This window comes from Diuraphis noxia, unplaced genomic scaffold (assembly GCF_037042655.1).
Source record: "Diuraphis noxia isolate RWA-SAM2 unplaced genomic scaffold, SU_Dnox_SAM2 contig0005, whole genome shotgun sequence".
In the NCBI taxonomy this organism is placed as follows: Eukaryota; Metazoa; Arthropoda; class Insecta; order Hemiptera; family Aphididae; genus Diuraphis; species Diuraphis noxia.
This window is the reverse complement of record NW_028301715.1, coordinates 4,868,008-5,012,186: the sequence shown is the minus strand read 5'-3', so window position 1 is coordinate 5,012,186 and position 144,179 is coordinate 4,868,008. Positions and strand designations below refer to the sequence as shown.

The following is a 144,179-nucleotide window of genomic DNA, read 5'->3' as shown; positions in this document are numbered from 1 at the left end:
CCTATTGAATTATTAATTACTTTCACTTTTTTTGAAACAATTTTTTTTGGAAAACGTCAGATACCTGTATGTACTTATATAGGTAAGTACAATTCTCTCGTTCGGTACTTTTACATTAAGTAGTATTAATTTTCGTAACCTCTAATATTATTGAGAAGCGAAATACACATTTTTAGCAATAGTACGGCCATGTCATATATTGCCATTATTTTATTTAAATTCTAAAACATAAATTAAAAATATTCGTCAATATTATCATAAAATTGTGAAGTAAATTAATAAATGCAAATACGACTACGTGAGAGTGGAATAAATAAGAGTGATGTAAAATGTTTGAATAATTTCATGGGCATATGTCCGATTTACTTCATTTTACGGGCGAACTTTGATTCCGCCCCTCAAAAAACAGGTAAAAAGGGTATATGTAAATTCCACCCGAAAAATAAAAATATAATAGTAAAAATGGAATATTTATAATAATTAAAAATAGTCAATATCTAATCATAATCAATAATTATTAATCAGCATATTATCAAATTCCTTTCATATTATTATTTTTTTTTGTCGAAATTCCCAAAATAATGAGCCACATTTTCTACATATTGATCTGTATCGATTATCGTCTGATACGATTGTTCAGTGTACGTAAATTTGGAACTTCCAAAGTTCCAAATAATATATAACACGACGCGTTGTACAGTCACGGAAGGCTTAGTTTAAAAATATTTATTTTCCAGACGGAATTTACAAATCCATTTTTGTATCTGTATATTTTTCGGGCGGAATTTACCATAGATCTTATTTATACCCATTCATTTCGGACGGAATTTACAATCTCCCCCGTTTACAACTCACGTTGAATCGATTTCGAGTAAATTTTGGAATTTCGACCTCATTTAACTTAAAACCCTAATTACATTCATATTTTATACATAAAACATTGATTAAAATATGCGCCCGTTCGATGACATTAAAATTTATCATATATTATATCGTCGGTAAATAAGCTGCAATATACCTATACCTAGTAAAGCCAATAAGCCAATTTTTCAGGATAGATATAGGCACACGCCGCACACATAACCTGCTATAAATATAAATACAAATAGGTAAAATATCATTATATAGGTATACCTACCAACAATATATACACAAATACAAGTCAAAATTATTACGATTAAATAATACTCGCGGGTTTCTGTTGAAACCTAGTTAATCAGTATTTGGAATTATGGTAGGTATAATAATACATTGTTATATAATATTCGAGTACAATAAATTGTTGATAACTGATTATATTATATGGCGTTATTTTTAACTTAAATTTATTATATTCTATTACGAAATTACTGTCTTGTTACAAGTTTTTCTCATTAAGATATTTCATATTTTGGCTAAAATGCACTTTACCACGCTTCTCACGAATTTCAAAAAATTTACTAGACGTAATTTTCGACGCTGAATTAGAAACAGTATACATTTTTTTCGTGGAAACCATTATTTTGGAATAGCCTTTCAAATTTTAAGATTTTACATGTATACGCATGTTTATGACGCAAAATTACGTCTTACACTTTTGAAATTCGTGAGAGGCGTGGTAAAGTGCATTTGTTCCCAGATTTTCTCTGAAAGTTTTGATTTACATAATTTAATATTATATAAAAATAGTTTTTTTACTCACGATAGTTATTGGCTTATTGCTTCTTCGCTGACAGTATAATATGATGTTGTATGCATAAATGTTTATAATATTATATACAAATAGACCGGCTTTGCCTAGATAGTTGCCAATACGATAGTTTTCCTCAATGCACAGCGTTGTCACCGAAGTCATCAAATAATGAATAATGATGCGTTGATGTTACACAGAAATTAATAATTATATTTTACGTTACTCACACACGGCAATGGTGGCGGTAAATTTTTTTTGTCCGTCTTAGCGATGGCAGTTATTTGTGGCCCGAACCACGGTTATCGACTAGGTAACCAGATATAACCGTGGTCCTGTATCATTTTACCGTCATCGCTGAAGTCGGCGCGTGTGTGCGAGAACTAAGAACCTTAATGCACAGCGTAATATAGGATGGCTGAAAGAAAATATTAAAGCCCGGAAAGGCCTATAAATACAGTGTTACTACTTATTTGTTAAGAAATTATTGTATGAAACGTTGTAAAATTGTATCATCAATCAAATAGTGGATAAATTATGATGAAATGTATGTTTTGGTTTTGATCGTATCATTGCCTTTAACTGGCCCACCTGTAAATAAAGTACTGTACGCCTTAAAGGTTACACGCAAAAAAAAAATAATAATAACAAGTCGCGATTCGTAATGTGGATGTGAGACGGACTGCTTATTTAGCGCATGCGCACTCACTCTAGCGACGGGGTTTTATTTGTTACATATTATACATAGTTGATGAGGCCAGCTGAAATTTTTAATCTCAAAATTTTTGCTCACATTTTATACAAATTCGTGCAGCTAATCCCTTCGTGTTTTATTTATGCACCATATAACATGTAACGTGTTTTTATACGTTGTAACGTCTATGAGTGATGAGTGAGTGAATTACACAAACGGTAAGTGAACTTTTTCTTTGACCCCTAACCACAGATATAGATAATAAACTAGATTGCTAACTTGTATAAATTGACAAGCAATCCGGGAGACGCCAATTTTCCGCCATGTTGCTTGTGGGCTACGGTATTTTATCAATTCTTATCGTTGTGATAATACCATAACATATTATTCCACAGCACCTAACCTTTGTTCTGTGATTATTCTATGATAATACTAAAGATATAATAATTAACATTATTATTATTATGGTTCATGAACTCAGAAATATTTACAATCATTATTCAAAATTCAATATTCATACATCATTATTCATTATTATATTTGATTTACCCATAAAAAAAACTTTGAACTATATATAAGCATTTTAATACACAGGTAATATTTATCGATTTCCGATGAACAAAATATGTATAACTACAAGTTATTAAACAAAATTGACTTATGTAACTTTGTCTTTTGTTGACTTAAGCTTTCAGAATAGAAGAACTTAAAATTTTGCTGTAAGAGTGTATACGAATATTTAAATACATACGAATTACTAGATTAATAACATTTATATCTTGTGTGGACGTGAATGCACATCAATGTCTTCAAAACATTTATTTGTTTCTACAAGTATATTTTTACATAATGCAAGTGAGTTTTGAACCATTACCATTATTTTTTGGTCCATATTTTATATAAGTAATTGTCTTTTGTCAATAATTATACACCTAAAGTATTGTTCAGTTAGTTTGACAATTTTGATAACACTTTCAGATGCTAGTTGAAGACATCGGTTTTTTTCATTTATTAAGTTAAATGCTTTTTTATTTTTTTGACAATAGTCATGGTCATTTATGTTATTTGATACGTCAAATCTTACACCACATATTTTAATTTCATTTTAATTAATGATATATAATTATACATGATATATTATATATATATCATTTTTCGATATATATTTTTAAAATATTATATTTATGATTGGATTTTAAATACCCGCCAAATTATATATTAGATGGGTATCACGTTAATCGTATTCTATGATAACACTACAGAGCCCACAACCAACATGACTTTTTTTGGCGTCGACTGTTATCACTAGTTAGCAATCTAGTTTATTATCTATATCTGTTAGTAAGGTCTTTGAAATCTATGGTTACGATATTATACTTTTACGATATAAAGGCGACCATTACGCTCCTCCACGATGACGCGAATGTGTACTATAATTGTGATTCCGAAAAACAGTTTATTATTTCCGCTATGATATTGGACCGAAACTTGAATTTGCAGGTAAACGGTATACCACAATATTCCATTTAATCCATCAACACAAACACTTGAATCGTTAAAAAGTAATAAATTGTAAATTCCAAAATGTTTTTTTTTTGTCCCCGAAATCACGGTATCGCATATTTATGCATCTGTGGACAAAACGCATCGTTGTCATAATGTCGCATTAATGTTATGTGGTTTTCGATGACGTTACCGTTACCGCGGTCGTCTTGCAGAGGTAACTGACGCGCGGGCCGTTATTTGTTGACCGATTGGCGTACAACAAAACGCAATAAATTTACTGTTGTTTGTCAAAATTTCGCAGTCGATCCAAACAAAAATTTACGAGATTGTTGGCGACGTCAAAGAGCTGCAGACATTCGGCGAGCCGAACAACCCGGAACGTGAAAGGACATACAACGACGATGACAATACTTCCGACGAGTAAGTAATTTCTTTTATGTATATTTTTTTATCTAAGTTAAGTTATATTATACGTTGGCCTCTGCACCCGATTGATGGATACGGCTTATTATATATTATAATCTTTAACCGCCGTTCAAGAGAATTAAAATATTATTTTTTATTTCAAATGTCGTTTTGATTGCGTGAAGGTAATTTCGACTCTATAATATTTTGTATATTATGAAAAAAAAATACACGCCACTGTAAACAGGGGATTTACCGGAAATCCGTTTTGATATACTTAGTAACCTACCAAAAACTGACATTCCAATATTATTGCTATGATGTTACTACTTATTAGTTTCGTTGTTGTGTTGCCTGTCGGTTGTCCGTAATCATTTGTCATTATTATTATTAGCTTTCAGTATACAACTATTATACTTCGACTATACGTATAGTTATCGTTTATTATTTACCTTATTATTATGTCGCGTGTGATGACCAAATTAAAATTTTTAATAATTTATAATATTATATTATTATATAGGTAGGTACTATGTCGAAATCGATATATATCGTTCTACCGGTTTTTCCTCCTTCAATAAAAATTTTCGTAATTTTTATTTTTTACTATTAATAATAAAACATTAAAAGTTAAAACTAGTTTGAAAAATAGTATTATTAATATAATTTTCAAGCATTTTTTAACAAGAAGTTCTTGTTGCCAAAAGTTTGATTTTTGGTTCGATTTCATTATTCGCACTACCTATGATGGTTATGGCTTTTAATTTTACACGTTATCGAAACTAGTGCAAATATAAGTAAAGATTTAATATTATAAATAAGATATCCTTTTTGTCGACATCGAATCCAATGTTAACAATAAACATATCTACAACATCACTTCATTACTAAACACGAAAGTAGTGATTGAAAAACCGAACAAAACGACACACGGTCCACCGCAATATTTAAATTGTCAAGACTATGGTCACACGCAAAATTACTGCCATCATCCATCGCATTGCGTAAAATGCGGCGAGGCTCATGAATCAGAAAGCTGCACCAAGGATCACTCCAGCGGTCCAGCCCAGCTAAATGCGTCCACTGTTCCGAAAATTATACGGCCAGCTTCAAGGGGTGCCAGTTCTATCAAACCATTCTAAATCGCTACAAATTAAAGTCTTCAAACTCCAAAAAAAATATCACATTTACAAAAAACATATCCTCCGAGTCCCTTCCCATTGACCCCTCTCAATCCATGCCGTCATATGTGGCTGCTACTTCGAGTTCAAAACCGAACATTAATCCGCAAAACTCTAATTTAAAATTAGCCCTGTCAAAATTCCTATCCGATTTAACCTCCATAATTAATTATTTTCTTTCCACTATAATAACAACCAATGATTATGATTATGATATTCACATTTAATATTATTTCTGTTACTATATACATTAATATTCCGTTCTGTTTACTCTTATCTGACATCATTATTTTATTTATCATTATATCACATGTTCATTATTATTAATTACCAATTATTACTTATTGTATCACTGTATCTATCAATATTGTAATTTATTGTTGAACTATAATAGTTATACTGAAGAAAGTTCTTAATAAAAAAATTAAAAATAAGATATCGTGGATTGTAGTATGGATTTCAAAGCGCGCACTTATAATTTATACATTTAGACCGGTAGACCACATAATATGATACATTAAGCATGTGGCATCATTTGATGAAGTGTTTCAAATTATTCTGATTTTTGGAACTTATTATAGCTTACTTAAAGACCATATTTTGATATGCTGCAGATTTAAGGAGTGTCTCATTTTGAATATTTTAGTTCCTGCAGTAAGAACCACTCATTTTTACTGTTTGTACTTACCGTAATAATACTAATAACCTTAACAACAATTTATTGTATAAAAAAGACTCAATTGTCACTCGATAAAATTAAGTTTGGTCTTTAGTGAGTATAGTTGAAAATTTTAAAAATCAGATTTTGAACCAATTCTTTATATTATAATAAATAGAAAAATGATGGGAGTTAACATCGGTGAATTATATCGTGTATACGGTTTTAACGTCATTGCGTGTATAGGTGTAGGACATAGGCATATAGATGGAAAATGAAAATCGTTATTTAGGTATGCAGTCGGATCTAAGGTCGTATATATAAATAAATAATAATGATATATTAATATGTGATCTAAGAGTTGGATACACCTCGAACGATAGGAGAAAAAAAAATATACACCCATAAATCCGAGAGAAAAAATGTTTGCGATCCATGTGATTTAATCGTCGAACGGTTTTTTTATTTTATTTTACTTTTTATTGCGTTTTCCGACTAACGTGTTATAAATTTATAATATATTATATAAACAACATTATATATACCGTGCATATCAGCAAATACCTTTCGCAGTTGGTTTTCTATATGTATTATTTTATATAAGTCTATATATTTTCGTTGAACGTTCAATTTATATATCTATATATACTACGGACGCGCGACTTCAAACAATGGTCACAAGATATTGTTACTGATTTTGAACATTATTGAGTTATATAGTGGGTAACTCATCGATATATATATATATATATATGATGTCGATTTATAGATTAAGCCAAACTTCGCCATGTCCGTTATAAAATATTCCATCATATACAATTATTATTATTATCAAACGTGTAATCCGCTAATCGCGATATACTTCAATAGTACATAATAAAATATAAAGTATGCTAATATTTTTTTTTAAATAAAAGAATATGTGTTAAAACTGACTTTAGTGCAACCAAATGTATTATTGTGCGTTGGCTATAAAACATAATATAAAACGTACCTACGTATAATTACACAATTTGATAATATTTTATAATATAATATGCTGACTAAACGATAATATGTTTGTTTAACTGACCATATATTGTTATTATAATTGTTAGTTAATAGTCTCTTATAAATGTTCTTGTTAAATTTTGTTCACTATATTTAAATAATATTCATCAGTTTTAACTTTCATGAATAATTTCTATATTTTCCAATTTCTATTCTAATTTTCAAATTTAAGTTTTTCCGAGATTCTTTTTAACTTGATTTAGTTTCTTTTTACTTCGTGATTTGTATGTTATTTTTATTTTCAACATAAAACTATTACACTGTTGGAGATTCATAGATGCACACTATAACAATAAATGCAATTATTCACAAAAGGTTTTATTTCTAAAAACACCGATCTGAATAGTTTTAGTTTTTTGTGAGAACCTCAATGTTTCATTAATTTTAAGCTTTATATAAATGATATTGAGTTCAATTGACAATAAGCAATTATTTTGATACACCTAAGTCTAGAACAGCTCAACTAAGCTATAATAGATATCTAGAACTGAGTATGATTATTTTATATATTAGGATTTATTTGATTTTTTTAATTTATAAGTAAAATCACTAAGTATTATTGGTGTTTATTGGAGTAGTATAAAATAATACATAAACGTAAAAAAATTTTAATGAAGAAGCTTTTTGATATTTTAGACAGGTTGAATTTAGATTATAGTGAGATTTTCCTATTGTAGTAAGTGGTCTGAGACTGAAATAGGATTTTGGCGATAACTAAATAATAATTGATAAAATAGAATATTATATAGGTATAATAAAACTTGATAAATATAATGACAATAACTACCTAATCATACTACAATATCCAGTCTGCTACGTTGTATTGCAATTTACCTTCTATCCTGCGCTGCATTCTGCAGCGTGGTTGTCTACACTGTCTACAGTATAGTATTCACACTTCGTCCACATCTAAGAAAAATGTAGATTTAGGTTTGAGGTTCAATGAAGATCGAAGTGCTCCTATATTTTATAAGTATAGAGGTGAAAAATTGATTGCGTAAAAAATTGTATAAAGTACGTGTTTTTATTATTGCGGGACCTCGCATGAAAATGTGCCTTGGGCAGGGCAACCTCGGTAAAACGTAGTTTAGAGTATTGAGTATACATGTCAATAAATATATTACATATATTTATTTTATATATTAAGCGTGACTTACGATGATGAGTATGTGTTTGAGTGTTTCTATCGTACCTATGTTATAACTTATAATATAATATTCACTGCCCTACCCATATACCTATCGTTATTCGTTATTAATATACATTATAAGTGTGCGATATCAATTTTTATCAATCACACGCACGATGTCGATTTTTAATATTCTCGTTTAATTTATTCGTCGGCCGATATAAAAATTTTAATATTATTATTAATTTTTTCTTATTCACATGGTTTTATCTAAAATCGTATTCATCGTATTTTTCGTTCCATTCTCGCAGATTTGTTAATAGATTTCTTTTCGCGTATATACACCGCAACAAACATGCGAAAATGTTGTAAAATTTAAATTTATTCTGTCAGTGCGCAACGCAAATGTCAAATATCTGACGTCTCCGTGCGTACATATTATATAGGTACATATTACGTGCGCGCGCGCTTTATCCTTATAATAGTAATAATAATAATATATAACATATTAACATATATTCGTATACTCAAATATTATAAAGTACTTACCTATTAATATTATTTTAATTTTAAAAACACACTCGTATCATATAGGTACTGGACCTACTTTTATTCATAAACGCACACTATAAAACTATTAAGCACATATCAGCTGCATAAATAATTAAAATATGATAATATAGGGATTGTTATATTTAAACATGAGCCGTTAAAATTTTAAATATATTTAATAATTATCGTTCCTAATAAAGTGCGTATTATACATTAAATCTAGGTGTATATTATCTGATTTCGTACGGGTTAAAAATTTAAAATTAATTTGTCTATTTCTATCGTAATAATGATGTTGATTAAATAAAAATTCTATATAATTCATCTATACACTTTAAAAATTCGTTTTCATTAGTAATTTTAAAATTTGTTAAAATACCGTTTTTGCCGATTGAAACCGCGGGTAAAGACGGTTCATCATTGTATAGTACAGCTGATTATGGCATAAAAAGTGAGTTAGTGAGCGACTTATTGGGTAAGGAAGATGAAGAAAACTTTAGATTCACACCTATATAGGTATAGTATTACCTATAGTATTATAATACTTGCCGGTATAATGCTATTATTCGGGTTAAAATAATTTTTTTCCAATCAAGTATACTACGATCATACCCCCTCCTCACACACACACATATCAGTCCAAGTGCTATAAAATAACCAAAATGCATTATAGCCTTGTGGGTAGGTATATATGAATACAACTAAATCGATACAAAAATCAGCACTTTCGATATTTTATTTTATTTTATTATCACGCGGTGATGACAAACACATAATATAATAATATATTTACGTATATGGTGTATATAAGTGATATCTTCTCGCGTATATTCTTACGACGTCCGTATATGTTATATATCTTATATAGGTAGGTATAATATCCTTGTATATACATAAAAAAACATGCGCTGTTCAACACCTATAGGTATATTATACATAGATATATTATACACTTCGCAGTAGCCGGGTTTATAAATATTATCATTATTATTATGATTATTATTTTCGTCCGTTTTACGATCTTGACGACTAAATTCACGAATAAATATATTGGTGATTAGGATAGTTGCTGCACGGCACGCAGATATCGTACGAACTATAAAAGTTACCGGTATATGTATACATATATACAACTATTGAGAAAACAAAAATATATACATATGGGTATATACCAGATACCTTCCTATATTATATCGATTATTTATATAGCCATCGCAGATGGCTGATTACGGTCTACGATATTGTAATAATATATTATAATATAATATCCATAGACCTGACGTAAATTCGATTGCGCAATTATCGAGGTAAAAATGTGGCGATTATTATGCAGGTGTATAGCGTATATATTTTTTATTTAATTTTACGCCGAACGCGCGAGTAAGAAAAAATTCAAAAGTATTCTATAAATATAAAAATTTATAAGTAATATGTATAATAATATAATATACTTATATACGTATCCATATAGATGAAACGCATGATATTGTATATAAGTACCTAAGCATGTAGGTAATATGTTTTAAATGTCCACCTAATGAACGATCAGATTTTAATTTTTTTTGGATATCGCAATAGTACATCAATGATTTATACTCTGTTGGATTTAAGTTTATATTTACGAATTTCTCACGGCCGGGGCGATGGCAATAGGTAAGAGAAGATAATTTTTCCATCGCTGCACCTCATAATATCTGCATACCACACATTCATCTCTGCATCATATAATTTAATATTATGTAGTTCAGTTTTTTAGGGTTGTTTTATTAATGAAATCTCATTCTCGTAATACTTAAATAGAGTCTAATCTACTATAAACTACCAACCGTATGCGTCGTATGTTTTGTAACGTTGTGACCGCAATAAACCTAATTATCTACACGGCTACACACGCCATCGCTTGTCTTAATTTATTAATATTAATTGACTTTTAAATAAAAATCATTAATAATCAAAGCAATCGAGACAATTCAATTAGATTAAAATCGTAAAAAAAGAACACAACTGATCCAAGCGGGTCTGTTATGAAAACCACCAATAAAAAGAAATCAATCCAGCTCTTCTGCCTTATCCTTATCGACAACTTCTTTAAAAACCCAACCAACCAAACAACAGAAAGTAAATAAAAATTTCCGATGTCGCTGCACGATGAAATAATATTTAGGCACACGCGTATTGTAATTGTATACAAATTTAATGATGTACGTGCGCGTCCTATGAGATGCAGTGTTAGAGGGATAGAGGGGAAAAAATTCGTTGGAACCGCGTTTCCGTATCATATTCGTCGTTGTAGGTACACGGAAAAGTAAATTATAAGAATATTATTTTAACGCCACTGCATCTAGGTATATATATATATTGTGCACGACGCGTGCCTCGGACTGTGTGCGGTTAGGTATACAATACATAATATATATACTTAAACGTATTATTGCGTGCGTATTATATACATGTGTACAAATATTACATATATTATAAAATACATAATATATGGTTAGGACTTAGGAGAGAGATTTTCACCTGTCGCCGCCGTCACCGCGCGCGTCCGTTTCAATTACACCCCCTCGGGACACGTCGTCGTCCGATGAGCTATATACATTATAATAGGTATATATACATATATTATATACCTGTACTGCGTATATTATATTATGATATCTCGTATACATAAGGTTAGTCCATACATATACACACATATATACATAATACCAATTACCAATGCATTATGTATACTTAGATATACTCTTATATACGCTCCATATTATAGCAATATAATATTTATTAAATACGTGTACGCGTGCTGCAGACCAACTGTAAATATGTGTGTAATATTATACACATATATGTATACATACACACGCCGACTACTCTCAGGCACTTCCCTCAAGAGCACCTGCAACCGTCTCGCGGTGTTATTACATTATATTGTTTTACTACCGCAGTCGGTACCTAAAACTATATACACTAGTAGTAGTGGGTATATATACTATAACAATACTTCACGCGCGCGTGCTCAGTAAATTGCACTCAAAATTTATGCGAGTCGGAAACGATATAACCTGTGATGAGTGTGATGTATAATACATATAATAACAATAATAGAAATCGAGGGAATTCGTATTATTTGTTATACCCATAATATCACCACCCCATCGACGGGCACGAGTCTATACGCGCGATGAATTCTCGAGGAGTTTTCGAATACTGTTTGTCATTTAAAACGAAGTTTAATACACATAATGTACGACTGCTGCAGAGCGTCTGCGGCATCAATACATCTATTGTTTACACGTCACTCTTTTGCGGCGGAGGGGAGGGCGGTATGTCAATTCTATCAAAAAGTCTCGAAGAATGTTGTGAGCTTATAATGTTTAAGCGTAGGTATACCGTGTAAATTCCACTACATAAATTAAATTTTGAAAAAAAACGATAACGGCAGCAATATAATGCAACGACAGCTGTGTCGTCGCGATCCGATTTTTTGATTGAAGATTCTCTATTTTTCACGTTGCCTCTGGATGGGAAAACCGCAACTGCCTCACGTTTTTATATCTTTATAATTAAATATTATCAATGATGAATCGATAAATATTGTTCTTGATTGTCCAGAAAGTTGTGCAATTTTTCTCTGAAATTTATTTTTCATTACATCTGTTTTCATGTAGCTATAATTTTACCTTTGTAGTTGTATGATTATCTTCTTCTTAGGCTTATATATAATTATACTATAATAAAACTTCTTAATTCCTTTTCAACTTTTACATGTTGATGTCAACCCACTGTTGTACTAATGCACGATTGATAGGTATTAAAATATTTTATAATTTAATATGCGTAATGCGTATACCTACATCTTCTCGGATATCTTTGTAACAACCATAATGCACGACTGAACGACTTACCAATATTACCAAATTGGTATCTGCAGGTAGTGAGATTATACAACAATAAGGAATCAGCTCATACCTACCATTAATGACTTGGGAATCAACTCGTATATACCTAATAATGACCCGGGAATCAACTAATACATAAAATAGGTCTCAGGAATCAACTCACTTATCGCGATTCCTCGATAGATGCTTATCCACGGATTTATTTTGAATAAATAGTGACCTCAAGCACCAACACGAAACGTATTAATATTTAAAAAATGTTTTAACAATACTCATATCTTTATATTTTCTCATTCATAATTAAGCTCAAACAAAATCAAATATAAATGTAGCCAATGTAAGAACCTTTATATATAATAATATATTCTAATTTATTATTATAATTATTTTTCTCTTATTAAGTACGTATTGACGTATTGTAAATGTTACTGTTATCGATATCCACAAAATGATTCACCAGTCATGCTCTACCATTTTTTTTCATTTAGAAAACGCCTAAGTATTTTGAATCGACGTTTTGAAAGACATATAGTAATAATCACTCAAACTCTATCAACATTAAATATGCACATTATTTCTGATGACATTTTACTTGAAGTTTTAAGTGACGTGAGACATAGATGTTATCGACAGAATTCTTATGAGTTATAAACTTATAAAGTTCTGGGCGTTTATATATTTCCGAGTTTTGTTTAAAATGCCACAGAAATTCATTAGCAGAAATGCAGAATAGGGCACACGAGTTTATATGTGTATTTATATTTTAATGTCAAATAAGCGATCAAAAAATTTCATTCGATAGAGAAACAGCAGAAAAAGTAAGAAAAGTCTAATTTTTTTTTTATCCTAATTTATTCGGCTTAATTTAGTTAGGTACTAATCTACGACATCACATGCGAAAAACTTAAGTACCTAATATCTTATTGTCTTAATAATACCACCCGTCCAACTCTAACCGCGATATAATTTAGTCATTATTATTCAGTAGTCGTGCTGCAGATCTCGTACCTGAATAGTGTATATATATATATATATATACATATTATAATATTATAATGGTCTAAAACACTTATAGAAGACCATTTATAAATATACGCAGATGCAATTTTTATAGTCTCATAAGATACTAATAATTTTTCAAACATCACACACGCAAATATACGGTTAATATTTTTATTACGCGTGACTGTCGTGTTTTTTCCTCCTTAAAACGAGTATTTTCGACAGGTGTTGAGTCTATGACACCGTCCTGTGCGATTAATTAACCGGATGTGAAGGAGTCATTATTGTTTATAAATTATAATATCTTACCATACGATTGCAAAACGTCCGGTGTATATTTTACATATTATAGTGTATCATCATTTACTCGTAGACTTAAACCTTCGCCGATTTGGTGCGAATCGAATCCTAAGGAATCGCGAGCATATTATCATCTATATATAGGTACCTAAATACACCACGGAGGTGAGAGAAAAAATTTAACGAAATTTTCTCCACAAAAAAAAGGAGAACTTTGGTTGTGGAATATTGTTTTTATTTTTTCCATATTAGTTAGAACAACAAAAAAGAGTTGTTCAAGTTTGAAAACTATACAAAAATAATAGATTTTCCAACAGTAAAAACTTTTTCGTATAAATGATATAAAAAAATAAATAAAAACGATATTTCATAGATCATGTTCTCATTTATGTATATTGTATATCAATTTAGAGTTTTGATTATCACTATATAGCCCGAGTGGTTCTATTCTGCGTGAAACGATTTTTTCTAACGATTGTACACGTGTTGCGTCCTCAGAGCTAGCGTTCTGAACGTTATTCCATTATTACTATCGGTGGTTCGACTTTACACGTAGATTCATAGGAGTAATTATGGGGGATTGAGGGATTTACTCCCCACCAGTTTTATCCGTAGACCACCCCAGCTTTTTAATCATATTTTAGTTTAAAATATAAATTATCATATTATTAGTCGAGAAAGACATCGTGAGTGAGCCAAAGGTAAAATTTCAAAATAATGATATATTCCTGCTCTGCTTATAATAATAAATAACAACATTTCACTATTTCATTCAATGCTTGACAATTTAATATACCTATGCGGCAAACGAGACGGCTTATGACACTATACACGCGTATATTTATACGTTCGAAATATTATATTAAGCGTACCGTACCTATTGTAATTTGCGTTTTGAAGAGTGTCCGGACAATATATTATATACGTTTTATGTCAGAGCAATTTACGTGAATAAAATTTTTTTTAATGATAATACAAACGTGATCGTAGGTACGATCAAATTAAAATTAGTCATTGTATAGCATTATACTATATATGTATATTATGCTAGCGCTTAGAAGTAATAACTTTGTAATCACCGGTGTAATGTGACATCACTCTTATTTCTGTTTTCTTATATGTGTAAACGAATACATTTTGCTAAAATTTAGTAAACAATTAATGTGTATATATTATGACCCTGTACTACTCGATATTTAATTTTTAAACACAACCTCGAGCGGAAAAAATGCGTACATTACAATGCAGAGCCTCTGAACACACTAAAATTCGTGACGATCAACGTAAAAACTATAAAAACGTGTGCACCGATTTATTATTGTAGGCGCCTATACAGTGATGGTTCTAGAGAATGATTCAGGGAGTGAGGGGCATAAACATCATTCGAATTTTTTTTAAAAATATTTTATGATATATTTATACCTATTCAAATATAATTCAAAATCAGTATTGGTCGGAAATCATGCGAATTATTTTTAATAATTTAAATTTGTAAAATCATTCAACTTATTATTTTCATAAAAATAACGACCTATTTAATAATCAAACGCACTATCTATATTGAAAATTTTATTTTCAGTTTCTCGATATCAGTAGGACTAGCTGGATGTAGATATCGTTGATAATTTACCTGCATTAGCTTTATAGTCTCAGTAGGTTGAATACCATGTTCAGTAGTTTCATTTTACGACATATAGATGACCTAGCTGTATGTCGTATGAAAAATTTAAAACATTCGGATGAATAAGGACGAGAAGAATTTTCTGTGGAGGTGCCACGGTCGGATGCGCAATTTCGATGTAATAATCCGGTACTATCGTATATACATACCTAATTAAATGCATTATTAATTATTACCCGTTTCGCGTTATACTGCAGAGGAAACATCGAAGTTGCATGTGCTCGCTTGGAGTGTCATGCTTTTCTCCTCAAAGTTGTAGAAAATAACAATTGCCCTCAGTGATTTCCCGCGGTGGTATAAACCATATATACCATATACTCGACATGGACGACATGCATGTATGTAATAAGTATACTCGACACTTCCGGTTTTTATAACACGTATTACATTATATACAATATGCGTTAACAGTATAATATTGGCACTTGCAACGAGCGCTGCCAAAACGCGTTTGAATCAGACGACGCTTGCCGTATACGCGTTTAGGGAGTTTATGATCCGCGAAACAGCTATATAATGTTATGGTCGACGAGCGAGGGGGTGATAATATTTAGCATCCCACTGGCCGGTTTCCAATAAACGCGAAATAACAATCCACGTCGTACAATATACTGCAGAACCGGACGTCCGCGGGCGTATACAATATTATACATATATACCCAACAATACAACACGCATACTATTATTATTGCTGCTGTTGTTGTTGTTGTTGTAATAGACACGAAACCTGGAACCGATGAGAAAAAACCGACTTATAACCGAAAACGTCGCGAATATATATTAAGTAGCTCTAATATTGGCAATTCTACGACCCGAAGTGTTTTCGATTATTGACGGCAGCTTATAGCACTGCAGCAGCTAGTTTTTACCCTAATCGTGGTAGGTACATAATATTATATAGCGACGTTGCAGATCTCTTATCGCCGAAGTGCACCACGTGAAACCAATGCAATCGATTTTTTTACTTTTTTTCCCACCCGAATTCGCCGTCGGATATCTGTCGTATTATGTGAATTGTTATAGAAAATCTCGGAAAAATAAAATGTTTCACACAACCACATAGCACCCGTTATTTGGTCGCTCATCGTATAGCAACTATATTAACGAGGTAAGATAATAATATATATTTTAAGCGTATAGTACTTAGTGTTTAGAATAATTGTTTCGGACAAAAAAGTTCAGTAATTTAACTTTATAGGAGTAAGAAACTATTGTCGTATCGTACATAATATAATATATGAACATAGACATTATTAATATTGAAAGTATTAACTAGGTTAAGTATAAATACGTATGTAATGCGTAACACAATTTATTATTTCAAGACTTTCAAGTCTCAATTACGCAGTAAGTTTTAGAATGTGTATAACAAAATATTAACTAGATTAAGCAATAATATACTTATAAGTGATAGGAGTTGCCAAATATTTATGGGTCTTTTCAGCCAGCTCGTTTGATGCGGTCACTGCGACTCTGTTGGCTAAAACAGTAATTTTAAGTGCAGTTGTGTCTCAATTATTGTGTGTATTTAGTAGTTTATAGATAATTGTATTTTATTTTATTTCATCATTGTCTTACTATGTAGAATTATTTTCATTTTTATTTTTTATTTTTGTTTTTCACAATAATATAATATAACAAAATACAAATACAATACCTATTTACAAAATATATATTTTCTATAAGTATCTATTTTTGTAGTGACCTATATGTCATAATATTATGAAATAATTTTATGATGCATGTATAGCTTGAAAAACTCGGAGAAAAGCGCAATCATTCAAGGCAACGCGCGACGCACTATAATTTTTCTTTTTGTAAATGATTTCCTTTTTCTTTATCTTGTTACACACACATATATATATTTTAAGGGAATAGGATTTAAATTTAAGTCTGTGCGCATAATTTTCTCTTAATCCACCTAGCTAGCATGTTGATTCGCTCTAATATCAAAAAGCACATCTCGCTTTTGAAACTAACGAACGAAAATTTGCTTTGTCTTACGGTTGGACAACAGACGTGTCACACGTCACGTGTGGGTATATTATATTACGTATATGCACGTACAGTGTTATAGGAAATGTTATGCACATTTTTTTTCTTTTTTTGGTTCGTGTTGGTTTTGGATCCTACGCCGTTCTCCAATTGCAGGGAACGTCATTTATAAATAAAAAGACCCACGAAACAATCTGGAAGGACACGATGAGCTGGGTTACTGGGTCACGTGATGTAACAGCATTATAATCTGTTTAGTCTGGACTTGTCGGGCACATTTGGTATAATTAACAGCCAAACCCAAACTCGCAGACGGCGATTATATATGTATAACAATAACTTCTTAATAAAGCTGCTATTATGTGAAGATGGAAATTGAACAATATATTATATTATATTACAATTAATTCTTAGACGGGATGAGCGAGCAGACGATTGCGTGCCACGTGGTGTATTTAATATTGCGAGGTTAACTCAACATTACGATTTATGGAGACAAATAACTAAATATGTCGGACGTCACGGGGATGGAAAAATGTTTAATTCTACCCTGCGTGTAGTCACATATGTATTGAAATACAGTTATCAGACGCCCTTATATTATGGATGTTTATTGTGCGGCTACTATAATATTATTATAAACGCGTGACAATGATTTGGACGATCATCCCTCCCCCGCAGTACCCGTCGTGAGTTAGTGCATATTTATTATATTATTATATCGTCTGCCAATGATTCCGTTCGACCACTTTAACGGATCATGAGGGTGAGCGTGATGATTGACCTGCTGCAGCATTACAATATGTTATATGTACGGAGTGAGTTGCCAAGCTTGCATTTCATTCCCCAATCGTCGTTTAATAACAAATAATTGTTCAAACTCCAGCTTTTGGAATTTCTAAGCAGATTGCTGGTACTAACAGTACCATATTTTCAAATATATACATGTTCATGCACTTGCTTGTACGATTTAGAAATTGTACTGTGATGGTGAAGGAGAACTTTATCACCCTTTGTATTGTTAATATTTCAAATCTAATGATTTTTTTCAAAAGTGTCGATTCACTTAGAACGCAATTTGAACTAGTTTATAGTTGTCGAGTTATCAAACTTAAAGTATTTAATACAAATTTATGCTATCTATGGTAATATTAGGGCGTATTGAAGTTAATTTAAGGGGTTATGATAAATCGAAAATTATAGTAACTTTAATTATTTATCTATTATAATGTACAATAAGATATTATATTACACATGCCGAATACCTGGGGTAATGGTAGTAGGCTTAAGATTATACACGGATAATTTGCCTTACTATTAACAAGGACTTTTATCCTTACCGTACCTATGTGAGTTTAACTGTATACAGAGTGAACCATTTAACGCAGGACAATCATTATTTCAAAAAGTATTAACATTTTTCAAATTTTTATTTTTTATATATCAAAATGTTTTAACTGTCTAACATTTTTAATACCCCCTATTATTTTAACCCTGCGAAACCACTGTAAACTTTTAATTTTTAAATGGCAACCTATGAATAAAATTTATAAAATTATTTATTGTTTTATGAATTTTAATATTATTACTTTAATTTTTGACTAATCCGTTGCTAAGATTTAGCCCCTCAAAGTTAGGTGTATTTTGTAGGTGCTATTGTATTTTTCATTTGTAAAGACCAGGTGTTACAACATATAATAAAAATTATGTTGTCCAAGTTCATAGGTAACCATAGTAGGGATCAAGGTGTATTGATATCTATAATAAATATTTATTTTCATACTAATAAATAATAATAAATGATAAGATAAGACGATAAGACATTATATCCTATCCATGTGTTTATTATCTTATATTTATGTGTGTAATGTAATAAGTGTTTATAAGCCACCCTGATTACTCTGATTCAAAGACTATTGATTTGTATGATTGATCAAAAATTAATAACGACCAGAGTAAACAAATACAAAATCTTTTCTAATATCGTTTTATTTTTTTATATCGCATTATTAAACTGAAATAAAAAATTCAAACGCAGAAGTTCTTAAAAAAAAGTTTTATGATTTTTTGCCAATAAATATAGGTGTTGCCATTTAAAAATTCTAAGTTGATTCATATTTATCATATGACAAAAAATTTGAACGTTTTAGGAATATTAATTATATGTAGATTTCATTAAATTTCAACATTCTTAGCAAAAAAAAAAAACTTAAAACTTTTCGAAATAATAAGTGTCTTACCTTAAATGGATCATCTTGTATATCAGGGGTGGCTAACTTGCGGTTCGCGTCTTATTAAAAAAAAAACCAATATTTACTTATTAACGACAAAATTATAAAAATTACAAAATGTATTTATAAACATTTTGGTTCTTGATATCACCGTATTAATCATTTAGCTGGTGGACGTATTCATATTAGCCACCCCTGGTATATACTGTATAGAACACTAATACACTGAAATCTCCTTTAACGGACACCTCTCAATAGCGGACACCTCCAAATAACGGATGGAATTTTTGGAACGGTGAAATGTGTACTCACTGTATTTCCCCTCTTAATAGCGGACACCTCCAAATATCGGACGACGTCTAAGCGACCAATAGTGTCCGGTAATTAGAGGTTTCACTGAATTTCGAATTTTAATGTCAACATTTTCAAAAAAAAATCATCTGACTATAAAAAATTACAGTAAAAATCGGGATGCAACTATAGGTTACATAATTTGAAAAAAAATTGTATCGTCTACACGGTATAAGTATTACGCTTCTTAAGCGCAGTATCGAAATCTTGTTAGTATCTAAAAATATTATGTGATTATAACTGTATACCCACAACCTAATATCAAAAATGACGAAAATCAGAATTCGCAGTATCATATAATTATTAAATTGGTGGACAAATCCAAAGAGGGAGGGGGGAGTTGAGTCGTTTAATCCATCTTATCCTATACATACTTATATATAATATACTATAGCTGTACCATTCGAGTAGGTATACATTACTATATCTATATATACGTATGCGATTGGTGTTTACAGAATCGATTTACCGGAAAAAGAACTTGTCGATTCGCATCTGCGGGGTTGGGGTCGTATTTGTATAATATATGGCAATAATAATCTCAACGACGAATCGCCCTAAATCCGTATACGCATCGCACGTCACTGCGTCTGCAGACTCGGACGCGCGTTTTAGTTAAATCAATCACGTGGACGTAACATTACGCAATTCCATACATACAGGGCGATTCTTTTATCATTTCCGCTCATGTTATATCAAAGACTATTAATGCTACAACATGGTTTCAAGTTATTACAAGACAACGCGACGGTTTAAAAAAAAAATGTTAAATTGATATACGATATTCATGGATAATAATATTACATAGTTTGAGATAAAATATAATAAATCGATATTTATGTCAATTATGTAAGAGTCACTCTTCGAGTAAAAATATAACATACTGGCTCATAGATTTTCGGGCAGCAGACAATAATTCGTTTGCACCAGAGGAAACTACCCAATATATTAGCCATCAGGGGTGGCCAATTTGCAGCTCGCGTGATAGTCGTATTCGGTTCGCGTCTCGTATAAGAAAAATAACCAATATTTACTTAATAACGACAAAATTATAAAAATTATGAAATGCTTTTATAAACATTTTGGCTCTTGATATATCTTTATATTTATCCATCGTGTGGTTCATGGACGTATTCATGTTGGCCAGCCATGCAAATCTGCAATATGTATTGTATGTAACAACATTTTCGCTAAATACTTCATATAATATTATACACCACGCGTATACACACAATAGTGTTATTGCGTATCTATTTATATATCATCGGTACATACCTACGTGAGGAAATTAATAAAAAAAGAAAAGAAAAAACATCGTTTTTTAGTTTTTAGGATTATTATTATTTTAGAGTCATCGCCGTCAATAATCATGACGCGGCGGATAGATATAATATAAAAGCAGGTACCTAATATTAATAATAATAATAAAATATTACAGTCGTCGCACGAAATAGCCGATCGTCGCAGTCCTTGTGCAGCATACCTATGCCACACCGTCCCGCCGCCGCCGCCGCCGCGTGTGTCGTATCATTGGTTCGACGATAGCTCCGCCTAAACGCCTAATTATACCTGCTCGACAGTAGCTGCTGCCGCCGCCGCACGTATACACATAATAATATTATATATTATACACAATACACACACATATGTATATAATATTTATATATATATATATATATATATATACGTAAACAGGTATGGCACGGTGGTATAGGTATACAATTTATGGGTAGGAAGGTACACACACAGATGCGTGTCGCGCGCTAACCCACCTATATATACATGTATAGAAATACGCGTTATATCGCCATACGCATCAATCGACCGGTAGTTATAAAGTATATACATTATTTTTATTTTTATTTTTTTTTTCGCATTTTATTTTTCCTCTCCCGTCCATCGTTCTCATTGCGCGAAATTCCTCACGAATATATGCGTGTGCGCTGTGGATTAAATCCGCCCGCGAGAGCGCGCCCGAAGAGGACTGAGAGGATAATATTCGTACTTAATTGTGTGCGAATTTCCATATACGCTACTCGCTCCCCCGCTCGACCTTCCACCACAATACCCATATAGTCGGCAGGGCGTATTATAATGGTCACGAGACACGATCGAGATGCACACGTACATTATATACAGTAACATACTAACATACGTATAATAATATGTGTAGCAACGGTGTGTGTCGTGTGTGTGTGTGTGTGTGTGTGTGTGTGTGTGTGTGTGTGTGTGTGTGTGTGTGTGTGTGTGTGTGTGTGTGTGTGTGTGTGTGTGCACGGGTCACGCGACTGCACCGTAGAGACTTCAACGAGATTTTTCTGAACGTCTATCGGTGATCGATGACGTCGAATTTAATATTTTAATGTCGTTGAAATATTATAAAAATTTATATCATCGTAGATTAAGTTATATGTTGTTAAATTTTATAATATGGTTTTATTAAAAATCACAGATTATCATAATGTTAAATGTAAAAATTTATACTTAATTCGCTTAAACACATATCTATTATTGTCTTTCTAGGTGGTTTTCAACGAATATTATATTTTAATAACATCTATTATATAGTATACCTATTACCTACCCGACGAAAGTTACATTATAAAAAAATATTTCATCTACATGGGGGCGACCGTGATTTTAAGGGGTAAAACGGCCCGGTACAAAAAATAAAATAAAAATATTTGCTGTTACGTCTGATCTGAAATTCTGCACCAACACGCACGCGTTTTATAATATATTTATATATATAGGTGACCGGACGGGATGATTATCGATCCCAACGTGAAAATAACTGCAAGTCGTGTCGTCGTGATGGTGTAGCTGATGTCATAAATTATATATATAATGCACATTGGCGCGCGCGTCACTAGCTGTAGATAATAATACACCACAAGCATACACCCCCGCGGGTTCAGTACAGACCGAGGACAATTATTACTGTTGCGTATAGTTATAATATAATAATACCATGTGTTGTTATATATAACTAGTCTGCAGAGAAAGTTAATGATTTTTAAGTTTTTTAATTGAGATAAGTCGAGTTTGATAATTTAAAAACTTTATATAGTCAATATAGTTATGCTAATTTTTTTTTACTCAGTTAAGTTAAAAGCTATATGAAAACTCGATATATATACTAACTTAAGGTATTATTGTTTTTTTATGTTTTGATCTATAAATATAACCAGTTATAGATAGTTTAAATTAATAAAAAGTAAATTATGTGCAATTTATGTGTATGAATAAAAATTGTATTTTATTTATTATTTAATTATTTATAAATTTAAGATATAGCTAGGCGTATTGAATTCGATTAAAAAGTAACTAGTTATTTATTAAACATGTATAGCAATAAAAATCAATTGAGTTAAATTAATGAAAACAAATTTGAAAATCAAGTCAAAGATTTATAATTAACCTAAACTAACTCGTTTTATAATGATAGTGAATCAGAATCACGTATTTTGTTGATTTATCGTTTGTACTTTTCATTTTAAAACTCGATAGTTGGAGATGAGATATCAATTTACAGGATTAGTGCTTAGGGTGGATGTAACAGTACTATTTGATAAAGATAGTAATATTTGCAACGGAAATTTGTTAAATAGAACTGTTACACCTTATATAGTTATGTTTCATATTTTTTTTATGGCTGTCTGAAGCATTTTGCTTGGATTACTTCGATTCCAAGTATATATACGTATAAGAATAATGTGGAGTCTAAAATAAAGTTGCGATACTCGACAAGTCGCCCAAATGAGGTTAGTGCGGAGGGGAGGAAATACTTATAAATGCATAATACACATTTCATTTAATTTGTTTTCGTCGATTTACAGATGATGAATGCGGGAAGTAATTTTATGTGCCAAACACGTTAAATCTATAATAATATTATGTGAAATAATTTTTATTTATGATAAAATATGTTATGAAGTTATGACGGCTATAAAAACATATTAGGGTTACCAGGTATTTATTCAGCAGAGGGTGGGTGACCCACCCGCGGTAAAATCGCCACCTCTATAAGATCTGCGTATGAAGAAGTTCGTTATGTATTTAAAATACACATTTTTATAATAATATTATACATAAACCAGTTTAAAACTATACACGCTCGCGCACAACTTCGCGGCGCACGTGATTTATATAGTTTTATAAAATGATAATATTATGCATCAGAAATAATTAATATTTTACACGTATTACACTATTATAATATTATATACAGTTATTAATCGTCGACGGTTCTTAATAGGTTCTAATCATAAACATTATGAATAGCCGCACAAGCGAACAAATGAGTATTATACTTATTATTACACACATTTAAACATATATATATATTATATATAGGTACCTATAAACACGCGTGCCACGTAGCGAGTATCATATAGGTAATATTATAATATTATATTGAATTTGGTTAATTCGCCTCGCCGTCAGATGTTTGACGTGTTTAAATACTGTTGCTGCACATCACAGCACACGCACGATAATAATTAAATATTAGTAGGTTCCACCGGTTCCAGCTATATAGGTACCTTATATAATATTATTATACTCGCTGTGTAACCGCAGTCACGTCCGTCGCTAAGTAGGTATACGACAGAGTCGATTGATTTACGATTACCCGTCAGCTAGTTATGTGTAAAGTATTTGATTAAAAGTATTGACAATTTTTCCGATTATATTCCGATGCGTATTATAGTATTTCGAATTTGACCCATTTGTGTTTTAAATATAGGTAGGTATAATAATTGTAAACATTTTAGATGCGAGCTTAACATCGTAAGATACTTTGATGGGGAATAAAAAAGATAAACGGGGGAGGGGGGAGGGTACTTAGAGACATTTTGCGAAATCCACAAGGTTAGCGACTTTCCCCTTTACCACCCTCACCCCTTGAAGATGTCCCTGGTTCATATTTTCAAAAGTTATACGCGAACATAACATTATAATATGTACCTATACCTACCCGATAAATAGGCAATATTATTTTAAGCATGTCAAAATTACCACGTCGAAGTGACGTATTAAAAATCTGGCGCCGAACCATATCTTAATGTATATCTTTAGGTATAGCCTAATGTAATTCGGGACCTGAGTACCCAAAAAAAGTACAAAATATTTGGATTTGTGACCCCAGTACCTTTACACCCAATGAGTGCATAAAATTTAATTTTGTGACTGGATTCTATAGAGCAGTCACACGTCTGTATATGTGAAATTTCTGCGACGCAAATTCCGGTCCTAAAGACAATGGCCTGAAACTTTAAACATATATTATACTAAAATGTATGACGTGTAATGACGATGTTATAAACATGACGCAGCACACGGTTATAAAGTTTCACGTCTTGTCGCATAGTGTTATACACAACTTGAACATAATAATAATAATAAATTATTATTATTATATTGTATTGTAGTCGTATCGTGTCCGCCGCCCGTCACCGTGGTGTGATATATAATATTATTATATTGTGTTTGACACGCGCGATATTATAATAGAATAGAATATTATAAACCGTTATTATTCCGTCGAGCCTTGGAACCCACAAAGTATAATTATATAATATGATAATTTATAATATTCCCACGCGGCGTCTGAAAATCGCGAGCTCAGTTGTACGGTAGGTATACTATATAGGCAGAATATTATACAGAAGACACAACTTTCCCAATATATATTAATCTTGGTACTTAGAACATAAACATTGATTTATAAATTATTTTTCAAAGGCTCTAAGAGCCTAGTAAAATTTATGGGAAAAAAATGTTTGTAAAATAAAAAATCATGCAGTTAAGGCTTAAAATATATGTAACAGTCCAACGATGAACATAATAAATCATATTCAATTAAATACATTTCATTATGAAACAATATTTCAATCGATAGTGTTTCTATTTTAAGACGTTATTATATACATTTCGTATTTAAAATACATTTTTTATGTGTTCGATTTTGAGTAATAATTATAGGAGTACCTATTGCAGTTATGAGCTCAACATTCTAAACGCAGAAAATTAAACTAAATGAATCGGATAAAATTGTAAAAAAAAAATAGTCGCCTTCTATAGGACTAATCCATGAGGTTACCATTGTATACCTAATACCTATTAGTACGTATGTATAATGGTTGAATAAAAAAGATTTGATGGATTTTTCCTGATTCAACCAGAAAACAAAGTTGAATGTAAAAAGATTTATTTATTTATCTTATTTCGTCGAGTAAAAACTATATACATATACATATAGATAATAACGGACAGTAGCGAAATATGAACGCTAATCACTTGAGAACTCAGTGATAAGATTATAAAGTTTTTTTTACCCCAGAATATGGGGCACATTATTTTTTCAACGGCAATACTACTATTAATGTATAAATAAAATTATAATCATAATAATTTCAATATTAGTTTTACGTAAATAATTATAATAGTATTAACTTTTAGTTACCAGCTATACGTATCAGTAATTTACAGGGTCGTCTAGGGAAACGGAAAAATGTGAAAGAATTCTAATAAAAGTAAAAAAAAAAAGGTTTTACAAGTTATATTATTAAAAACAAAAAGGTAAATTATATGTCATTAAGAGTCCCAAGGTTAAATTTATTTTATTTTTTAAATAATGTCCGTATACCTATAGATGTTGTCCATTCGTATATACATATGCATTCCTGAAATCGATCGCTGACATAATATGTGTTGTAGTGTTGAAATTCCTGGCGAGCCGCAGTCACACTGTCGCCATTTTTGTAAAACGCATCTAAAATTATCAAATAACAAGCATTAAAAAAAACCTCCAAAAATCTTCATTATAAGTATTAAAATAAGCAATTAAAAATCTTTAAAACAACTAATTATGAGATTTAAAAAATGATAAATCCCTTTCTACTTAAAAGTCTAAAAAATAAAAATAACATCATAGTCTCCCCTTAAGAGTTCCCATATCAAATGAGGGTCATATTTTGATGCAAATACAAAAAATTAAGAGACTGATTCATTTAGCCTATGTTTAAAATAGGTGCACCAAAATATAAAGTTTATCGAAGTCTTTTTAAATTTACAGATATGTAAAACTAATAACTATTGATAAATTATAGATTTTACCGTGTTTTATTAAAATACGTTTAGAATCGTAATTTAGAACGGTCACATCGAGCTTTCTTTGATTTGTAGATAGATTAAGTATTGAATATTGGAAATGTATTTATTCAGTTTAGAAAAATAAATAATTTAACTATACAGTAGAACCTCGATTATCCGTGTTTGCGATTAACCGTGCTCACTCATCCAAAAATTTAAAAATAAGTATGGACTGTAGATATATATGTAGTTATAATCTACCCTGAAAACCCCGGATGGTCAAATTATTGTCTACTATCTACCACCTAACGTAACTTCCATAATACAACCAATGGATCAAGGCGTGATTTCCTGTTTGAAACGAAGGTACAAAAAGATTTTTCTCCGTTATCTTTTGCAAGAAGATTGTTTTGATTCGATGAGAGAACTTTTGAAAACGTGGACGATAAAAGATGCCATTTTTGCAGTATGTAATGCTTGGGAAAATGTACCTGCAACTACGTTAAGACTTACTTGGGCGAAAATTTTGAATCAAGACTATGATGACGAAGAAAGTATCGAAGATACGGTCGATAAGGATATAAAAGCTTGCAGTCTTGATCTAGCTACATCTATTCCAGATTTCACTAATGTTGATGAAGACGATATTGTTGATTGGCTACAAAAAGATCTTGAAAAAATACAGACAAGCCAAGCAATGGAAGCAGTTGATGTCCTCTTGAACTTCTGCGAACAGGAAAATTTTGACTTCCATGACGTTATTGGCTTAGGAAAAATTAGAAGTGAAGTAAGGAAAATTATTTCAAACCAAAAAAAAACCAAGACTGATAAATTCATATTTTAAGCCCTAATGACTTGTATAAAATTATTGCATGTACATTATTTATATTTCTAATTATAATTGAATCAAATTTTTAAAATTTCATTATTATAAAATTGTACCTATGTATTTGTAATTAAAATTAAATAAAAAATGTCATTATTATAAAAAGTCTCGATTAACCGTGATTTTCATTTATCCGTGTGACCCCCCTCACCATCATTACCCCGGATAATCGAGGTTCAACTGTATTATATATTTATGTACCCTGCAGGCTTCCAAATAAAATGTCGGGGCTCGGTTCTAAATGTTTTTGGGGACGCTATACAAAACTATTCCAATAAAATACAACTCATTATAATAGCCATAAAAGTGTCCCTTACATAATTCTTACTTAATATTATATTATGATATATATATTTAGTGAGTATAATTATTAATTTCTATCAAAATTTCAAAATTTCAAAAATCACAAATTCATTTCAATGGGCCCCAAAAATAGTCCCTGTCTAGAACTCTATAGGTCCAATAGCCCTCCTTTGTGTGCAACGTATGCACTTATACCTACTCTGAATATGCTCCGTATTGTCTACTGCTACTCCCAAAAAACTTTTTACGTCGATTGGATCGCAGTCCCGCATATCTGAAATTTTAGTAGTTAATACTTAATGTCTTAATGTGATATTAATATAATAGTGGAATTTTTTCTTTTAAATTTAAATTATTCTTTTTAAATTATGTATTATACTGGACAATAGTTGTAGCTTATTGTGTATTTTAATTGAAATTGTATGAAACATTAAAATACGTTAGGTAACCGGAAATTTATTAGGTACGTTCCCAGAGTGAGCTTTTCTTGTTTTTTTGAATTTATTTCACATAATATAAAATATGTTTGTTTATTATTGAACATCGAAAATGTATTTAATAATTTTTTTAATGAATATTATAATATAATATATTATATAACATTTATTGTTTACACACCTAGCCGTGCTAGCCTGAACAATGAACACCGTACCTAACTGTCTACGCTATTATTTCTGTTCTCAAAAAAAAAAAAAAACTGTGCACATATATTGGACCGCAATCCCGCTAGTTGTGATAGTATTGATTATAATAATATATAACATAATAGAACTACACAAATACACAATAATATAAGCTCGTCCCACACTCGTTCATTCCTTTATTTTATTATTTCTACGGATACATCGCGAGTTTAGCGCGTACTGTGCGATAAAATTTCAAATAATAATAATTTAATAATAATTACTTATATTAATGTAACATTGCATGTATACAAGACGTCTCCGGATACACAAGAAATTATAAAATATAAAACCTTATCTAATAACAACGCAGCTATTAATATTATTATAGGTATTTTTCCTCACATATAGAACGCGCATACCTATCTATAATCCACTCGAGTCGATATTGGGAGGAGTTTTGGAGACGACGTCATCCCGAACAATGTGAAATATTATTACCTATGTTTTTTAAGCACATTTTTACGCCCGTGAACACGCGCGCGCGCTCTCTTAGTTTTCGGACCACGTGACACGACGACAGTGTGGGTAAACCTCTATATTATCATATAATATTGTACACGTTGTTATATTATTATTATTATTATTATGTGTATATAATCGTCGTTATTATTCGTGTGCATAGTTATTATAAATATTGTTAAGTAATAATAATAATAATAAAACTGGATAAGTGGTGCTCTGGGGTGGTGTGTGAGTAGGTAGATAGGTGTACGTACCTATTATAAAATATACCAGACATCGTGTAGCCAGCGGATTACAAGAGACCGCGCGCGCGCGACCACTTAGGTATGTACTTACAAGTAGGTATAAAATATACCACTCACGTATATATATAGTATACGTGCTTTATATTTTGTCCTATACGGATCCAATTAGGAGACTACGCGACCGTCGCGCATATAGCAATATTATATAGACCTAAACAACGCGCGTTTACGATATTTTATACGCTAATAATATATATATATATATATATATATATATATTTATTTTTGTTGTAATAACAGGTTCTAAAATTTTGACGTTGGGTCGAAACGGAGATAGGAACAAAAAAAAAAGAGTTTTTTAACATCACCAGAGCATAACGCGCTTGTGTGTGTGTGTGTCTAATTGTTGTGGAGGCAAAAAACGAAAACATCGGAAAAAAAATCCAAGACGCTGTTTTACGGTCGGGTCAGCGCTGCAGCCGTTGGCGTTTGCGACGACGAAATACCAGAGCTATACATATTAATATATAATACCGCAGCAGGTATATGAATATGTACCAAGGTATACCACGCGTTCCCACGACACAGCCCCGCCGAATGGCGTTCGATGCGATGTTAAAATTAAACACCGTAACTCTTTTTTCCCCTCTCCCGGCGCGTTTGCATTTGGCGTAAAATGCCAACTCAACCTGCTCCTCCTGCACCTGCGGCTCACTACTTGGGGTGCGTTATTGCAGGTTCGACCTCCTCCATTTGGCGATAAAAAACGACGTTTTTTTTGTATTATGTGACGTTGAAATATCTAGATCGATATATCGTAGTAATATTTTATACGAAGCTCGTATAGATAACAATAATATACGGTTATGTGCGCCACGCGGCGGACAATAGCCACGACGATTGCATTTATAGACATTTTGGTATGTAAATACTACAGTTATTCATAGGAATAAATTTGAGTCAGGGGGATGAGGGACCTTAGTCTCTTAAATATTTTCGAAACCCCTCAAAGTATTTCCTGGGCGATTGTAAACTCTCTCGATGGTAAACTCTCCTGGGTCTACTCCAGTACTACCTGACAAAAACGTGTAAACTTTCCCGGGTTTATTCCTGTACTACCTAACGAAAATATGTAAACTCTCCCAGGTCTATTCCTGTAATACCTGATGGAAACATGTAAACTCTCCTGGGTCTAGTAAAAATCATAAAATAAATTTAATTGACATTCAAGTTGCGTTTAAAAATAGTCAATGGCAGTCAATCATATATAATAACAATATAAATAATTAATGTCTTTAGCTGCTATGAGCTATAATATTATAGTCAAAATACAATAAAAAATAAAATTTCGAAAAATCTAATATACATATAAGTTTCTTTTAAAAATAGTCAATAATAATAATAATAATCATGACATAAGTTACGAATACAAAATATACGTAAAAATGTTAAAATTATTGTATTTTTTAATAAGAACATACAGATTTTAAAAAAGTTAAGGAATCTATTTTTTTTTCTAAAAAAATGTTTTAACATTTAAAACAACTCGGGAGAGTTTACATACCTACTTCCTATAAGTAACTACGAGTATAAAGTTAACCCGGGAGAGCTTGCACATTTACTTTAGGTAAACATAATTTTGACCCAAGAGAGTTAACTATTTTTAAAAATCGGGAGAGTTAGCACCGCCCTATTTCCTAACTTGCAGGCCTATAACATGGTAATAAGTATGTTAATACGCGTGTTAATTTATATATCCAGCGCTCTGATTTCACCAAATTTACGCCCGTACGACTAATGATGTGTTGCTGTTAACATTTTTGGTAAATTATTCATAAAAAATTGTTGAAAAGACCCAACAGCAGTTGGCGCGGGGAAACATAAAAATTCTGCTGAGCATAATGTAACTGCACTCATCATGATATGCGTTTTCAAACACTAACAGCACATAATACGTATACCTATATATCACCTTAGAATTTATATAGCTAATGGCAGGTACATTGTGTATCAATCCAATAATCCGTGTTTGTAAATCTAACTGTAAATCTCGACCAGGATCACGGTTACAACCTCGTACAACCCAATACCCGGTATCAAACTTAAATCGACCAGGCAACTTATAACCTAATCTAGTACAAATAATACGTGTAGTCTGTTACGAATATTTATTTTAATTGGTTCAGATTTTCATACAATTGTATACGGTGGACATCTTGTTAACGTACAAATAATAAGCCAATGTATTATGTATTAAATTATCATGTTGTTTATCTATGAACTTGACGGTATAACACAAAGATGATAAATTCAACTAATTGGGTTCCGGAGACCTGCAAGCATATAATTGTGCTTATACCAATATTTTCTTTTACTTGTTCAAATTCTGATTTTTGGAATTTTGAAGTATAATTAAGGACCTGCACATTTTAAAATATTAGAAAAACATACTTAAATTACTTCCATGCGATTTAAGGCTTGTCCTGTGAGGCTGTGGCAATGAAAACTTTTTTTTTACAAATAAAAACCATCCTTTTAATTATAAACTGTTGAGCTGATGATTTTCTCAAACATTTAATGTAATACGTAGGTATTTTAAATAGAAACTTTTTCACGTGTTACACGTGTTCTCTAAATTGTTGAACAAACGGTATATAACACAGAATGCTGAAAATCTGCTACAGTGGCTGATATCACGCGAAAACCAGAAATTAATTATGTCAAAAATAAATTTTTTTTTAAAATTTTATATGCGGTTTGAAGATAATTATTGTTTAGTTATAAAATTTTAGCCAATTATACATTAGTTTATCCTTGTAATAAATAAATATATTTTTTTAACTCACCTTTAAAAAGTATCACTCTTTTTTTCTTTACTTAATTTTTATTACAAGTCATTATCTATCTTTTCTTATTTTTTCTTGTCACCAAGTTTAGTTAGGCAACTCTTCCTCTCCGATGCTAAGAGGTTTCACCTCAGTGAATAGCGATACTAGTTTTATATTTTTGTGTACAATTTCCTGCACCTAGCTGTGCAACATTTAACCTAGAAAAAAACATTTATTATTATTACTATTATATTGCTCTTTAAAGCGTCAACGGTCGATACCGATTTGCATAGTATAATATAGCAACTATTAAAATTTTTTTAAAGCGATTTTAACCTATGGTGGAAATAGTTATTTTAACACTGGGCTGAAGTTTATATACCTATTAACTAATCGATTCAAAATATTTTCGAAACAGGTCTCCTAATACCTTCGGGTGGGTAGTAATAATATGAAATGGTGATTAAGTATACTAAGTATATAACGATTTGCACAAGCGTCCATCACACATTCTGGAAAATAACGCACACGATACCTACGTGCGACGAAATATAGTTTGCAAATAAAATATTTATAATACATTTTGTGCAGCACAAACATCCGTTTCGGATACGAAAAAATATAAAATATTTACAACGCACTGCTGTGTTGAACGGTGTATATATAAGTACTGCAGAGAATATTAATTATGGGTGTATATACGGGGTGATCCATTTAGACACACTAATTTATTTCAAAAAACAGCTGCAACATCGTTTTTTTTTTTTACACATAATTACTAGACGAAAAGGATTTTGAAAAAAAATTATATTTTTTACCATCAATTATTTATCATTATAATTTTTTAAAGTTTTTGTTGTCTTTTTGAATGACAACTATTTACATTTTCAATTTCACATTCTGAACTAGAAAATTATTCGTAATATTAAAAACTATAAAAATCTAATCTTAGATAAAAAGTGTATTAGTATTACCACCTGATACGAGTACGTATTTAAAGTTTAGATGAGCGGAACAGTGGACCTGCATTTTGCGAGGAATATACCACCAGTATATACACCTGCAGACTACAGTATACTACTCCACAACTCCACTCATAATAACTTTAAATGATTTTGTTTAAAAATTTAAACGTATGTTTTTATAGATCGACGATATATTCTCCAAAAAAATATTCTGCTTTGCAGTATTAAGGAATTAAAAATGCGAATGTTGTCATTAACATAAGTAAGTAATTATTAAACTGATGATGCGCCGCGTGCATTCGTCGAACTCTACAAAATGGCTATCTTAATTTTTTTTGGAAATAATTAAATAAAAAAATATATTTTTAATTTTTTTACAAAAACATTAAAATAAATTAAAAAATTATATAATTGTAGTTCTTAATTTCTTATCCCCGTGAATCTTATTATAAAACCAAAATTTTAATATTTCCATTATTTCGTGAGATATCAAAGTGGGTAAATCCTCGTGGGACACCTATAGCTGTGTATGCAATATTCTATTGTTTTTTTTTTTTAATCGATCGGTTTTCGATATGGTGATTATGGTGTCGGAGTTGTATATTCAATGACACTGTATACGCAGCATGGAAACGGCTATAGCAGGATATTTTTTCGTACATTTTTTGGAGGTCATACACGAGGCGCAAAAAACGTGCGTGCCGATAATATTTGTTAAATTCGATATTGGACGTGTATAATATATAATTATTTAATACTATTTTGAGTACACTCGCGGCCCGCCATAAATTTTTTATATTATTCGGGTTATATATGTGTAAAGCACTAAAGCCGTAAAGGTATAGAAACAATATGATAGAATGTACAATATACCCACACGGTAAAAAGATCGTTATCATTACAATAGTAGAAATATTATATTGTCTATAATTACTTGCGTTTAGTCATTATTTTTAGCTGATATAACGTCGCTGCAGTCACGGCAGACGATTTTTTGACAACTACGTTTTTTTTTTCGAACAAAAATTATAAAACCAAAAATAAATAAAACTACAACGTGCAAAGTGCGTTAAAACTTAAATGTAAACTTCAATATTATGTTAAATATCCAATGGATATCCAAAGTTAAAAAAATCCATCTGAAAGGACTATAAAATAAATGAAATAAACCGACCGATTAATAATGAAATTAAATAATAATTCGAGTATATATGTGATTGTCAAAATAATGTTTATCATGTATTTTAATTTTATTTCCTGTATATAGTATATAGGTATATATGTATTATATATTATTGATTATAATATAGGTTACCTACTTTGTTATCATTTATAGATAGGTAATGCAGTAATTGAATTTGGCTCTATTAGTAACAAATAAACATTTGTTTTATGTATTGTATTAGACAACAATAATTTAACAATAACAGATAACAGTTTATAAATTATAAAAATATAATATTTCAATACGTATATTATTATCAATTTTTTTTTGGCTACTTTGGTTTTTTGACATTATATAGAATATTAGACATTATTTTTTTTCAATACCGCGAAAACTCGATATGAAAATTCGATATGTTGTCAATTGTGATATATTACATGATTATTGTTCATACGCTTCTTCCACATAAATTGACATCAGGTATATAAAACATTTGTAACAATGGTTATACATTTTTAATAATTATTTAAAATTAAAAACAGAAACGGCGTGGTGCTGCAATCTATTCGGGAAAGTAGTTATTTACAATTAGCAATATTATTCTATCTCATTAATATATTATTGTATTAAACTTGAAACGAACAAAGTTCCCAATAAAACAACGACGTATTATATACAAATATATTATATTGAAATTCGTCTACGGCGAGTAATATAACTCAGAAAGTGACGGCTATCGTTTTATTTTATTTTTTTATTTATATAAGTATTCAATTTAACAGACCGAATAAATTAGTTTACGTCGTGCAGGTTTGCGGAATCCACAAAATAGCCGTGAACAGCACTACATTATGCTCATCCAAATTATATATGCAAGCACCACCATCACCACTATCGGTGTCGAAAATCCTCGAATCATCGATAACACAAAATATATTTTTATCAACTAAAATCCCGAAATCTGGTTCTCCGGAGTGGATCACTTATTAACCACATTTTAAGACCCGCGCGATAACTCCTTCGAGCGTATTAAATATTTATATATATTATAATTTACAATATATAATAATATGACAAACATTCGAATCGAATTTACGCCAATTTTTTAAAATATACTTCGATGTACCGAAAATACAATCACGTGCACATTGTTTTAGAAAAAAATAGTTTTGCGGTACGGTGGAAGTCAAGACTTGAGAACACATCACATTGAGTAAGTGATGGTAGGTCAAACATATCCGGTTATGTCAAAAAATAGTTTTGAGTAAAAATTCTTTTTTTTTCTGATTATATTACTATTGCAAGTGCTGTCCGATTTTCAATTTTCGATCTCCCATCATATTCTATAGTACAAACTTGATCCAAATCAGAAACCTTCCTCTAAAGTTTTGAAGCACCGAAGCATTTTTTCTATTAAATGTACGATCACTATGATCACAAAAACAAACCACACACACACTACATCGTTGTATAAACCAATACGTTTATCACTCTGTTCAAAATGTATATAAAAAAAAGTCATTAAAATATATAGTGACATAATTATGGTCAGATCCACACGCGGGACAAGTCTTTCGTGCGAATATCATGAAATAATAAATGGTGTAGATCACAATATAATAACGATGCGGAAAATGACAACACGATAGATACAATATTTCGTCAGCTCGACCGCCGCAGTCGGTATTCCTATATTATAATAATAATATTATTGGTTGCTTTTATTAATATATATCAATTATAATAATATATTGTGTATGCATAAAATAACAAACCAACGTACCGCCGCGGAGTATGGTGGTTAGTGTTACGGACTGATAATTTCGGTATTTTGCGATGACACAATCTCGCGTGTCGTAACAATGATTGTGATTATAATTGTGTTTTGTAAACCATACTCGGGCTGTCTAGTGCACATTATTATACATATTCTATAGATACGTATCACTAAATAAAAAACCTTTATAACGCGTATTTGGACCAATCGCAAATCACGTTTTTTTTAAATGAATTCGTTATCGTTTGTGAGTTGATGGAATACAACACCGCCGCTCGCAGGATACAATATTATACGTACCTATATACGGAGCGATCCATTTGAACACTATTATTACTACCGTGCTCACACATTTTCAGTATCGAAAATATTTGTAGTTTATTGGAAAATTGCATGCAGCTCCAAGTACCTAACACTTAATTATAAGACGTAATTACCTACATGTTTTCAGTTAGTGTAGTTTTTTTACACTAAAATAACTAAGTTTTTTTTATTAGGCATTTTAGACAGCTAACTGTAGTTTAACAGCTAATGTTGTATTCTAAAAACGTCAACAAATATAAAATACATAAGTAGGTATATAAATTATATATTTTCATTTTTTAACGTAAGTCTAAATATTTCAAAGTTAGGTATTGAAATTTTAACTCAAAATTCCGTGTTGGGTTCTTCTGTGCTCAATACATACTGCCACTGCAGTTTGAGGACTGTGGATTTTTTATGTATTCAAAATTCTTGACGATAACATCACACAACAAAGTATAGTAAAAATAAATTTCGTAAATGCATAAGGTTATTTCTGTGTATTGTTTTTCGTCCAATTCTTCGACGGCTATCCGACAGTCTTCAATAAACGGATACTTCACCACCTTGGCGACAAGTCTTCCACGACTCTCGTAGTAGCTATTCACCTTATTGTAATACATGACAGCCGACGACTCGACCTGCTGCAGCAAATCAAGAATGTTTTTTTGGACGGATACTCCGAAACTGTTTCCGTCTTCAATTTTCGGTATCGATAACGTTATCCAAATTCTTATCGAACGGTTGTCTCGGACTAATTGCATGATGCTGGGTTTAAAGATTTCGACGATTTCAGTCACATTTTTATTGGACGGCACGAGCATTAGTCGTGGTGCTGGAATCGTGTCTGCAAGTGGAGTTTCTCCCTCATCGGCGCAACTAATTGTACTGTTTTCTGATTCGGCGATTGCAGTTCCGGGCACTTCAAATTTGTAGTTTATAAAATTTGACGTATACGATTTTCGGGCGTGTTGAGCAATTCATAAAAATGTATTATTCGTTCAGGAAATGTTTGCAAAACAACATTTTCCGCGTCAGCCTTAAGTTTTTCGTGAAATTCCTCAGTCTTCGTAGAAGCTTCAGCAGTCTGCAGCGCCATGGTGGTCCTCCGCGAATGAACGATTTGGCAACCGCTATGTAGATTGTATTCAGATCAATATAGAATAATTGGATGGACACGAGTCAAAAAAGTAATAAATTATCTCACGATGGTAGCTCAAGTAAATAGATTAATATTTAATAGAAAAAATTAATCACCGTGAGAAACGCGCAGATATTATATTGTTATATAACAAATTGTTTTTTTTTTCATTTATTTAGCAACAAAAATTAACAGTTTGAATGACGAAATAAATAATGGAGTAAGTGTAGATAATATCTACTTTATTTACTTATCAATCAATTTATCATCTATTTGGTTTGGTTTAATTGTCAACCATTTGGCCGGATATTTTATCGCTTTTTTTCTTAAGGCTTTTACCATCTGACGCTTTACTTCTATAATAGTGGTAAACCTACTGGTATAGAATCATCAAAGAAAGATAATGCAGCAGTTTCTTCGGTTTAATACCACAAGTATTTTTTTTTTAATTATCCCGCGGCAACTAAGGCCATTGGGAAGTAGGTAGTACTGTAGGTTGTTATGGAACTGAAAGTTGGTTTTACATGTGGGTGAGAGTTTTTGGCAGAATTTATATTGGGGCACCAGTAGGTTTCTGCCATGCCCCGGAGTGGGGGATGGCGGCACTTGTTCTCCGGACACCGTGACTTGCCCGGAGAAAAATGCCGCCCGATGGTCGAGGATCGAACCCGGTCCGGCTGAGCCACAGCCGACGAGGTAGACCACTCGGCCACCTCGGCCCCCTATATTATTATTGTGGACATTAAATTTGTATTGTGATTATTATGTTGCCAGTGATAAAATGAAGGCAAATATATATCAAATTAGTTGATGGAAAATTTCATACGGGAATTTTGGAATTTTGTAAAATTATTTTAGCCTGCACTATAATAATTAATAAGTATGAAAAAATACTTTAATAATTGTGTTTTCTTACAGTCAAGTCAATATACTTCACGAACCATTGGAGATATTAAAAAATATCATATTATAATTATAAAAATTATAGGCAAATTTACTTCAAAATATATAATATAAAGAATGTCGATATTTCTCAAGGTTAACGAAATATTTATGGAAATGTGGAAAATATTGAAAAATTTATGGAGTTCAAACTTAAATTATAAATCGGCACGGGTTAACCTTAACCGATTGGTTTCAAATTTTTTGAAGTTATTTTTTATACATATACGCACACATTTAGGGGGTGAGACCAGAAATATTAGGATATTTTTTTTTCATCATATATACCTATATAGTTAAGGAACACCCTAGTAGATATACTACAAAAATTTTGGATCCATTAGGTATTCGACTTCTTAAAAGCCATGCTGCAGTTAAATTAAATTCTTACTTGAAATATTTTTGCTTATCAAAAGTTAATTGTTTAGCGTCAAATAAATAGTTTCTGGAATTAAGCTGTATAAAACACCTAAAATAAATCAAGGGTAAAAATATTGTTCTATATGATATGTTAAAGACTTATTATCCGTATATGATGTATATAGGTGCTTATATATTATAATGTACATACATCATTTAATATACACAAAAAATTGTCTTATAAAAATTTAGTGCAATCGGTTGGAATACTAAAACAGATATTACTCCTGCATAGGCGCTGCAAATAATGTATATACCGTGTGTTCATCAATTTAGGGAACATGAATTTCTCGACCGGATTAAGTTGGAATAAATCGAATTTTTATTTACAAGCTAGGGGTATAAAACCATTTATAATTATTTATTATTGGTTACTCTTTGAATATTTTTACGTATACAGTTGTAATCAATTTTAATTAAATAATTTTATATCTATATTATGTTAATCTTATTTATAACACGTATATAAAAAAAAAAAAAAAAAAACGTAAAAATATTCAAAAAGTAACCAATAATAAATAATTATAAATAGTTTTATGCATTTTATAATGAATTTTAAAAATGTATTATTTATTAAAATTTGAATGGCTCTCATTCAGTCAATTTTGGTTTTAGAGCCATGGTTAATTGGTCAAAACTACTTATAAAAATTCAGTCTATCCGAATTTGGTATCAAAAATACAGGTCGCTATTTAAAAATAATAAGTTGCGTTGCGTAGTATGCGCATACCGAGAGGGTTAAAAATTTGAAATTTATCTGAAATTTAATTACAGATTTATCTGTGTATTTATACACCACTATAGCTTGTAAAAAAAATTTGATTTATTTCAATATAATCCGGTCGAGAAATTCAGTGTTTCCTAAATTGTTGAACACTCGGTATATATATGTATATATATTTTTTAAGGTGGGATACAACAAGTTAGAGTGTGCTAGTGTCCCGGTTATCTCACTATTTCCATCTATGGATTACTCGATCCGTATTGATGATAGATATTATATTATAAGTTATACGATTGTAATTTATATTTTAATAATTATTATCGATATGTATTACAATAATATGATCACTGTACGTAAGGTATTTTTTTATTACATGGTGAGCGTTTTGGATGAAAATTCCTTCCAAACGTTCATATCACATCGCTTTATTGTATATTACATAAGAACTTGATATATAGAAACATAAACCTTCCCTCATCACCATATTTGTCGTGGTAAATTTCAAAGACCAGCATAGATACATTTCAAACGGATTTTATAATTAGAATATATATGAAATTAATAACTAATAATATAATATTGTTATTAGACAGGTTGCTGCGTATTGTTCTGATATTATATTATGACGCTATCGTGGTTTATGCTAATCGAGTCTCACACCTGAACAGTAAAAAAAAAAAATAATTTACAATTTGCGTTTGATTATATAAACGAAAAGTACACCAGTTGAGTTTGCGACTGCAGGAAACAAAAAATAGCCAGTTTATTGTACTTCGAACATATTTTAAGGTCGATAGACCAGTTGCGATTGGTCATTTTCAGGGTCGATAGACCTGCAATAGCCGTTAGTCATTTAAATTTTATATGTGTACTATTATTATAGCGCCTGCATTTTCAATACAATTTTATTGGGGAAAAAATGGCACGAAGACCTGTTAGGCGTGTTATAAAATATAAAAGTAAGATCTAAGGCATCCGCTGATGCTTTCATTGATATTTAAATTACGATGAGCATTTTAAAGCTATAAATTGTTAGTAATAGTTTTAAAAAATCGTTACTTGCAAAACTAATTCAGTAAAAAAACCACCGAGTTGATAATCTTGCATTTAAATGTTATAATAGCTAGGTCATGTCTGACTTAAGTTCTAAAATTAACTGAGTAAAGTGGATTTTTGTTAACGTAAAATTGCCTTATTGTCTGACTTAAGACTGAGACAACACATGTGGGTGCTCACCTATACGTAACAATTTGATGCATAACATGCAATCCCTTGTATTGTATTAGTCGCAAATTTATCATATTGTCCATATTTAATATTAAAATGCGCACTACGCGTCAAAAGATTAGAATATGCTAAATTGTATTAAAAAAAAATAAAAAATAAAAATATCCATAGCCGTGAAAACAAGAAGATTTACGAAAACCAGACAGTACAATAATACTCTGCAGTCGGGTAATAATTGTGCGGTATTGTGCAATATTATATTGAAGCGATCAACAAAATATAATTATATCAAACTGATCCGATAGTGGTGAGGGACGAGGGAGTATAGGTGTAATGACTAGTGGATGGAATGAGAAAATGCGTGTAACCACATACGTGTTTATAGGTTATAATATTATAACACAATATTGTGTACCTATATATAGGTACAATACGAATCAGCAGCAGCAGCAGCAGAGTACGTGTATTTATATATGTGTACACGAAAAGCGAATAAATGTAAAACAAATGCAGACACGTTAGAAAAAAAAAAACGAAAACGAAAACGAAATAAATAAAAAAATAATACCAGTTTGTTTAAATTAAATGAAACCGTGAACGCGCGCGCGCACACCAGAATGCGCGTATCGATCGAATATAAATTACCCAATGTATACCGACTATTATAATAATATTATTGTCTTGCGACGCGCTGACGATTTGGGTCAGACGAATCGTTCTCCTCTCTTTGCACATAACAATATTACATTACTCACATCAAATCGACTGTGTCCAATCAAAAATCGAATAGGTATAATATATAGTACTTATAATTCTGCGCGATTACTGCAGCTTTTAAACGGGAATACGACTGTACAACTGCTGATAATGTTATTGGGCTGTAGGTATTGAAAACGTCAAACGACGTCGACGCACTGTGACGACCGACATAATATTTCTATTGCGAGTTGCGATAAAAGTGTCGAAAACGTATAGGGCGATGCACCACAACACTATCGAAATTATTGTTCGCACCTCGGACGAATCACACCCGGTATTAATCACGATTCGAAAATAAATATTATTAGAATTCACTGTTCAAAACATTACGAAGAACAAACAATGTTAATTGTTATAAAAATTATGTGACATCATTATACGTCCTACTGTGATCGTGGGTCGTTTAAAACAATACGTTATTAAGCGATTCCATAAAAGTATAAAACGTACTTTTTCCACAGCTTGTGCGATAACTGATAACATCGAAGCAGAAGAAACGTGTTTGATAGACTGAAAGTTGCCCGTAATAATGACTGAATGCATTATTGTATAATATAAAAGTCAGAAACAATAAAATATAACAACTTTTAAAGTTCGTTTCACACGATATTATTGTATAGTTATTTCAGTGGTATCCCTAATGTGTGCGATAGCTTGTATATTATAGCTTATATAGGTCAATGTGAATTTCAAAAACGTGTACTAGCTAAACGTGCATGCCGTGAAGAGTTTGGGAACCTCTACACTTGATTATATGCGATATTCAAAACTATCCATAGTAGTTATACTCAACTATTTGATAATATTATATGATGCATTTATGATTTTATTTTGTAGGAATATACCGTATATAATGAAAAAAGTGTATTATTTTCATTATTTTTTCAAGATTACATAATATCATATAACATTTATTCGATTTTGGCATTTTAAACACAAATAAATAAAATTGAATGAAAATTATGCGCACTCGGATCACGAAAAACACGACTAATGTATGATTTACGAAAACCTATTCAGTAATAGACTAGGTACTATATTATACTTGTCCCGATAGGTGTCAGACAAAATAAGAAAACGACTTCGTCAAATTACATGGACTATACCTAACTATAACTATAAATAAAACGTTATTTCGAATCTATTGACTATACAATTAAAACTTGTGGCTTACTTAGCTATATTTTGGACTGATTAGAAAAAACACGCGAATGCTTATAAATCCGAGCCCTACATGATAATATGACGTTATCGTGTGAATTAGGCACAAGTTTATAAGATATCGCGTAACATTATGGACATAATTTACCGCTCTATATTATACGGAATCGTCCGATTGCACACAGTAGCGGATTAATCGTTGGTATTTATTTGATATATATTTAAAAAAAAAAGAAGATGGCGAACGAAGCGATAAAGCAAAATTAATTAACACTATAAAGTCTCTTAAGATTATCATCGAGATCGTGTGTGTGTGTGTAGGTACTCACGTCTGAGTTGGCCGCAATAAAATATTGATCGCAGAATCTCCGACGAATCTTGAAGTTCCTGACAACCGTGCGACAGATGACCGTGTAGGTGGGTACTGCGCAACTGCCGGCCCGTCGGTTTCCATCGTCCGGTTTCCTCGATAATCGTCGTTTATATACGAGAGAGATAATGAACCGTCCGGTGAAAATATGAATTACAGAAAATGTTATTGTCGTCGGTCGTGATGGCCAATGAGCGAGGGGGGGGAGGGGAACCGTCGCGAATTCTCATCAGCCGCCGCCGCCGATTGGTCGTCATCGTTGCGAGGAAAAACGGTCGCGGATTTTTTCTCGACACATTCGTGCCGTTCTAACTGCAGTGTTTCGGACGAAAATCATACGCGGTATGTCATAATAATATATTATCTCACTGTCGTAATATTCTGATTAATTCCAGATTTTTAATAGCAACTGAAATCGCGGCATAACCAGAATAATGGCGGTGATTTTTCCAGAATTATTATTGGCTTCTCGTGCGGCACAGATTCGCTTTAGGACTGTGTACCGCGATAACAGCTGCTGTTGGAGGCGGTAAAACATCTCGCAATGATGCATGTTTTAACGACAAAATACAGTGATGTAGCCTGTTTTGGCGACAAAACACAAAACTATCCATCATAATCATAATATTTTACCCCGCACTTCAATTGAATAAACAAAAAGCTCCCTCGATTTTTTTCTCCATCTCCACTTTTCATCGCTTGTCTAGCCGAGAGGTTGTGCCTATTACAAGAACTTATTGGTATATCAGTGTTGCCCGCGTGAACATAAAAACCGACGGTACAATAGATAATTAATGGTACAACCTATTGGTACAGTAAAAAATATGGTTGATAATTTAATTTCATCAGCCGTCGAAATTAGCAGGAATAAAAAAGAATTTTTAAACGGTCGGATTCTGGCTACACTGATATACCGAAAACTTTTCACGATTTTCGAGTTCTCATGATTCAGCGATTCGCCTGGTTACGGCGTGTGCTTAAACAGTGAGAGCCGATAAAAATCGTTAGTATAAAATATTAAATATCACTGCGTCGTCGAACGGTTCTTAAAATAAACTACTTGCACATAGTATAAAGTGATTCACTGATTCTTATGATATTTTAAAGGTGAACCTGTTTTCAAATGTTTTTTCCGAGGGTAATGCTTCATACGTTATTCCAAGCAATCGGATTTCGAAGAAAAAGTTTATTAAATAAGTTTATTCTATAACTTGTTAGTGTGTGAGCTGTTGAGACGTAAAGGAGAACGTCGTAAATTCGTAAGTACCCACTCGTTACAAAATATTATATTTTTATCGCTATAGTTTTAAAACTTTCAACATTTTTGAATGACAAATTACAATCTTAATTTCACATCTCAAAGCTGGAATGTTACTAATATTAGTCGGTTAGGTTAGGTTAGAAGTATTTTTTTGTATTTTGATCTACAAACATTTGAGGTTCAGTAGATTGTATAGTGGACCAACACGAGACGTAATCAGAGTTGGGAAAAATTTTATCTAGATAATTATTCGAATAATTTTCACAACGATTTATTCGAATAAAATATTATTCGATTAATTTTCGTTTACTTAATTGATTAAACATTGGTTGGTAATTTTAAACACGCAAATATTAAAAACAATAAATTAGGTAATTGTAAATTTTATTTTATTTTTTGAAATAAATGCAAAAAATAGTATAAGCAAAACAACTTTTAAACTATAAATAAAAGTTATGAAATAGATATGTTTTCTTTAATTTGGATTACTAATTACTACAGTGTAAGATATGTATTTATTTTTACTAACTACAATTAAATTAAATAATAGTAGGTACCTAACTAAATAATTATAATAATAGTAAAAAAATATTCATAATGAATTTTAAATCTCGATAAGTCTTGTATAGAAGCTTACTATAATTATAATTTAAATATTAACAAATAACTTTATACTAACGACCACATGAATTTTTTATCCGAATAAATCGTTGTGAATATTATTCGAATAATTCTTTTTTTTAATTATTCGAAGAATTGTGAAAAATTAATTCGAATAAAATTTTATCCAAATAATCGTCTAAATAAAAAATTATTTGAATAATGCCCTATTCTGGACGTAATGCATCCCCATGGCCAAATAACTAGGTATGATTTAAGATCTTATAGTTCCGTGATACGAATGAAGATGACGTCAGCCGGAAGGAATCATTAACAATTTTATATAAAATCATAATTCGTCTGACAGGATCCTACTCGTAAAACTGCCGGTTGACGTCACCATATTTCAGTGGCAGAAAAGATAAATTTGTTGGCCTTTCCATGAATGCACTCATTAGACCAAATTTGTTAATCATATTTGATCACATATAAGATGTAGAAAGACCAGACAAAAAATAAATGTATGCTAATTAAACGTATGACAAAAATTGTAAATATTTTATGATATAAGAAAATCATTTAAGAAATATACTCGCGTCAGCAAATTTTAAGAAATCGTATTTAAAAAAAAAAAATGAACTACTTGGCTTAGATAAATATTTTTTTATCCAAAATTTGTTTAATAAATTTAATTTTTTTTCAGTTCTAAAAATAAATATAAAAAAATGTATCATACAAGTAGCGCTAAGGTCACTTTATGAAAAAAAAAAAATATATATATATTAATTAGAACAAAAGTTATTCCGCAATAAAAGTCAGTTAGGTACACCGGCCTTGTATATATAACCTGATTAATTAGCCATGGGTTACCCGGTGCCACTTCACTCAGCCGATCACATTATTTCAAACACTTTTGATTTATAACTTGGGTGTATGTATTGTAAATCTCATAAATTACTCGTTCGAAATTCGTTCCAAGTATTTTTATACATCGAAATACCTACCTAAAAAATATTCTGTTTTGGAATAAGAAATTAAAAAGGCATGCGAAATTGCACAGCAATCGAAATAGTGGTGGAAAAATATTTTCAAAAACATTGGCGCGTTTTCTGAATTAATTGGTCGGCTATATACGCGTTAAATCGATCACTCGGTATATAGGTACGCATATAAGTACCTACACCGCAATCAATATAAATAACGCATCACATATATATAGTGAAACGCATATAATACGTGTAATACAATCATTACCACCCAATCTAATCAAGTCACGCTTGTGTGCCGAACACGGTGTTTTTTGACGTCCCTCCCCCTCGGCGGCGACGATACTTTATTTCCGCGCGCGATCGAAAGCCGTTAGACCGCAGTCGGACAACGCAACAATAACATGTAAAATACGACATAAATAATAACGCTCGTACCTATATTATAGTTTATGGTTCATCGTATACGATGGGCGTGCCTAACTTATCATAATAATATTATAATATTATATATACTATGTTGTTATTATTTTTACCGCAGAATGATGGGCGGGGTGCAAGGGAGTAAACGAGTAGTATATTATAATGCCGCTAAGTTGCGTCGACGATTTCGGTTTAGGTCTATATCCGCGTGATCTCTAGACTTCTGCAGCAGGATTTCCGATTTTAAGTTATTTTCTTTTCGTTAAACCGTGGTCTTGACCTATGTATACAACCCATAACTAGATCAAATAAAATAAAAAACGGTACCCATTAAAAATAATATATAAATATAATACAATGTGAAGATAAGCATGTCCGTCGTCTAGATGCTGAAAATCTTACACTAGTGATGGGGGGGGGGGGGTGGATGGGGCTGTAAAAATATACAGGGAGTAAGATTTACCTGCAGCAGTTATGTGCTAGTTATAATAGGACACCTACGAGTATCTAAACAAACCGGCAACTGATAATAACGATTAATTGATAATAAGCTTTTGGTGGGCCATTTTAAAATTTCACAAGAACCCCTGCGCTGCCGGGGGAGGTTTCAAATTAGGCGCCAACGTCACAGAATCGCGTAGAATCTAACGAATAAGTCGTTCGAATGATGCTTTTTATTTTTAGAGTTTACCTATACGCATTATCAAACGTATACGTCAGTCTATGGAAGGTGCTGTGTATATAGTACACGAACTTTTTAATATTATAATTCTAGTCAGCATTGTCTATGTAGTTTTCTCGAAAATTTTTAAATCGTGATGCGACGCCGCGCGTTTTTAAAACCGACCGAATTTCGCTGCGGAGGTTTCGCAGTTTTTGGACGCTCAAATTTCACAGAATAGATAAATTTCTCTATGGATGCCTCCGAAATTGGAAATAAGGAAAAGAAAAACTTATATCATACGTATATCCTGTATGTACCGCACCCCTGTATCGACCACGTAGTAGGCACTCGCGTCGCGTAGTGTTCCGTAAAGTCGTTTCGGACACCGATTATTATACGCCGCGGTGCGAATAAAAGGAAATAGGACGACGGCGGTGGCGGCGGCGCGGGCTTCCGGAATAATCCTCGGCACGTCCGGTCGGTTCGAAAACGGCTGCAGCCGGGCAGAGGACCCCGCGCGACGTCGTCGCAGTCTTAAAAACGTTTATTTCTTCCCTAGCTCGCATTCTCTTACACACACACACACATTTATATTGTATATATATATACATACGATTTGCGACACGACTTATTGCCGCCACTTACATGTAATGATATATACACCGCGATCGTATAATATATAATATATAATAACGTGAGGCCCTCACGCCCGACCCGATCGGCTGGAAAATCGATTTTCCTCCGCTGCCGCTGTCGTTTGGTGTCTTGTATATATATATATATATATATAACATTATAACCCGTATTAGTCACATCCGGTGTGGTGTCCAGCGACACAATATCTTTGTTCGCTCACGTATGTGCAGTATACAGGAGGGGTCGCCAAACACATTTTTTCGCGACTCTATACCCCGCGATTGTCGCGGTAATCTGCAGTTTTCGGGGGTTAATCTGAAAACATAGCAAATAAAGCAAATCATTTCATAATACGATATTCAATGACTCTAAAATTTCGTATAAACTGAACTACTGAAGTCGAGTTCGACCATCTTCTCCGCGAAGGCGCGAAAGAATCTGAAAAGCAGATTCCTGCTGTACTGCAGCCCTGCAGCGATGCGTTCAAGAAAACCCTTTTTGCCCCCCCCCTCCCTCTCAGTACATTCATATATACATTCTATATAGTTCGTCGGGCCTACATTACCGATTTGCGATCGCTCTGTATACACAATATTATACGCTTTTCCGGCTCCGGTCACTGTGAAAGGCGTTCGAGCGCGTTATAATACAATATAGTATAATAATACCTAATGTATATGTTTAAGTCGCGCGCACGTATATACATGTTTATGTTGTACGAAACGATCGTAAAAACCATCTGAACTAAATCCCGAAGATTTGATTTTTTTTTCTTTGGTCCGTTCGCCCTTGCGACGTATTATATCCGAAACACTATATATATATATTAATAGACATGCGCGAGCGGCAGTATAAACGCTCTGGTAAGCAGTGATCGACCCGCCTGCACGTACCCTAACCCGAACGAGTTTCGTCCGAAAAAGTCGTTTTCCGCAGTGATTATTTCCTGTTCGTTTTCCTCTCGCGAAAATCGGATGTGACGTTTATAAATATATACGAGTTTACGTACTTATAACGAGTAAACTACTCGTGGCTCCATCACAGCCTGCAAGATTGTGCCGATAGACGTCGTATTTATAATATAAAACTAATTATTTATTTACAAATATATTATGCGCTTAACACTATTACCACCGTGTGACTTGTCTTGGTGACTCGGTGGCTTTAACATCAGTTATATTGCAGTTGGAACTGCACACTTTATGAGGCACTCAATATTATATTTATCGCAGCGCATCATGTGATGATTAAAATCGTTTTCATAATCTCCGTAGTCCATGTGCAGGAACTTTAGGTTTGTTATATGCACGTGGTTACATTATTTTTAAGTTTCCTGTATTATTTCAACTGTTGATAATTATTTTATTTTTATTATTTTATTTGGGGAACACGCGGCAACATAATAGGCAACATCATTGGGTGAGGGGTGTTACGGTAGGGGTTATTTTGTATATTTTGTTTGTAGGTTTTTTTTAAGTCGGCAGAGTCGTAACACGTGTTTGCGTATAACATGTGGCGAGGATATACGTTGCTAGAAATTCTGGACGATGGTCACCCATCCGGGAGCTAGCAAATGCGACCGGTCGTATGCTCAGTGCGTTTCTGCAGATTGAGTGCCTCTAGATAATTATAGATTATTTTCACCGATTATTATTTATTAATATTTACATAATCCTATTGAAAGGAAGTCCCAAGAGAGACAGGAAGGCGATCGCGCCAATCAAAAAACTAAAACCATAGCACGCTATTCGATATTTTCCTTTTACAACGAATATCCATAACAATCATAAATATGTTTTTGATATAATAAGTAACCACGACAACGAGCCCAAAAACTTATTTATGTAAAAAATGTAACAAACAAAAATCTAAGAACATATTATGACGAAAGCTTAAAAAAAATAAATTTTATCTGCAGTATAAAATATTTTAAAAAAAGATGAGCACATAATATGATGACATATTATATGTCATTAGAAAATACGGTCAGAGTGTAATACATTATTCTTATGGCTATTATATATATGACAGCTGGAATTCTCAAATATTAAAATTCTAAAATCAAATTTTTAACGTGACTTGACCACGATTAAATCTTAATATTAAGCAATTAAGCTGTTATCAATATTTTTGTACTCGTTAGTTTTCTAAAACTGATAGGAATATATTGATTGTTACTTGTTATTCAATACGTTTCGGGCAAATATGTTGTGTTCTTTTAGCCATTTAATATATTACAATAAAAATATGTGTTTCTTGTTTATATGAATAGCGAACAAAACAAGATGTCAATTTTGTATATAGTTAGTGAAAGTTTTATTTATCATCGTTTCCACTGTGATAAAAATATGAAAACAAAAAGTTTGTTTTATATTATTTGTTTTTTCCCCAAGTTTTATTTGAAATTGTAATGGTGAAAAAAGAACCATATAACTTTTAACTGATAAAATTTTCTATATAATTAATTCGAGTTACTCTATCTTTGAAAAACTTTCAACTCTCAGTGCAACAATGTTATAACTTAATAAAAAAAAAAATATATATATATAATAATAATAAAAATGCATAACTTTTATTTAAAGTATTAAAGTCGGCTCGAATACCGTATAAACGATTAAACATTTAAACAAAATATACAAAACTGCAGACGCCTTGTTCTGTATAACTTCGAACTAGCGTTCAATTTTATTTAATTCGTTTAAGATTCTTAAAAATGCAATATAGATAGAGAAAAAAGACTGAAAAAAGTCACGAAATTACTATATTCTGTCGACAAAGCGATACGTTTAACAGCAAGCGAAAAAATAAAAACAATAATAACAATACGGTATTCAACGAACCCGCATGGTCTCCTAATTACCATAAAAAGTCGGCGTTATGGTGTTGCAGTCTCTCGTCCGGTGATAGACATAAGCGCCAAAATGAGATAAGAAAAACAAAAGTCGTATCGAACATAAGCGCCAAAATCTTAGGCGTGCCATGGTTAATAGATATTAAACAATAGTTATTAATTTTAGAACAGATTTATTAAATTTATGTTGATTTGCATGTATACAATATATATATTATTATAATAATTGAACAATTTATTATAGAACATTTTTTTTTTTAAATGTAACATTCCATTTTTTACAAAAGCAATTCTTAAAAAACTACTTAATATATAAAATATTAATTTCGGCGCAAATTATATTTTTGCACTTTTGGCGCTTATGCAATAATATAGCCCTCTCGTCAATGTATGATCCATCGCATATGCATATGATGCGGCGGCGCGATTCGAATGATAAAAAGTATGCGATTTCGTGCCAAAATTAAAGCGAAAAGCGCGAAAGGATCAATACACGCGCGTGTACCGATCGAGTGTGTGTACGTGCGTGTGTATATACGCTGCAAAAACGGCGTGTGTTGATCATTAAAAAAAAAATAAAAATACGAGGTCGACGATTTACGACCTTTTGCGTACGGCAGATAGAAGGGAAAAAAATATTGAAGTTTGTATGCTATTATAATATTATATATATATATACACACACACGATATCATATGCGAGACCGGTTTTCGTGTTATTGGCGACCGCGACGTAACGATAATATTGAGGTATATAGACGGTAACATGGCAGCAATCCGCGCGTAATAATAATTAGGATTTAAACGCTTGAACCTAAAGGCGCAAAGAAAACGTACTTAAAAATATATGATTTACAAAGTATAGTATTAGCTATATATTATGATGCGAGTGTATGAACAATAACGTTACGGATATTTAAAAAAAAAGCTCCCAAAGAGAATGCGCTTAAAAGCTGTTTCCGACATAATTTTTGGTAAAAATTATTTAACTAAAAGTATAATTAGTATTAGTTGTATACTTGTGCATGTTTTGTCGTTGGTGCGATTTGTACCACGAAACGATCGATATAATGTATTATCATGTTTTATATATTTCAGTCTGCAGCCTGCGCGATGAGATGAAAATTTAGTTTTGCAGCCTGTCTGCATGTCATTGTCATATACCAATGCGCAGTTTCCTCGACTTATGTCTGGTAAGTAGAAGATATAAGTTATATAAGGATACACATTTTTTACCAGACTTTATATTGTAAAATTTAAGAACAATGACTTCAAAATATAAAAATCCGAACATTTTTCCATAAATTAAAAACACAAAATAAAAGTTTCAATTTAAATTATATTGATGCACATTAAATACGTTTTTTGAGTGATCCACGCGTATTCAAGTCGGCGTCATAATAATGATATTGTGGCTAATCATAATATGTATATGTAGGTATAGGTACCTATAATGAAATGGGAGAAACCCTCTACGCAAGTGCCGCACCCTTCTCACAGATATCCTCAACCATATGAATGACGAAACACGTGAAGTATGGTGTATAGAGGACCCTTAAAAAAAGAGAATACCCGGGACATCCACTAAAGATCTTTCAACTCGACCCCAAGCGACATCCTCCATAATACGAAATACTGAATTTCTTGATGCTGCAGTGAGGAATCTGTGATGAGATCGCATTGCAGGTGCAGGTGTGAACTGTGGACCAACATTTTCAACACTTGATTGCATATTAGCTTTGTTGTTTAAAGAACATTCTCTTCTAAACAATAATTACTGACGGCCACGTTTCTATATATATATATATATATATACAGTAACAAAATAATATTTTAGTAAGTATATAATATTATATTATTATAGTACCTATATAATAAATAGGTTATAGTATATATCACATTCTATACTATGGGATTTTGTCCATTCCGTTTTCGTTTTTGGAGGAAATGTAAACTTAATTTTTAAAATCCAACAATTTGAGGAATTTTAAAGGTAAATAATGAGCAGGTGTCTCTCTGTAAAAATGTTCTCAACTTCGTTAAAACCAACGAATATAGTAATAAACAGCAGTGGTCATAATATTGTTTTCAGACTTGTTTTTTGGCTGCCAGCATGTCGTCTCTTATAGTCTTATGCGTATTGTGAAACCAGAAATTTTACTAAATGCCTAGGAAAATAGTTAAGGAATTTAATTTTCATGCAATTTCACTATCCGCCGAGACTTCTAGTCAAATGACTATTTCAAGTAATAATTAAAACAAAACAAATTTATATTGTTTAAATAATTTAATTATAGGTAGGTATATTTTCTAGTAATTAATTATTGCTGTTTTACATAAAGAATAATATTATTGTTTATGATTATGTAAAATACGTACCTAAGTACCTATATGCAGTATCGTACGCAGGATTTTAGTTCGGTAAGGGTTTTACATGAGTAAATAATTCAAATAATTTGCTTAACAGTATTTGTTTAATTGTTTATAAAAAATTATGATTAATAATAAATCAAAAATTTAATTTATGTCTGTTAAAAATTACAAATCGACTCTGCGTGTATTGAAATGGTGGTATATAAAATTTTTGTGTAAAACATTTCAGGGAGGGTCAGGACCTTGGAACCTTATAGGTTATACCAGTAGCGGCTCATAGAGTAAATACTCTGGGGAGCTTAGGTTATATAACATAAATTCCATATAACAAAGGACAAGAAAAACCTTTTTATCGAAAAAATAATGTGAATAAAACGTCTATAATTATACGCGAACTACGCGGCACGGCAATTATTATTTATTACTGTCGTTAACTCAGGTTCAATAGCGTCTATGATACGCAGCTTATTCTCCCCGGCTCCCTCCGACCTAACAGCCATGCCATTACATGTTACGATTGCAACTGACGAGCTTTAGTTTCACTGAACCGGCGACCGTCGTAATGAGCCGTAATGACCCGCAGAATGACTAAAATAGTAATTCTATTAAGATAACTATTAATAGGTTTTCGATTTTGTGACTTTCGCGTTATAATAATAAACAATGAAAACGATATATTTTAAATTCAAACGAAAATAATATTTATCTAGGTATACATTATTAATTTTAATTAATCATATTATTTGCGAGTAACTAGTTCATTTTTAAGGGGAGACGCAGTCTCAAAGTCTCCCCTGACGAGCCACCCCTGAACCCTTACCCCTGCGTACGCCGCTGGTTGGTATGAAATATTTTTTATCTAGTGTCCACAGGTGTACGAGTATAAAACATGAATGAAAAGTTATGTTACAACTAAACATTTTTGGATTTTTAGATATTTCTTGTTGTTACGTGTTATCATTTGCTGGCATTTGCTGGAACATTTGATAACATTTTTCGAACAAAATGTTTCATTTTTATCATTTGTCTGACTTGAAATAGATATTTAGTTAAATTTCTAGTCATTCAATAAAATTACTAGGCATTTAACTATAAATATCTAGGCGGATGGTGAAATTTCGTAAATATTAAATTCTCCGACTAATCTATAATAATAACAATCTATAATATGTAGGTATAACAAAGGATCGATTTGACTTTTGAAAGAGTCGGTTCGACTTTTCCTTTTACGACTCTGTTAAGCATGCTTAGCGATAAATATTGTCGCCGCTATATAATATTGTACAGCCTTGGACAAAATACAATATTGCAGTGTGTGGGTAGATATTTATTTACCTTGAAAAAATGCCATCACAAACTTATTCTTGGTCCAAAATGTATATATATATATATATATATATATATATATATAATATATAGTTACTAGAAATATTATATTACGTATGTGTACGTATAAAATATGACAAATCCGCAATCGCTTTAGATAACATTGACATTAAAATTTTATAGTTGTACAGACAGCAGAGTACATATTATAATGTTTCTTTACAGTCGAAAGCAAGAAAATAAAAAAATATTGAAAAACGACGCATGCGGGTCTCGTTGAATTTTCGCGATTTTCTGACCGCGAGAATATAACGACCGCGCGGGTGCCCACGAATCTCTATTATTTATATATACTGCAACAAGGCGACGTCGTGGGAAATCGATAATATTATATTATATAAACCCCGAGTGCATATATCTATATGGAGGAAAAATATTAAGGACGGTCTCGCGCGCCGAGAATATTATCATTATTATTAAAAACGATAATAATAATCATCGGCATAATAGTAATCGTTAAATCGCGTTTTAAATGTTTTTTTTTTTAATAACAGTTATAATAACGGCAGTGCTGCACGTCGATATCGGTTTTTTTAAGGAACATATACACTGCGCCGCGCGCGCATATACCCGGTTATGGGTTACCACCTATATAATATATATATATATATATATTGTGGGTGCGTATCGGTGCGGGTTATAATTATAATCGGAAAGGATAGGATAATAATAATATTATCGTGTACACGGAGGTATACACATACTGCATAATATATATTATTATTATTATTATGTACTACTAAGTTATAGGTTTAAGGTACATACCTATGTATAAACGACGGGCGCGACAACGGTGTGGGAGGAGGAAAGTGTTTATGTGTACAACACGATGACGACCCCTTCCGCGCGGCGCGAACCTTCGTCTACTATATAATAATAATAATATTTTATATTATGTAGTCTTCGCCCTTTTTCGTCGGAATATTATCATACACGCGCGTGTGTTTTACATATAATAATAACAGTACAACTATTATACACACATAATTTCGTTATTAGGTACATCATCCGATGGTTTATAATTATTGAGTGCGCGCGGTGGTTAGGTATATATTATATACATATTATATAATATATATGGCCATTAAACACTGGAGCTCTCTGCAGTGGTATATATATATAATACTATGTTTATATAATGTATATATATATATATACGATAACGATATATAATGTCGGCAGAGGACTAATTATTATTAATATATATTATATGGTTTACCGCCGCCGCCGCCGTGATATGATTAGGGCGCTGGGATTTCAATGCGTTTGGATTTGTATTTTTGATATGATAACGTCGTGTTTATTTTTTTCTATTAAATATGACCTATTTCTAGGAATGTGAAAAACGAGTTTGTTGTTTTTACTAGTATCACATCGAATCTCTGCGCAGAACGATTTTATGATGTACAACATTGTCAACATTATTTGCCCAATGTTTATATAAAGTGTCGATCGGGTTTTTTTTTTTTTTTTATCAAATATCAAAATTCTATTGTGCATCGGGTTTCAGAATCGAAAATTACTTTAAGCGCATTTAAAATTTTTTTTTTTAGATAATTTAAACCTATAAACTATAAATTATAATTGTATGTAAGTATTCGTCACGCGTATACGACATTATCAGCGCTGTAGATTTAATGTTTTTCGCACGTATATCGACAGATTTCCATTTTGAATTCGAAATTATGCAATAAAAAATTACTTGTTTTACATATTTTATACATATTACTGTATTAGCGCATAATATAAATACATATAACTGTTTTTATGTTTTTATATTGCGTATTTCGGGAAATAATATGGATTTATCAGTTTTTTTATCAATATATAATAAAATATTTGAATATTAATAGTTTTTAATATATTTTTTAAAGCTTATCTATTATAATGTCCAACAATAATATTTGTATTTAATATTTTACATAAATTTTTTAGGTGTTCCTTTCAAGATGCTATATAAACATAATAATATATTATAACTTTGAATTTATTTTAGTAACTAAATTTTGCATAAATTCGCAGTTTGAAATTTTTCGTGGATATATTTTCCGCCATAATATGCAAATTGAATATCAACATTTTTGAGTGCAGAAGTGCACGGGTTTTTTTTTTAATGCATTCAATTCACAACCCTAAACATAACTATTATTTGCATTGCCATGACGAGATATTGTTGTAATCGAATAATTTATTTTTAAAAAACGATTTCCATCATTACATTTACACCATGTTCAACCAAATTTTAGAAGTATTAAAAAATGTAATCAAATAAAACAAACAAAGCATCATACCTAACACTGATTTAATATTTCTGATAACGTACGGTTATAGTGCCTCGGAGTAGGAAACCCGTGCACGATTTAAAAGGGTGCGATTATTATTATTATTATTATTTTCACCGAGGCTGGGCGTTTAACGAGTTAAAAATTAAATTGAAGCCGAAACACAAAGTTAGTTTTAATTAAGTCACATAATAACGAGATGGTATATTTGTTTACTTTTTTTTCCTTTTTTTTTTACGTAGTCAACTTAAGTGTTATAAAATATAAGAGTCTACATCCAGTTATTATAGTATATAATAATTATTGTGATATAATATTATTTTGTTATTATAGGGTAAACGATAATGTACGAATAAGTTAAAAATGTTTTTTTTTTAGGATTTTTCTCCCAAATATCGTGTGCTGAACAGATAGAGCCGATTTTTAAGTCTATTATAACTGTAAGCAATAAGTTAATTTCGTTCATACCTAAGCGAATATTGTATAACAGAAAGACCGGAAAAAAATTATACTAATTAAACGTATGGCAAAAATTGTTAATATATCATATATGATAAGTAAATAATTTAAGAAATATACTATTGTCAGCAAATCCTCAAAAATTATATTATTTTTAAAAAAAGTTATTACGTTTCAAATTAATTTAACCGAAAAAATATTGAATTTTAAAAAAGTTTTAAAAAATAAACAACTTGAATTAGATAAATCATTTTACCATCAAAATTGTTCTTATAATCAGATTAAAAAATAGGCTATTTTGAATTTATCCAAAATATTTTTTATTAAATTAAAATTTCTTTAATTTCAGTACTAAAAATTAAACATAAAAAAATGTATTATTATACATGTAGCACTAAAGTCACTAATGAAAAAATAAAAAATATTAATTTGAACAAAAAGTCAGTTCTATCTGTTACACCTTTTATACACTATTGTTGACTTTGAACTCGATAATCTCAAAATATTTGTCGACTTACCCGTACTCGATTGCACTGCAGAGTTCACTGACCTAACCTAGACGTATAATATTATGTGAGGTAAAAAACATAAGCGCCAAAATGAGACAAGAAAAAATAAGTCGTATCGTACATATGCGAATCCTATTAGGTACCTGTGTGATGCCACGGTGAATATAGGTATTGAATAATAGATATTAAATTTAGAATAAACCAATTTATTAAATTTATATACATATTTTATTTGCATATAATAAGTGCATTATATTTTAACAATTTATTATTGAAATTTTTTTATAAAATCGCAACCAATGTATTAAACGCATATTGATTTGCATGTATATTATTATGATTTATTATTGAACGTTTTCTTCTTCTTCTGGCTTTCATAACTCACCAAGAGTTTTCGCCGCCATCACCAAATCACTCCACTTATCACGATCCTGCACAATCTCCCTCCAATCCTGCACTCCAAGATCTTCCAAATCCTTTTCTACAACATCCAACCATCTCTTCCGAGGACAACCCCGTGACCTTTTTCCTTCTGGTTTCCAATTCAGTACCATTTTGGTTACTGCATCAGAATTCCGCCTCATGACATGTCCTAGCCATGAACGTTTTCTTAATATATATATATTATATGTTATAACATATTATACATTTTTTTTTAATAAGATAACAATTTTTAAATAACTATACTTGTATAAAATATTAATTTTGGCGCGAATGCTATGTCATTTTTGCACCTCTGGGCGCTTATGTCCTACAAATGTTGGCGCAAACGATATAGGTATGTTTTGTACCTATAGCTTTGGCACTTATTATGTCGTATAGCCATTATGCCCATCACATAATATATATATATATGTATAACGTGTCCTGTTAACACTAACAGTTTTCGAAAAATGACGATATAGTGTGTGTCTTGCGTTAACAAAAGAATCACTCTGTATACGGCCTGCACATCGCATAATATATAATATACCGATATGGCCATATACATTATACGTATAGGGACACGTATAATATTATTATGATTTACGAATAATAATATTTCTGTTATATAGAAAACAGTTGTTCGCGAAAACACACACACACACACATAGACAGATTACTATTCGAGTGTGCATAAATATATATACACACATGAATTACATATTATATGTAACGTGCACGTACGTCGTCGTATGTAACATGTATATATACTCATAATATTATAAAATAATACTATTTACATTCAAACGGTGCACAAGCGTTTTCCATAAAAAAAATCCAAGTGCAGTGCGCGCGTCATACGACATTACAACGCATATATAATAATATAACATATTAGAATAATATTAGGCCAATGGCCATAGACGCCGAGGCTTATTATTTATTTGAAAAAAAAAAAAACTAAATAAATAAAAAAACATATTTATTATAATAAACGCGCGCCCTCACATCTGTGTACAACGCTTAGCGTATATACTTGAGCGCATGCCAATCGCTGCCCGTACGCCGTCAATCGCGACGTATATACGATTATCGTTATTACAATATAATATTTAATAATATTATCGTAAATAAATGTGTGTGTGTGAGCGCATAAAATGATTTTTACAAGTTATGACTAATATTATTGCAGTATATAAGATCGTCGTCAAACGCATACAATCACACACATGGTCAGCGTTATAGCCCAGCCTCGGGTTATTGTTATTATCATTATTATTATTTTTTTAGTTATCTCTAAAAAAGTTGACTTGATATATATTGTATGTAAACTGTTTGATCAACCGAATTAAGTTACACACTTTCAGAAAAATATTAACTATAAGCTCAGATTAATGTCACATTTTTTAAACTACTCACCCTCGTGTTTGTGTAATATCAACTGCAAAGCTGTCTAGTTGTTGTGTGTATGTAGTCACTGTCACAATGAGCACATTAGAATTTTCGATTTTCAAAGTCGTAGTCTGTCGTCTCATCTGCTTCTCTTGCTCAGAGCAGTTGAGCTCCAACACTAACCAATAATATTGTTTTACGTACTATCCTCGATAGTATACCTATACTGCGGTATTGTATATTAGTATATTTTATCAACGGGTTTTTTTAAACCAATCAATTAGGTACCTATGTGGTATCACGTTTGATACACAATTCGTTTTTTATTTTTATAATTACACTCAGAATTTTAATATTGTACAATCACACTCAGACTAATCATCATGACGACTAAATTGCATATTGCCTAAATATTGCCTCTTATATTATATTACTCACTATAGCATGTCCAAAATAAGTCGTTTCTTAGTTATCAAAATGTTTGTACTAAGGATAACAATCCATAAAAATGGTCTAACAAAAATATAAAATATAGACGTTAAATTGTATTTAGCATTAATTATACTATATTGTGCCATTTTTACAGACAACTAATATTAACGACTGAAATTTTGAAATCATCACAATATTGTCAGTATAAACCTATTACCATAAATATGTTATCCTCATAGAACATAATAAGTTTGATTGCGTTATTGAAGAAAAATGGGAGTGAGCGTGTTTGGCAAATCACTCTGTACAAAACCAGAAATATAACCGAATCGCTAACTTACCTATATAGTTATTTGTTATGAAACATAATTAATTTCTCAACTAATTTAGTTGAATATATATATTGGAAAAGTTATAAATTAATTTTATTGTTATAATTACAGCCCTGCAGACTTGAAAAACGCGACCACATGCGGATACCGGACAAGCAAGTCGCTGCAGCTTTGAGGTATATTATTCATTCTAAATAATCGTTTTTGATCTATGGCGTACAAATCAAACCGTTTTGCAGGCGTCCCAAAGTGCAGCGGTTAACTGCAACATTATATTTTTTTGTCATATAGTCCTCACTACCTATATAATATTAAAACAGTATACTTTTGTACCTTATTTTGAAACGTACGTATATTACACCTGCTGCGATGAAGTAATAAACAAAAAACCACAAATATTTGAGAGAAGGAATGTGTTCGGACGACGACGAAAATTCCGACGAAGGGTCGAATGACGACCGTTACAACCAGGGCGTTCGGATTTTATAGTGCCAATACTAAAATTAAGCGCCTTAATATGACCTTAAAAATCTCGAAATAAGCGATTGACCTAACCAACGCTATAATATGCTCTAAAAACATGCGGAAAATAACAAAAATTCAAATGTATTCTGTTTACAATTAAAAAAAAAAAATTCGTACAAATGTACGACAGAATATATATTGGGCTAAAATATTTATATGCGATCGGTAAAAACGATAATGAATCATGATTAGGTACTTACAGTTCGATGGTTCAATTCACCGGACTACTTAAAAACAGATTTTAATGTAAACAAAAATGTGAGTATTTAACTATTTTTCCTATGGTTTCAAATAAAATATAATTAGAATAAATGACTAACTTTTTACTTATACTTTTCATGTCACACATTACATATTATTATAACTTATAAGATAATATATTCATGAAAATTAAACGTTTTATCATACGAATAATTATCATAGAAATAGCATAAGAATAGCTCACTCTCTGCCACTTAAATCCGCGTGTCCTATATAACAATATAATTAGCAAAAGTGCTATATAAAATCCGAGTCCTGGTTATATTAGCTAATTATAATATGCGGATGGGTAAAATATTATTATGTGATGGACACCGCGAGAATACTATTTCGAAATAAACTAATAATATTATTGTCAACGCCGCCGCGGACTTGATGTGCAACCTACCCATATTATATGTGCGTCACAACACACGCACACTTACTCATGCCGCAGCACGTCTACAGGGCACTTCACACGCACGCACACTTGTAAAATCCGTTCAGGTCCGAATGCTGCTCAAATACACACACACACATACACACACACACACACACATACACACACACACATATATATACAGTTTACACTATAGGTATAATATACTTGATATACTTATCGGGCGGATCTCTCGCGCTTCGTCTTCATCTTTGGAGGTCTGCGCCGCCGCCCGTCTGCAGATCGACCGGCGCGATAATAAACGTATAGATACCTATGTGTCTGTATAGCTTTACTTTGGCACTGTGTCAATGCGACTTCAGCGTTTATACGGTGTGTGTGTGTTATATATATACGTTTAGGAGGTATAACCTACGAGTTACGCGCGCTTATTGTACCTACAATTTTTTTCCTCGATTTTAGACGTGCCGCCAAAAAAACCAACGCAGCGTGTAAGTCCCGTGGATAATATATTTATAAATAGCCTGCTTGCCCAACATCGTGGGCCACCGAGCGACGTATCATATATATATATATATATATATATATATATATATTATTTTTTAGGAGTTTTTTTTTAAATTTCTTGTCGCCCCACCATGCGGATTACGTTTCGTTTTCCGCGAAATAGTCCTTCCGAAAGGACCCGTGATACCGGGAGTCGAGGAGATTAATTGTTATTTAAGAGGGGCGGGGCCTGGGTACATCATATAATGTCCAGGGGCCTATTACATACGTATATAGGTTTATAATATATACTATATTTAATAGTCATATAGGTATAGACATCAACTACGGGTTAAGCGCGCTGATTGTGATATTTTTTTCTCGTTTTTTTTTTTTTTTTTTTTGTTATTTACCGCCAAAAAACACCGCAGCGCATAACTCATCTTATCGTGGAGGAGATATTTATACCCATAACAGTCTGCTGCAGAGTCTCGTATCGTCGTGAAGCGACGCAAAAATGTATTATTTTTAGGAGTTCTTTCCAAATTGTGCAATCTAATGACACGGGCACTGTTGATACAGCCGAACAATTATTTGAGATAACAATAAATACACACGAGACCCCCCTCTTGTGGAAGCTATGAGGGGCCATCTTTCTCTCTTATATTATATAAAAGTAAAATACTACCACTACCCATTGGTTACGGGTTAGGTTATAGGTTTGCCAGCATTTATAAAGCCTATCCAGGCTATCCATTTTTATGTTCCGAACATTATATGCAGAACACTCAGCTTTTCACAAAATATTATAATACATATCATTTTGGCACGTCTACAGGCAGAGACCAAAGATATTCAAAATTCTTCGCGCCGGCGAAGATGTATGGCAAAACGTAGCATTGTACTCGTCGACCACAGTACGCAGGGCATGAAAAATGTTAAAAATCCAAACCCAAGAGACAATATCTTAAGCAGAGACCACGAACTTAAAATTATTTGAGGATTTTATAGATTATATATAGGTACCTAGCTAATATACTTACTTACCATTCATTTTGTACACCACTTGAACACAGTTTGCGCTCGACCTGCAGCTAAACGCTTTGCATTGTTGTAGATAATGTGATGATCATGTTTTATGTTGTGCTGTATAGTTATTATTGTTAATAATCGTTTTTGAAGATTTTAGTGGTTGGCTACGTTTAAAGATTTGTATACAAACAATAGCGACGGTAATGATACCGGCACAGCTGCAGCGGTAACAAAATATATCAGACATGAAGGTTCGCGACCAACCTACGTTAGGTTTTCTGTTCGTCGCAGTCCGGATTTTGGCCAGATTTCAAAACATTACGAAATATTGTCACCTATATAATAGGTAAGTGCAGACATGAGGAAAAGTAGGACATGGATATTATTATTATTATATATACATATATAGGTATTAGGTACAATATTATAACATTAAACATTACGCCGCTCGTTTGTCTAAATCGTTTAATGTTTCTAAAATAATAATAATAATAATGATAATAATAATAATAATAATAATAATGATGATAATAATAATAATTATAATAATAATCTAACTAAATATCGTATGTACAAAGCTTTTCTCGGTTTACATCAAACGGTATACACACATTCATATTTATATATTTGTATAAATTTATTTACATCGTAATAATCGTTTAATATATATGATATATATTCTGTAAATCATAATTTAATAAATTTTACAAACTATAATAAATTATCTCGTAATATTATATATATATATATATATATATATATGTATACTATGTACAAATCTGAGTTCTAAACATCGTTTTCTGTACAAGTTCACATTTTAGACTAGCTCATAAATAATATTCATCTATTTGTTTTATATGTATATATTTTTTGTTTTTTTTTTTTTTCGTATAAAATATGCGTTTTATATTGATGTTAGACATTGTACGCGCGTTTCAAAAAAAAAAAACAACAATATATAATATTATATAAAATAAAAACTGGTTGTTTTGAGTAAACACTACATCGCCGTCGTATATAATATGTATAAATGGGCATTATAGGCGAAAAGAGAAATGAACGTAGTTCACCTTTGTTTATATATTATATATCATACATTTTTTTGTGGGTTTTATCAAGTTTTAAAATAAGGAGGATAAAAAAAAATTAAGAAACAATACATAATATTATATATTCTTGTTCGAAAATTCAGGTCGGCCATCAATAGGTTATCGATATGCGAAACGAGGAACAATAATAATATTTTATATATATTTATAATTATAATTTATAATAATAATGCTCGACGACGTACGAAAACTATATATAATAATATTATATACTTATACTTACATACATACATACATACATACATACGTTATATGTATACTGGCCATAAGTAATCGCGATCCTCCACAAGCGCGCGTATGTGTGTGTGTGAGAGAGAGAGAGAGAGAGTGTGTTTTTATTTTTCAGCTTCTCTTTTTAACCGGAATATTAATAGGAACTATGAGTATATATGTATATTATTATGTAATATGTATATTATATAATATTGATGATAATAATATTGATAGTAGTAGTAGTAGTAGTAGTAGAAGTAGTATTAAAATAATAATTATAATAATAATATGTAATACTATAATGTTTGTCATTCGCCGACCCTGCTGTGGTTAGAGTGCCCGGGAAACGGCAAATCCAATAATCACGCGTACTCGGATCTCCAATTAGCCTATATATGAACAAACAAAAAGACAAAAACCGTTAACAATAAGGCGACGAAAGCGTTATAATAATCATTAATCCGTAACCCTCTTTTACCCCCTCCGTTGCCAATATCGTATTTTTCGTTAATTATTGTTAATAACTAATATATATGGATAATATATAGAGCAGCGGTGTCCTCACTAACATTTTAGTAAGGGCCGATATAATTTTTAAAAATAATTTGCATTTTTTTTTTAATCATATTTATTTTAATTTGTACAACATGTATAAAATATTTGTTCAATAATAAGCACAATAAATGAACAATGTATACTGAATTTAATGATGAATAATAAACAAAATAATAATAATAATAATTAAAACGAGCCAAGATATTATATTGTTAGGAAAGGGTAGTGTGGGAAAAGTTCATGAATTCATGAATGAAACAAATGTTTTTTTTGGATTTTAGAATGTATACAGTTTAATTTTAATGCGAGTCGCATTAAGGTTGTTAAAGGGCCGCATGTGGGACCGCTGGTATAGGGAGAACTATAATATTATTCAATTCCAGTGGCGCACAGAGGTATTTTAAGAGCACATGCAGTTAAAAACAGTTAGCCACCCCCCACCCAATTTTTTATTTATAACAAATATTTTCACTTGTTATTCACTGTAATTCAAAGAAATCAATTAGGATAGACTATAGTTTGTTATATAAATTTTTTAATTTCCCTGTGAAACCTGCAGTAGTACACACCCACCCCCTTCGAGAACACATGCAGTTGCATTCCTTGCTAACCTGTCTGGGCGCCACTGATTCAATTATACAATGAATAACTATTGTGCCTATATTGTTTTATATATAAAATTAAATTTTTTTTAAATATATTTTTGTAGAATTATTATTCGAACTTTTGCCACCAGCCGACTAAGCAAAGCAACGTTCCACCAAATGTATACAAGTGATTCACAGGTAATTGGATTTTCGAGTAAATATAGTTTAACAATAATTATTGCACTTACCATCGCGTTTGACGATGTGGGCAACCCGAGTCCGGTGAGCGACGCCATGTGGTGGTGGTGCGGGTGTATGGGCGCGGTGGGTGCAGCCGGCTGCGTGGCCTGGTGATGGTGATGATGGTACATGGCCGCGGCCGCAGCGGCCGCGTGGTGATGGTAGTGACTCATTGCCGCGGGGTGCGGGTGCAGAGCCGCAGACGCCGGATGGTGATAACCGGCGCCAGTGCCGTCGCCGCGCATCATGCCGGACAGCGACAGGCAAGCGCCGCCGCCTCCGCCACCGCCGCCACCGATGCCGCCGCCGATTCCGCCGCCTAGGCCACCGACTATCGAACCCTTCTTCTTCTTGGACTTGGACGACAGCTTCCGGTTTCGTGTCTGTATTCCTTCCTTTTTCATCGTCAACGGCCGATTAACCTGCAGCATAACAATAGAGAAAAATGACGATCATTGATAAAAATCGTTACATATTTTTACACGCGATAATAATATAGCCGTTGTTTACAGGAAGCTACAACCATTTAACAAATAGCAAAATCATTTACAAAGATAAGTATGACAATGTTAAAATGCATCCAGTATTCCAGTGGACGAATATGGCGCAGGACGAGACAAGAGCTTTCTATAAATGATGAGTATACCTATACCTATATTTATTTTATTTTTGAAACTTAGTTTAGATTTTAACGCGGATCCTTTAAAACTATTATAATTCTAACAACAGGCAATGATATGATACAATACTGCATACAAAATAATAATATATTTATTATATTGAATTTTCGATTTTAAGAGCAGTTATATTATATCCATCAGCGGTGAACTACACTCGACGCTGTCGTCTTTCGTCAACGCGCGGGCCACAACAGCAGTGCGTTTTTATAAATCTGATGTCCTATCGTATACACTACTGCACCAGAACGTATATATATATATATAATATATAAAGGTATTATTGTAATATGATTATATTATTATTATTATATACTGTAAGTCGCGCGTCACACGTGATATTTGCTTCGAGCTCTGAGAGAGTGAGGCTAATTCGCCAAATCCAATATAATATATAATATAATAATAACGGACGGATTCGGTACGCGCCGCCGAACGCTTTGCCGGCACAATGGTAATCGATTTGCGGAAGAAACGCCGGAATAAAGAGCAGGACGGTCGCATTATCGTGTCAAACGAAAAATACCGTCGACACACAATACCGGCGTTTATATTATATTATAAAAAAAAAAACCTACACAGAGTATCAATCTTCATATTATTATTATTATTATTATTATTTGTATAATATATTATTGTTGCTGCTGCTGCTACTGGTCGGGCTCCGGTCGCGGTGCACACATATACATATACTGCACACACATATTATTATATCGGTCTTTTGTGCACGCGTATACTGTTTCGTAGCCACCGATAATAGGTTTTTTATTGTTGCACATCGCGGTGCATCAGCTGCCGCCGCCCATTCCCATTGATACGCACTTAAAAACGTTGTACCATACATAATCCGCGCACCGCGATATTGCGAGTGTGTGCTCGTCGTCACACAGTATATAAAATGTATAAAATATTTCCTCGGAGGCACCCTCTCGGAAAACGACCCTCGACGCAAACGATAAACACACACACACAACAATAATATTATACGCGACGAGCTAGGGACTTCCGCGATTCGGCGACACGCATGTACACGTGTATACCCATCGCTAAATACACGTATATATATATGTATATACGCACCGAATAAGTGTTTTTCGTAAAACATCTCGACGGGGTTGAGATTAGAGGTTATGTCTCGCGCAAACCGCGAAATCCTAAATATAATATAATATATACGTGTTTATGCAGCGCAGTGTTGGCGATGACGAGAGGTCGCTCGCGGAAAACCGTTTCGGGAATCCTCCCCCCCCCCAGAAAATCGACGAAATAAACTCACTCACTCTATCTGTACTTGGTATCTACTTACCTGTATTATCGCAATGTTATATACAAACGAGCAACAAATAAGAAACCAAGATACCAAGGGGGGTTGGTCCATCACCTATATCACCCCCCCCCCCCTCTGCAAATACACCACAGATGGATTTATGCCGTCGCGGCCTTACTTTTTTCGTGGCACATCACTATGACATAATATATTTTATGGGCGCGGCGGAGATGACGATGACGGTACGCGATCTCCCACAAACGATTATTATTGTCGCGTCGACGACGGAAACGGTTCGATATTATAATAAAATAATATAATATGTACAACGATATTATGTTTCTTTTTTTATTTCTATCGCGGCCCATCGTCGGGCACAATGGAAAGAGCCGTCGGGGTCTCATCGACGAAAACGACGGCGGTCGTACACCTCTTCTCACGCGCGAAGAGCGGTTAACGATGATGATAATAATAATAGTAATACGAAATCATTATCGTCATCATTGTTGTTGTTATAGTCATCGTTATTTTCCGATGAGGTTCGAAAAACATGACCGACGCGCGCGCAAGAGGTGTTGACCCGCGGTAGGGGATTTGGTTGCACTAAATAATTTGACTTTTCGTTTACGTTGTATAATATAATTAGTCATTAGCGGTTTGCGCGCCGTCGACCGACGTGGCGGCGGCACCCGCGGAGCGCCATCGCGACCCATTGTCTCAGGCGCGGTTTGTACATTATTATCATATTATATATTATTATTATTATTGTGCGCGCCTATCCTCTCTTCGGCGGCGGTGCCGTTCGTCATTGTTACAATATATATATATTATATTATTATTTACGACGATCTCTCGCTGGCCGCCGTCGACCGTGACGGAATTGATTTTTTCTCAGGGGGGTACGGTACACAATATCAAAATCAGGCACACCACCACAGGCGCAACTATAGACATTTTTAATGGGGCTGGAGGGGGGGGGGGGAGATAATTATCCTATAAGCACCGCAAAATCTAATAATTATTATTCTAAACCAAAAATTGGAGCGGTGGACGCGCCGCTGGCTACGTACCCGACAATGTGCCCTCGCATGTCTGTTATACCAAGCCGGTCGGTTAGGTTAGGTTAGGTTAAGTATTTTATTAGTATAGGTAGCTATAGGTTTCACTAAAGGCAAACATGGACTGGTAAAAAACGGCACGTGATGCTATGTATAATTTAAAGGGAAAATAACAAAAATGTTTGGGGCTGATTTAAAATAATACGTAAATTATTCATGAAACGTTAAATCGTTTTATTTTGTTTCAATAAAATATTGAAAACACGTAAAAACCGTAAATATAGGTACCGAGTTGCAACAAGCATTCAAACAAAATTGTTTACAATAGTTTAGATAAAAAACAAATGTTAAATCATTTAATATATTATTTTAGGGCGCTTGCCACTACTCGGGGGATACGAGACCGCGGCGGCGCTAAGACGTCGGCCGGAGGGATATACGAGCCCTCCACAAAAAACGTACACAACAACGAGCCGTGACGTGGAATAATGAGTATCGATGATATTGTGCATTATTATATTATGGAGGCATGGAGGTTTGTACAGGTAGGTTGCGCAGTGCCGAACGCGTGTGTAATATTATATACAATATTATAATCTCATACATAAATCCGAGGAATTCGATTCCGAATACCTATCGTAGCTGCGGCGACCCGTGACGACGAGACGGTTTATTTAACATTGTTTTAACATTAAAACGACGACGATATTAAATTAATATATTCGAGACCTGCACCCCTCGCACGGCCTGTTAAACATACGCGACACACACAACGACGAACAAAATCACAAACTGAACTGACCGACGACCGTGAATAATGTTTTATCGGAATAATAATTTAATAATCAACGTCGTCGGGGACGACATTTTATCGGACGATGACAAACAACGGCGTTTCGGCCGTCGTAACAAGATAATCGAGCACCGTGTATTATAATATTATAATAATGAAAAAACATGTCGACGGGCGGTCCCGGTGCAGTATATAACCATTATGGTACCACGTCAAAACCGCATCAGCTAGGGCGCGCGCGCACACACACTCGATCGAAAGCTATTTAGCATATTTTATATTCATATTATACCTACGAATAATAATAATCGGTCATGGTTTCTATACTATTATATTGATATTATTGTGCGACGAGCCTGCATATCGTGTTTTATGTTATACTTCCGTATCGTCCGTTTACCGACTATGGTATTTATTTTTTTTCGTCAAACGTCCGTCTCCGGCGCGGTGGCGGACGTCCGATCACGACGTTCTGTACAATGATAATAATATGGTGTATCACGGCCGTGGGATACCGTCATCGTATACGACAACGACGACGCCGGAAGAGAATAATAATATCATAGCTATACTCGTCAGATTTTTGGCAGGAAACACGACCGCGGTTATGGTATTATAATGTCATAATATACGGTATATTATGTGCACGGTGTACGTGGCTGCGGGTCGGAGGATGTCAAGATATTCGCAGTTCGCACGCACTCGTGACGACGACAAAGACGGCGACGGCGGTGTTTGTAAATATTTCTGTTTTTCTTTTATCATCATACATATATACCTACACTCTTCCCCTCTTCGCTTTTTTTTTGTTTTTATTTCTCTCCTCCGATCCGTCATTGTCTTTGCTGCACCGGCGTCTATTATATGCATACACGCACAGGCTCGCGATACAGGCAATTATTATCATTATAATATTGTCGCGCGCGTGTGTGCAGTATATATATATATGCGGTCGTGTAAACGGGACCACACGGCGAGTTGTTTAAAAACTATATATATATATATATTATATGCGTTGTATATGAACGACACTGTTTGTTAAGCGCGTCTCGGCCGGTGAAGGCTGGTGATAGCGATCGACGCCGAGAAAAATAGACTGATAAGTTTATGAAATAGTACCTACTCTGAGAGTGCGAGATCGAAAAAATAAATATACTTTTCAACGTACGATACGTATTATGATTTCGGTCGAGACTTGGCTGTGCATATTTTCTCCAATTAGTCCGTCGCCGTCGGTCCTCGCCAGCTATTGGAGGGTCGGAGCACCCCCTCCCCCCGTCCACGCGCGATTAATGCACCGCGACGACTAATTGCGCGCGCGTTTAAATATAATATAATGACTCTCCTCCGCAAACGCTCATACTAAACGTCTGTAAAGCTGTGTATAATATATAGATACATCAGTATTATTATTATTATTATTATTGTCATTATCGTCGGCTAGTCGTCGTTTGATTACAATCGTCGAGTCGAGTCGCGGTTATATTTAAATTTTTAAACCCGCAGCGATGATGACGCACATACTTATATATATCTATAAACAGCCGCGCTTGCGCAGGTGCTCGATCCAAGACTATAATATTGCTGTGTAAAAAGGGTGAAATAAAAAAAAATAAAAACGCGAAACCGAACGGGTCATTAAACGGTCTAGTTTATAAATCGGCGGTATATTACTCGCATAGTTATTTTTATAATTCGTGTTACTGTATATAGCGCGGTATGCCTGGTTACACATATTGCAGCAGTAAATACCGTATATATAATATATATGTGTATATATATATACTATACCTAGGTCGAAACGGGTGGCCGCTGAGATACCCAATGTCGGTTGGCAAACGAAAAAAAGGAGCTAGACCGGCCCCGGGGGTGTGCAGTATACGTATTGTACGCGCCTAAATGCGTTTCGGAAGTTGTCGGTGTAAAGCGCCAAAAACCCTCTCGGCGTGGTTTTCTGTACGATATTACTACTGCTATTATTATTATCAACATTATCATCATAATGTGCAGCGATTATTATTGTATACATGCGACGGGGTTGGCGCCGGACGAACGGACGCGACGACGACAATAACGACGACGGTGCATATACTATTTAGGCGAACACAATATATAATAAATATACAATATACGCACCAGAAAGGGTAGTTTTTGTGCAGATGAACAAATAAAGGACGTAGAAAACTAGCGAAAATAATATACGATATATAGGTTAGGTACCTACTAAAATACCATATATTGTGTTTTGTGTATAATGTAAATGTATAACGGAGTGATATGAAATGAATATTAATAATAATATACACTGACATAGGTATTCACACGCGCTTTTAATTTATTAATTTATCTTAGTTTTGAATATAATATATAGGGTGATTTTTTAAGCATGCTCACCTCCATTTTTTCCTTCAACAGTACATTTCTTCGAATTATGATTTTCAGAATTTTTAGAATAATCTTTAAAAATGGTTTTATAAAAACAAAAACTATAAAAGAAATGTTAGATGGTATTTATTATATACCTACTTGAGTCATTTTTTACAAATTATTTATATTGATAAATCAATAATAATATTGCTAGCTTTTTCAAATCGTCCAAGCCTCTTACTATACTTTATAACTCGCCGTTCCACCATTATCATATTATTATCCTTCAAACAAAAAGTTGCATAATTCAAAAACTATACTAACTTGAATTTCGATTAAAATAAATCAAGATTCTTAAAAAAATAATGTTGTTTATTGATAAAAAAAAGGAGGTTCCTATTTAAAAAACTGAAGTGTTACAAACAATTTCAATGATCCGAAAAATGGTCTTGGAGTGATGTATTATATAATTCCAAAAATCTAAATTTCAATATAAAATGCATTATTTGATGATAAAAATAAAACGAGCATGCTTAAAAAATCACCCTAAAACATTGAGACATAAAAATATACGCCTATAACATATAAGCCATATTACATATATGTAATAATAATATGTATATACGACGCAGTCTGTTATATACTTAATATATATATATATATATATATATATATATATATACGAACACGGCACGTCGAGTGCGCACTGTATAGACGGCGATGTGGCACAGGTCGCGGAGGAAAATAAAATACGTTTTCTGTTTACTTACGTTGTGCAGTTTGTAGTAGAGACCGCAAGCGTTGCAAACGGGTTCGCCGTTTTGGTTTCTCCTCCACAGCGTCGTGGTGGACGTTTTGCAATTCGCACAGCTCGTCCCGGCTCTGCGCGCAGCCGATTGCAAAGACTGTAAAACCAACACGAAAAAAAAAACAATCGGATTAGTTCTCTTTTTTATATTATCTTACGTACTACATTATTATAATAATATGCTAATGTGCAAGCGACAGAACAAAATAAATTTAAAAAAAAAAAAATGCTCGACGAGGTAAAATCGTTACGGAGGTTCGGGCACGAACACACTGCATCAGGTAACGGGTAATATATTATTACGTAGTATATACATAGACGGTGATGGGGCGAACATTTTATCCTGAATAAGGGCAAATATCGAAGCTACAAATATTATTATTTTAAAATATCAATTAGCGCTATTGTAGGTATAACCTAGAATGCACATATTATACAATATATAATAATATTTTGTTTACATTTCCTCTATTATTACATACAGCATGCGTTTTGTTACCTATACTTGTATATGTAATGATATCGTGCTGACTTCGAAGACTAAATCAATAAAATTTAATAACGCTAATTTATCGCATTCAATTAACATCTGGAACACATCACTTGTTCCAATAATAATGCCCAATTAAATATAGTTAGGTTAGTTGGTATGAGGATATTTTTACAGCCCACCAAAATTATCCATCCACCTATTCAGTGCCTCACTGGAAGTACAAAGTGCGTCGAGATTTCGAAATAACGAATAAAACGCGCGTATCTTAGAGTACGGCTCCAACAATGTTACGACGAATATTAATATGACAACAATGTCCGTCAGTTATTGCGGGAGAAAAAATATTTCGCAACATCGATTATCGACGACGATTTTGCCGCGCGTTTCGAATACCATTTTTTTTTTTAAAATTATTATTAAACGACCGTGCAATCCGAAGAACGACTCGGCAACAACAACACATCACGAAATAATGGCACAGGTATTATAACTTACAATAATATTATATAATATTATATGTTGTTGGTCGTGTGTTTGCTTACACACATATTATTATACCTACACGTTGTGGCGCGCGTAATACGCGTGCCCTTCATAAATACTTTACCTGCACAATAGTAGGTACTCACCAATAGAATAATATTATGTATACACGTGTAGGTATACTTCCAGTAGTTAGCCGACGTGTATACATACATATACATACTGTATATTATAACATTAAAATACACGCGCAGAGCCCGGTAGTTATGATAATTAACAAAGGTTGTAAGTCGAAAAGATTTCTTCTCGTCCTGGCTGGCTATTGTATCAATTAGGCCTCTCGCGGTATGTGTTTATTTATTCGAATTAAAAACATTCCACCGCATTAGCATAATATACAATTCTGTGCGCGTTGTTGTAAGCTGTCGTCCGTTCGAAATCTATAACAACGGCTACTGCGGCCAGGTCTGATGGTACTTAATATTACAATATACGCTACCTACATAATATATTGCTATACATACAGGCAGGCATGCCTAGTTAATTTAGTAAGAATGTTTCGAAATATTTTTGTTGAAAAAAAAAGAATTGAACGTTTTATCATATTTATTTTTCCTTTTTTTTTTCGGTGTTACCACTCCGCCGTTTGCCGGATGCATTTTAACGTCTGCAGCCGAAAAAATAAATGTGCTGTAGGTACATATATATATATATATATATATACAATGAATTTCGTGTGCGGTAGTAACATTTAGACCCGTTTTTCCGAGACAAACACGAACAATAATCCCCGCCCTTTTCCTGTAATTACCGTTTTATTTAATTAGTCGTTATAATATGCTGCGCGTTTCCAGGTGTTTTGACCTCACGGCGCGGATGCGATTGTACGACCAAAAAAATGACAACTATGTAATAAATATTATATTATTATACGTGGTGTTTAACAACAGAACGCGTATTATGTTTATAATTATATTATATTATATTAGAATATAACGATACGAAAAATTCAAATATTTAATTCCGTGTCGTATGATGGGTAAGGTAAAATGCTTAAAGTATTAACAACACTGGTGCCTCGGAGCACAAACATTTTGGTATACCTACACGGCTACACATAAGGTAAATCGATACCTGCACTATACCTGTACATATTGTATACGGTTAAAATGTAAAATCGCTAAGTGGTATGAGGAAAAAAAAATCACGTGTTAAGTACACGATAGGTGTCAAATTTCACAACAAATGTCATTCAAAAATAAATTCGTTTATAATATGAATATATATACGTATATATATACACACGCATCACTCGACTACGCACGTTCGTGTATTATTTCTCGTCGGCCCTAAAAGGTTTTAAGCCATTGAAATATTTTTATACAATATATTGTATTATAATATTGTAGTGGAGACATCATATTAGAGGAGTTTTAAAATATATAAAATACCTACCTACCTATACATAAAGCGTCCATTAAACGCATCGATTTGGCGTGCACGCATCACGGGAACGACGCCACCTATATACAATATATATATATATATATATACCTACGTTTTATAAAATCTATATAGTATATACGCCGTATGATATGGCTTTTTATTTTTCAGCCCCCGACGACCCTAAATCGAACGACCGTCGAAAAACGTCGGAAGGATTGAATAGCGAGTTTTATACGATTCAAACTTTACCATATTATATACAATGGCATAATCGCTGCTGCAGTTAATAGAAAATAATAGAATACAATAAATTCTGTGCGATGCGGACATCGGCAAACGGCGGAGAAGCGGCCACTGTCAGGTAGGTGGATACAATATTATAATGTTATAATAGGTGGGTATTTAATGCGAACGTTTATGGAACGGACACACACTGCACAGGATGGTTCTTTTGTAACGCTCACGAATCGAGAAACCATAATAATACGACACTGTTGTACTATACAGCTTATTATATCTACGCGCGTATCTTCATATGTGGACGATTTGTTTTTCTTTTCAGATAAACTCGAAACGGGACTTTTATTTTCCCTCTCTACATCCGTGGCACGAGTCCTCGATCACGTATGTGCCATCTCTATATATAATATTATTATGTTATACAGGTATAACTTCGCGGAGCGGAGAAAATACTTCGTCGCGTCAATCGAATGTTTAGATCGCCCTGTATATATTATATTATAATATTATACCGTCCAGCTAACAAAATATTTTTATTGCCCGGCGAACAAAGTATCTAAATATTATATATCTCGCGTATATCCGCATCGTGTATAGGTACATTATAATATGTAATAGACCGCGCGATACATTATAGTGACGCAGTTTTTTTTCCTTCAAATAATATTTATAACAAAAGTTTGTCCATTGTTCTAAACTGCAGTAGGTCTCTCTGCCAGCGAACGTCTCATACATTTACGTTTACAGATATTATTATAAGGCATTAGTCGTTCGGAACGCGCACGCAAAAAAAAACAAATTCTAAACAAGCCTATTGTTTGACGAATATCGCGTTAGTCACTCGTACAATAATAATAATAGTAAAATATTATACAACGCTTCATATTATTTCCATGAGGCCACAGAATAATGACAATATAATGAAATGATACTATAAAGGCTATACACGGTCGCGTTCTCTGAATAAGTTGTGTAACGATTTCATGATCCATGTTTTTCGGGGGTCTGCTTCCGCTGTCACGAGATTGATTTCTCCGGAATTCCACGGGCGCCGCCGCCGCCGCACGGTCGACAACATAATAATAACATTATAATAATGTATAATAATGTATATATAGCTAGGTACCTCCTCCGTATACACATAATACGCTGGATATACACATAATAATATCATATATATATATACCTACCCACGTCTAATGCGGCGGCCGGCTACTTATATCGTGGTCCGAATATATATATACATATAATATAATATAATATTATTGGACATCACGGACACTGTAGCTAGCGTAGGCATACATCATAACCGATCGCAAACGACTTGTCCGGTTGTCAATATTATAATAATAATATATGTATACGTATACACGTGAACCGGACGTCAGTGCGCACCAATAATCCGATCGGTCTTCGACGACGGTGAGCACCGAAAACGGTCGTATATATTATATACATATCGTATATATATATATACATGTGTTTAGGCAGTGGTTTTATTTAATATATTATATATATATACATGCTATATTATATTGTCTGTCTTCGCGGGTACGAGACTTGGGCCAACGAGTCCATTAGAGGCTCCCCTGAGACGTAGGCGTGTGCACGCTATACATAATACATTATATAAATATATAATATGCTTATATATCTATATATTATATTATATACAAAACAGCCCCGCGCCGTCCGTCCGGGACGAAGAGAATAAAATAATATCAAATAATAATAATAATAATATTACGCGTCGCGTCCGTATTATAATACGCCGTCCAATTTGTGACTCGTCATTTTATATTTCTTATTTTTATTTTTTCGTTTTCTTTTATTTTCCTCGCCTTTCCAATTATGTATCACGCGCGCGAGATATCCATAAACGGCACGTCAATACATCGTATATAATATCTCGTACGAAGTCTTCGGCGCGCGTGTAGTGTATAATCTGACACGATAATAATATTGTGTTCGCCGATCCAATCATTTGATAAGTGCGCTTGGTATTTTGATAAATGGACACACGACGACGATGGCTGCTGCAGAGACGCAACGGCGGCGGCGGCGGCGGCAGCGGTATGGAATAATAACAATGATAACAGCAAACATATTTTGCTATTCAATTTTCGGGATTCGATACGTGCACAAAATATTGTACGACGACGAGACATAATAACATATAATATACGTATTACAGATATATTTACCGCCACCGGTAACCGCGGTATACATCAGCGTCGGTTTATTTACTGCAATGTTATACGTGATGCAGTTCTACGAATATATACGATTATTAAGTATGTATAGATATAGGTACATGATATTATATGATCAGAGACTTCTGCTGCAGCGGAATGTTGAAAATATATATTACACAGATTAATTATCACAGCAATTATTATATATTTTATATACAAACTAGTTGGCTCGTATTTCGTGCAGCGCCGGATGACGGAATATTATATAATATTCTTCGGAAATCATAACGTCTCCTCTCATATTATAATATATTTATGTGGTATACAGTGTAATTACTCGGGACGCGAGCACTGCACTAATTACCGTGAGATTTTGTCGTTATAATCGCGACTGTGTGGGGTTATTGTTTTTTACGCGTTCGCGGGTTAATCGTCGTCGACTCCGGTGGAGAAAGGTTAGGCAATAAGGTGCCTAATCAGTGCTCTTGATGTAGGTATATGCCTAACCTAATATACCACGGCGGAACTTTAAAAACCGTGACAGTTTTGGTACGCTTATGCGCGCCTAAAAACAAGTATAGTATCATAATATCATCAGATTTCAATTATTGTCAGAGGAGCAGCGCACCGCAGACGAGTGAAAATTCTGCAGAAATCATAGTGTTAAGTATACTCGGTGTTTGAAGAAGGTATATGAAATATTTCAAAAATATGTGAAACATTGACATTTTTTCTAATACAGACGTTGATGATGATTATTAATTAATATCTTAACCAGAGGAAACCATCATTATACAATGAGTAATGGTCACTATAAATAGTTATTAGTTAATGATTGTTTTACCTATAATATTATAAAATTCTGTAGGTAAGTACAAAAAAAAAAAATAATTATAATACTACTGAGATAATTCATAATTTTAAATTTCACGAAATTTCCAATCATTTTATGCATACAACACGAGTGACTGCACATGTACCCATATCCGTCGGATCAACGATCCCCGAGGACCCGATTGAGCGTGAGAAATTGCTAATAGCTCCTGTCCACCAGATCCTCCACCCTCTCTCGTCGACATAAAAACGAACACTCTGATCTACCCTATTATGTAATATATCATATAATATAGCTATACGCGCGCCGCGCATGATGATATTATGATAATATCCAAATCGCCGATGCGGCGGCGGCGGCGGCTACGACCACGTGACGACCGAATAAACGCGATGCCCGTGTGGTAACCGAGGGCGATCTGTATAACGACATTGTAATCGCTGCTGCAACACACACGCACACTGCATATGCACTACGTGTAACCCACTCGCGCGTACGCGTATAAACTATATATAGGTACGACGTTATACGAATGTTATACATATATACCGCGGTACACATGGTACGTACCTATATGTAATGTATTACAATATATTATACGCGTATTAAATACATTATAATATGCGCTAAACGGTCGTGCGCGAGTTTATTATAATAATATAGAGATAGGTACCTATATATGTATATGTGCGTCGTCGCGAGATATCGGGACCGATAACAATATATAATTGGTGGAAAAAAAATTAAGTACAAAAAACTTAATGGGCGCTTCGTTCTCTCTCTCGTTAGGGTTATATACATAATAATATGTGTACACTCGTATACAGTATATATGTGCTCGCGGTCGTGCGCTCGACGGCTACAGCATCGAATAACGATGACGATAATATAATAATATTATAACAACAACAGCGCAGCGATGATGATAATAATAATAATAATAACGTAATGTATAAGAAAAACGGCCTAGATCGCTTCGTCATGCACAATCAATTACGCTATTAGACGATCGTGACGGGGGGTGCAAACACACACACACATCAAACAATTCATTAGGGAAAATTTTCGACCGCACCGCGAACCCACCACAACCGTTCAGAGTACAATGTATAATAACACGTCGCGACTCGCGAGAGACGGCATTTTATTATTATTATTATTATATTGTGTATAGATGGATGCATGGATAGACGAATAAGAAGACGACGACGACGACGGATAATCCGTTCGAATAAAAAAACAAAAAAAAAAACAAACGTATTGTGCCTACATAATAATTGCGGGGTACGTGCGGCGGTATAATGTCCACCCACCCCTGTCGGAGTGTTTATTATTATTTGTGTGTACATCAACGATCGTTCATCTCGGCCGAAGTCCATCCGCGGAATATAAAAATAATAATAACCCTTCTTTCTCGATGTATTTAACTTACTATGCAGGTAGGTAAATGTACGCACGCTCACATATTATAATATTATAGCCCCTCGAGACTCTCGTCGATATCATTTCTTCTGCAGCGCGCACGGCGCACGTATATATATATATATATATTAATATGTACCTACACACAATAACAATAAGTCAATACTATATTATGTTATCGTCAAGGTCGACGATAATATATAATATAATAATATAATATACTGTGTGAAAACACACCGGCGGCGGCGCCGTTTGGTACACATATATGTATACATCTATAAATATAATAATATAATCGAAACGTACGGAACTAGTTTTCGTGTGAACCGTAAAATTCGTATCCGTACATAATATATATATATTCACGGGGTGTTAACGTGATGTAATTAATATATGCTATAGCGCATATTATACATTGTAATAATAATAATATTATTATTATCGTCCGTGCAATGTATAAGAGAATCGGCCGAGGCGGAGGAGTAGGACGACGAAGACGATGACGACGACGCCGAGGACGAGCTGCAAGTGCAGGGGGAGGGCAAAAACAACTATACATGCGTATGGGTTATTAATCGATTTCGATAAAGCTGGGTGTTACGATTAAAAGTAAGAATAATTAATAGGCTAAAGGTTATAATTAGAGGTATATATTCTCTCCGTTAATATTTACTGTAAGATCGTGACCGAGGGGACTTTGCGCAGCACCACCCACCGCACGCACACACACATCGAGGTATATATATTGTGTACGCGCGTATATTAAACCTATAATATTATTATCATTACATTCTAGCGGAGTCTATAAATATATATATACATATGTTTTTATAATATATTATTCGAGAAAGGAATAAAAAAAAGTAATAAAAATAATATACATGAACCCGGAGTACATAATATATTGCTGCAGGTATATAATATATGTAGGTACGCGCAATAATACATCTCATCAATACACCGAACAATAATAAAATTATTATTTTTTGTGCGCGAGAAGATTCGACGATTGTGAAAATATCAAGTACGACACGTCACGTCAAAAAACATCGTGCAATTCAGTGTTATATATGTATATATATATAACTAACTCGTTCGAATTTTCATTCAGATGTTACATCAACATTCTCAACAACAAAAAAAGTCATCTGCTAAAGAATTTACAGGAAAATAGCGTGAATATCACTTAAGAAAATATGTTTGTAACATTTGTGACACGAATATATAAATCACGCGCTCAATGATGGTTTGTGGCTCCGTCCAAATTATTAAAACGACAACGATGGCAATTCGTTATGACATTCATCGTTAACACGAGCAAACTCTAAAATAAAGCTATAACATCTTCCAATATATACATACATATACGTATAAGAAAAGTAATAATTAAATGCCCATTGTATAATGATATACAATTTCTGAATATTTGAAAAAACATGATTCTTAAAATTGTGCTTGGAAACTTTTAAAAATTTGGACTTTATCCATAACATTTGAACGATACACCGCCGTATAGGTATAGTAGTATCATAACGCCGAGATATTACCATAATTATTATTTAAGTGATATCTTATATATATTATAATGCTCAAACCTGTGCTGTCCTATAATAATATTATAATATTATCATCTAGACGTCGCGACGCGACTAAACTAAAATCTCTACAAGACATTATTATTATAATATCATGATATCCCCTCGGGAATCGATGCAAAATATGCGTAAAGAATTTTTTAAACGTTACGAAAGATTAACACGCGTCGATTATATTACACGGTGATTATAAATTACCGCAGCGCGTAAACATGGTTTTCACCTATATATATATTATAAGCGATTATGGTATATTAATATTAGGTACCTATAGGAAATATTGTTATTTTATACATCAGCTGCCTCGCCGCTTCAGCCATACTGCACAAATATGCACTAGCGTCTAATTTATGATTTTTTATTTTTTTTTTGGTTCGACTATATTGTAGGAAATGAATATTCAAAACCGTTAATTGAATTACAACCGAATAGCCCGAATACAATATAATATAATATAATATATATTTATACGAGGCAGCATAAATAGGTATACATATATTATACCAACTTTAACGCGTATCGATTCTTGCGCTCGTACGATTTATTTTATTTTTTAATTTTTATTCGGAACCGGCCAGCGACGCGAAACATAATATACTTACATTATAATTATGTCGACGTATCTACCTATAATGCATAAAACGATAAACGCATCACGTGATGAATATTCATGAGACAATATCACCACCCGATTTTTTTTTTTTTAAGTTACGCTAATATAATATAAAATAGACAGACATGATATTATAATGTTAAATATCGTATGAAACACGTTTCCGCGGCCATACACGTTCGCCGTACCTAACCTGCAGCGGCGTTCAAACGGAATATACTCGTACGGGTTGTTATAACATTATGGTCGCGATTAAAACGGAATTTATCATTCGTATACACAATATAATATATTATACACAACACGCCGCGCACATTACAATAAAATATACACACACTGGCAAATTGCTGCAGTGCTATTGTCGAAACACGAAAATGTCGTGTTTGCGCATATTTTCTCGTGTTACTCACAACAACAACAACAACAACAACAACAATAATAATAATAATAATAATAGTAATAACGCCGAGGAAATCGTTCGTGCCAGGTTCGTGCGAACCCGACGGGCCGCGACTACAAAAAATAGGCATATAATATTAAGTATAAGAGGAAAAAAGACAAAACGGCTTTTCGAATGATGACGATAATAATGTGGTCTATTGTTGAACAATAATAAAATGTATTCTATTTTGGTCAATGGCGGCGGCGTAACGAAATATCGCGAACGGCGGCTATATATAGTCGTAATATATAGTTTACCTGGTACCAATAATATGATATTATCGTGTTGTGTTTTTAGTACGCGTTTTTCAACACACACACACAACACACGTGGAAATATAAACAAGCACGCCGAGTTCTGTAGTAGAGGGTACAACGACGCGCGAGGGGAATGTGAGATCCGAAGAGGGCGGCGCCGGGCAGGGAGAGACCAGTACGGGGTCGGGTCGTTAAATTAGCATACTAAAGCAGAAAATACACATATATATGTGCACACACGATATATCCATATATATATATATATATAGCTACTACTACGACTCTCCCTCTCCCTTCCACCCTCTCACTCACTCTCTCTCAGTCATTTGATCACACACGCGTGTAGGACGGAGAAACTGAATTGAATGTACGTATACATAGCGAGTACATATTATATAAAATACATTATAACTTCGTACCAGCTATATTATCATAATATACTAACAAATTGGCCAGCCAGGAATCCGCTTTCTCACTTTTTTTTTACTCTGACTCGGTCGTTGCTATTTTTTATTTTAATTTTTGTGTTTTTCGAAAACGCCACATGATCGCTGTTGCATACGACTGGTGCAGTCGTTCAGCGTGCACATATTATATAGATACGATTTATGACCGACTTGCGATGGCGACGACGTTACCACAGAAATCTATGCCTATATACCCTCTACCTTACTGATTGAGTACGATGCGTGAATCCATCAGTGATGGCAAGTTTATTCAAAAATTAAACCTCCAAACATCGATTTAACTATTTTTTGTCTTATAGCCTATAAATAGTTTCTTTTATTCGATCATACAAACATTATCGTGATCGTAAGACGCAAAATCTATCGTTTATGTGTACGGGTAAACAGTCATATTATATTATATTACACTATACATATACAATCCTCGTTGGCGGGGTGGTGGGCGGTGCAGGCGACGTTGAACAAAACATGTGTGCGTTATAGATTATTTTTGGTAGTTTTAAAAAGAAAACAATATATTGGGGAAAATAATTGTGGATTTCGGACTTATATAATATAGCCCCCAGCACGTCGTGTAGTGTATAAATTGTGGAGCTGGAAGAAGGGGTCAGACCTAGAGACGTCCGAGGGAGCAGCGGGAGTGGTAAGAAGAAATCGTGCGGAATTAAGTGGTCCGAAGAAAAATAATGGTTTTCAAACTGAAGGACCTAGCTGCTGGCTGGCGGTGGCGTTCGGGAAGGTTTTTCCTCCGAGCGAGTAGTTTTTCCGACAGCGTCGGTGGTGGTGGTAGGAAAAACAGACAGAGCCGTGGCGAGATGGGTGGTTCGAGAGAGCTCGGGCGGCGAGGGACAGTTTCTGCGATAATAAATCACGAGGGATTCGTAACGTTTAGAGAAGATAACGAAACAAGGGAGCTTTGTCATCGGTGTATATATATGCGACGGGTTGCGGGTGGCCTGTATAATAATATATAAATAAACGGATGCGGAGGGGGGGAGGGGCAGGAGAGTCGAGTGTAGAGTACTATACGGCTGGAGGACGGAATAGGAGAGAGAGAGAGAGATCGTTTATCAACGCTCGCGCGTCGTTGGTTCGCCCGCGCTCGGCGCGTCGCAGATGACTCGCGGTGTGGGAGACGGGACGAGCGGCGGAACCGTACTTGCGCGCGCGCGCGAGCGTGTCCCGCTGCAGCGGTGAACCGGAGCGACGGAGACCGACGCCAACGCCGCTACCGCCGTCGATGTCGTCGCGGCCGGCAATTGCGCAGTCGATACTATCGCACGCCGCGCGCTTCGCGTCCCCCTTTTTCGCACGCACGCACGCACAATGGTCGTCGTCGTCGGCGGCGGCGGCAACGGGTGGGGCGAAATACATTTTTACCGTCCCCCTCATCGTTTCATCCCTTATTCGCCGCGGCGCGCGGGGCGTCGCGCGTGCGATTCTTATCGGACGGCCCCTCTTCGGGTCGGTCGTTGTCCGGGGGTTGTGGGGCGGGCGGGATGGTGGAGGGTTGATATAATAATAATAGTAATAATTTCCTCTATACATACGTGGGCTATTTTTTTATTTATTTTTTTTTATTCCCATTATTTCCGTGAGCGTTTTTTACTTTTTCCATTCAGGTGTGCGATATTATATGTATTATTATATAGGTACCTATGTATTGTACGGTATTTTTTTTCAATCCCGGCCCGGTGAAAATGGCACGACGGGGGAGATTCGCGGACCGGTAGTGTTTGGCGGAAGGCGGGTACATTATATGGCCAGGTCGACGGCGATTCGGAAATCGGATGACGTGAAAAAAAAAAAGAAACAAAAAACAATCGAATTTCCAACTGTCGGTTGGACCCGTGAATGACGATGATACACAGCACGCGTACACGTTATATATATATATATATATATATATATATACCTATTAAAAATGGATACTTATTTTTCCCCATTATATATTGTTGTGTTGTATAGGTATATACGTGTTGTACAACACGGTTTGACCGTACGACACGTTATTTTCCTCGAAGCGTATCACTTGGCAACGGATTTGTTGTGACAATCGGAAAACGTAATACCATTAGTATATTATTACAACTTTGACGATAAAAGCTCAGTCAAAGAACATTGTTATATGTGCATTTTTTGACGCGTATAGAATATTTCGTGATAAACTATTTTTTACGCGTATGCGGACGCGAACGAAACGCTATCGACGACAAAGAAACAATGCCCAATAATGTTACATTATGCGGAGGCAGGTAATGTTAATATATAATAAAATAATGTATGTAAAAAACGAACGTTTGCGAGGCGGCAGAGTTCAATTAGACGACCGGTGGCGGCTGGGTTGTTGTCAACGACCGTTATCGCCGTCGTCGCGCGTCCAACTGCCATTCTGTTGTCGTCGGATCAACCGGGCCCGGTCAATCGGGAGGTCTCTCCGGCGACCGGCGACGATACGGCGTGTATTCACAATCACGCCGGTGCCGCCGCCGACTGAATCGCGTGCGTTTATTTATTTTTTATACTCCATCATTACTTTTGTGTTTCTTTAAATAATAATACGACGACGACATTTGCATACACTTTGCACTATGCGCGCTGCACACCACCACTCAACCATGGTATATTATGAACGTACACGACCGCGGTAATAAACGAAAGCGGCGGCGGCGGTTTGACCGACAGCCGGTTGCGGGCGGTACGGCCGCCACTGTTCGCCATGTAAGGATTGACGTGCCGCCTGCACCGGGCGCTTTTTTAGCATTATATATATTATTATATTTACGCTCGCGCACGGGGGCTTTGCCCTAATTAACTCCCGAGGTCTACATATTATATATATTTTATATACTTCTGCCATCACTGCACGACCATCAACCGCGAGATGGGCACACATGTACGACGTGCCTACGTATAATCTACATAAAATCATCGCGTGTGTGCGATTACCTATATATATATGTATATACAGTATACACACTATATTATAGGTACAATAGGTATATAGGTATAAGTATATTATATATGTTAGTTGTGTGCACTTTGCCCGTTCTAAATATGTACAATCCATAAAAACCAAATCGTGAGTTGTGAGTCACTCATATTATATTGTAAGTACAAGTTGATCAAAGGTGCAGATCGAGTTAATGCACAAATTTGACTTGTGCTGGCTGTTATAGCTCCCCATGTCAACGTTTATAAGAACGTTGAGTTATAATAGTTTATATAGTCAGCAAACAATATATTGAACTCTGTAGAAGAATTTTAAATCAAAAGTTAATATGGGGAAAATTATTAATCTAATCCAATCATACGTCAAGTAATGAAGTTTCTAAGTTGAATTCTATTGAATAACTGCAGTGCAGTCGGGTTAAATGCAACAGATAATTAATGTTTTGACTTGGCTTTAATATTTTTAATCGTAATGTAAGTAGGTAGCTACATATTGGTGATAATTTTTTAGTAAGCTACAATATGTAGGATGCGCAGACGTGGTGCATAACCGAAAGTGGTAATTATTCGTAAATCGTCCAAGGCCTCGTAATAATATGTATGTTAAAAATTTAAAAATAGGTGTGATTTCGCGCCATTTTTCGATGCTCTATAGCGCGTATCATAAAGTATAATATAGTATGCGTTGTATTCGTAGTAGCGATATATTATAATTATTGTTATTATTGTTGTATAAATTATGCCGAAAAGTAAAAGCTGACAATGGGACGAGCCGGGCAGAACGAACGGACCGCGTGCGAAACGCACCGGAACGAACCGGACAAAAACCGTCTGCCACCGCCGCGTCTAAATGGCCAGCCGGAATATGGAATAGGTATTGTAGTTATTGTAATTATATCGTTGTGTTATAGAGATGGTGAAAATCACGAAGATTTCTTTGCCCGGCGATCGGAACAAAATGTATAATAAAAATATTATATATATATTAATATATATCAGCACGGCGTATAATTAAATGCCTATTATCGTTGCCGACGGACGCGTGGACCAATTGCAGTGACGTAATATCGGCCGAGAGTTTATTAGCGGCGCGAACAAAATGAAATAAAATAAAACAGCCGTAGTATGTAGAAATTGAATTGTTTGGACCACTGGTTCGAGTGAAATCGGATTATCTCCCCTTCTCGCGCGACCAGCCAATGCTTTTTCCTTCGGTACCTATTTAAACATGATATTATGTTTTCTCGGTGTACGAAACCGTATTCACAAGTGTGAAGTGTGCAGTATTATTAGTGTGGCCACAACGTATATATAAAGCACGTCATCATCATCATCATCTACACGACTATTTATAATATCATCCATATAGTATATGTCAGTTCGTGTGTGGACTCTGTTGGGAAAGTTTTTACCACATTCGATTCGTATATTATATATTGTTCAGCGGCGAGTGTACCGTATAATATGCGTTTTTAAATACGTAACTCATAAAATATGTATATAAAATATACTTAATCACGAGGAGAAAAAAACGGATTGAACTTTTATGATCGAGAACGGATCGTTCGGCCGAGTGTAATACATTTATGTATATCAGACGAAACATTATTTTAATGTTCGCCGCTGCAGTAACGCACGCGTTTGGTGGGCGAGGGGGTGCAAAAGAAAACCATTATGCCGAACGCCAACGATCATAATATATTATATTATGTTATTATAATACTCTTATATTATATATGTATATAGGTGCTTACATTATATTATTATACATTGTGCCGTCTGACACGAGTGCGAAAATAAAATAAGAACGAGAGTAATAGGTGCTGCAGTCACACCACCGACGATAATAATTCATATTTTCGGATACTTTATTCTATACATTATATATATATATATATATACCTACATGGTATACAAAGTTATATATTATATCGTTATATAGGTATATAGTAGAGCCACCCGAAAGTGTTGTGCAGTGAGCTCACTTTGCTGGCACGCGATATATTATATTATATATTGCTCAGCTCCAAACACGATGTAGCACGCCGGCCGACCGTTATGTATAGACTAAACTGCACACACAATATCGTGTATGTGTGGTACGCGTTCTCCGTAAGTCTTGTGTGTGTGTATTGCGCAGCGGTGCTCCCATTATATGTAAATTCGGTCGTCGTCGGAGGCCAGGGGAAGAGGAGGCGGCACATAGTAGGTCGGCCGCCGTCGGTTTAACTTTAACGCCGATATCGCAGCGGCGTATTATAATATCATATATTATTACGCGCGTATGGAACACGACAAAATGAATAAAAAATTGTTCATAATATAATATATGTTTGTATAACTATATAGGTGCGCATAATATTATGCGTGTGCGTGCAATAGCGAAAAACGAAGACCGTATGGTGACACGGCGAGACAAATTTGTACGACTATTATAATACGATCATATAAATACTATAATATATTATAATATGTATATCTCGTGTGCTGAGACCAGTGAGACCGACGATCGTATACGATAGTAATAATAACAAATAAAAGCGCGCTCGACTCCATTGCAATATAATATGTATATGTATTTTTTAAATTATTATCTAAAATAGGCGCTGTTTGAAAGATATTTTTAATGTAAGTACCTATATATACCAAATATGTGATAGAAATTCTCTCCGTATACAGCAGGGAGTGACATTTTTGGTTAGGTACGGAAAAGAAAAAGTTTTAAAAACAAACGTATATAGTGCAACTATATCATATAGGTAGGTACATGAAAAATTTTAAAGCGAGTTTCAATGAAAATCCTATTTTTGATTTTTTTCTTTCGTTCGACGAATCGATTTCCACATCTATATCATTACATACATATCCACTTAAATGGCACGACAAGCCACGCGATATGACTCGATTGGGGGGTGTTGACGAATATACGAGTATATATATATATACCTAGTATAGAACGAAGTATACGAACAGTTATATGCGTCAAATGATGGTCGCGAGGGGTAACCGACCGTGGTAACCGGTTGTTATGCCGGGGACGAAAAATAAAAACGTAAACGGGGTTTTGAGCAAAGGGGACGAATTTCGAATATGGCTACTCCCCGCGGTCCCAGCAGCTGTCGCCCCTCGTTTTTCGTGCAGCTTTCCCACCGGCGCGCGACCGAGTAAAATACATATAGGAAACGCAGTGCTATATATATATATATATTATATACAGGGGACTATATATACTACACACACGCAAACGTAGAAAAAATATATGTATTCTATAATATATATTATATAGTTGCGTATATACAGCGTATCAGACAGAAAAATCAATATCGTAACGAATAGGTATAATGTATATAATATAATATAATATAGGAGGTTCTGGCGTGGCCGTAGTGGTGGCAGTGTCGGTTGAAATCATCGATTTCTATTTACCGAATAGTGTATAGCGCGATGATTACGTTTGCTTTTTTTTTTTAATTTCCGTGGTTTTGTTAATGCGTATTTGTGTGTGTGCGTCCCCCCTCCTCGCGATCGTATATTATATATTCGCGAAGTGTGTAAAAAAAATACAACATAATACAATATATATATATATATATTATATTAAACCGCCATAGTTTGGTCGATACACGCCATACACCACATTCGCCTTTGACTGTCGGTCGCGTTTCACCCGAAAATATAATATTGTATAGGAGAGGTGCGAGGGTAATATAATATGACATAATAATTCTGTACTGAAGAGATAAATCGAAATATTACACACATTGAATCAGAAGTCCGACCAAGTATATATATATATAGGTACTGCAAGACGCAATATTATTACTTTCTATCGTCGCCATAATCGTTTTAAGAAAAGTGCGATATAAAAGTGTTGTATAGGTACCATAAACGCGCAGGTGGTGGAGGGATGAATTTTTATCGTATCGTTTTTCCCGCTTTTTTTTAGACGCACGACTGTCGGGTCGTTACTCGTATAATATATAGGATATTATATACTACGCCATCATGCTATCCAACGCATATAACATTTTATATTTTAAATTATGCTTAACAGACGGTTTATTTGAAACTCGCGCACAGACAATTTATTCATAAATTCTACATAATTTATATGTGCATATTGAATATATATATAGAATAATATTATATAATAGGAAATAACATATTGTGCGCACGCGCGCGTGTGTGTGTGTGTGGTGTCGATAGGGGGATAATGGCAGATATATTACAAATTAGGACTTTGTTTTTGTCGTTCGGCACGTGGAACATAAAATATATACCTAAAGTCTGAAGAGAGAACGAATTTACATTTTTTGCAAACGGCAAAACAGACGTATGTCAGTCAGTTATACAAATAACGCATAATGTATTTATATATTATATTGTCTTTAGAGAGTATAATACTAAAAAAGTATATTATACTGGAAGAAAAAACGCAGGTAAATACGACGACCTTCGTTAGAGGCACACGTGGGTAGGCGGCGGGCGGATTATCGTAAAATTTCGTCACGTATTTTAATAACGATATAACTATATATATATATAGGTACCACATAGCGGGTTGCACCATAATAATTCAATAAAACACATAATATTGTACAGGATCGATGATATTCGTGTTTTCGTCGCGTTTGTTTTTTTTTTAAATTTCTTTTTTTCTTTTTTAACCATTCGCGTCTAAATTCCAACGCGGGGTAAATATATATTATATTATTATATATATTAAACGTATGCACACGACAGAACAATAATTTCATTGTGCATATTACACACACACACATCACGCTCGCACATGATGATATACACGCGAGCTCGGGTACATAATATATAACGAGCGCCAAAAGCGAACAATGGTGGCGATATTACTCACCAGACGTCTCTTGGGCTTAATCAGCGGCCGGTTTTGCCCGTTCATTTTATAGTAGAGGCCACACGCATTACACAGGTAGTGTCCGGTGCCGTCTCTCCTCCACAATGGAGTCGACGTGGCTCCGCAGTTCACGCACTCTCGTCCTTCTGCAAAACAAACACACAAACGCGTACACGTGTATAAATACAAAAAAATCGTGTACATATTATTATTATTATTATATGTTATTAGTAGGCATAGCAGAATGTCCCAAATCTGTTTGTACACTACATCATCACCGATCTATATACCTCTACCCATTATAAATACGTCATGTTATATAGCAGTATACGATAATATAATATAATATGTAATGCATATTAACCCCGCCAAAGGAGGTCTCTCACCTGGACGAGTGGCATGTACAATTTTAATGTTTTTTTTTTTTTTTTTGATAATGACCGACCGCAGAGCAGAAGACCTCCCCCCATCCTCCGGGTGTCGCGCGACGACGTACCGAAAATAATATTCCAACAATAACGGTATATTGCAATAATATTATATAGTATAATATATAGTATAGTCGGTATAATAATTTATCATCTGCAGATACTTGATTAATTCAAACGATTAGGCAATTTTTTTTTGTAATTATTGTACCAACAACCTTTTCTAATCCCCGCAATATTATATTTTATTATACGTATAATATATATACAGCATAATATACTAGGAGGATTTGACAATTTTACATTAAAATAAGACCTTTTATTAACATGTCATATCTTCCAGATACATCGGCAAAGCAACAGCAATAGTGTGGTTATGTTATGATTGTAATATTTATATTACGGGTCGACTCCGTATATCGATTTTAACAGATTATTCTATTATAATATTACCATTATGTTATCGCGGAGAGAGCAAGCGATAGATGAAAATGATCACGCACACGGCGTGCGACTAAAAGTCAAAATAATTATTGTTTCTTATTAAAAAAAAAAAATATATATATATATATATATATATATATATATATTTTAATTACGTTAAGCACACGCGTCAAAGGTGTGGCGGCACGTCATCGCGCACTGCCATTGTCCGGAGGAGGAGAAAACCGTTTAACCACACGTCGTGCCAATGCTGAACCGATATGGGTAGTAGGTATATTGTAATATAGGTAAGATGTATGTAAGCGTTTCGCAGTGTGAAAGCCAAAAAAGAAACGGAAAAAATAATTTCCAAGAAAAAATACTGGCACACAACGACCTCGTCTCGAGCGCATACATATATTACCGCTTCAGCTATACAATATTATAATTTATTATAGGATCTAGGTATGTATACAATATATAAATACAATATTATATGCACGCAGTGTTGTTGTGTTCGATCTGTCGGACGTTAACGAAAAATCCCTTTTCTATGTAATATATGTTATTTGCATATACTCTATAATAAACTTGTGCGCGCGCACACACACACACACACACACATTGCAGGACACGATCAGCGAGCGTATATATTATATTATATTTATCGTATTCGATTTCACGTTATAAATAGGCTGTTTTCATATCACACATTATAATATTATTATACACACTGCTGAAGCAGCAGCAGCAGCAGCAGCAACAGCAGCTCCTTTCCAAATTAATAGCCACAATAATAACCCGGCACCCGGCCATTATCTCGTCCCGGCATCACGAACTTCTCTGTATATATGGATGGATACTTACACCTATAATGTACACACATGCGTACGTATTGTGGGTAATTACGAGCGCGAGAGAGCACATATTACGCGCATATATATTCTTTTTTTGTTTTTTTTTTTTGTACCAACTCGTCCCTCTGAGATATAACGCCGCGTTGCAGTTGCCCACAATATATACGTATAGGTATATATAACCACGTGTGTGGATCTCTCCGCAGCAATCTCATTTCGAACTTTTGCAACTATCTGTTATATCTATTATATACGTGCACACGGTATAGTTAGGAAGGTATATACTGTTATTATTGCGACTATATACCAAAAGCCTAATAACAAAATTGTTATACATATGTATGGTATATAACGGAACGGGTATACCTATATGGTTGTAATATTGTATGTGTTGTATATATCTACAGGTATAACAATGTATAACGTCTATAATAATAACGAAAAAAGGAAAGAAAAAAAATGATAATAATAAAATAAATAATAGGTACAACAACAACAACAACGACGACAACAACGGTGCGATGTATATAATATATATACAGTTCGTGATGCGTGGGCACTAGAAACGACCGTCGGTATGTAAATTTCACTGCTAATTAGACTGTATAGCGTATCATTACCCGGAATGTCCATTGGAATACGCGCGCGAGCTCACACACACACACACACACATGCATATTTTATACATACACATGTATACGAGTTGCTGCCGGGACGAAAATTATATTGTGCGCGCGTAATACCCACATACATATATATATAATATGTATACACCTACTGTAGCGCGCGAGTGTGCGTGTACGATATTATAGGTACCTATATATGTTTACTTATTTCACTCAAGACTCCAAGAGTCTTATTTTATTTTATTTTTTGCGAGGGTCGTCGTCGTTATATTATTAGCTGTCAACCGAGTGTAAGGTTTGTGGATAAACGAGAAGGTCCATTGTTGTGTATATACACACACACTCATGTAAAAGATTTTATTTCCAATCTACTTAAAGATATTTTATACCCGGCTCCGAAGAATACCCTCTTTCGGAATTGATATCTCTCTCTCTCTTTATATATATATATATATATAGAAATAATAAGTGTATTTACGGGCAACTGGTCATTTGGAAAATTGAGTTTTTAACCGATCCGAATGTATACACGTATATATATATATATATATATATAACGGGTATATTTAAGGATCAACCGTCCAAACGAAAAGAAAAAACCGTTATCGCACCCCTCATGCCATTCAATCATATAAATATAAAGATAAATGTTGTTTGCAGTGCGCGCGCGTGTGTGTGTATGTATGAAATTAGTAGAATAACGATGACTGACCCAGTTTTTGTTTTTAACAACTCGACTGGGCTTAAGGGACGATAAAAAACAAGTCCAACTGCAAAAAATAAAAGAGGAAAACGTAATCCAGAGGATCGTAAAACGCAGTTGGTCGTAAAATGACGTCGATCGCTGCTAAACCCAGCGGCTATAGAGACTATGATATAGATATACACACGATATGTATTAAATATATAGACTGTCCGACTGTCGAGGGAACGCTTATAATTTTTTTAGTGAAAAGGTCGTGTGGTGATGGCGGGAGGGATGCGATTAAATTTGAAACAGCGAAATTCACCCTGGCACAGACGACACATCACGACGATAAGCTGAAAATAAAATATGCATCACTCATCTCGCCTCGAGAAAACTCGCCACTAAACACTATACGTGGCGGAACCGCATGAAAAGTGCATCAGGCGGTCCATTTTCATTTTATCATATTATGCGCCGGAGGATAATACAATATTATTACGATATCGTACACGATGTGCTGTATACGACGGATATATATAATATCAGTGTGCGCTGCAGAGGATCGATTTAATGACGAAGATTTATCAATATATTATATGATCGCAGCGTACAGCAGGGTTGTTACGGTCTCTTCTCCGCAGGAAACGAATTGGAGCGCGCCTGCGCGTTACGTATAGGCCACTTATACCTATATAATGTATACTATATATTATTCATTATTCAATATTATAAACATATACGCTTCGCGTATACAGAACTCCGGGCCAAGGACTCATTTCAACCAAAACTCGAGTCGAGGTCGTTTTTGTAGTATATTTTTTTTTCTTCGAGCATGCGCGCGCGAACTTAACCCAATTACATACATATTACCTATATTAAACTAAAATATAGAATAGAACATATTATGTTATAAAAGATATTTGACAACAGTGCAGGGACTGGGAACGCCATTTGAAGGGAGGAAAAGTAACAATTTAAACGATAATATTGGCCTTAGATAAAAATGTATGAATAACAGTCGTATAATACAGTACGGTGCATTATAATAAAATTATAATGGTAGCACTTTTTTCATGCTTAAACATCAAACCGATTAAGATAAATGCATCGCTGCAACACAATTAAGTTAGACAAAAGTAAAAGTAAGCAAACAATAATTATTATGACATGTTATTACGCTTGTGTATATAACGTGTAAGAATTATATCGGCCTCGTTTAGAATTGAAATGGCGTCGCCAAAGCGCACAAAAAGAATATAATATTTTATACTATATAGGTATATTGTCAATGCGTCTTATTATTGAATTAGTTTTCAGCAAGCGAAACACCCCTCAACCAAACGCCATGTTAATATAATGTTGTTAGTTTTTGTATAATATACCTACTGCAGTGAGCAAAGAAAAAGTACCTCTATACATAATAATTCATACATAAAGGTTTTAAAGCGGAAGTATAGTAATAATAATATTTTAAGTCCGCGGGGGTGTTGTTATCATGTGAGGAAAAATAATGTATTGTATTGTATGTCTAATGACGAGAGCTGTAAAATTATGTTATTTACGTCGTATGTTTGTGTGTGTGTGTGTAATGTCGGCAAATCGTCATGCTTCAGTCGGTATACATATATAATATACCGATGCATTGTATATATATATGTATATAAGTAGGTACCATTAACGTGCGACCCGCGCAGCCAATATGGCGGCCGCTCCAGTGTCGCGTGGAGGTAATAACGCAATTCGAAATGAAGAATAAAAAAAAAACTATGGTCAGCGTGCGGATATAAATTATGTATATCCATACCCGTAGTATTTAAGCGTAAGTACTATAATGATATTATTGCGGTGACAACCGTGCGTATTGTATTATTTGGGATTTTTATAAATATTAAATTTGACACTATCTTATTAACCGTCAGAACGTTGAGTACCGACACGCACGATCAATCGAGGTAAGTATATTATGATAATGAGTTTATTTTAATTTTAATTAACCATAATAATATTATTTACAGAATGTGGAAAAATTAACTTAAAATAATAATATTAAATGATTCGGCTAAACCTCGCCATGTGCAGTGTATTATCGGTCATCAGGACGGAGGTCTAGAAAACGAAATAGCTGTTGTTGGTACATGTCAGTTTCACGAAAAACGCGTTTATCGTTCATAACGACCTCTTCCTCCTCCGTAAATATAATAATATTATATGATATTATTACAATATTATGACGACAATGATAGGCAAAGCGCAGGTACCTAAGCTGTTGCTGCTGCTGCAACAAGCAACCTTGACGAATATCTATCGAGACGGGTTGATGACATTACGCGAGACTACGCGCACACGTCGTTATTATATTATTAATATAATAAAATTAGACGTTCAAAAGTTGTTCGATTTCGTGACATGAGTGGAAACATATCGTATAATAAATATTATATTATATACCCACGTAGATGTGCGGATAGCAGGTTTATATACATCATAATATTATACCTAAATGCAAGATTAACTAATTTAGAGATTTTAATAGGAGACGTCGCGACCAGATATCTCTGGATTTTATACTGTGTATAGTGTGTACCTTGTGTATGTGTAATTGTCAATGTGTGTGTGTTTGCGGTCGTTAATGTTGTTTGAATATTTTAAATTAACTATATATAGATAAGTAATTATTTAATAGTCATTTGGACGAGTAATAAAGTCAACAGCATAAATCAATTATCGTAGTAATATGTTAAAATAATACCGTATAATATGTTATATTATAGGTATGTAAATGAGTTAGTACTTAACTATACTACAATTTAAATTTGTTCGATTTCGACAATTATTATTAAATCGAGGTAAAATAAACGTAGACTTTTGTCATATTATTGTAAACGATTGTGCTTAATATCTTGAGATTAAAATATAATTACTATTAATTTCCTATGAATAAACGTGAGGGTTTATTCGTAAATTCAAATCGTATGGTTATCGCACGTGGACGGAAACCTTTGACGAATGCAAGTTTTTTATATAATATATACAAAATCCACGACTTGGTACTGGTGAATTTTTATAATCTCGCATTTAACACGTTCATCTATTTTACGTATTAATGTTGGAATGTCATGACCGAAGGTATATGGTCGCAGAGAATTTATGAAATATGTATTAAACGAAAAAAATTCATACATTGCGTCGACGGCGAAGCGATAAAAAACGATTAACGTGCAATTAATCTCGAATTAACGACCATAATAATTTGTGGTAATATACACTCGACCGCGGATATATAATAATTCGAAACAGTGAACTTATATTATAAAAACTATTTATAAATAAATTTATACAATACCGGAGACGGAATTAGAATAATTTTATATTTATTTTGCTCGCGAAAATTGTGCAACTCGAAACGCCGCCGCACCCATATAATTGTATGTATTTTTTGTTATTGCGCGTGTTTTTAAGTCGAAAACTCTAATAGTGCGAGATCGGGTCGACTATTATAATATGTATACACGACAAACTTGAGGTAATACGATAGCTCGTTATGATAACCGGTATGTACACTAATGTCTAGTATATTCAATAATGTAGTATAGGTTAAGTACTAGTTAAATAGTAAGTTGTGACTGGAATTTCGCATTATATATATATAATATTATATGTAAAGATATACACATCACATAGATATTATAATATTTATGTCACAAAATAGTCAAAGAAATAGTATTGGTAAGTGTATAATAAAATTGTTAGGTATACATATTGTATAAGGATAAAGGGAGTGCAACTAAAGTATTCAGTACCTTATATGTTATGTATTTGTGTAGATGTCAGATGATGAGTATAAGCAAAAAATAACATCGGATGATGAACTGTAAAGTAAGCAGAAATGAATTATATATTATGCAGCTCTGCAAATATGTATATATATAAGTATAGTTATAGAGAAGCGACTAACAGTGTTAGAGGAAGATTATAATATATTAATAAGATTAACTATTCGTTAGTATATTATGTTATGTAAAAAATGTTAAAATATTCTAGTGCTGTCATATATCATTATTATTATTATAATATTCGATCTACACAATGTTATGGTTATTATTATTGCCGTGTTATTAAAATATTATATATTAGACTGTTAAATAGGCGGTTAATTATTATTATGCGTGTCTGGGGCAAAATGGTCTTACCGGCGCTGGTTCTAGACTTATTTCTGGACGACGAGGACGAGGAGTTTTTCATGGCGTTGGTGCCGGGCGAATGGCACGAGGACGAGGGGTGTTTGGCGGGCGAGAAAACGGTGGGGGCGATGGCCGAATGGTGGTGATGGTGGTGATGATAGGGATAATGGGTGTAGGACGACGAGGACGTCGGGGCAGCGGTGCCGGCGGCCGGTTCGTGTTGACCGCCGCCGCCGCCGCCGCCGAGTTGGTGATGATGGTGGTTCAGGTGGTACGCGTTAAACGAGGACGAGGCGGACGTCGAGCTGCCGGGCGACGTGGCGCCGCTCGACGACGAGGTACCTTCGCGCTGTTTGGACGACGAGCCACCGGACACCAGCATGGACGGCTTCACGTCCTGGACTCCGACGCCTCCGCCTCCACCTCCTCCGCCTCCTCCACCGCATCCCTGATGGTTGTCCGGGTGCAGGAACACGCCCATGGACGCTATGGAATAGGCAGTGGCCGCAGCGGCCGCCGCGGCCGCCGCGCTGTTCGAAGACGAAGACGACGACGACGAGCTCGTGGCCGTCGTCGTTGCGGTGGTCATAGAGTCGGGCGTACTGTCCTTGGGAGGTGTCGGCGGGAACGTGAACATCGGATGTCCTCCGCCGCCGCCGTTGTTGCCTCCTCCGCCGCCGGAATGTTGCATATCTTTGGACGAGGAGGCGACCGCCGATGGCGAGTCGTCCTGCACCGTCGGCGACGACGAATACCAACCGCCACCGGGTGACGACGATTGCATTTTGGTGTCTAACAGATTGTTGCCGTTGTTGTTGTTGTTGTTGTTGTTGTTACCGCCGTTCAGCCAGGCGGCAGCAGGATGAGAAAAGTGAGACGGCCTACACATGTTTCTCGTCGATCCTGCAACAATAAATTTCGAAAAATCAGTACCTATATATTATGTAGGTTTAAATATTATTATTCAAAATTATGGTGATGTGAAAAAAATGAATATTATATATTATTTGTTATTTTACATCACAGATAATGCTGAATCATTTTAACATTTGATAAGATATATAGATTTATTATACATATATTACATATTATATACCTATACCGGCTATACCATATACTACTAGCAGTACTAGCCATCATAGGTATATCCGAAAAAAAATTTAAGTATGAAAACAATTAATAGTAGGTTATATAGGTATATGAAAACATTTATGATTTATAAAAAAGGAAAGTAAAATGCAGTTATGATGGTGATACATAGTTTCATCGATCCCTACGAAGATTTTTATCACTATATATAGTTTCAGGGCAACGAGTTTGAAGTCATTGTTAATCGCTAAATTCAATATTGTAGGATTTTATATGTTTAGCTACATTCACCCGATTTGAATGCAGTTTCTAGCTTCCGTCGCCGTTTCAGTCAATAAAAGTAATTACGACGTCCTCCTTCTCCGAGCAATAAGCACACATTGATGTATACCTCCTACATATAAATGGTATACATTTTTATTGTTTATCATAAATGGCTGCAAATTTACAATTTGTCATTTACCACCTGCCGCCGCGAAATATAGTCGTTATTATGTTATAATAATATTATTATATTATTATTTATTCACACGTGTCGTATATACCTAATACCGATGCGTATAAATGCATAATAAAATTCGCGGCACAGCGTATAATTTATGCGTTTCGCAGATCAGGCGCGACGATAAATCGACGCGTGCATATTAAATGCATCATACATATTATACGGGGTGATCCATTTAACGCGAGACACTCATTATTCCATAAATCAATAACGTTATTGAAAATATTTTTTTACACGATTTAAAAGAAGTAGTTACAAAATAACATTTTTCGAGAAAAAAATTATATTTCTATCGTTTTTACTCTTCCGAACGACGCACACATTTGTATCTTCATATATTCCGTACAGTTAGTTTAGTTAAATGCATTTAAAGTTTAGACGAGCAGAGTAGCGGTCCAACATTTTGCGGGGTCCTCTGGCTCCACTCAATTTATAGCTCGTCTTAAAAGTATTCTACAAAGACATTTTCTGTCGCCGTCTTACAAGTGCGTACCTAGTTACCAAATTGTACGATTAACAGCTCACTTATGGCTCCGTTAGTTTAAAAATTAGAGTGAAATTATCCCTCATAAAATTTTATGTGTCGACGTAGCGTCCTCTAAACTTTAAATACATCTTGCCCAAACTTTCATTTTTAGACATTGAAAAACTTAATAGAAAAAAAAAATGAAAACAATTATTTAAAAACGTTAATGATATAAATAGTATAATTCTTAAAGACGTTAATATAATTTGAAATACGAGTAATAAATAATGCGTCTCACGTTAAATGGATCATCCGGTATAATACTATTGTAGTATGCGTGCGAGCAGCCTCGGGATCTCCGTTTCTCTCGTCTTAGCCGTACTGCACCAGCCGAGTTAAAAAGGTATTTATATAATATCACGTGATAGACATACACATAAAGTAGTTTGCACCTCTGTCAATAATACATCAGCAGCAGCGCGCGCGTGTGCATTACGTTATTGGCCATATTTTTTTTTCTTCCGCTGAAATCGATTTATCGCGATGCCATTGCCCCTGGCCGAGCGTAACGCGCGCCATTCACCGTTTGACTAGGCATACACATCGTCGTTTACGTAACGACAATAATATATTATATAGGTACACACAATTGTAAGTGGTGTGTACATTATACATATTAATATTATACTTAAGCGCACAACTGTATACGACGACGACGACGATGATGATGTCTAGAGCAAAAGGTATTAAAATCCGTCTCGTGGAGAGGTCGTCACGCTGGTCACTATACTCTACTCGTCTCCGCTTTCGTCTTTTTCAGTCGTCGTAAATATAATATAGCATAAAAATCGTTTACAGTATGTATAACATCACGTTTTAATTATATATAATATTTATATTAAGCATTATTATGCGACCCGAAACGAATTGTCTCGGTCAAAACGGGACGCGTTCATGCGCATATACAGGGTGTGCCAGAAACTTGCAACGATCGCGGCCTCTGGCCCTCGTCCAATTACGGAAAATAATGATAATAATATATTAATAACGACGATGTGACATATTATATTATTACACTCGCGCGCAATATTATACATTATTATTATTATTATGTGCGGTACGAGTGTACGCGACCTCTTTGAAGATGGGCGGCCACAGATAAAGGGCTGCGTTTTTATTCGTTCACACGCGCGCGCGTAATACACATTTCGAGAAGAGAAAAAGCGCCATTAGAGAGAGAGAGAGAGAGAGAGAGAGAGAGAGAGAGGACAAAGCGCGTGCGTTATCTACGCCATCGAAACGCTCTCGTGAAAACGCGACCAAAAGTCTCCGCGGGAGAGGACAAAACACGATTGAACGTCTCCCCCCCCCCCCCCCCCTCGAAGACCGCGCGAAACGTTTATACAGTTGTTTAAACACACCACAACGAGAAAATAATTTTATGCGCCTTTGATGTGACCTGCGAACTCGTAATGAAATACTGTGCATATGTTGTAATCACGCGACGGCTATTATTACCAAAAATAAAATCGCCCCGTTAATAGGATTAAATCCACAAAACGCGACTCTCATCGTCAGTTTGTATAGGACCGTATATTTAGAAATAATTGTCCACTGTGCAGGGACAAGAAGAAATTACAAAAATTTAAATTTTCTCACTCTAAATTGTGATTCAAAATAATATAGTACTTATTTAATTGTATATATCATCGCATAATACCGAAGACGACGTTTTTTTAGATGTTTACGGTGTATGATTAATGCTGATAATTATTGTATTATATTATAAATTATCAAAATATAATATAATTGTTGGAAATAAACGAATGGCAGTTATGCGAGGATTAAAACTTTGCATTTTTTTTTTTTTTATATTAGCCGCCCAGGGCAACAGCTTCCTGGCTCACCACCCTAATACAGTCACCCGTTCGGCCTAAATTATATTACAATCCATAACGATATCTAATAGCGATAATATTATTATTAAGATGATATTGTGTTAAGCGAGAAACGTAACGGGGGGGGGGGGGGGGCGCTAATCGCAGCCGATCGTGTGAAACACTCGACCGTTTACGTAACATCGGATTGATTTTTATTCTCTTGGTTTCTGATCACTGCTCGGCGTACGCGACCGCCTTGATGATGCTAATGTAATATTATTTCGGTCGATTAATCAACGACGGCGGTCGGATTATAATAAAGTAATATGAATATTAATCTCCGAAAACGAGCAGCCTGTGTGTGACAACGACTCTACAAAAATATCGTGAGCGTATGCGTCATATCGTGTTAAAACAAACGACGACGACGACGACGACGACATGTACAGTGGACTTCGTGTAAATCGATAAAATATAAATGTTTAGAAATTAATACCCGTGTCGCTATGTTCGGGCAATCGATCACGTACACAACCGAACAACTATTCATGGACACCTCCCAATAACGTACAATATAATAATAATAATACATTATATTATTATATAGCAATAGTATATAGGTACAGCTAGTGTATTGAAAAACGAGTTCTCGCCTCAAACACAACTGTCGCATTCGTAATGCGAATATCATATTATTATTATTATAACGCGCGTTATATATTTTTTAATTTATCGAATTTTCTAAACCACCTGTGCGTACTAGTATTCGAATCGTGTACCCGCGAGTAGTGTATCTGTTTGCATGTGTGTGTACTGTGTATGCATCGTGAACGTTTTCTATATGTTATTATACACTTTTATTACGCCGTTTCGTAATTAACCGTCTCTGCGCTCCGTAGCTGTATTTTTTTTTCTTATCCAACGTACCTATATTATAAGATAACTATGTTTTTATGACAATAAAAATGCGTTTTATTATTATTATTATTACTATTTATTTTTTCTGTGTAATGGACTTTTCATATAGAATATATATATATTATATATATATTATTATATTTATGTATAGGCGTAACTATTATAAGTACTGGCGTACGTATAAGTGATAGTAAAATCGAGAAAGTCTGGCGGACACTGTATTTTTTTTATACATAATATACACACATCGGGATTCTAATGATCATGTCCAAGTTAAAGACTACACAACCGCATACAAGCCTAGTAAATGTATTTTCGTGACATTATCAATCGTTTATATTATATTATTAAAACGGTTAACGGTTTTTCGAAACGCATCGCATATAATATAGGTACATACAGCTAGTACTGCAGCAGTAGGTAGTTATTTTCATTAGCAGTGGTTATCAGTGGCGGTCGGTTACATATTATTATTATATAGTTATGGTAGAAACAAACGCGAGGAAATTCTCACACGATGATAGCTGCACTATATTAAAATCATGCATACATAGTCGGTATAGATATGAAAAAATAGGTATTATGATTTATAGAAAACAAATAATGTATATTATTATGGATAATCCGTTTTTAGAATATTTTGTTTCGTTATCAATTATTAAGGACGAGAATAATAATCCAGGCGACCGGTGTCGGTCAAATAGTAATTTCGAGCAATACACGCTGCGGCTGTATCATATAGTAATGTTTATAAATTTTAATCTAAACGAAGAAAAAAAATTAAAAAACAGGTGAATCGCTGCACCGGGCCTGCAATTCGGAGGTACCTCTAGGTATGTACAAGCCGGCTAAAGATATACGCGTGCTTGGAGGTGGACAGGTGGAGTCAGAAAATTGTCGCTAATGACGTGTCTTGCACACATACACACACATATACACGTATTATCAAAAACCGTACACGCGTACGTCGTATAATATTAATGAAGAAGTGACGGCTTCGGTCCTACACGTACGCGCAACAACTATAATAATAATAATAATAATAATAAAAATAATCGTTATATTATATTATTATGCGCGTACAATATAATAATATATCCGTCGTTTGGTCTTCATTACGTGAGAAATTGGCGATTCAAAGCGCGGACCGGCGGCGTAGGATATATCGAGAAGATGTCATGCGCCACATATTAAAAAGTCGTTTATAACTCGCGCGATATGAAGTCTATATATAGTAATACAAATTGTATGAAATACTACATTAGAACGTCCTGGTATGTGTATACTATAATCGAGAGAAAAAATATTCGAAAATAATAATATTATTAATAATACATTATATGAATAATATTATATACAATAAATAATAATAATAATATATTAGTAAAAAAAAACCGTTCATACCAAAGCCGACGGTTTTAAAACCCGCGCGCACGTCTGTTTTCGGTCTCGTGTGTAATAATAATAATAATAATATTATAATATTTCTTATATACTATAACGCGTATACTACTTATACGTATATGACATTATAATATTTAAACACGTAGATAGGTGTTGTACGCGTGTGTCGAAAAACTATCAGCTCGCCACTGCGTCAGACACTTATTTTGGCTGTCAATTTACTAATTGAGTCTTTGGACGCGGCGTACAAAGACCGTCTGAACGGACGGGTGCTGTTGGTGCTGCCGTTGAGCCGAACAACGTTGACGAAGACCTGCAGCAGAAGGTGGAGCTGAGGTGAGAGACAGACAGACAGAGATAGAGTTGGGCAAAGAGAGAGGGAGAGAGACATTTTAGGGGAAAAAATAATAATAATAAAAAAGGAGCGTACAGTTTTGACACGCGCGCGTCACTCCCGAAGCCTCGGTCCATTAGTCAAATTAGCTACCGCCCGCCGACGTACATACATATATATATATATTCCAAGTATATACAGACAGACACACACGCACGTATAAATATACATACACATAATATATTATATTATATTATATGTGTCTGTAACGCCAACACTCGCCTCGGGTGCACGCGGAGAGAAAAACTAATAATAATAATACCAAAACCGAACCCGTAATATATCACACCCCGTGTGTCTGAAGCAGGTCCCAAACGACTGCAGCATCGCCCACGCTGTAGGTATATGCAACGTATATAGCATATATTATAGCTATATAGTGCTGTGCTACACCACATCACTGCACACAATCACATCTTATATATCCAATATTATATGCGCTTATGCAGTTAAGAATAGTATTAGACTCGATGAGACGATGACTGTGCGTGGTGTACCTACGATAATAAAGGTGATAACGAAAATATTATTATGATATTAAGTTCGCGGTGATGAAACGATGAGCAGCATCAGACGACTTTTAATCGATTTCAATATTTTTGAGAGCTAATCGTTTTCCTATATACCTAACACCAATACATACAAAAGTCGCTCATACGTCATAGAGATTAAGGACAATAAAATAAAATAAAAACATTTATAATTTCTTTTTTAACTGATCAAAACGACTTTGGTGGATTTCACATAAAAATATATTTCCTATAATATATACTAACAGAAACACACGCGCACATACACGAATGCGCGCACAAAACATTTGTTTAGGAATTCGAAGCTGTCAAACGGAGAATGATTCGAACTTCCTGAATGATAATAATTTGTATTCCAAACGCCTGTGCGCTCTTTTAGACACGCATAAACCGGTTGTTATATACCCCTTAAGATCATGATATTATATTATTATACATAGTATACCTATACATAATGTGTTATTGGTCCGGCGTGGTTATTCTGCATAAAATATAGGTACGAGTTTTTTTGTTCTCTAGCAATACCTATATAGTTTTGATTTTTTTTTCAACTACGTATGGAATTAATTCAGAACTGAAAAAATAACTAAGCTGTCCAATGCGAATCACATATTTTATGCATGCGCCATCTCGTGTGATATATAAAACAGACACGTTATTACTGCAGTGTACCTAACCTAACCTAACCTGTACAAATGATGTGTGCGTATATTGATAATAATATGACTTCTAAACGATCCGCGAATAGAACATTTTGTTTTCAATTTCGCGAAGGCAAGCAACGCTACACTACACGCCAACGACACGTTTTCAGTACTGCTGCAGCCGGCAAACGTCCGGTACCATTAGTGCGGTTACAAAAAATATTTTTATACCTATATAGGTACTATTGGCACACCACCGAATGGGTGAAAAATCCTTGAAAGATATTTGACAACAATAATGGAAAAAAAAGTAGATAGATACCTATACCTAAGCGCCCATTATATTATGATTTTTTTCAACACGAGACAATAGGAAAAAAAATACGCCATAATGTGTTTTGAAAATCAAAATACGAACTACATATTGCTATATATATAATATTATATATACATAGTCGATGCAAATAACAAAAAATTTCCTCCGCATAAATATTGCTTGTATAATGTATACCTGCCGATAAATATATATTACGAATCTGCAGCAGTGCTAACGACGCGAGGTTTGCAATAATTATAGCTTGCTTTGACGACGACAATGATATTTTGTTACACACGCAATTTACTCGGATTGTACCTTCACATTTAAATCGGCAACCACATACATATTTTGTTTATTCAAATCATATTATAATGTTATGCTCACATATTGCATTTTCAATGCACACATATTTGACAGTCACCATACATGCAATGTCAGAATAACCAAATAAATGGAGTACAACTATATAGAAATTAGACCATTATAGAATTTGTTCCAATAGTCACGACATTTATTGACTTTGAAACGATGATATTATCATAATATATTATTAGGTATCAAGAAAATTAGGAAGACATCGCACTCGCGTGTGTTTTGACACGCGTACGACACTACGACATAGCAAATGTTCGTTCACTATTGTTTCAATAGTAGTGTGCTTCAGTTAGATTTGATATTAGAGTGAATTTAACTATCATAAAATTGAAAGATAAAGTTAATTTCTAGGGTCCCCGCGTAAGGTTTTATTGATATTATAATTTTCAAATTAGTTATGACCTTTTTAAAGCTGTACATTTTAAAACGACACTTGCGGGTGCAACGTCATCTCAAATAAAACATATGTTCAAATCACAGTAATCACTCATAAATCCGATCAAAACTATGAAGTAGATTATAATATGATCGTAATTACGTTTATGCTAAAAAACGTTAAACATAAAATTAATCATAATATATAATAATATGTATGTACCCATACGAATTTACAATTCCACGAGTTCCGTCGGGTCTTGCGGGCCACCACGTGCACACGTCCCGTTACGTTCTGCCATAATAATATTATAACGACGTCGAAACTAATACGATCCCCCCCCCACCCACCCCGAGACGTGAATTTCGCAGGTATATTATTATACCCGAAACACGACTCGCACACAAGCACACACCGGTCGGTATATGACACTCAGCATCTCAGGCGGCTGCTGTGGCGGCGATACCTGTTTTACCCAACGACAACTTAAAGCAGTGACATAATTTTCAATTCTCCTCGTTTTTTTCGTTTTTTATTATCATTATTTTTTTTCCCGCCATGTATACGTTTGTAATAATAATTATTAATGCGCGGGCCTATATAGTAGGTAGGTAGGTATAAGTATGTGTGTGTGTGTATACGCGTTTATATATTATTATTATTATTATTATTATTATTATGTTCGTCGTGTTGGTCGAGTAACGCGCGCGACCGAGCGAGAAAGAGTGAGAGAGAGAGAGGAAAGAAGCCGCCACCGTCCCAAGGAAATAATATAATATATGTACATGCAAAGCCTACGCCCTTCGTGTTGGCGCGACACATACAACGGGCGCGCGGGCCAACCGCGAACCGCACGCGATATATATTATTATGTGTATATCGTATATGCCTGCGTGGCCGACAAACGTCGGGGAAATTAATAATGATAATGAAAAAAAAATGTATATTATATACGGTGACGGAGTCGTAAGGAAAAATTGTAAAAAAAACACGACGTGTGCGCACAATATTTACGACGTATCACGCGGACAAAGGTGCCGAAAAAAAAACGATGCGACATCAACCGTTCTTATGAAAAATAAATAAATAAATGAAATGAAATATTACGTTATATTATATTAAATACGACGTTCTTGCAGCAGTGTGTATACAATATACTAATATTATTAACTTTTTTTTATTATATACCAATAATATATTATAAGATGTATAATAGACGTAGGTACTATATACTATATATTATTAAAATATGCGCAAAGAAAAAGAAGAAAAATAATAACAACGGCAAAGTTTAAGCGCGTATATGTTATATAAAGACGAGCAATAGTTATATATATATATATGTATATATATGTATATGTATGTAGTAGCTTCTATATATGTGTGTGTGTGTGTGGAATAGTAGCTGCCGAAAGAAGCGCGGGGCGTTTATTTTTTCGTCGGCGACGGTATTTCCGGCCATGTTCAAATTGATTTATAATTCAAATAACGACCAAAAGGTGCCACAGTCTCACGATCACAACAATGGGCCACGCATTCCACACGAACCGTACGAGCCGCCGTTCGTTGTTACCACCTTCGGCATTGTTTTTACCATATCGAATAACATATCATACGAAATATACGTGTAGTGTAAGTATATAACTACACATATATATCAGTTTAGTGTGTATATATAATGGTTAGACCAAACGTGGTATAATGGTCCCGTCTGACCAGCCGAGTTTTAGTGCAATACCAATCCGATTAGTATAAACTATATATAATATCGGCGTGAAGAAGCAACATAGTACCTACATATAATAGCAGTGTCCAATGGCCATACCTCGTAAGTCGTAAGTCCGAAAAGCCAATTTTCCAGGACACTACGCAATGGTATAATAATATAAATGAAAATATAAGTTAGCTGATTCAAATGGAATTATACGAGGTATTGTTTCTTTATCGACAATATATCACTATAAATTATTCGGCCGTTACCGCCGCAGGTACCTAGTTATATATTATATATATATTGCATAGTAAAATGCATAATATTATCATGTGCTTAAAAAAATTAATATCATGTTGTATTGCGTCGCGAGGACACATCGCGAAATTCGTCTGTATACTTTTCTTGGACGTTGCGCACGATGCACACTGATTTTCGCTGGCCGTTATGACACACTTCGGCCACGATACACATTCAAGCTGTGTATACGAGCGAATCCACACACTCAGTCACACACACGCCTATAATAATAATAATATAATAACAATATTATAATGTCGTTGTAAAACGTTGTTAATTAGCGCTCGCTGCAGCTCCGCCGCCACCATTTCAGATACCTAATAATAATAATCATAATCATAAAAATACAGATATTTTGTTGTTTTATACTCGTATTTTTTTATTCGAATTAACGACCAAACGCCCAAGGACCGCTGCGATACTGCTGCACATTATAAGAAGGTCGTCGCATACTATAACGTTATAGGTACCTCCTATGGTATAATAATTCTACACAGGCGCACGCACAACAGGATAATATAATATGTAGTATTAATATAGGTATGGGTAAATAAGTTACCTATACTCTCGTCGTAATAATTAAAGTACGTACACGCCGTATCCGCTTGCGTATAATTAGGTTTATGTACGTATACTTATTCATACGTGCGAGTGCGATGTATATAATATATTATTATATACGAGTGATATTGTTCTAACAAATAATAAACAATTTTTGTTTTTATTAATACTCTCCTGCGTGCGTCCAAAAAAAAAAAAAAAACATAATATATTGACATATTGACATATTGTATTATTATATTATTATTGCAATACTGCGGATAAAACGTCACTATTATTTGAATACAAGTTATGACATAATAATTATATTATAACATAGGTATTTAGCTCGTCGCGATATAAAATTAAAAATAACATTGTATAGGTGACGAGCAAATAAAAAGCCGCCACGTCGTGTATAATTGATAAATCGTGTGCAGACGACAAGCGAATTGAGTGTGCACAAAAGTAGGCAAATTATAATAACAATTATTATTATAAGAAACCACGAATAGAATGAAAAAAACCTCCGAGTAAAAGTTTTTGGCGAAAGTTTTTACACGAAATGAACTTACGGCCGCGGGGATATTGTTGTTTCGCGATAAAAATATATATTATTTTATTATTGCGATGACGACTAGTTAATGTAGTAATATAATATACTGAGTTATTGTACGCACGCTACAGGCCGCGGCGAGGGAGGTTTTTCATCACGGCTTTCTCTATATCTCATAACATATTATACATATATAATTACAGACCATCATCGTATTACAGTGTCGAAATTTCGGTAAAAACAGGGGAAAAGTCAGTGCAGTACATATGTAGAAACAGTTTTAATATACCACGAAGATAGAACGTGTCTATAGGCACGTTATCAATAAACTACTCTTGCCGATGTATTTCGCACCACACCAAAATAATCATGTTCGTGCCTACCATAAGTCGTACCAATAATTATTGCAATCGTATAATTTGATCACATATCGTAATTTAAAGGTATGGTAATTTACTCGACACGACACACGACGCACTCGTAGCTATGAATCCGGCTTAGCACATGACCTATAATATAGGATATATTATGTACCAATTTTCAACCGCTAGCTGCAGTCGTCTTCGCTAATGACAATAGAATAATGATAACGATAACAATACCTCCGGTGTTCATCGCATTATGAACAAAGAACAAAAGTCTAAGTAGTCGCGGGGAGACCGCGGTACTTTGTCACGGCACATTTCGACGATGATATGGTAAGAGCGGACCCGCCCTCTCGAGGGGGAATATTATGTTATAAAAATAACAGAAGAGACGCCACCAAAATATGTTACGTTATTGTCGTCGTTGTTGTGCTGTTATTATGTACGTCAAGACGTCCCCCTCACCACCAGACCACTGCGACAGAACTCCCCCACCGAGGCCGGGATCCGGGCACCGTCGGGATCGACCAATCGCGTACCGAGCTCTTCCGGGGCAGGAGGTATAAACGTGCGCGCGGCACGTAACGAGACCGACGGACAGGAATGTGCGCGCCGGACTGTCGCGGCCGCGCGCGACAAATGCGCGCCGCCAGAGCTGCGAGCTAGGACGACATGTATTATTATTTATAATATTATATATTATTGTGGAAAAAACTCCGAGAGACGTGCGGCGCGGCGGCCGCGTTCTCGTCGGAGTGAGAGCAAGCCGGTTGTGCCCCTCGGAGACCGGTCGATTAATCAACCGCCGTCGCAGTGCGTGAAGCGCGGCTCGCGCGCGCGCGCGCGACGACCCCGTTTGTTGTCTTGTCTCCGCGCGCCCGGTTGACGACGGCGTTGGCTGATATTTTATTTTAATAGTTACGGTGCGCGTGCGCGCGGGCCTAGAGGCGAACGAACAGTAAAGACACGAACATTATCGGTTACACCAAAAATTACAAAGTTGTAATCGTTGTCGTTATTATGTTAGTTTTTGTACCGTATTATACATAAAATAACATTAACTAGCCTATATATCACCTATATTATATGTGTATATTGTACTGTATAACTAGTTCTACCAACACATCACATAACTATATTATATGACCACACGGACAATTGCAACTGAGAAAATAATTAAGTAGTAGACCGCAGACGATGACCGAATAATCAGTTCAGGACTTGAGGCATTACCTTATTTCTGCGACATTTTTTTAGAACGTAAGAAAAAAATAGAAAAGAGACCTATTTTTAGTAGTTCAAGGGGGGGGGGGAGGATGGATAACCTTTTTAGTTTATTTAAATGTTTTTTTTTTAAATTTAAATGGTTACGATGAATAGTGATGAATACGATTTTTTAATGCTTTAAGTCTTAAACCCTGAACTCTGCAGGACCAGTATAATACATTATTTACATATAGAATGTAAATAGGATGAGGACATAATAATATTTCCAGGCAAGAAAACACGAAATCTGGACAGGAAGTATATAACACTGGAGAAAACGAAAATGCGTGTTGTTTTTGAATATTGCACGTTTCCTGTATAAAGATACCTGCGTCGAGTATGTTGCCTATCTCGGTGTAGTTGAACACATTGATTAGGTACAAAACGTTAAAAAAAATGTTTATTTGGTTTACCGACCGTTTATGCGTGGCGTAAATCGCAGTGATTTTTATCGGATTGTCAAATCGGTTTTTGTAAAACCGCATAATACCAACTATATAATTATAAATAATAATCGTACCTACACCTTCATTATATATGTACATTTACAGTATATTATATATTATTATGTATTATATAATAATAATAATACATTCTCTGTAGCAGATACGTAGGTATACGCCGCCGTCGTACTCGAAAAGACGCTAAGCACAACGATTACAACCATGTTAATAACATTAATATGTGTAGTTTTTGTCTATAAAAATCGCTCTAGTATTATATGAGTTCTAGCTCTCGTATTCTAGCCGCGGGGCCCGGCCGCTGGAATAATAATAACAAAAAAAAAGCCATAGCAAGAAACATTCGCGGCCGAAGCTGCAGTGATATGGCCGGTGGTTTAGGTATATTTATAGTTATATAGGTACACATTTATACACACACACACATACACATATTATGTACGAATTTAAATACATCTATTATATATATATATATATATATATATATATATGCTGAGTGAGCGTTTTATTTTATTTTTTAGAACGTTTTGCAAAGTATATTATATTGTGTATCATATATAATAATAATATATACATAAAGACGGGTTAGCCCGTTTTATATATAGTTGTAGGTAGGAACGTAATACCTATATTATACTTATCCAAGAAGTATTAATATATACATTTATATATATTCATCATGCCGCACGTTATTATTATTCAGGACTCGAGCCAAGAACGGCGTATGTATACTATATAGAATGAAAAGTGTTGTTTTTTTTTTATAAAAATACAAACGTCTGTGGTAGACCAATCCTGGGCCATCGATGATGACGCGTTATATATATTATATACAATGTAGGTAATATTGACAATATTGTATGTAATGAAATGCATTGCCGAGCAATAAATATTAGGTACCTATACCTATATGGACAATACGTGGAAAGCATATATTGACGAAAACAAAATATCTTAATCTGTCGGGACGTCCGATCGTTGGACATTTTAATGCTGAAAGCTTGCAAGAGTATAATATAATATAATATAATTGATAATATTTCATTATTTTAATTCGGCGCGACACGGCGGATCGATCACGACGAAATTAGTTCCGCCGCTGGACGGTACCCACACACACACACACACACACACACACATACATACATATATATATATAATATAGATGTAGGCACTTATTATAAAATATATACGCATGATGCACAAAACGAGCAGTGTATTTATCCATAATTTACAAGTGAAAAAAAAAGGATGTAATATAATGTGACAGATCCTTATCTCGAGTATACTTTTTCATATTTTTATTATTATCGGGTAAGAGCCAATTTTATAATGATAACCCCGTGCTGCACGGTATCCGGTGCGAGCATGCAGGCCTGACCGGAAAGAGTGGAAGAACATTGCGTCGCGTTTCACCTACATATAGTTTATGAACCTAGAAATGCGGTAGTCGGGGAAAAAATTAGCCCATTATTATGACATAAACATTATTTTTTTTACTCGTGTGTACAGAGCGCATGTATTATACTAGTTAGTAATATATTTAAGTGACGTTATATTTCCAGGTATTTTAGAAAAATCTTTTCGAAAAGAACTACGACGACTTTTAACTGTCCAAGAGTGGCCTACCAAAAATGGTCAAATGTGGCTCAACACCATCACCTGCAGACACCAATGCGCGTATTATATAGGTTTAATATTATAATAATATGATATTTTGGTTCACAGCGTTTAAACGCGTTTCACGTTTGTGACGTACACGAAATGTGATATTTATATCCTTTTCGGTCGACCATAATATTGTTCAATGATATAGCTAGGTTTAGGTACGCATCGTGTTTATTATAATGTATATACCTGGTACAAACATAATCCTAGTATAGGTAATAATAACAACACTACTCGTGGTGTGTGTAGGCTATACAGTAGATATACCTGTCTATGTTATACAGATATTATATGTCCAGGGATAATTCTACGGTCCGAACGCGGTTCTTACCGGATTCTCGGTTTACACGCTTACAAATTACCGATTCCGCGGTGGTACAATAACACACACACACATACACGGCCGCGGAGGCGAAAACAAAATTTAATACGTGTAATAATAGTAATAATCGACGGGATACGAAACGAGAACGACCTCTGAATCTGGAAATCACAAAGCGATCGCGAGCCGTTAATTATGCCTGCGGAGCGGTTTAATGAAACGCTGCAATGGGCGCGCGTTATACATAATATTGATATAATAATGTAGCACGGCCACCGCGGAGGAGGGCCTAGCTGGCGTATATAATGCATAGAAATAACTGGTAATGTTCTAAAAACGGTGTTTGTCGGACACGACGAGGGACGAACAGAAGAGAAAAAACCACCAGTAAATCATATACACAGAGTTTTGGAAACGAAATTTCGGTGCACATATCATTGATAGGCCATATGTATATGTATTATAATATATTGTATACAATTTAGTGGGCCGTTGATGATCGGGTGTCCTTAGAAAAAAAAAATACCAAACGGAGCTCTGCACATATCATCATCGTGTACATACATCACACAATGGTGCGGCAGCATAATAATATTATATTATTATAATAACACATCATATTATTATTATACGGCACGCATATATTATTATTATTATTTTCTCTCGGTCGTTTTTTCGTCGTGTTTTTCACTATATTATTGCGAGTTAATGATAGCCGACTTGTGTGTGGTGGTCAGCCAGGTGTAAAGAGTCAGCGCCATCATCAAGAGTATATAGATAGGTACCTACTGCTGCAGTGTGCTATCTCGTCCATGACTATGCCACTATAAAATACAAATCCTTGACGGCACGTTGGCAAAGCGTTTTCCACGGGTGGCGTGTGCGTGCGTGCGTGGAAAACGACAACGCGGTCGTGGTATACATATTTATGTATATACATGTGGTACAATATTTAAGACTGTGTACATCATCGTGGGCCAAAGTCGAGTCTCCGGCGGGACTCTATATAATATGTATAATACGTATTTACCTACCTATATATAATATATTATATATAGCTGGTATGCGTTAGCCGCAGCAAAAATGGATCACAGTGTTTCACTTTCTACACTTGAAAATTACTCAATGTCCGGTCAATATGATTACATACATATCATCATATTAATTAATAATTAATGAGATGGCCGTTAAATCGTGTACTGCGCGAACGTATACACAGTATAATACGAGGTATAATATACGGAGCGCATTATGTGTTGTATATTATGCCGGATTATTGTACGAGGTTAATATTGATGTTTTTGCGAAGGAATAGATATACGGCAATAAAAGTAATGATATACATATATCATACCAATAGGTGCGTGGTTCGACAGACGACTGCAGCACCAATAATAATACAGTTAATCCTATATTATGATATTAGCATTATTGAATAGCGAAGTTGCAGCATCGTCGACATGCCGGGAGGAATAAATTACGAGGGAGTAAAAGACAAGGGGCGTGGGCAACGCGAGCGATGGGTGAAATTTCATAACTGTAAAAAATATATATTATAATATTTTCGCGGTTTTCCAACGTCATATTTAAATATTACGTAGTTTTCGAAATGTATTTTGGCACCAAGGTCCTATCTATAATAAAATATTATTGCATCGTTTAAATGTGTTACTGGTATAATTAGTAGACTTATATAAAGCATGACGTGCTACAAAAAGCCATTGTACATCTACCGTCTACACGTCGAATCGATCAAATGCGCGAATCGCTATAAAAACATTAAGTGCAGTTCCGTTTTATGTTGCAGACAAGACGCGTTAAAAACGGACAGCATAATAAGGGAGAGGTCTGTACCATATTATTATAAACTTATTACAAAATATATTATTAAATTAGCCATAGGGAATGTTTCACAAAAATTACGCACAGCGACTACTAGATAAATCGGATTGTGGAAATATATTATCTAGAGATCATTATTGCAGTTGTTGTCAAGCAAAATATAGATGTATACAAAGAAACGATTAAAAATCCGTCAATTACGGATATTATCCTGTATTAAACCGCAGGTTTTTGTAACAATAAAATAATGAGGTTTTGCACATTTTTTGAAGTTTAGGTACTACAATAAACGATTGCGAGAAACACTGTAGGTCAACTGAAAAGCGTACATTTCTCCCTCTTTAACATTAAAAGAAAAGTGGTTTTATTAAAACCACAGGGGAAAGTGAAAATAAAAACTAATTCCAGAATTCGATTTCATTGTAATTGAAACGTTAAAATATACATTTTTCTAGAGCGATATTCGCAGTAAAAGTGCTGAGGACTTACCATGCGAAGACGTTGGCGGAGGCGGCGCGAACGGTGAGTGGATCTGCTGGTGATAGTATCGAGCGGTGACGGTGAGCGAGTCGCGGTGATACGGCGCCGCTGCAGCGGCCGTGGCCGCCGCCGCCGCCCGGTGATGATGGTAGTCCCTGGCAGCAGGGTGAGCGTCAAGCGCGCTTACGTGGTGATGGGCGAAGAACGAGTTCATGTGGTCTGACATGTTGTCGGCCACCAGTGGCTCGTCCCGGCACGACGACGACGACCCGGCCGGCGTCTCGTACCAGCTCCGGTGGTGCGGGTGATGATGGTGGTGATGATGAGCTCCGGCACCGCCGACCACTTCCATGCCGGCAGCCATTTCCATGCCGCTTTAAACCGCTCGCACGGTTGTGATACGCTAAAAATAGAAAAATAACAAAATTAATTTAATTATTCAATTTGTGATATTAAGATATAGCTGTATAAACAACACCCTATTATTAATTTATTCTTAGAACCGTTTTATTCCGTCGGAGGACTCTTGTCAAAAATTCGTCGAAACGTGATCAAACGTTCCGTAATAATTTTGGGAAACAAAGTGGAGACCTCTAAGAAAATTATAATAATATTTTTCTCGTTAATTTCCCATAAGAATTTTGCAGTTCAAATCGTTCAATGACAATAATGGGTTCATCCCCAGAAGTCTAAATTTGGTTTTTATGGATTTCAACAACTGAGTTTTCTTCGAAATGCGTCGAAGAAACTCCAAAAAATGATTGATATTATCTAAACATTCATGTTAAAATATAAGCCTAATATTTTGAATTTCTGATTGAAACTAATTTTCTGGAACGTCAATTTTATTGATGCAAATGGATAATTAAAATGGCTGATTTATGATAAAAATATCCAAGGCATTCACAGAGACGTTCTGCACTGGCAGGTGGATATAATATTTTGAATCACAAGTGGAATATAATGTGCGTGCACCGGACCCACACTTACATTGGAATATCTAAATATAACTAATAATAATATGAAAAATGAAAAGCTAATCAAATATGCATGTTTTACCACAAATTACCGGAAATTTGGTGGTTTACTGACATAAGAACGACGCGGCGGTGGCTCGTAAAATTCAGCTTTCCCCGTGAATTTCTAAACGCGATGCACATGCGTAGTACGAGTGAAAAATAACAACAAACACGCGTATTTATTATAACTATTTACACGGGATTTAAAATTTAAATAGGTCGTTCCATTTACGCGCTCGCGTTTATTCACAGACCATAATCCATAATATGGTGTTGTACCTTATACCCAGTTGTATATGTTAACGAGATCTGATAACGTAATTATTACAATTAACCGCAACCAGTCGAGTTCGTTGTAATTATCATTTTCGTTTTCATATTTTGCAGGCGTAGATACGCATTTATAACACTCGGCCCCTACGCCTCTCGCGACCGAAGACTGCACACGTCAAAGGAAAGTGTTTTTTCTTTTTTTTTTTTTTTAGCAAAGAAATAATGCTATGCGAGTACCTTCGAATGATTATGACCACCATTTACACATTATTCAGGTTAGATGTTATATATTAACATAAACTATAATAATATATAAGTTTGCATAAACAGCCGAATTTACGTTTTTCCAGACGAATTACATTAATTACGATGGTCATAATAAAACGTATCCACTACCATAGTGTTAAATGACGTATAAAACCGCTGGCTATCGAAATATTATACGAAACCGTCGAAGCCTCGTATAGAATACAGGGGTTTTAGAATTGTGGTACGCGTACCACTTATGGAACGCAAGGGGTTGCATGCTGGTACTAGGTAATTAATAGAATAATATTTTTATTTGTCTTGGTATGTTTGTTATAGATTCATCATTATTTTATGTTTCGTGTATAAATATACTATAGCCACATGGATACTAAATACCAGTGTATTAAATGCATTATATCTCCTTAAATTAGCATTATTATTGTTAAATATGTATTGAAATGTGGAATGGTTACATTTTTTGTCATAAGTGGTAGGTATGCGAAAACAAAAATGTTCGAAAATCCACCATTTATAGATAACTATATTAAATTGTATACCCACGCTTATTATTATAACAATTACTATTTTATTATAAATAGGTATAAGAATAGGTGCCTACCAATACATTATTATTAAATTCGCTGCACCACGTCCGAGGGTCATACGTCCCGTTTACATTATTTATATTATTATATAATATGCGATGCTCATGTTAAACACCTTGTGCTAATAATAGCTGCTGTGAAGTAAATTAACTTGTACGCGAAATTACGTAAATCGTATTCATTTAATATTATTATATTATAAGTGTGTGTGTACCTATGTAAGTTTACGTGTGTTAGTGCGAACTCTATAGAACATTAATCATTGCGCGTGTTTGGAATTCAAGGTGCCCATTGTTCGATGGGAAAACAGTGGGAAAGACGATAAAACACACGATTTTCAACATAAGAAAATATAATAATAATAAAAAAAAAAATCGCCGCTACGTATTTTAATTGGAAAACAACAGGCGCCCGAACGTTGACAATGATGAGAGCATGTACATAATAATAATTTATAATATACCTAATAATAATAATAATAAATACATCGCTGCAGTATACTTAAACATTATTACTGTTATTATAATTGGTACGATATAATTGTAACAATATAGTGACTGTATAAAATACAAATACTATTAGGTTTGCTGTTAATATTATTCAAAAAACCTATCTGGTTAACCGCTTCACCACAGTATGATATTTTCACTATTCTATAATAATAATAATACTCGTAATTAAACAGGATCGTGTCCAAACTTCTTTAAACCATTGTATATGTACAAGAGAAAATTGTTTTCTATCGTTATCGTTATTATTATTATTATTATTAAAATCAATAACGGATACGGTACAAGTGGTACAAGTATATAGAGTGACCTACACGACGATACCGCGGTACAAGAGCGATTGTTAGCGAATTGTATTTCACATTTTTACATAATACACATACACACGCATATTAGGTATAATCGATCGTAATAATATCATATTATTATATAGTGCTTACCCGTGCTTACCCGTGTGTATACGGACTGCTGAAGATATATCATACGTATAGTCCGAAATAAAAATAAATAGGTAGGTACCCGATGAGGGATATTATAACATAAACCTGATCGGAACAAAGATATTGCGAATATTTATGGAGGTCTCTTGCAATTTATTCTAAATACTGTATACAGCGTGCACGCTAAGTGGGCTAATCTTCTTTCCACATAAGGACAGACACCTGTAGCCACCATTGTTGGGGATACTCCTTGCGGCTTATTATATTATATATTATATATTATTATTATGTACAAGCTGCTTGCTGCTACTTCTGCTTCAGCAGTAGGTATATACTCCTACAATGCAGCGTTTATATACATATATATAGTACCTACATATTATTCTACATATATGCATATATACGCAAAACGGGAGGTAATTGGCTGCTGCACCCCGAACATATGTATATTTAATACTTTAATACTTATATACACGATACATATACATAAATATATATATATATATACGTAGTTATACTGGCGGAGATTTTCTGTAAAATATTATGTGGATGTCACCAATAAACAGTTGTTATGACGAAGGGGGGCAATATAGCTATTAAATACATGAAAAGCATCGACGCTACATGGGGCAAATACGTATTGTATTATACACGGTTATGTTGGTTATATACGTATAAATGTGTGTGTGTGTGTGTGTGTGTGTGTGTGTGTGTGTGTGTGTGTGTGCATGATATTGCATAAATTGTATTATACTACAGAGTTTAATTTTGAGGGACCACCACTGTGAATTATTGTGCTATATATATATTGTCAATATATACATACAAATAGGTAAGATATAGGTACAAACTGTATATATATATATATATATATTATGTTAAGACTATTAAGTGTAAACGCTTACAGCAACAAAAACCGTTCGATAGAAAAACAAAACTTTTTTATTTAATTTGGATAGACGGGTGGTTTTTTAAGCATGCAAATTCTATTTTCATGGTTAAATTTTACACATATTGAAATTCAGATTTTTGGAATTTGTATTTACTCTTGAAGACCATTGACATTGTTCCACTTAAGGATAATCCTGTATAATACAATAACAATTTCAGTTTTTCAAATAGAAACCTACCTTTTTTATTTTTTATATTAATAAACTGTTTTTTTTTTTTTTTTTGAGAATTGTGATGTATCTAAATCAAAATGCAAGTATAAGTAACTTTGTGTTTTAAGGATAACATGTCTATAGTAATGGGTGAAGTGTAGTAACGGGTGCTTAGACAATTTGAAAAAATTAGCAATTACAATTGACTTATAGATATGAATAATTTGTATAAAAATGGTCCAAGTATAATGAATACTACATCTAACATTGCATTTATTTTTTATTTTTACAAAACCATTTATAAGGATTATTACTTATTCTTAGTATAAACATTTTATTAACACAGAAACTACTAATTAGAATTTTGATTTGGATACATCAAAAGTTTCAAAAAAATTATTTGCTTAATAATTTTCAGTAAAAAAAGGGAATTCTCGTTCAAATAAAAATAGAAGTTGGTATCACCACAGGGCACTCCTTAGTAGTATGAAAATGTCAGAATTTTTAAAATATTGTCTTCAAGTCTACTTAAGAATTCTAAAAAACAGAATTTGAACAAATGTACAAGTAAAGGGAAAAATGGGGATGAAAATATTTAAAAAATCACACTGTACACCTATACCTAGTATGTATTATATACATTTTAATACGACACAACATAATGTAATATAATAATAGGTATACTATGTTGGACGCACCTATGATCTAGCGAATACTGATCGTTAGAATATAGTGTCAATTTTAGATTTATAATTAATTATGAATAGAAATTAACAAAAAGTACATAGTTTTAGATAAATAGCTAAGTGCTAAGTACCAATAAATATATACTATATATAGGTGCCTATACTGCCTATCATGATGAAATAGGAATTTAAATCTGCTGCAGATATGTAATTTTTTTTTTATTTGCTTTTTATTAGAAAATAAAGATATGTAATTAAATGATATAATTATATTTATGCTAAAACAATTCGGGTAGATAGATAGATATTAAATTTATACGTAACCTTAGAATCTTATACATATTATACAATAATAGGTAATTTGATAAATTTTAGAATAACCAAGTGTGTTGAACCTAAACTTCTTTTTTAACATTGAATGGTTGAAAAAAATAATATAGATTTCGTAAACTTGCAGTTATAGTTTTATTAAATTTAAATATTATATCAGTAAAATTCTCAAAAAGTGCAGTGTGCTTACAAAATAAGAATTATAATAATTATTGATAAACAAATAAATAATTGGAGGCATCCTCGTTAAATTAATTATATACCCATAAAAGATATGCTTTTATCGTCATTTTTATAGTCATCTGATATTATTATTATAAACACGGGTTTTTAAATTTTCGAATTTTTAACACATTATAGTCGATGTAGAATTGGGCATTTATTTTCCAGCGACGGAGATGTATTTTAAATTTATAATATTATATGTTTGTAACTATATAAATGAGTAATTTAATTATATCTATAACAATGATTGAATATATGTACCTACTAAATAATTGAAAAATATTTGATTACGAGATTTTATTTATTTTTGTGTTTCGTTTTTTAATCAACAAATAGACAGTAAGACTTTTAATTATTTTGGATACCTACTATATATGAAAAATAAATAAGTAAATAATGAAAATAACACGCGTATGGAAAGTTTTTATTTATGATTAAAAAACATTTAAGTCTTAAACCTTAAAGCAAAAATACTGTTAGAAATATTTCTGAATCATCTTAAACTTAGTGTATTCCATGATGAGTTAAAACAACTTTTATATATTTCGATTAATTCGACTCTTAAGATGTAAGTATACTTGAACTATTGTACTTACTTATACGAGTTATATACAAACAAAGATCAATTATGTTCTATTGTATAATATTGGGACTTTTTTTATGAAAAGGGTGCTTTTTGTTAGTATTTTTTTATTTAAAGAAACCTCTTAAACTGTATTAAGTACATTTACAATTCGTATTGTTTATACGCGAGAAGTGTGGCACTAATATACACTAACGGAATAACACGAATTATAATTTATGCATAGACTTTATTCATTATTGATATGTATATAAAAAATAAAAACCTTAAAACCTTAAAACGGCAGTTAATTAGTTTATTCAAATCTAACACACAACATTTTCGTAACCATTATTATTATTTTAATTGGACGATAAAAAATTATTGTCCAATACAAGAAAACGTATCTCGAAAAATGAAATAAAGCTGATAATTATGGTGTTGATAATCATCAATTTTTTTTAGAAAAAATTAAATAATTAAATAAAAATAAATTCGCATTTGAATATTTTTAATTATTTATTAACATAGGTAATATGAAATAGATTGTAATTGTGAGATGCATAAAAGCAGTACATTTATGTGCCGTTCAACTAAACGTTTAATTTTATTCCAAATTCTAATTAATTTAATTATTTTGTAACAAATAAAATATATACTATTTTATGTATATCAATACTATTGTTGTTATAACTGTTTGGTAAATTTAAATTCTATTTAATTATACAATTACGAGTATGTAAACGTTTTTAACACTAATTAAGCATAATATTATGATTTCTTTTGAAAATTAATTATGTATAATTATGTATAAAATAAATATAATAGCACCAAATTTTACTGTTCAAAATATTATTTTCTTTTATATTTCTTAGTTTCAGCATTCAATGATCTCATTAAATATTTTCTTCTATAGTATTGTACATTTAAATGATTTATAAGATAATTGAGTGACTATCAATGCATAATATTGTATTTGTCTGTTTAATAAAAATTTTTAGATATAAAATTAACATTTCATCCACAAACATAATTATTTGAAGAAATACCATATATTTATTTATATACATTAGTAATTTGAGAAAAATAATTAAATAGCAAACATTTTGTAATCGTTGCATACAAAAAATGATTGCAACAGAATATATTATCGAAATATACTTTGATATCATAATATGTAAAATATATTTTACCTACCTATTTATCTGATAATATTAATTTTATTGAAATGTTGCTCATACCCACATTTAATGGTTTTATTATAATAATATATATTATTTCCCAATAATAATTACAGTGCAAGTATCTATATTTCAATTAATTGTAAAAATATGTTTGCACATAGTCTTGTAAAATAATATTTAAAAAAATGTGTTTTGTCTATAACAATATATATTATGCACGATAACTATAAAAATATGAAAGATTCACTGAAATAAAAATAAAATTAATAAATCTGTACCAAACTATATTATTATTATGTATATTGGTTGCAACTATACTGTAAATATACTTAAACAGTTTTTTTAATCAAAAATGATTTATTTGCCACCACTGTAATAGCAGGTTAAGGTTTACTAGCTAATTGGTGTGGCATAGTTATTGATATACCTAAATATCATTTAGAAAAATATCTGAGAATTATGTATATATATAAAAAAAATATATTTTTAAATATTAAAAAAATCTGATGTAAGAACTTTACTGAGTTTTTGGATGGCACTTATATCATGAGGTATAGCACCAAAGTAAACTATATTCTACGCAAGTGTAATATAAATCATATAGGCTGTTCATGTCGAAGGCATAAAAACAAAGTTAAATATTATAATTTTCAGCTTACACATTTTTTACACTCTTTCACATCAATATTGTGTCCTAACAATCGTAGTAATTTTAAATTTAAAAAAAAAAAATCGGATTAAAAATATTAAACAGAGTGCTCTCAGGCAGTAAATTATATTGAGAACTTATATACAGCACAAAATATCACTAAACTATTCGACCTTAAGCGTGGCATAAATTATATAGACTACCTTCCTATATTATATATATATATGTGTGTGTGTGGCTAAGACGAAGTTATATAATAATATTTATTTTAAATTAATTTTTTAACCTACACTTCACGTTTACTTCAGTGGGTATAAATTTCCTATAGCAGTGATAATGATTTAGTGTTTATAGTGATTTTAAATTTAAAAAAAAAACATTATACCTACAGATCGAGTGTTCGCGACTTGCGGCCGATACTGAAAGAACTTGTATACAGCACAAATGACAAAATAATACTAATAACAATATTTTCGACCTTAAGTGTTCAATAATTAATGCTATAGACTACCTACGACCTACCTATATACTATATACTTTGAATTAATTTTTAAACTTACATTTCACGTTTATTTCGGTGTGTATACAAATCCTAGCAAAGGGCGATTTGACGTGCTAACTTCATGACACGATGAACACTGCTGCAGCGATGAGTCAAGTCGATCGATGACATGTGCTCATGGAAATCACGATATCACTTTGGAAGAAAAAAGTTTTCAACCGAAAATCGGACGACGACGACGAATACGACGAACCGCACAAGCGTTGTGGCGTAACAATAATATTTTATACACTGCACCAAGTGCAGACGGCGCACGCGCGAAATCGATAAGTACGCGAGAAACTGTAAATTTACCTTAGAATACCGGCGAAATTGTTCGAAACTGTTCTTCGGAACAGGCTGCACGCAGGCGTGTACACGAACGGCAGCGGTGACCTCGCGGTGGCAAAATACTCAAAATATCAGTAGGCAAATACTATAATATTATTATGATATCGTTGTCGCCCGTGAGACGGTTTATGCAGCCGATAAGATATTATTATTAAGATTAGGTACAGTTGTGGTGCGGTTACGGTGAACCGATGTCGAGAGAGCGCGGACGGACGGCGGAACGGAAAAAAAATATTTCTCACATGGTACGCGATCACAACCGGTGTCGAACATTGAACTGAACGGCGCGGCGTCGTGCGGCTCGTCCGTGCCCACGGCCCGCTGCAGACCCTCCACCCCCACTCTTGGTGCGCCGCGTCGGCCAGGCGCCCGAGCCCCGCCCGCGTCGCCACGCCCTCCTGATCGCCCATTGGTCGAGCCTCCGAAACGGTCCGGCGGAGAGGCAGGCCAGTAAAACAGGGGAAACGAAAAAAAAAAAAAGAAAAAAACCCAAAGAGGAAAACAAAACGTAACGAAACGGAAAAAAAACGCACACACACGCTACTTACGCTCACTCGCGCACTCTCTAGCCCTCTTACCCACCCCACACGTACCCTACGACCCACACCAGCCCGCCACTGCAGGTCCACGCCAACTGCAGCACTATGACTATACATTATGTATATATATAGGTATTTAGGTATATAATATTTTTACCCATTATACCCTATATTCGGCACACCAAGGAAGAAACGTTATTACTGAGCGTTTTTTCGTACTTATGCTTTTTTCATATATACCCACCCAACTCCCAAAAAAAAGCAGTAGTCGCGGTGTGTACTTATATATTATATAATATATACCGATATTATTATTATTTATATATCATACAGGAATTTGGTGTATATCATTCTATGTATATATAGAATATACATATATATTATACATTATGTATATATACATATACTCGACTATACAGCAATAGAATATGCTCAGTTTTCAGTTGGTACCTATGTATATACACGCTGCAGTAGGTATACAGAACTAAATAAGTAGGAGGTACGTATATTTAAACCGATAAATAGATATTTAAATTAGGTAAATGTACCAATATATGTTATAATATTTGGATGTTGACTTAGAAATTACAAATTACGACGTGTTTGATGACCCGTCAAACGAAATATCAGAATTTTTTTAATCATTTTACTCATTATAGTGATCTATTGATCTAGGTACGTCTACAATGATATTAAATTTACAACTATTTTTTGGTTTTGGGAATTAAATGTTGAATATTAGTTATAAATCCATTATAATAGTAAGTAGATACTAGATATAGTTTATAGATATAGATTATAGATACCTATTATAGCATATTACATAACTCGAGTTTCGGAATTAATCTTTCACGAAATTTTCTAAATCTGCCAGATTTTTTAACATGTGTAATGGCATGCAGTGGAGGTAGAATAGCTGATTATGTTATATTGACAGTAATTTATAATTCTCCCACCTAGCAATTATATATATTTGTAATTTTATATATTAACGTATATATAGTGTAGAAAAATGCTAAGCTATATGATAGGCACACCTGATAATACTATACCAATCTATAAGTATATATAATGTAGGTATGCCAAATAATTGAATCAATATTTTAAGGTGGTTAGAAAAATAGACAAAATCGGTTAGGTGCATGATGCAGATCAAGTAAAATAATTTTAACTTATTATTTTATTATGACAGCTGAACACAACTTCAAAAATCTTAATTATTACGATTTTATTTTAGGTTTTATATATTTCTAGATACCTATAGGTTTAATATACCTAATGGCTAATGTATATAAATAGTTAGTTAAAAAAAAAAAAAATAACTGATGCTGTAGGTATGGTGTTCACTGCTCAACGCTCACTGTTGATAACGCCCTACAGATGTGCATCAAAATACATACTGTTTTAGTGTTTTCAAGTTAAAAATATACTTTCAACTAAACTTAATATTTTCCTAAAAATGTGTGATTGGACTTCATGATTGATTCCTCAAATTTCTTTATGGTTTTAAATATATAACTAACGTATCTGTTTATGTTATAAAATTATTATAAACATTATTTTCAAAATTTGGTTTTCCTAAACAAAAATGTAGGAATATGTAGAATTTTGTTATTCTAACTAGTAGTTTTTCCGTGTTTATTACACATATACATATTATACTTATATACACAATGTGATTATATAATGTCAATTATATATATACGTTTTAGATAAACATAATTTCGAATATATAACTGCTGGATGATATGCATTTACAATATTTACATATAGGTATGATATACATTATACAAAATTAAATTTCATATTTTAATTATCGTAGTTATTATTGTTTTATTGTACATAATACATAATATCGTCTCACATTTTGCATAATGACATCTAGTGTTTAATTTTAAGTTTTTAACACAGACAATTTCACATGCAAATTCATCGTTTATCATTATCATATATTTTAATTTTAATTTTTTCTTTACTTTTCTATACCACTAACTATAATAAGGACTCTTATTTAACGAATCCAGGTGCTCTCCCTAACTAAGTAATATATTTCCATGTTCTTTTACACCATCATATCATATGTAGTCATTTTCTTGTTATACTAGAAATAAATACATATTATATAGGTATATGTAGCTGCAGGTGTCCAATATATTATAATGCGGTTCGTGTTATAATAATATGGTTATATGCAGGTTGTCGGGTAAATATATTTTGTTTTATGCGCGGCATTCCGTTTAGTATACCGCACGTGTAGAGTATACCTATGGGAATTTTTTTTTATAAGTCTTTTCGGAGTTTCTGGCGTTTTTCTACACACACTACGGGACTTGCGGTATACATATATATATATATATATATATATATATATATATATATATATATATATGATGTAAAAGTGCACATAGACGCACGTATAGTTACATCAAGTGTATATACCTATACCTAAGAAGCCCGAGAGGAATTCGTGCGCGACGACCGATCGAATGCGGTCGACATCGCAATCTATACATTCATGCAATACATATGCAACATTACGGTAATATACGTGCCGCACAAACAGCAGTGGTCGTCGTCGTCGTGCTTCGGCGTTAGAAAACCGCTTTTCTCGCGTGCTGACGAGGAGGAGTTGCCTCGGCCATTTTGTTATGTTCTTATATAGGTACGTATGATGTGCAAGTACCCTCCCACGTGGTTCCGCGCCAAAGACACAAAAGCACGCGCGAAAAAAATTGAAGATCAACTGTTACAATATAATATATACATACGTATATTGTGGATACAAAGCCGATCGTATACCGCGATACCTTTACCGCGGTTATTGCAGGTTACTTCTAATTTCTAATTCCAAATCAGAATATTTTTGGAGCATTTTTAAGTATAAAAATTTAATTTTGAACAAGTTTAGTATAGTTATAACTGTTATAAGTATTAATAAGTTTTGATGAGTGGTGAGGGGCGAGGGCTGAAATAGGGGTACATCTCAAAATATGGTTATATAGGTTTGCTATTCCGCTCATCAAAAATTTAAACGCACTTATATAACTAATATAAATTATTTTTTCCGAATTTGTAGAAATCAAAAAATACTTGGAATAATGTTCATCTTCGCAATATGAAATCAAAAATAATGGTGCTGATATTCCAAAGAGTAAAAAAATTAAAAATTAATAACTAAACAAAGGATACCTATCTACTAAGAATCTATTATTTTTTTTTCCAAAAATGTTGTTCTAATATTATTATTTATTTATATTAGCTTAAATGTACGCAAAGTAAATATACAAAAACGTTAAATAATTAACTTTAAATAATTCAAAAACGTTTGTATTTTTTCTGAAATAATGAGTGTCAAACGATAAATTAATTGATCGTAACTTATTTATTGATTGTGTATGTTACCTGTTACCTAAAAGACTCATAACCACGGTTATATTTAATTGTTGGGATAGTAGATACCTGATATATTTTATAGTAATACATTGGTACCTAATTATAGTAATATTTTAGTTAATTAAAATTATTTTATTTATTATTTTTTTAAGCGAGTGCACTTATAGTTTATATTTTTGAGGTTTGCATTACTTTTTTGTTCAATATCCCTGAGTATTAAGATCTTTGTAGTATATAAAAATATAAACTTACCAAAATATCTTATATAACATTTATTAACATAATTATTAACTATATGATTTTTTTCATTAAATTTCAGGTTGGTATTACTCGTATATATTATAATAATTATATTATAACCACTACATCACATATAACCATTCGAGCGTCTCGAGAGCGGCAAGCTTATGCCAATAATCGGAAGCGTTTATAAAGTGTCATAAATATATTTTTTTTAAATCAAATTTCTTATACTCAGCGTTTATAAAAATTTAACGCCACTTCCCCCCTCCTCCCCCATCCACCCATAAGTCTGTCTCTGCGTTAACGCACACGTCACACAAAACCGACCAACCGCGCGTCATGTATTGTATAGTCATGGAAGTATAATAACGCGATGAGCCGCTGCGATATTACAGCTATCATATTCGTTGTACAATAAAACGCGACTACCTATATATTATAATATAGTACATGTATTATTTTATTATAAATAGTATTAGCAGGGGTTGTTCTATAACTCAAATTTCAAGTTTTGAGCTAAAGGCGCGACATACCTACTTATGTCAAGTTCTTAATCCCAATTTCCCCCCTTATACAATAAAAATATTATTGAATAAATATAGATTTTCTTTACATTTTTTAAACACAATATAATATATCTATCTATTATACACTTATTGCTTTAAAACCTAAAATATTTTATGATATAATGTATTGTAAAATTGTATTATAGATTATTAGATCATACTCTTATAATTCGAGTAGGTACGTACTTTAAATTATAAAAAAAAGCCAGTGTATATAAATGAAGTTTTTAAAACAAGGTTTAAGATACTTGTTTAGATGATAAAATTAATTAATGAAATATTTACATTCTTTCGACTTGACTTTTCAAAACCATAAGAGATTGAATATTTATACACGGGGACGCCAAAAATATTAGCACGGGATGCTGCAGCGCCAACCTGCCCGTACACTAAAACAGAAAATATTATATCTATAATATTTATACTATATAATACCAAGAGACCAGCCAATAGAAATGAAAATTGTAAATTATATGATGTAAAATACCGGTATACAAATTATTATCAATATTATGAAATAAAAGTTCGAAAAAATATCATTAACTCAATAATTGCAAACAATAATAATGGCTAAAATATTGGGTACCACAAAAATATTGGACGATTACACAACATTTATTAAATTAATATATGCATTTATATTATTACTTATAGTTAAGGTACTTAAAGTACCTATATAATGATTATAGGTTTATATTGGTTTGTTGTTGATTTTTGAGGAATTATATGCCTGTAAAAATGCAGTGTGCAGTAAACGAGACATAAAGTCGGGACCTAGCTACCTATAAAAAGCCTTTAATATTTAAATCCATTGCAAACAATTATAGATTTACGTTATTAGACCTACAAGATTTGCAACAATTTATGGTGACATTGTGTATTACATTTTACCTATTCGATATTACGATAAAATAAAATATTATATTATATTGGTCATTGGTGTATACTCTGCTAAATAATGAATATCAATTCATGCTTTTACCGATAACAGGGATTTTTACGTGACACCTCTAGACAATCACCTATGCCCTACTGTACATTGTACTCATATTGTCTACTACAACTTTGAATAAAATTATAAATCTTATATTAGTATTAATGCAACTCTAACAAAGTAAAAATTACTTATTAATGTTTATAAATAAATAAGATATTCATATTTAAAAAATAAACGCATGTATACCTGCGGGCTGAGATCAATATCCTGGGACACGAGACACACGACAATACAGCTCGGCCCAAAGAATTTTGTCCTCAAACGTTGTTACATTTTCTCATTGGAATAGCAGTATGCCACATAACGATTGAAATTTATTTGTAAAATCCTGGAATGCAAAAAAAAATATTATACAGATTTCATCCATCTTATTATTTAGGTAAATATTGATATTATATGCCGTTTTAAGTATAGTCGTATAGATATATGCATTGTATACTATATATATATATAACACAGCATTAAATTTTAATGTTAATCAATCAATCCTCATTAATAATTGAAATTGAATATAATAATAATAGTCATAGATATATAGGGATACACAATTACAGTGTTGGGTAAGTTACTTTTTAAAAGTAATGAAGTTACTTACTTCAACCAAACGGTGACTATATTATATTATTATTATAAATGTTGCAGTTCTTCATCTGCGCTTAATCGTTGTTTGGAAGCGACCGGACGACGACTAAATATTATTATCATATCGTCTGTCTGGTGTTTTTAACGACAATCGTCAATCGATAACGAGATAGCGTGATACACATTGCACATGGCATATGTGGACTGTGGCAATGTGTAATATGCAAGACAGATAACGATTCCGGCAACATAATAATATACAAAAATGAGAGATAATTTATTTATTTTTAAGTAAAACTACCAGTATTATCTATAGTAGATAACCGTGAGTGAATCCAAATGATATATTTTTAATATGATTTAATATTTTAACATAGTTTAGTCTTATAATGTTATCGGGAAAATATAGATAAGTAAAAAAAGCGGGTAAGTCGTGGATGTCGCTCTACTGTACAGTAGCTGTTACTAGTGCAGGTAAACTGTAATAGATGGAATTAAATTTGAATCCAATGATATTATACCATTGTATACGACAAACGATTCTGAGCGGAGACGGTTTATCTGTCTAGGATATATTATAGATTATTAAAAATTTAAAAATTTTTAGATTTAAATAGAAATTTTTTATGAATTTCTAGCTTAAAATAATTTCCGAATTTATGTGATTTTTACGTATTTTGTCAAAATTCAAACTTTGAATGCTTATAAAAAAAAATATTAGTTATGAATTTATTTTATTTTTTGACTGCTATTGTAACAATATGTTAGGAGCCTTGTATTAAATTTTCAAGCTTTTCTACCCAACAAATACATTTTTATCGATATTGATTTTTAAAAAGCGGGTAAGTCGTGGATGTCGCTCTGCTGTATAGTAGGTTACTGTAATGGATGGGATTAAATTTGAATGCAATGATAGGTATCATTGTATACGAAAAACGATTCTGAATGGAGATGATTTGTCAGTTTAGGATATATTATATTTAAATATTGTCATATATTCTATTTTGAAACAAATATTTTATTTTTCAATTAAGACGCATTTTGCATAATGCATGGTTAATCAATTAGTGTAGTTATCATAATTCATAATACCTTATATTATCATAGATATACATATACCTGGTTTGAGGATAAATCGTTATCATTACGCGATTTCATAAAAATTTAAAACTCAAACGCTCAAAACATTTTTTTTATAATGACACTTCAAATTTTCTCTATAGCTATTTGAAGCAAAACTTATGGAAAACTTATTGTTGAATTTTATAACCTTAGATAAAAATACAAACAATATTATGAATTTTGAACTACAAAAAAATTCGTAAACATTCATGGTTTTGACGAATTTTTGTCAATATTTGAAATTTAAATGCTTATAAAACTTTAATTTCCAATTCCGGTGGACATTTTTTTTTTGTGATAAAGATTGAAAAACTTGTAAGGAATCTTGTATTAAATTTTCAAATCTTAGATTTAAAAAGAAAATTTTTTATGAATTTCTAGCTTAAAACAATTTGCGAATTTTTGTAATTATTACGTATTATGTCAAAATTCAAAATTTGAATGCTTATAAAAAAAAATGTGACTATGAATTTCTTTTATTTTTCAACTGCTGTTGTAACAATATATTAAGAGCCTTGTATTAAATCTTCAATATTTTCTACCCAAAAAATAAATTTTTATCGATATTAATTTAAAAAAAAACTAATAATGATCGAAAATTGCATATACCTATGAATAGTACAACATAAGTCAAACATTTTTGAAAATTTCATGGCGGGTAGAATATACTTATAAAAACATTTGGTGAAAATTTCATGTATCAATGGTCATTTGTTTTAAAGTTACATCAATAATCAAAATCGATTTTGTCGAAAACTTATTGTGCGTAAAATTTCCCGTTTTTCCCTTAATTTTTAGTTAGTTTATCCCGATTATTTATACCACCAAAGTACCAAATAGATTCACTTTCTGATCGAATACGGTACTGAAGTCAAAAATCGAAGCACTTTTACTGCCCCAAAACGAGATGACAGACACAAAAAAAAATATATTCATGGTTTTGACGAATTTTTGTCAATATTTGAACTTAAAATACTAATAAAAGAAAATTGTGCCTATGTATTCTTATAATTTTTCAATCACTATAAGAATAACTTATGAGAAACTTTGTATTAAATTTTCAAGTATTTTTATAGGGCCAAAAAAAATTTATCGACACATCAAAAAAAATTTTTAGTAAAATTGAAAATTTTAGTTGTCTATAAATATCTCAAAAAAAGTCAAAATATTATGAAAATTAAATAATGTAAAGAAAATGCCAATCTAAATAACTGGTAAAATTTTCATGTGCCTACGACTTATACTTTTTGAATAATAACAATAATATTTAAATTCGTTTGAGGATAAATCGTTATCGTTACGTTATTTCGAAAAAATTTAAAATTCAAACGCACTTAAAATTTTTCCCATAATGAAGCTTCGAGTTTTATCTATAGCTATTTGAAGGAAAAAGTATGGAAAACTTAGTGTTGTATTTTTAATTCTTAGTTATAAACACAAAAATTTTTATGATTTTTCAACTTCAAAATTACTTGCAAATATTCGCGTTTTCGACAGATTTCGTAAAAATTTGAACTATAAACGCTTATAAAAAAAATTGTGACTAACGATTTTTAATTTTTTTTAGCTACAATTAGAACGACTCATAAGGAACCTTGTATTCAATTTCCATGTTTTTTTGGTTGTCCAACATTTTTTTACCGACACTTCAAAATAAAATTCTCAAAAAAATTGAAAATTTCAGTGGTCTATAAATAACTCAAAAAAAGTCAAACATTTTTGAAAATTAAACTGTATATAGATAACACTAACATAAAATTTGGTGAAAATTTCAAGTATTTGCAGTAATTAGTTTTTGAATTACAACCATATAAAAAAATCGATTTGGTCGAAAACTGATTTTGCTTAAAAATTCCCGTTTTTCTGTCATTTTTTTTTTTGTTTTTCTCGATTTTTTTGAAAACTGTTAGAAAATGTTTGCTTTTGACCTCTATAATGCACCGAGGATCTTCAATTTTACATCGGAAACCACCCCCAAAGTTTGAAATCGAAGCATTATTTCGACTAGTTATGCTGTACACAGACACAAAAAAAAAAACATAACTAATGATGATCGAAAATTGCATATGCCTTTAAATAGTTCAACATAATTCGAAATTTGCATGGTGGATCCTTATATAAACATTCGGTGAAAATTTCATGTATCTATTGTAATTTGTTTTAATAAATTACATCAAAAATCAAAATCGATTTTGTCGAAAACTGATTGTGCGTAAAAATTACCGTTTTCCCTTAATTTTTAGTTTGTTTATCCCGATTATTTAGAAAGATATTGAGAATTTTTTACTTTTGACCCCCAATAGTACCAATTAGATTCACATTCTGATCGAACGAGCTACTACAGAAGTCGGAAATCGAAGCACTTTTACTGCCCCAAAACGTGATGACAGACAAAAAAAAAACACACACACACACATCATGGTAAAATAAATACATTCTTCGCTCCTCTCAGAATCTAAAAAGTTAAATATAAGTTATGAAATTGTAATGATATAGGTACGATCTATCTATGTATAAATTTACTATACACACATATATTTTATTTTTTTTTGTCAACCAATATAGGTGTTGTTCAAATTTAGTTCACATATAATATACATTACTACACTATTATAATATATAGGTAAGTATTATACTACTATATATTATCACTTATCAGATTATAATTTATTACGATCCTCAAAATAAATCAAGGAGATTCATATACGTTCGGACACAGCTCGTATTCCCTTTTTTTTTGTGGATCGTTAAAAATATGATATTTGCTGGATTTCAAAGCTTATCAAACCAGAACCCAAGTAATCGAAAAAACATAACAACACAATTGCATAGCATTGAAGACCTTGGCACGTGTAAACAAGAATAGTCCATTAGACAATAACTCTAAAAGCCAACACGATACGTCGATACAGATAGAAAATTTTTTTGTAGTGCAACAATAATGACCGAACACTCGACCGGTTAATAAACCACTGCAGTAACGCATGATAAGGGTTATCACTGCTTTAGTTAGTCGTTATCTGATCTATAATAATAATATCATGTTATACATATGGGGATAAGTGTCGTAATACAACTGTAAATAACCAATCATCATTGCCTGTAAGATTTTTGTAAAATTCGTGTATTTGTAATTTAATATAAGACAAATATACGGTTGTAAATTTTTTAAACATGTTATTCTACCTTTATAATATGGTTATGTTATACCTATCTATATTATACGATTTATTTGAAATTTTTAGAAAACTGAATTTAGTAATAATATTATCTGGCAAAAATGATAAATTTTTTTAATATATGTACCTGAGTAGTGAGTTGTGAAATTACACGGCCGAGATAATAATAATAGTTATTTTTTCCGTATTTTACCAACATATAATAATATACAAATAGTATAATATATATAATAATATATAATATATATAATATAATATACAATCACCGTTGTATTTCTGAACGATGACCAAAAATATTAAAGCACCTAGCTATAAAACATTTTATTTAATTTGATCTTTAGAAAAATACACATCGCATTTGATGTACCTATATATTTTTAAACATGAACGTACGACACAACTTTATGAAAACATGTCAAATAGGTAGAATTATTATTGTACAAATGTCAATATATTAGCAGAGTGTATAAAATACTATAAGTATACGTCTAAAAAATATGAACATAAATCTGTACCATTCTTTCTGGACTTGCCTCCAATAATGATGATGCTTAAAACGAAAAATTCGTGAACAAACACATCACTTATAACAAAGCATAACAATGCGAACCACGTGATGAATAATATACTGCCGAAAAATAAACAGTATCTAAAACCACACCAGCTGATGTAGGCACACGAAAATGGTTTTGTAAATAAAATATTGTGTATAGTTTATGCGCATCATTGAATTCGTACAATATGTTATAAAACTCAATATTATAATATTCGTACAATAATATAGTACTGATATCACTTATATATATATTGTGTATATGCATAGGTAGGTATATATATATATATATATATATATATATATTGTCATATAGAGTTTATATTTATGAGGAATATTTTTATAACGACTAAATAGTCAGTGTCGTTAGTGGTTTTATTCACAATATAGATACAATAACAAACAAAACAGTTTAGTAAATCGTAAATGTAGCCAATATAGTTTGAGATATATGTATATATACAATATACATCATATATATATATAGGTACAATAGGATACAAAATAACTGTCAAGGTATCAATGTGTTCAAATGATGCTTATTAAGACGCCATATTATTTGTTATAATACTTATAATGTTGTTCTATCCATATTTTAAAGGATTCTATTTCTATGAGTTTAAGAATAATATATTTATATATATACTTTTATATAAGTATAAAACGTAATTTATGTTAACAAATAAAATATGTATTCTATTTACACGTTCTTGTAATATAATTTAATATACAAGTTAAGTTAAAACTATGCATTTAAGGATGTTATGTATCTCAGGTTGAGAAAATTGAATACCAAACAACAACAAATATTTGATTATGATTTGTAACACACATAAACACATTGCGGGGTTTTCTATCGACTATATAGTACCTACTTACGTACTACCTACTTACTGTAGGCACTGTAGGGAAAAAATAATAGATAAGACACGTTATTATGATATATATTACATAACTATACTATGTTAATATATGTATATAATACATATATATTTAGGTAAATCGTTGTACAAGCAGAACTCGTTAAACCGTAAAATAATGTGCACATCATAAGAGATTTCGACACTATATAATATGTATTATAAGGAGGGTGGCTGACATCTAATTTTTTTATGCTTGAGCACAATATGAAAATATTCATTTATATCCGAACTCAGTCAAAAAAGTATAAAAGTATGTAGGTTTTACGTTTTACCTAAATTATTGCAATATAACAATGTACATTGTAAAGTTACGGGTTCACATTTACATTGGCTGTAGTGTTCAAAAGTCGAACTTGGCTCAACTCAGAAAATTTTACGGTTGATCATGGTTAGTGAATTATATCATGATTACGACATCCAATCAAAATACGATAAAAAGCATACGACAGACCATGGTTAAAATACTCGTATATCAACAAATAACCGTTCTGCGCATAAGGTATGTCCTAGACTTTGAAAAAAAGCAAAATAATTAAAGAAAAGTCAAGGAAAACGATATTGTAAACTATTATTATCATGAATTCTTTATCAACACTCCAATATAGATTTAATATTTATTCTAAGTGTATAACACATCCGCAGTGATAAGGAAAATATGTAATTTTCTTGACATGCCTGTCATGACCTATATATGCCGTATAATATTATGCTATGACAAACATTTGAGTTTATGACATGGGTTGGTGCTTTTAAGCTCAAAGTCTCAATTATAATGCCTTTGGGCTTTGGGTGGTTATTTGTATTTGTACATCTATTACATCATTTTCTCGATCGATCATACAATAAATTAATACAAAAAATAATGTTTCATATTTTCTGTGTGATGCTATCCTTGAAAGATCCAGATTTTTCATCCAGAACTTCTGGATCCACGTACAATATATAAAGGGTATAATAACTTGGTATAATAAAACTGTCATCATATATATTATATACATTTATTCTGCTCAGCTATCGTACACATTTTACGATCAGAAATGCAGCAGACAGTGCAGATTATAAGTTAAAAGTTACACAATGTATCTATTGTTACAGTAAATATATTTTTAATCGATAACTATAACATTTAATATAATATGATAAGTAATAAGTATGCTTATTTACCGGTTAGGTCTATCATCGAAGCAGTTATATGTTATATGACGGACAAACGTTCGCTGCGTATACAAGTTCCTGGTGACGATGAGTTTTCGACTAAGTCGTGCCGAAACAGCTGTGCAGCATAAAATATTGACAAGCAAATTCTATCAGGAACGATAATTATTGATAGAAAACCAAAAATGCACGAATATTCGAATGAAATCTTCATCCAGCTATAGATGAACACGGACGGAGGTGTATTTTTTTTACATAATTATGGTGATCTGGTGACGAAATCTTCACGATCAGTTATCATCTTTAAAATTGTCAAATTTCGGATCTATTTCAATAAATATAATAAAATAATTAATTGTGGCATAAAATACTTCTGTGTTTAATATATTATATATTCAAGCAAAAGTGAGTATATAACAATCGAATGGTTTCCACCAAACCATGGTGGACGTGCACGCGCGTCGAAGTATACCTACACGATTTTCGCAGCTTTTTCCCCTTTAAAACACGACAGTCGCGGTTTTATATTAACCAGATAATAAAAATTATATAATATAAAGTTGATGCGGATAATAAATTTTGTTTTTTATTTTAAAAAGCCCGCGGAAGTGTACCCTAGTCCAATTTTTGAGTTTCCGGCAATTCATGAGGTTGTTTTCGGGTAATTATGTTTTAATTCTTTTGTGGAAATAAGAAGACAACAAAATAAAAGAGATATAAACCCCCCCCCCCCCCTGGTCATAGGTTCCAGTGCAGTCTCCTTCTTTTTTTTTTGTTGTGTTATTATATTGTTTTGTTTTCAACTTCAGAGTACACGGAAAAGTTTAAAAATAATCGTAAAATATCAAAATTCACAATGCGATTATGCGAATTACATACAACAGTATGGCTTTTTAGTATAGACAAATTTTAAAAGTCATATATATATATAGTTTGAAACTTTCAGCAGTGAAAAATATTTTTTAATATCAAATAATATAATATATGCTTATGATATTGTATGTACTTTCTAAATATTTTATAATGAACTTTTCATGAACGAAGGCGAAGTTAGAGGGTGTGGCAAAATTCTTTTAACATCGGATGCATTTAAAATTATCCCAGTACCTACTTCGAATTATCATAATTACAAGTGTTTATTACTGCAGTTGAACATAAAAATAATAAATTTCCTTATACCTTAAAAATACCACAGCGACAAATATTGTGAAATCACGTTACGCGCGGCGTGTTGAAATGAGCACCAAAAATACATATTACTATTGAACACGTCATAAGATCATAATAATATATATTTTAATAAGGTTAAATGTATTATTCTACATTATTGGCGTATTATAATCATTATTATGTTGTACAATGTATATTCTTAATTTATGCTCGAGACTTCTACCTTTTAACACTTGTCCCCAGGAACTCACTTGGATACCTATATCACACGTTGCGACACAATATGAATAATAACAATCGACTATATGAGTCGCACATTGTCTAATCCATATATAACATTATAATATAGACACTTCGTATATCGCTTACATTCATCCGTATTATGCATAGGTACCTATATATATATATATATTATAGGTAGGTACATTGTAGCTCGTGGTTTTACACAATTTATATTATAATAATACGCGCAAGTAAAAACATAATATTATATATCGATAAAATATACGAGAATATAGTATAATATATATATATTATAGCGTGTGTTGAATGACCGCGGTTTTCAACGAGAGGTGCAAGGGAGGTGGGAGAATATAGAATATTACCATATTGTCTTCACTCGTTCACTCATCGTCACCTATACAATATAATATACGGAAATATATGGAATTATACATATATATGAAAATAAAACAATGGACAAAAATATATACAATTTAAATAGTACCTAATTGTGATTGCAATAATCGCGAAGCATTGTATAGTAAATATTATATATATTTACATATAACTAATAACTATATATAGTATACCTAATATTATATTATACTAATTATTATATATATTATACTAATATTAGTAATATTATTGAAATAAAAATAAAAATCGTTTGATAGTCAACGATGAATGGTTATTATGAATTAAACTCGTCACATTACCAATAACCTATTAAAACTTAAACGTATAGCTTGAATGTGGGCTCGATTAACTAATAGGTATTATTATAATAAATATGCGAACAACTACGTGAGTATCTACCTGACCTATAACGCGGGGAATCGTGTTTAAGCAAAAATGTCGGGAAAAAACACGAAACACGCGAAAGAGCCATAATATATACGCCTAATATAATCATATAGTGCAGTATGCGACGAGCACGCGGTTTTCAGTTCGTTAATTTGGTGTAAAGAGTGAGTATACTGCGGCAGTATACAAATATATATACATATTGCTATCGAAGTCTGAAATCTATGTAGGTACCTATACTATAAACACTCACTCACTCACACGCTCGCGCACACACACATACACGCACATATGAATATAATATATAATATAATACCTAGTGTAATATTATTTTGTTCAAGATTCGGGCGAAGAAATATTTATAAGCACTAGAGTTTATTTAATTTTTTCAGCACACACTCACAGCAGCGATGATATGCCGCGCCAGATTAATAATCCCGCGCTATATTTTAAATTATAATACATATTACATATAATTATATTCTTTTGCGACGTCTTTCTAGTAAATACGCGACCGTTGTAAGAATGTGCATTATATATATATATAGGTATAGGTACACGCATTTATACCCTTTGATAGTTTGATACAATCTTTTTGACCATCTTTTTATGTTATCATTGTGCGTGGCACGTTCTAAATAGTAAATACATTTAATATCTCTCTCTTTCTATATATATATATATAAATATATATAGCTGCAGTGCTATTATATACCTCTTCCGAGCTTTTATCTCCTGTCTTGAACACGTATATATAATATATATAGGTACCGAGGCGTCTTATCTACTGCAGTTTCCCCTTATTTTATTTACATCTGGAACCACTCCTATGCGCACGTATAATATGTATACACTTTTCACTTACAAATTAATTTTACATCCAACGACTATTATTATATTATAATCACATTATAAAAGCATGCTGTAGCGTCCGCTACGGCGTCTTTCAGATCTCTGAAGCAGAGGACGTCGGCTGCAGTTCTCCATACAGAGTGCGGACTGCCCCTCGTTTTTCACTGTCTTCATCATCGTCGTCTTCGGTAGAGTCATTTTTTGCAGTACACAAATATTAGGTAACTCCTATTTTTCACAACGGTAAAGTGAACTTTTCGTTGACCTGATAAGTTTGAAAAGACGTATTTTTACAACCCTTTCGACAAAAAACCAGCCATTCACTGAGCAGCTTACATCTTATACGCGAACGTGAATATCAGTGAAGTAATTTACCCCACTCATTACTTTTTTTTTCTCTATCTTTAATAATATCTAAAGTAATAAAAATTTAAAAATTTAAAAAATTTAAAATTGAATAAATAAATTATTAAACTAAAAAATAGAGGCGATTGTGCTTAGCGAATCACATATTGTATTAAATATATTATAATATGTAATAGGTCATTTAAAACAAAAATTTTATTACTATTCTCTCGTATTCGGTCCATCGAAAATATTATACTGTAGATAAATTACTAAAACAGTGGTAAGTGGTTAGCTATAGTCCTACTGGGTCTAGGGTTTAGGAAAGAACTTACATCTTTCCTAAATTATATTACATATTTAACAGTTGTTTGTTATTTTATTACAGCAATCAGTTTTTATTTAATTTCACATTTTATCACATTTAATTATTAGAACTATGATTGATTGCAAAGGTTACAAATAAGCAACAGCTGCTAAATTATACGAACTCATCATTATAACTTATAAGATATCCATTACAGCGAATTAATCCTATAAAAACATTTCACATATAGATTGTCATACAAGCATGCATTAAATCTTATAAATATATATATATGTATTATATAGGTACATATAATATATCTACTGATATAGATGTAAAGGTACATAGTATATGTAGGGTCATCAACCTACGTATTATATATTATGTTTCTTCTTAACCAGTAGAATATTGCTATTTTTCCGTAGATTCCAAATAATAATAATAATAGTAAAAAATAGGTTAAAATGTTTCTTTTAAACCAAACAAACAATACATTATTTTTACGAGTGTATTTTTATATTGATTTTGAATTGTATGTTATATCTTTTGTAGATCTACTACTAAGTATCTAAGATATAGATTTAAAAGAAAGTTCAGCAATATTATATACGATTTATACGTACGTCATGGTAAAGATATGATGATGAGTATATTTAAACACATAAATATCATATACAAGACCTATTATTTAACAAACAATTATGAAATGTCTATGTTTAAAATAATCTAAAAGTTTCATGTTCTTTAGACAGAAATAATACCGTAGTATTCTAAATTGTATATATAGGTATTACACTGCATTGATATCCACATCAATATAAAATATATAAGTTTGTAAGGAATATATATACAATAATGAATGATGAATACAATTGATACATATTTATTTTCAATATGGAAAATATGAAGAAAAAAACTGCACAAATAGCCTGTAGTAGATACAATATACTCGTAATGTAATATAATATAATATTAGACACCAACACACACGTATTCTATATTAGGCACTTACCAATGTGTGCAGTGCACACATTTACAGTTATTTTATCGTCTTACTTAATTATAAAATATTTAAACTAGAGCATATATAAAATGTACTTTTTATTAATTCAAGAAGAAAAAAAAATAGTTTTAGTATCATAATTATTATAACGTAATTTTATTTGGTGACTTTCCCATTAACATGTATACGTTGGATTCTATTTAAAGTAAATTGGAATTTGGATTTTATTTCAATATAGTATTATCTAGGTATATATAGGTATATTATGTCTCACTAATTTATTTTATGGTCTCACGTTTGATAAAATATATACCTGATATAGTTAGTGCGCGAGTTCTCACATTATTAAAAATTTTTTTAGGTGTTATAGCAAATGCGTCATATATTAATAAACATATATTTACCATACTCTAAATACCAGATATTAGGATGAAAAATCAACTGTTTATA

At 33.0% G+C, this 144,179-nt stretch overlaps 2 protein-coding genes and 2 long non-coding RNA genes across 5 annotated transcripts; all 4 read right to left on the bottom strand.

Moving 5' to 3' along the window:
* Positions 1 to 26,887: 26,887 nt before the first annotated feature.
* Positions 26,888 to 33,017, bottom strand: LOC149054790 (uncharacterized). Its single transcript, XR_016192150.1, has 3 exons — positions 32,824 to 33,017; positions 28,784 to 28,858; positions 26,888 to 27,075 (listed from the first exon to the last, which is right to left on the bottom strand). It is a non-coding gene; the product is annotated as an uncharacterized LOC149054790 (long non-coding RNA).
* Positions 33,018 to 37,389: 4,372 nt separating this feature from the next.
* Positions 37,390 to 38,114, bottom strand: LOC107164266 (proteasome activator complex subunit 3-like). The gene is made up of 2 exons (XM_089228650.1): positions 37,973 to 38,114; positions 37,390 to 37,910 (listed from the first exon to the last, which is right to left on the bottom strand). The coding sequence occupies exons 1-2, from the start codon at positions 38,112 to 38,114 to the stop codon at positions 37,390 to 37,392; spliced, it is 663 nt and encodes a 220-aa protein (XP_089084776.1).
* A 25,784-nt stretch (positions 38,115 to 63,898) lies between these two features.
* Positions 63,899 to 126,069, bottom strand: LOC107164272 (uncharacterized). Of its 2 annotated transcripts, none has more exons than XM_089228431.1 (7): positions 125,443 to 126,069; positions 117,058 to 117,451; positions 98,647 to 99,540; positions 91,435 to 91,580; positions 73,087 to 73,221; positions 66,163 to 66,576; positions 63,899 to 65,161 (listed from the first exon to the last, which is right to left on the bottom strand). In XM_089228431.1, the coding sequence occupies exons 2-7, from the start codon at positions 117,416 to 117,418 to the stop codon at positions 65,135 to 65,137; spliced, it is 1,977 nt and encodes a 658-aa protein (XP_089084557.1). In that variant the 5' UTR covers positions 117,419 to 117,451; positions 125,443 to 126,069; the 3' UTR covers positions 63,899 to 65,134. The 2 variants fall into 2 exon arrangements, with proteins under 2 accessions (XP_089084557.1, XP_089084558.1); XM_089228432.1 differs by having other exon boundaries at positions 98,980 to 99,540.
* A 4,733-nt stretch (positions 126,070 to 130,802) lies between these two features.
* Positions 130,803 to 132,191, bottom strand: LOC149054789 (uncharacterized). Its single transcript, XR_016191899.1, has 3 exons — positions 132,108 to 132,191; positions 131,699 to 131,840; positions 130,803 to 130,904 (listed from the first exon to the last, which is right to left on the bottom strand). It is a non-coding gene; the product is annotated as an uncharacterized LOC149054789 (long non-coding RNA).
* Between the last annotated feature and the right edge of the window lie 11,988 nt (positions 132,192 to 144,179).

Excerpts from the sequence above, each read along its gene's own strand:
- LOC107164266 (XM_089228650.1), bottom strand. The coding sequence starts at position 38,114 with ATGGCGCTGCAGACTGCTGAAGCTTCTACGAAGACTGAGGAATTTCAC. Across the intron at positions 37,911-37,972 it reads GCTCAACACGCCCGAAAATC|AAAACAGTACAATTAGTTGC; the intron begins GTATACGTCAAA and ends TCGCCGAATCAG.
- LOC107164272 (XM_089228431.1), bottom strand. The coding sequence starts at position 117,418 with ATGGAAATGGCTGCCGGCATGGAAGTGGTCGGCGGTGCCGGAGCTCAT. Across the intron at positions 99,541-117,057 it reads TCCGCCAACGTCTTCGCATG|GATCGACGAGAAACATGTGT; the intron begins GTAAGTCCTCAG and ends TTATTGTTGCAG. Across the intron at positions 66,577-73,086 it reads TCTACTACAAACTGCACAAC|GTTAATCGGCCGTTGACGAT; the intron begins GTAAGTAAACAG and ends GTTATGCTGCAG.